This window comes from Panicum hallii, chromosome 2 (genome assembly GCF_002211085.1).
Source record: "Panicum hallii strain FIL2 chromosome 2, PHallii_v3.1, whole genome shotgun sequence".
Taxonomy (NCBI): Eukaryota; Viridiplantae; Streptophyta; class Magnoliopsida; order Poales; family Poaceae; genus Panicum; species Panicum hallii.
In genome coordinates this window covers 24,005,561-24,149,739 of record NC_038043.1, presented here as the reverse complement: position 1 = coordinate 24,149,739, position 144,179 = coordinate 24,005,561, and the positions used below count along the sequence as shown (strand labels likewise).

At 46.0% G+C, this 144,179-nt stretch overlaps 1 protein-coding gene across 1 annotated transcript; it reads right to left on the bottom strand.

The window, feature by feature from the left end:
* Nucleotides 1-58,624: 58,624 nt before the first annotated feature.
* LOC112880926 (acidic repeat-containing protein-like) lies at nucleotides 58,625-116,833 on the bottom strand. The gene is made up of 2 exons (XM_025945653.1): nucleotides 116,773-116,833; nucleotides 58,625-58,950 (listed from the first exon to the last, which is right to left on the bottom strand). Exons 1-2 carry the CDS (start codon nucleotides 116,831-116,833, stop codon nucleotides 58,625-58,627), a joined length of 387 nt encoding a protein of 128 aa, XP_025801438.1.
* Nucleotides 116,834-144,179: the final 27,346 nt, after the last annotated feature.

Below are 144,179 nucleotides of genomic sequence, written 5' to 3'. Positions count from 1 at the left end.
AAATATGAGATGGTTTGGGTGAACAGACTGAGAGTTATGAATTTTTCAGTAGAGAGCAGTGTTCTGTCCACAACGAGTCTATGACCGTTTGAGTTCAAAATCTTTCCGCACTTATTCTATTAAGCCTTGGAAAGCATTGTGGATCACTTAGCTAATGAAAGGTTTGCACATTTCAGATGGTTGGAGTGACGCGTGGTACCCCTAATGGTTTTGGGTCTTCCAGTGGTAGTGAGCAGCCACCACTGCCCAACATGGCTGAAGTAATGGCTGCCCAGACTGTACTGCTCCACTAGCTTGTCCAGGGGCAGCAGGCGTTTCAACAACTCCAGCAGTAGGAGCACCATCAGCGGGGTGGGCACAAGGTCCACCAACCTCAAGTTGCAGGGTATCAGGATTTTTTGGGTACTCAACCACCTCTGTTTAATCGAACGGAGGAACCTCTCGACGTGGACGCTTGGATTCGCACCATTGAATCCAAGTTTTCTCTACTTGTTGTGCCATGTACCGATGAGAACAAGGCCTATTTTGCCATGTAGCAGGTTCGCGGTACGGCCCGTCTTTGGTGGGACAACTACTTTGCTATGCTCCCGACAGATCATATGGTCACTTGGGATGAATTCAAGAATGCTTTCAAAGCCCACCATATTCCAGAAGGGCTTATGGAGAGGAAGCTGAATGAATTTCTAGCTCTTACCCAGGGTACTCGCACCGTACTCTAGTATGCTCAGGCTTTCAACAACTTATATCAGTAGGCAGGTTATTATGCTGACACTGATGTTAAGAAGTGGGACCGTTTCCGCAAAGGCCTCAATACCAAGCTCAAGGACCGCTTGAACCCCATTAAGGTAGATACTTACAATGAGCTGGTTAACTTGGCTATCACTCAAGAGGACAGTATCATGGCCCATCGTGAGGAAAAGAAGAGGAAGGCACCAACTAGACTCTTTAGTGCTCCATCATAGAGGTATCATTTGGTGCAGAATGCTACTCTTACAGCTCCTCAGAAGGCCCCTCAGCAAGGGCGTTGGGTTGTTAGGCCCCCACAGCAACGGGGCATCGCACATCCCCCTGCTCCTCAGCAGACTGGCCCAAGGTCGAATGCTCCACCATGCTTTCGTCCGAGCAATGCCAATCGTTGCTTCAATTGTGGGAGTTCCACTAACTTTGCTTGAGACTGTCCCCCCAGGCCAGGCAGCCAAATCAGAGCTAAGGTTCTAGTAAGAACAATAAGAACAAGGGCAAGAGACAAACTGTTCAAGTTAGGCAGGGAAGAGTCAACTTCACAACTCTTATTGAACTTCCTGAGGATGCACCAGTTATGATGGGTATATTCTCTATCCACAATAAGCCTGCAGTTATATTATTTGATCCTGGTGCATCACATAGCTTCATTAGTGCAAAGTTTGGTGCAAAAATGGGATTTGATTTCAGTCACACAAAAGGGTCATATGTGATATCAACACTGAGTGGTAATATTGCTTCCAATCAAATCATAAGGTGTGTACCGATCAAGTTGGGTAGTAAAACTATCAAAACCACTCTTATCATCTTGGCACTTGAAGGCATGGACATTATTTTGGGGATGAATTGGATGACTCTGCACGAAGTTACACTAGATATTTCTTCATGAGCCATTGAAATAAATTCACCCAGTCATGGAGCCACCACACTTTACTTACCTTTCCAGGAGTGCATAAATTCTTGTGCTTTCACGATGGAAGGAGTCAAACTAGAAGATATCCCAGTGGTATGCGAGTATGTGGATGTTTTTTCGGATGTCTTGCTAGGAATGCCACCGGATAGGGACATAGAGTTTATCATTGAATTGCAACCAGGCACTACACCTATCTCAAAAAGATCCTATAGAATACCACCCAAAGAGTTGGCCGAATTGAAAATACAACCACAATAACTTTTAGATAAAGGTTTCATTCATCCAAGTGCATCATCTTGGGGTTGCCCAGCCCTATTTGTGAAGAAAAAGGATGAGAGCTTGAGGTTGTGCGTGGACTACCGACCTCTCCATGCGATGACAGTCAAAAATAAATATCCACTTCCCCGCATTGATGTTCTCTTTGATCAATTAGCTGGAGCTAGAGTTTTCTCTAAAATCGATCTTCGCTCTGGATATCATCAAATTAAGATTCGTCCAAGTGATATTCCAAAGACCGCCTTCTCCACCCGCTATGGATTATATGAGTATCTAGTTATGTCTTTTGGGCTCACAAATGCTCCTGCCTACTTCATGTATCTCATGAATTCGGTATTCATGCACGAACTTGGACAAGTTCGTTGTGGTCATCATGATGACATCCTTATTTATTCCAAAAATGAGGAGGACCATGCTAAGCACCTGCGCATTGTTCTCCAACATCTTAGAGACCATCAGCTCTATGCTAAGTTTTCCAAGTGTGAATTCTTGCTGGATAGTGTAAGTTCTTGGGCCACACTATTTCCAGTGAAGGCATAGTCATTGATCCTAGAAAAGTACATGAGGTGATGGATTGGAAACCTCCCACCTCAGTTCATCAGATCCACAGTTTTCTTGGTTTAGCCGGCTATTATCGTTGCTTTATTCCGGATTTCCTCAGAATTGCTAAGCCAATGACTGAACTGTTGAAGAAAGGAGTAAAGTTTGTATGTAGTGAGAAATGTGAAAAAGGTTTCCACACTTTGAAGGAACACTTGACTACCGCCCCAGTCTTAGCTCAACCAGATAACACCAAGCGATTCGATGTTTATTGTGACGCATTTGGCACTAGTCTTGGTTGTGTGCTTATGCAAGATAACCAAGTCATTGCCTGTGCTTCACGAGCTCTCCGACCTTATGAATCTATCCTACTCATGATCTCGAGTTAGCGTCTGTCATTCATGCTCTAAAGATATGGAGGCATTATCTTATGGGTACTCACTGCTATATCTACACCGATCACAAAAGTCTTAAGTATATCTTTACCCAAGCCGATCTGAATATGAGACAAAGAAGATGGTTGGAATTAATTAAAAATTATGATCTTGAGGTAAAGATCATAACCTTTACCTAGGCAAGGCTAATGTAGTCGCGGATGCACTTAGTTGCAAGGCTCATTGCAGTTGCCTATTCGCAGAAGCCTATAATGAAACACTATGTTATGAAATGAGGAAACTCAATCTGGAGATGATTCCGCAAGGCACTTTAAATCACATCTCAGTTGAACCGACTCTCCATGATCGAATCATCATGGCCTAATTAAATGATAAGGGAATAAAGATCATCAAGCAAAAGCTCTCCCAAGGGACGGAGAACTATAAATATTTCCGCCAAGACAAGAATGGAGTTTTATGGTTTGAAAGTCATATAGTTGTTCCAAAGAATCATGAACTCCGAAAAGGAATTCTTGACAAGGCATATTTTTCCAAATTCTCTATTCACCCGGGTAGTAGCAAGATGTATCAAGATCTTAGAAAAAACTTTTTTGGACTAGAATGAAAAGGGAAATCGCTAACTATATCTCGGAATGTGACACATGTCAGAGAGTAAAGGCCGGCCACTTGAAAGTAGCCGGTACACTTCAACATCTACCTATACCATCATGGAAATGGGAAGACGTCGGTATGGATTTCATTGTTGGGTTACCAAATACCTCTCAAAAGCATGACTCCATATGGGTTATTGTTGTTAGGCTCACGAAGATGGCACATTTTATTCCGGTACGCACTATCTACACCGCCAAGAAATACGCCGAGATTTATCTCAAACGCATTGTGTGCTTACACGGGGTGCCCAAGATGATTATTTCTGATCAAGGTGCACAATTCATAGCACGCTTTTGGGAACACTTGCAAACTTCTCTTGGTACCAAACTGATTCGAAGCTCAGCTTATCATCCTCAAACCAACGGGCAAAACGAGAGAGTTAACCAAATTCTTGAAGACATGCTTAGAGCTTGTATCATCCATTATAACAAGAACTGGGACAAGTGCTTGCCTTTAGCAGAGTTCTCATGCAACAATATCTATCAAGCAAGTTTGAAAATGGCACCATTTGAGGTCTTATATGGTCGAAGGTGTCGTACTCCTCTAAGTTGGTCTCAAACCGGAGAACGCAAGGTATTTGGACCAAACTTGATAATCGAGATAGAGGAGAAAGTGAGGGTAATACAAGAGAATCTTAGAGCCGCACAGTCTAGACAAAGAGCTATTTTGATAAGAGAACAAAGCCCTTGCAATTTAAAGTTGGTGATCATGTCTACCTTCAGGTTTCACCAACCAAGGGTGTACAAAGATTTGGAGTGAGAGGAAAATTAGCTCCCCGATATATTGGTCCTTATGAAATCACTAAAATCTCTGGACCCATGGCCTATAGAGTGCGACTACCCCCTCAGCTTGCCGCCATCCATGATATCTTCCATGTTTCTCAACTAAAGAAATGTCTTCGAGTCCCCGCCAAAGTTGTTGAACAAAAGGAAATATGGGTAGAGCCGGACCTCTCTTATATTGAATATCCTATCAAAATTCTTCATCAAAAGGAAAGGGTCCCCAAAAGAAAAGTGGTTAAAATGTATAAAATCCAATGGATCCGTCATACCGAAGATGAAGCCACTTGGGAAATTGAAAGTTATCTAAACTAAAATTTCTGAGGTTTTCTAAATTTTCCAAAGGTACACACACCTTTCCGCACTAGGCTTATGTATCCGAATCTTGGGACGATATTCTTTTTAAGGGGGGGAGTCTGTAACACCCTAGGTATTTAAAATCCTAAGCAAGAAAATTTAAATATGGCATCATGCATAATAACCAACAATCATTGAAACAATGCATTTAATTATGTGTGTGTGCATATGCATGTGTATGTATCTGTGTATGTGAGACTTTTTCCTTTTGTGTTTATAATCTTTCATGCTCCAATTTTGATGAAAAATATAGTATAAACACACACTCATATTTTAGTGCCTTACAAGTTTACTTAAACAGCCTTTTGCAAATTCAAATTTTAAACCCATAAAAGACTAGAAATTCAAATTTTAGTTATCTTAAATTTAAAAATAACTTTTAAACCATGGTTCTAATGAACTTTTGCGTGAAATGAAAGTTGTATGTTTTCAAATTCCCTATAACTTTCGTGCTGAAAGTTTTTCGAGGTTCCATTGGAAAATTTAAGAAAGTTTGAATTGAACCCGGCCCTTTCTCTGTTTATCTCTCTTCTCTCTCCCTTCTTCCCCGACTAGAACAAAGGAGCGATGCCACGCGGTCGAGCATCCTTGCTGGCCGTGCCGTGCCAAGCTTCCTCCCCCGACCGGTCACCGATCGGACCTGCTGCTGACAATTTGCCGCGCCCCGTATCCCCTTCTGCCCGCATGAGCGCGCCACGCAGTGCTCGGTTCCTTGCCACCCGTGCCACGACACCCCAGCCTCTGCCGCGGGAGCTGCCCGTGCCGTGCCCAAGCTGCTGCCCATGCCGTGTTCGAGCTGCTGCCTGTGCTGCTCGGCCTCCCCAACCCCTCCCTCCCTTGGCGCCTATAAAAGGTGGCCCGTCTCCTTGGTACCCGCACGCCCGTAGGCCTCATCGTCGCACGCCATTAGCGCCGTTGCTAGGAGCTCACAGCCGGCTCGCTGCTTCGCTCCTCCTCTGCCCAAACCAAGGCTCTGAACGGGTCACCCTCGATCTGTTGGTGCTCACCGACACATCCACACTACCTCTCCCTCGCCGGACGGCCACCGTCGAGCCACCTCCACACTGCCGCCCCACAGCTCCCGTCGCGGCCTCACCGCCGGCTGCCCCCAACCCCAACCAAACCCCTCCCCAGGTAGCCCTCGTCTCCCTGAAGCTTCCTCACCTCCCTGCTCTCGCCGCCAGTGAGCCACTCGCCGGAATCCGGCTGGACAAGCCCTCCCCCGCCATGAACCACAGCCAGGGGTGAGATTGCAACTATTGAACTCTTTCCAGGGGGTTTTCTGCTAAATTCAAGGACCTATCTGCAAGAACTCTAGTTAACTTTTGTTTTCAAAACAACAAACTTGTAAAATGCATTAAAAATTGTAGAAAAATCGGAGAAATGTAAACCAAAATTTTCAGAGTTCCTTGTAACAAGGTCTACAACTTTTGTTAAGGCCCGTGACCAGATTCCAAATAAATCTTGGTCTAGAAAAAATGTTAGTGTTAATAGCTTTTAAGTGTAACTCTTGTTCTAAGCTAGTGCTATATCTGAGTTTTGGGCAGTAGACTAGTGTCTAGATCTTAAACCTTGTGTAAAAGTTTTAAAACCAGAACATATCCCTAGCTATAGTTACTATCTTGTTTCATGCTCTATTTTGCTAGATGTATTTGTTCTATTTTGCTAGATGTATTAGTTCATGATGTTATACCGTAAATTTGAGAATGAAATTGTTGCAGTAGGTTCTTTTTTTCACAAGAACGGTATGGTAAAATTTGCAGGCACATTGCTACTGTCTAGCATGCTCATTTGATTTTTTCCATGTATAAGTACCTTAAATCATAATAAATAGTCCTGTGCCTGGAAAAATATGAAATTTTCATCCAGAGCCTACTTTTGCTAGGATACACATAGTCTACTTCCTCAAAGGTCAACTCTCGTCGTTGGGTATCTGCATAATTTTTCTGCCGCGACTGAGCCACTCTCAAATTCTCATGGACAACCTGTACCTGTCTTTTAGCCTCTTTAATGATCTCAGTCCCGAACAACTGGCTTTCACCTATCTCACTCCAATACAACAGAGTCCTGCACTTTCTGCCATACAATTCCTCGAACGGTGCCATCTTCAAACTGGCCTGATAACTGTTATTATAGGAGAACTCTGCAAATGGTAAACTCGTATCCCAACTGCCTCCATGTTTTAGGGCACAAGCCCTAAGCATATCTTCCAACACTTGGTTGGTCCTTTCCGTCTGTCCATTAGTTTGCGGATGATAAGCGGAGCTGAAGTTCAACTTTGTGTCCATTGACTCATGCAACTTCTGCCAAAACCGAGATGTGAACTGGGTACCTCTGTCTAACACTATCTTCTTAGGTATCCCATGCAAACACACAATCCGAGAGATGTATAACTCTGCTAACCGTGCCCCTGTGTAAGTAGTCTTCACTGGTATAAAGTGAGCCACCTTGGTCAATCGATCCACTACGACCCATATGGAATCATAACCCTCTCGTGTGCGTGGCAACCCCATAATGAAATCCATACCAATTTCTTCCCATTTCCATTCGGGCACCTTCAATGGTTGTAACAACCCGGCTGGTCTCTGATGTTCTGCCTTGACCCTCTGACACACATCACACAGTGCCACATGAGCTGCAACATCACGTTTCATACCGTACCACCAATACCTCTCCCTCAAATCCTGATACATCTTGGTACTACCAGGATGGATAGAATAAGCCGAGTCATGGGCTTCCTGTAAAATTTTCTCCCGAAGGTGATCCACATCGGGCACACATATCCTCTTTCTGAACCATACTGTTCCCTGTTCATCTTTGGTGAAGTCAGGTGCCTTGCCTGCTTCTATCATCTCCCTTATCTCCTGTATCTTAGAATCCTCAAGCTGACCCTTCCTTATCTCTTGTTCGAGGGTCGGCTCTACCTCTAGAGTGATTCCTTCCGTGTGAGCAACGAACCCCAGATTGAGCTGTTCAAACTCTTCGCACAACTTCCAAGGCATCTGGCTAACCATGATCGCATTCACATGACTCTTGCAACTCAAGGCATCAGCAACCACATTTGCTTTCCCTGGTTGATAGTGTATCTCCAGATCATAATCCTTGATGAGCTCTAACCATCTACGCTGTCTCAGGTTGAGATCATTCTGAGTGAAGATATACTTCAGGCTCTTATGTTGGTGTATATCTGACATTTGTGACCTAGCAAATAGTGCCTCCATATCTTCAGGGCATGTATCGCTGCCGCTAACTCCAAGTCATGTGTAGGATAGTTCTGCTCATACTTTCTCAACTGATGGGATGCATATGCAATCACGTGTCCCTCTTGCATCAATACACAGCCAAGACCTTGCTTAGAGCGTCACAATAGATGTCAAAACTCTTATGAATATCGGGCATAGCCAACACGGGTGTGGTTGTAAATCTTTTTCTCAACTCATCAAAACTATTTTGGCATGCCTCTGAACATTCAAACTTCTTATCTTTCTCTAGTAGCGACGTAAGAGGTTTCACTATCTTAGAGAAGCCTTCTATAAATCTCTGATAATATCCCGCGAGTCCTAAGAAACTCTGGATCTCCGACACTGTCGTGGGCGGCTCCCAATTCAGCACATCTCCGACCTTCCCTGGGTCTACTGCAATACCTCATCTAGTGATAACATGACCAAGGAACGAGACCCCCTTCAACCAAAATTCACATTTGCTGAGCTTCGCATACAACTGGTTATTCCTAAGTTTCTGCAAAACAAGTCTCAGATGTCCCTCATGTTCCTCCTCAATCCTGGAATACACCAGAATATCATCGATGAACACCACCATAAACTGGTCAAGATACTCCATGAACACCTTATTCATCAGATACATGAAGTAAGCTGGAGCATTGGTCAACCCAAATGACATGACTGTGTATTCATATAGCCCATATCTGGTGGTGAAAGCTGTCTTGGCAATATCTAAAGGTCATATCCTGGCCTCAAATCAATCTTGGAGAATACCGTGGCTCCCTTCAGCTGATCAAACAAATCTTCTATACGAGGCAATGGATACTTATTCTTGATGATCACCTCATTCAAGGCCCTATAATCAACACACATCCGCTGTGTACCATCTTTCTTCCTCACGAATATCACGGGTGCTTCCCAAGGTGAAGAACTAGGACGAATGAACTGTTTATCTAACAATTCTTTCAACTTTTTCTTAAATTCTTCTAATTCACCAACTGAAATTCTATATGGCCTTTTAGCAATAGGTGCAGTACCAGGTAGAAGATCTATGATGAATTCAATGTCACGTTCAGGGGGCATACCTAGCAAAACATCAGGGAAGACATCTAGGTACTCGCAGACAACTCTGATGTCCTCAATCGAATCTGCCTTCAACTGATTAAATGCACAATCTGCTGCCGACGGAAGTGTTGCAATGAACTCGAACCTTTCACCTTCTGGGCTAGTGAGAAGTACTGATCTTTTGGCACACTGTTATCGCCATATTCTGGACGAGCTAAAAGTGGGCTAGGGAAAAAGATGGGCCTAGGAGAAGGTTATGGCAAGCTTGCAGATCGGATCCCGTACGGGTGTTTGGAGCCAGTAAGGCCGTGTAAAATCAGATTTAGGCAGTTAGGATTCGTCTTGTGTTTGGTTAGGGTTAGTTAAAGAGAACAAGGCTACAGACTATAAATATGTACCACGAATAAACAAGAGAGAGAGAGATCATTCATCAACAACTCACGGCGCATCGCCTCCCCTGTCACAGGGTTTTTCATCAGGTAAGTGCCATGCGGCCCCGATCACGCTCTGCGTGATCAGGGGCGTATTGCCCTTGCTTGTTTGTTTCATATGTTGCTCGTTCTGAAGCCTTGTAGATGGCGAGTAGCATTAGTTATCATAGCGCGCATAGAGTAATGTTATTTTATTTGTATCGTGATCATGCTCTATTCATTATTCTTGCGCGCTCCGCGGTCATTGTGTCTGATCATGGATGCAATGGCCGGGCCTTGCTTTGTTTATATTGATAGATCCGATTTGTTATGGCTAGTTTCTATTTATTAGGGATTTAGTTCAATATGTGCACGATTAGGCCTTGCAAACGAGTTGAATGTTCCGGCAGTATGTTAGTATCGGATCTTAGCCTGAGTAGAGGTTTCCTTAGGAATCGGCTCTTTAGCTGCTTTTAGGATCTCTGTTTAGGTTGTTTATTTCGATGCTTTGCGTATTCGTTAGGCTCAATCACGTGTAGGATGTTCCGATCGTGTAGTGAGGGCTTAGTTATCGTAGATTGGATTAGATTGATATCTAGAGAGCAAGTTTTATCTCATTATTATATACGTACGTTATCTGTCCCGAAGATCCGATCCGGTATTGATGCAATCGGCTCTTTATAGCCGATACCGGGGAGGAGCGATGAGCCGATCACGGCTCGGACTAATCTTTGCAAGTGTCTGTGCTTACAGAAATCTCACGAATCACACCTTCCTGATCGGGTGCAGGATCAGGTGGCACGCCTAGCAACTCCAAGCCAGGGTGCGCGCCAGATCGCTGGGCCGTTGACCGAGGGACCAGGGCCCACCAGCCGTCCCGGAAGCCTCCCGGCTCCTCGTGTTGCCTGTCATTGCTCGCCGGTGGGTTTCGACCGACAACACATTCTGGCACGCCCAGTGGGACCTTCTTCATCGACTTCGTCATCGGCGTTTACATCATCTTCATCGACCTCGTCATCTTCGTCGACTCTGTCAGTAGTGGTCAGCAGGATGTCAAGGGACGATCCGATCACTTACGAGGAACTCTGTGCTGAACATAAGCAGAGGTACGATGAAATCAAGACTCAGTTTGAAGCCGATCTCATCGGCTCTTTCGAAAGGACTCGCAGCCATGGTGTCAGGTGGAAGGGATTTTCACCTGAAGGTGCTCTTGATGGGGTAGACTTATCTATTCCATCTGAAGATCGTACTAGAGCGCTGCGTCAGGAAGTGAATTATGCGGTGGCTCATTCATTGCACCGACATTCGGAAAGTTTGGTTAATGCTTTCGAGCGAGTGGCTCTGCGTGTGGTCCAGGAGATTATGAAGCATCAACATTCCCCAACTGGACCTACCTTGGGGAGCCATAGAGGAGAATTGCCGTTCCAAACCAGACCACCGTTACCTTATACACTTGCAGCTGCAGAATCTCATGGTGCTCCAGCTTACGTGGTTTACAAAGAAGGTGGTGATCCCATGGATCACCAGTTTTTCAGCGAGCCACCCAAGGAGATCCCACATGGTTATGTGTGTGCATACATACCGGACAGCAACAACCCGGTACATTCTGTACAGAAAACAATTGGAGGGGTTTCTGGAGCTGATGCGGACAAACAAACATAGCTAGCAACTTATGCTACCGGGCCGAGCCATGACAGTATGCACTCGGCCCCTGGGTCACAAACAGCGGAGCAAATCAGCACTATCCTAAGGGATCAGTTCGGCATATTACCAAAGAGGAGAGCGATCGGCTATACTAAGCCGTATCCAGGTGATTATGATTTAATCCCATTACCACCCAAGTATCGGCTCCCCGAATTTACCAAATTCAGTGGGGCAGAAGGTTCTAGCTCTATCGAGCATGTGAGCTGATATTTAGCACAGTTGGGTATAATTTCTGTTTCAGATCCATTGCGAGTAAGGTTCTTCTCGCAGTCGCTTACAGGACCGGCCTTTGGATGGTATACGTCATTAGGTCCTGACTCCATCCGTACCTGGAAGCAGCTGGAAGAGCAATTCCATATTCAGTATCATTCAGAGGCTGCGGAAGCAGGAATTGCCGATCTAGCGCAGCTCTGACAGAAGCGTGGAGAGACCGTAGCAGAGTTTATTCGACGCTTCAGAGAAATGAAGAACAGGTGCTATTCAACACGGATCTCAGAAAAAGAAGCTATCGAATTAGCATCAGTAAGATTATTAAAGCCGATCAGAGATCTGGCTTTTCAACTGGAATTCACCTCTTTGGCACATCTGGTCCAGAAACTGTCGACATATGAGCAGCGTCATCCCGAGTTATACCAAGATAAGTTTAAGCGTCAAGTAGCGGTAGCCGACACGGAAGAAGCCGATAACTCGGAAGAGGAACTAGAGGTATCGGTTGCTGAGTGGGCTCGTGGCGCAAATCCTGTGCCTTGTAAATGGCTGAAGCAAACTGGTCCTGCAAAAGGGTTTGACTTTGATGTGAGTAAGGTCGAACAAATTTTCGACTTATTACTGAAAGAAAAGCAGTTGAAGTTTCCAGAGGGACATAAACTTCCCACGGCACAGGAGTTAAAAGGAAGATCGTATTGTAAATGGCATGACTCCTTTACTCACGGCACGAGTGATTGCAAGGAGCTCCGTCGGCAAATCCAATCGGCTATTGAATAGGGCCGATTGATCCTGGGCCAGACCGCCATGAAGATACACACTCAGCCTTTTCCTGGTATAAACATGGTGGAACATCATGACCGGTCTGCAAGGCGACAGTTGGACTTCACGCTCGGCATTAACATGGCAGGGATGGCATCGCGACACCAGGCCAACAATAAAGAGGCTGATCCCAGCAATCAGCCCCAAAAGGAGAAAAAAGAATATGTCACAGAAGAGCGAGTAAGGTATGTAAGGAATCAACGTCCAACTTCTTCTGACCTTCTCAGAAAATATGAGTATCAGTACCAGCAGCGCCTCCGGCGGGAATCTGAAGATGAGGAATATGAGCATCGCACCGGGAAGCGTTTGAGGAAGCATGAAGATACTCATGATCATTGGCATTGCCCATTCTTCAGGTACTGTTGGGATTCCGGTATGAACCGACTGCCTACTGTCAGGGACTGCCCAAAATGTGGATCTATGAAGACAGAGGCAAGGGAATCGGTTTTCGGGCGGTTAGGACCTGCGCCAACTCAGCAAGAGCGGGTTCGATCACCACGAAGGGAAGATGAAGAGGAGGATAGGTCTCATCGCCCACGTTGGTGCCCGGATGGACTAAACCGTTCACAAAAGCGTAGGGTTCAAAGGCTACGGAGTTTGGAGGAAGCTGAGGCCACATACATCGAGATATTGAAGAAAGCGCGACCGGATCTGGCAGAACAAGTTCATTATGAGCAGGAAAAGAAGCCGCGCGCTTCAAGAAAAGAATGGCGGCCCAAGTCAACAAAAGCCGATAAGAAGGTATCGGCTGATACACACATGGTTTTCGTGCTTCCTGCAGAATTCCATGCTCGGACCTATGAAGAGTCATCAGTAGCCCAGCTTGATTTGGGACCACGGCCGGTGATATTCGAGAAGCCGCAAGCCAAGAATTACAAGCACTTAAAGGCATTGTATCTTAAAGGGTATATCAATGGTCAGCCCGTTAATAAAATGCTGGTGGATACGGGAGCGGCAGTCAACATTATGCCATATTCAGTTCTGCGCCGATTGGGGCGATCCACCGGAGACTTGATCAAGACTAATGTCACGTTAAGTGACTTTAACGGGCAGACTTCAGAAGCTCAGGGTGTCCTCAGTGTAGATCTCACCATCGGAAGCAAGACCGTCCCGACTTCATTCTTTGTCGTCAACAGCAAAAGCACCTACAATATCTTACTCGGCAGGGACTGGATTCACACCAACTGTTGTATCCCCTCTACAATGCATCAATGTTTGATCCAGTGGGATGGAGATGAAGTGGAAGTAGTTCAGGCAGACGACTCAATCGAGATTTCGCATGCTGCCATGAGCATCTGGGATGCGGAGGATCAAGAGCCGATTTCAGGGATGAGCTTAGAAGGGTGTGATCGCATCGAGGCTACAAAAAATGGAGTAAGGCTGGTCTTATCCACTGGCCTTACAGAATAGAAAAGTTGCGTGAAGAAAGTCATAATAATGTACCTATTGAGGCCGATTCGCGCAATCGGCCCCAAAAAAATGAATTTTTGGTGACAGGTATTTTACATAGGTGTTATGGGATGGCCAGCGCTGATAGCCGGCCTGATTCTTTTCATAAAAACTTGGAAAGTAATGAAATATGTGGATCGGCCGATACTAACGATCGGCTGGAAATAGTTTTGTTATCTTCTTTTCCTGTCTGCGGCATTGATCTAACGGAGGACGGGAAGTTAGGATACGGTTTCACATCGGCTGATGAACTTGAGGAAATAGATATTGGTCCTGGGGATAAGCCGCGGCCAACGTTCATTAGTAAGAAATTGCATCCGTCTTTGCGAGAGCCGATGATAACTCTATTAAAGGAATATGCCGATTGCTTTGCCTGGGATTATACAAGATGCCTGGGCTCGATAGAAGCATAGTGGAGCATCGGCTCCCTCTCAAAAGTGGATTCCGATCGTTCCAACAGCGGATACGTCAGATGAAAGCCAATGTTTTGGTCGAAGTAAAAAAGGAAATAGAGAAAATGATAGAAGCTGGGTTTATCAGGGCTTGCAGATATGCCAATGGATTTCAAGTGTCGTACTCGTACAAAAGAAAGATGGCCGGTGGCGGGTCTGCGTGGATTTCAGAGATCTTAATAGGGCCACTCCGAAGGATGAATATCCAATGCCTGTTGCAGAAATATTAATCAATGCGGCTGCAGGCCACAAGATTTTGAGTTTCATGGATGGTAATGCTGGGTACAATTAGATTTTCATGGCCCCCGAAGATATACACAAAACGGCATTCAGAGTACCCGGAGCGGTGGGACTGTTCGAGTACGTGGTTATGACCTTCGGATTGAAAAATGCCGGTGCAACATATCAGGTGCCATGAACCACATCTTCCATGACCTAATCAGCAATCTGGTAGAAATCTACATCGATGATGTCGTGGTAAAGTCCGCATCGGTCGAAGGGCACCTGGATGATCTACGGCAAGTCCTGGAACGAACTAGAAAGTTGGGCTCAGGATGAATCCGAAAAAAATGCACCTTTGGTGTAACAGCTGGGAGTTTTTGGGTTTCCTGGTTCATGAAAGAGGGATAGAGATTGGCCTGAAAAGTCAGGAAGCCGTGCGTACTATGGTGCCACCCACTACCAAGAGGGAACTCCAGCAACTTATTGGCAAGATTAACTTCGTTAGGAGGTTTATTTCTAACCTGTCGGGCGGATCGAACCCTTTATGGAATTAGTGAAAATCAAAACCAATGAAGAGTTCCGCTGGGGGGCAGAACAACAACGGGCGTTCGAAGAGATCAAAGAATATTTGTCGAGGCCACCTGTGTTGATGCCGCCACAGCAAGACAGGCCATTTTACATATACCTATCGGTCGGTGATACCTCCATTGCTTCGGTGGTAGTGCAATTATACGATGGCAAGGAGAGGGTGGTGTTTTATCTCAGCAGAAGGATGTTGGACGCCGAAACAAGGTACTCTGACATGGAAAAACTTTGCCTCTATTTATTTTTCACGTGCACCAAGCTTCGCCATATCCTGCTATCGGCTGAGGTAATCATCATCTGTAAATCGGATGTTATAAAGTATATGCTATCGGCTCCTGTGTTGAAAGGCCGATTGGGAAAATGGATGTTTGCGTTATCCGAGTTCGACATCCGATATCAACCCGCGAAGGCAATTAAAGGGCAAGCATTGGCAGATCTCATTGCTGAGAGGGTTAATACCAATATAGCAGCGCTTTTCCGTGCGAGCCTGGGCTATGTACTTCGACGGATCTGTCTGTGGAGATGGATGTGGAATCGGCATCTTGCTGGTATCGCCTCGGGGGGCAACGTACTCTTTCTCGATCGGTTACCCGCTACTTGTACTAATAACCTTGCAGAGTATGAGGCGGTGCGTAAAGGCATGGAATTACTTCTGGAGGCCAGAGCGGAAGCTGTGGAGGTCTTCGGAGACTCAAAATTGGTAATCTCCCAACTCACAGAGGACTACAGGTGCGAAAGTGAGCTATTATTTCCGTTGTGGGTGCAATGCCAGGAACTGATGGCCCAGTTCAGGTATATTAATTTTTATTGGATACCTAGAGCTCGGAATGCAGAGGCCAATGATCTCGCGCAGCTGGCTTCAGGATACAAAGCCGATGGGTCAAGACATCAGGTGTACTTCTTGGACCAGGGAGATTGGAGAGCCGATATCTTCAACTATTTGAAGGATTCGGCTCGGTGGGCACCCAGGAAGATACGATATAAAGCCATGAGGTACGTCCTGATAGGAGATGATATGTTTTACAGGACCTTGGAAGGGTTGTTGCTCAAATGTCTAGGGCCAACCGAGTCCAATCGGCTCCTGCATGAAGTGCACGAAGGAACGTGCGGGACCCATCAGTCAGCTCACAAGATGAAGTGGCTAATCAGGCGGTCAGGATACTACTGGCCCACTATGCTTGAAGATTGTTTTATGTATTATAAAGGATGTCAAGCATGCCAGAGGTTCGGAAAAATCCAGATGATACCAGCGTCTGTAATGAACCCCATTATTAAACCATGGCCGTTCAGAGGCTGGGGCATGGATATGATCGGCAAAATCAATCCTCCGTCTAGCAAGGGTCATCAGTTCATTTTAGCTATTACAGATTATTTCACCAAGTGGGTAGAGGCGATCCCGATGAAATCAGTAGCATCCAAAGATGTGATTCAGTTCGTCAAAGAACATGTCATTCACAGATTTGGGATCCCGCAGACTATAACGACAGATGGTGGCTCGGTTTTTATTTCAGAAGAATTCAAGAAGTTTACCGCCGATATGGGTATCAAGTTGATCAGGTCGTCTCCTTATTACGCCCAGGCGAATGGGCAAGCTGAAGCATCCAATCAGAGCCTTATCAAGTTGATTAAGAGGAAGATCGATGAATACCCCAGACGCTGGCACGAAGTCTTGTCAGAAGCATTATGGGCATACCGTATATCCTGTCATGGGGCGACAAAAACTTCCCCTTATCATTTGGTCTACGGGCAGGAAGCCGTGTTACCATGGGAAGTTACAGCCGGGTCCAGGTGCATAGAATTCCAGAATGACCTATCCGCTGAAGAATATGCTACTCTGATGAGTGATAATGTGGAGGATCTCACGGAACTCAGGCTATGGTCACTAGAGAAGATTAAGGAGAATAAGGCTAAAGTAGCCCGCGCATATAATAAAAAGGTTAAGCCAAAGGAATTTCAAGTAGGAGACTTGGTTTGGGAAGCAGTATTACCGTTGGGAGCCAAAGACGCAGCATATGGCAAGTGGTCCCCAAACTGGCACGGGCCATACAGGGTTGATCAGGTACTACCGGGAACGCATACATGCTTGAAGAATTGGACGGCGTCAAATTTCCAGTAGCAGTCAACGGCCAACACCTTAAGAAATATTTCCCAAGTATGTGGGCTAACGAACAGTGAAGCCGATGGCACCCATCGGGCAAGAAGCCGATGCAACCAGCAAGCTAAGAAGGGGGGCAAAGGCTGAATCAACGACGTTGGCGTTGGCAAGACAGGAAACGGGAAAAGGGCCGATGAGCGTTGATCAGCCCGTACGTTAATAGAAAGGATTAGAACAGCCGATGCGGTGCCATCGACTTTAGAAGTTTTGCTTATGGCAATCAAGCATCACAAATTATGAAACAGCCGATGTGTCACCATCGACTCTAGGTTCACTACATGAAATTACAATAGGTTCACTACATAAAGATACAAAGTTTATCTTAGACAGGACTACCGAAGGAAAGCATCAATAGCAGCAATAGCATTAAGGCGGATACGGTCAACCTCAGCAAGTACCGCTTCATCCTCTTCGTCCGCCCCCGGCACCACTTGTTTGCTCAAGCTGCTCAGCTCGGCCAAGTCCGCCTTCAGCTCGGCAGTCAAAGCTTCTGCCTCCTGCTTGGAACCCGCAATGAGATCCTTCTCCTCCTGGATGCGCCGCTTGGTGGCCCGGACTTTGGCTTCAAGATCTTCCAGTTCTTTCTCCAAGAGGCGAAGCCGATGGGCAGAAGCAGATGTGTCGACCTTTGCGTCGAGTGCGGCCTTCTTCTTGTTGATCGACTGACACATCTCAGCGATGATGGTCCTTAGGAGCGATTGGGAATGCCGAGTCTCGATCCTGCGGCGAGCTTCTGCCACTCTTGCTTGGAAGGAAGAAAGGTACCCGGCTGGCAAGAGCTTGGCCTGGAGGCTCACAGGGAGCTGGGAACTAACCTCGTCAAGGATCCGTTTAACTGCACTGGAATCCTGAATCAGGACGGAGATCGGACCCGATAGAAGATCCTTCACGCGGAGGAGCTGATCGGCAGTACTGGTCGGGCCCGAGGGAGAGTCATCGGCTTCCAATATGGTCGACCCAATCGTGGCAGGATCAAACGCAAGGAGCTCTGAAAGATCCAGGTTCTGGAGGAAAAGAGGGTAAGCAAGGCATCGCGGGAGAAGACCAAAGTAATTACGAAGAAAAAGCCATACCTGTCCTGAAGAGGAAGTAGCGATGGCCAATGAAGGGACGATCGGCTCCTGGGGGTGCATCCTTTCCGAAGGATGAGCGATGGCGGCAGAGGCCGTATGAACCGCACCTCCGGAAGAAGAGACGACAGCCGACGGGGCAACAGTCGGCTCTGCGAGAGTAATAGCCGATGAGATGGCGGTCGGCTCCGCGGGACGTGCCTCTCGTGCAGGAGAATCGGCAGTGGCTGAGGCGGTAGAGGGTTCTTCCAAACAGGGGCCAACAGGGGATGAAGTCACGACCGGCGCCTGCGGGCCTGGCGAAGCAGCTGGGACAACGGCCGATGCGGAAGGATCCTCCAAGATCGTTGCACCAGGATCACGGAGAGTAATCAAGGCCCTGATGGGCGCATCCACGTCCTCTGGCACCTCCGAAGATGAGCCCTTCTGGCATGGGGGCTCCTCCCCGCTGGAGACTTCTACAACGGCAGGCTACGAGAGAAGAGAGCATCATTAAAGGAGACGTGAACAAAAGTCCGATTGTAAAGCGGGAGCAGGGGCCAAACCTGGTTGGTGACTGGAGATGATGGAATAGGGGAAGACGGCGTAGCTTCCTTCCGGACCTTTCTGACAAGAATCTTCCTCGTCTTAGCGCGAGCCCGGGGGGCAACAGCTTCTGAAAGTCGTTTTCGCTTGGGGGTCAACTTAACGGTGCTCGGCTGAATCTGCATCACGCTTTTTGAAGGAGGAGGCGCATTCTTGCCGAAGAGGACCACAGGAGCAACCGCCAGGAAACAGAAGGGCGATCCATCATCGTTCACTGGCTCTGGGCCGTCTTCTTGCTGCAGAAACAAAAAATGGATTCAGGAGGGGTCTAGCAAAAGTTAAAAAAAAGAAACGTCAATCAAAAGGCGGTACCTCTCCAGCGGGAATGTCATACTCAGGATGGATCTGCTGCAGCATCGGGCCCAGAGCTCTTCGGAAAACATGAGTTTTCCACATCGACCACCATCCCTCAAAGTCGACAGCCGAAGAAGTAAAGGAAAGATTGGCAGGAACAGATAAGGGAAGGTCTGTAAACAGGCTGTAGCACCTTTGGGTGGTCAAGGCATCAGGGAGGTCCACCCTGTTCGATGTTAACAAGTGGAGAAGGAAGTGGGGAGGCACCTACGCAAGACCAAATTGCCGAGCCGCTACAACCGGCTGGTAAAACTCATAACCAGGCTTGAGGATACGATTAGAAGTGCTCATGCCAACTAGGAGGAGGCAGGGCCGAACCATAATGGAGTAAAGGTGCCTAGTGTCGGCATCATAGGCAATATCGGCCAAACGGAAGGTAGCCGGGTTCTCGAAGAGTTCAGAATCAGCATAAGGAAGAAAGTTTGGATTGTCAAGGCCTTTATAGAAAACCTTGAACCAACGGGAAGCATCTTGAGAATTCAATTCCCCGTCAGGGAGACTGTACAAGGCCTGCCCGAAACTAGTACACCTAATCTGTCTCCCACTCAGATCAGGGAAGGAGTTGCCGACTAAGGAAGGGAAATCAGGGTCAGAACTTTGGAAATAAAGACGAGCCCACAACTGGATGAACCACCATGGGCCACCAGTTCTGATTTTCTTCTGAGAAAGAAGGCTAGAAGTCATCAGGTGTAGATATCTGTAAAGTTCCTCAAGAAATAGTCTGCCAAGGCCAACAGATTTACCCATGGCCAGCTCATAAGCCAAGGAGAGATAGTTCTTGGTCGGGGCGAGGGAAGGGCCACAGAAGAGGAAATGTTCGAGCCATAGGTTTAGAAAGGCCGTGTGCTCCTTCTCTGATACAGGGCCTTTGCTTTTCTGGTGTTGGCTCAGGTATGTGCTCCAGTTAGTGCATTCAGTTTTGGAAGACAGTTTGTAAGGGACTACAGAGAGGCTGTAAGCGGAAGGGCAGGCTGATGATATGTCTAAGCCGGTGATCATCACAACATCTAGTAATGTTGGTGCTAACGGGCTGTGTCCGAAGAGAAAACAATTCAAGGCGTCAGACCAGAAATAGCCGATGGTCTTCAGAAGGTTCTCATCTTTTTCAAGGGGGGAGAGGGACAGAGACAGAGCATCGGCTATCCCGATGGATTCCCATAAGGGCTGGTAGGCGTTCGCTACTCTGTTATACCAAACTGTCCAGCCTTCAGGGGGATTTGGCAAAGCACAGAGGCTATCCGACTAAGATTCTAGGTCTATATCCTGACTCACAAAGGGGATTCGATTGGCTTCACATGAGATCAGATCTATGGGTTTCTCATAGGAACGAGGCCCGAGGCAAAAAGAATTGGGGGAAGAAGGGTGCGGCAAGAAGATATCGGAAGCCTGGAAAAACCCCAAGAAAAACAAGATTGCCGAGGGAAGAGTTACTTAACCGCGCAGTAAAATTTGCAGATGCCGTGCTAAATTAATGGGGGTCGGAGTTTACCTTCAGACCGAAGACGGCGGCGGCGGTGCGCGAAGACTCCGCCATCGAGAATCCTAAATCGAGACTCTGAAGGGCGGATCTAGGTTTGGCGGCTCAAGATCGGATGTATGTCTCAAGGACTGGGGAGGATCTCGCGGCTAGGGTTTGTGAGCAAAAGGGGATCGGAGTTGATCTGGATTCCAAAATCTTTAGAGATTTGCGTTGGACTGAAAGGCCGGCGGAAGGGTAAAGTAAATAGAAGGGTTGTTTCAGATCCGGATCAGTATATTCTAAGGCCGATGCGTTGCCATCGGCTCTTAAACCGATTATCGTGCATAAGAAGAGTTGCTGATACAAAAGCAGATTCTATTCACAGCGAGGCAGTAAATACAAAAGAGTAGCAAAATACTCCCAAGGGTGGCCTAGTGGGGATACTACGGTCTACCACCAGTATACGCCAAAGGTCTTGCGGCGCTTGGACGGCGGAGCAAGGCTAGTGTCACTGCTACTACTATCGCTGCTGCCGTCGTCGCCGTCTCCGCTACCGTTGGTGAAGCTGTCATCGTCTTCAGCTTCTTCACTGCTGTTGGAAGTGTCGTCCGATGAGCTGCCAAAAAGGAAGGTACCTACCATCGGATCTTCTTCAGAGGAGATGGAATCGGCTCTTTCCTCCGAGGAAGAAAGGTCTTCTCCCCAAGATGCGTCGTCTTCGTCTTCCTCTAGTTCGGCTTCAAGGAAGAGTGTGAGATCCTCGCCATCAGTCAGGGATTCATCATCCTCTGACTGGTAACGGAAGTCCCACTCCTCTGCATCCCAATGCAGGGGGGCATGGACCTCGTAAGCGGCGATTGGATCATATTCCGGGGTTGGCTCTCGAGAGGATTCGGATTCATAAGAAATGGTGGAAGAAGCAGAAGAAGAAGAAGCCATGGTGAAAGAAGAAGAGGAGGAGTGTAATTGGTAATGGCCGTGAGAAGAAGATGACTGGGGAAGTTGCCGTGGGTAAGTTTATAAAGGAAAATCAATGGGAAAGGTGAATCGGCATCGTGACAATTCCCGAGGAGGCTAGTACAGGGTGGTCATATCGGTTGGAAGTCGAAAAGGCATATACGGATCGGAAGCTGAAGGGTCGAGGAGACTTCAAAATAAATGATTTCGGAATTACCATTACCGAAACCAGGGGGCATGTGTTATCACCATATTTTGGACGGGCCAAAAGTGGGCCGAGGAGCAAGGTGGGCCTAGGAGATAGTTACGGTAAGCTTGCGGATCGGATCCTGTACGGGTGTTTGGGGCCAGTAAGGCCGTGTAAACTCAGATTTAGGCAGTTAGGATTCGTGTTGTGTTTGGTTAGGGTTAGTTAAAGAGAACAAGTCTACGGACTATAAATTTGTACCATGAATAAACAAGAAAGAGAGATCATTCATCAACAACTCACGGCGCATCGCCTCCCCTGTCACAGGGTTTTTTTCATCAGGTAAGTGCCATGCGGCCCCGGTCACGCTCTGCGTGACCGGGGGCGTATTGCCCTTGCTTGCTTGTTTCATATGTTGCTCGTTCTGAAGCCTTGTAGATGGCGAGTAGCATTAGTTATCACAGTGCGCATAGAGTAATGTTATTTTATTTGTATCATGATCATGCTCTGTTCATTATTCTTGCGTGCTCCGCGACCATTGTGTCTGATCATGGATGCAATGGCCGGGCCTTGCTTTGTTTATGTTGATAGATCCGATCTGTTATGGCTAGTTTCTATTTATTAGGGATTTAGTTCAATATGTGCACGGTTAGGCTTTGCAAACGGGTTGAAAGTTCCGGCAGTATGTTAGTATTGGATCTTAGCCTGAGTAGAGGTTTCCTTACTAATCGGCTCTTTAGCTGCTTTTAGGATCTCTGTTTAGGTTGTTTATTTCGATGTTTTGCGTATTCGCTAGGCTCAATCACGTGTAGGATGTTCCGATCGTGTAGTGAGGGCTTAGTTATCGTAGATTGGATTATATTGATATCTGTAGAGCAAGTTTTATCTCATTATTATATATGTACGTTATCTGTCCCGAAGATCCGATCCGGTATTGATGCAATCGGCTCTTTATAGCCGATACCGGGGAGGAGCGATGAGCCGATCACGGCTCGGACTAATCTTTGCAAGTGTCTGTGCTTTCAGGAGTCTCACGAATCACACCTTCCTGATCGGGTGCAGGATCAGGTGGCACGCCTAGCAACTCCAAGCCAGGGTGCGCGCCAGATCGCTGGGCCGTTGACCGAGGGACCGGGGCCCACCAGCCATCCCGGAAGCCTCCCGGCTCCTCGTGTTGCCTGTCGTTGCTCGCCGGTGGGTTTCGATCGACAACACTAGGCTATAAATATGTACCCTAGACTACGAATGAACAACAACAAGCATTCACAAACAACTCTTGGCGCATCGCCACCCCTGTTTTAAGGTATCTCTCGGGTAAGTGCCATGCAGCCCCGATCATGCGAAGCATGATCGGGGTAGCATCATTCCTACCTATTTATCTTTGTGTTTCTCGTGCTGAAGCATGGTTGATGGCGAGTAACACTAATTACCTTAGCGCTTATAGCGATGCATCGGCTTTTATATTGTATTCATGCATTGCTTGTTACCTGTAAACGTTTAGCTGTCCTCGTGCCCGATCTCGAGTGTAAGGACAGCACCTTGCTCTGTTTCGATTAGTAGATCCAATCTGTTATGGTTAGTCTTTATTCATTAAAGATTTGGTTTAAGATCTACATGATTAGGCCCTTCAAACGAGTTAAATGATCCGGCAATATGTTTGATGCTTTACATTAATCTAAAGAGGGATTCTTCCGCGAATTGGCTTTCTGTTGGTTTTTAGGCCTCTGTTTAGGTTGCTATTCTATTATGTTTCGTATTTGTTAGGCATAACTATGCATAGGATGTTCCGGTTATGTGGTGAAAGCTTTAACCATTGTAGATTGAATTAGCTTATTGATTACAGAGCAAGTTTATATTAGTATCATATATATGCACTTTGTTTAGATACATAGATCCGATCTAATACTGGGAGACAATCGGATCTTTACAGCCGATATCAGGGATCACCCGATGAGCCGATCACGGCTTGAATTAACATTTAAACGTGTCTGTGCATGCAGGAAACTAACTGAAACCACATCTACACCTTCCTGATCAGGTACAAGGTCAGGTGGCACGCCTAGCAAACCTAGATGCCAGGTCGTGTGCCAGATCCTGGGCTGTTGACCGAGGGACCGGGGCCCACCAGTCCTAGGAGCCTCCTGGCTCCTCGTGTTGCCTGTCATTGCTCGCCGGTGGGTTTCGACCGACAACACATTCTGGCATGCCCGGTGGGACCATCTTCATCGAGTACATCAACTTCCAGCGCTAGGATGTCAAAGGAAAACATAGTCACATGCGAGGAGCTTTCCGCTGAGCACAAGCAGAAGTATGATGAGATCAAGGCTCTCTTTGAAGCCGATCTCATTGGCTCTTTGAGAGGACCCGCCACCACGGCATCAGGTGGAAGGGGTTCTCACCTAAAGGCACTCTTGATGAAGTGGATCTATCTACCTCTTCAGAGGAGCGCACCAGAGCTCTACGCCAGGAGGTGAACTACATGGTAGCCACTCTGAGAGCCTGGTGAACGCTCTTGAATGTGTCGCGCTGCGTGTGATTCAAGAAATCATGAGGAATCAGTACTCTCCATCGGGACCTTCCCTGGGGAGTCACAAAGGAGAATTGCCGTTCCAGGCCAAGCCACCAATGCCCTATACATTCGCGGCTCCAGAATCACAAGGTTCACCGGCATACGTCGTCTACAAGATGGGAGATGATCCTGTGGACCATCAGTTTTTCAGTGAGCCGCCTAAGGAAATTCCATATGGGTACATGTGTGCATATATACCGAACAGCAACAACCCGGTATATTTGGCGCAGCGGGCGGTTGGAGGAATATCTGGAATAGACGCTGATAAGCAAGCGTGGCTAGCTAAATATGCCATTGGGCTGAGTCATGATAGCACGCACTTGGCCCCAGGAGTTCAAATTGTGGACCAGATTAGTACCATCTTGAGGGATCAATTTGGTATTTTACCGAAAAGGCGAGCGATCGGATATACTAATCCGTATCCAAGTGAATATGACTTGATCCCTCTGCCACCCAAGTATCGGCTCCCTGTGTTCACCAAGTTCAGTGGGTCGGAAGGGTCCAGCTCTATTGAGCATGTGAGCCGATACTTGGCACAATTGGGGATGATCTCAGTATCAGACCCTCTGCGAGTAAGGTTCTTTTCACAGTCTCTTACAGGGCCAGCCTTCAGATGGTACACTTCATTGGGTCCTGACTCAATCCGCACATGGAAGCAGCTAGAGGAGCAATTCCACATCCAATACCACTCGGAAGCTACGGAGGCCGGGATTGCCAATCTGGCACAAGTCCGGCAGAAGCAAGGGGAAACTGTGTTAGAGTATATCCAGCGCTTCAGGGAAGTCAAGAATCGATGCTATTCAACCTGAATTTCAGAAAAAGAGGTAGTCGAGCTGGTATCCTTGGGACTAGTGAAGCCGATCAAGGATCTGGTCTTTCAATTGGAGTTCAATTCTTTGGCGCACTTGGTGCAGAATTTGACATCATATGAGCAGCGCCACCCAGAATTGTATCAGGATAGGTTCAAGCGTCAGGTAACATTGATCGACGCAGAAGACGCTAAAGATTCTGGGGATGATCAAGAGGTAGCGGTTGCAGAGTGGACTCGGGGGGCAAATCCCGTGTCTTGTAAGTGGGTGAAGCAGCAAGGACCTGCAAAGGGATTTGACTCCGACGTAAGCAAGGTTGAGCAGATATTTGATCTGTTACTAAAGGAAAAGTAGTTGAAGTTACCGGAAGGCTGTAAGTTTCCTACAGCACAAGAGCTACAAGGGAGGTCATACTGCAAATGGCATCATTCTTTCACCCACAACACCAGCGACTGCAAAGAACTCTGTCGACAGATCCAATCGGCTATTGAGCAGGGCCGATTTATGTTAGGTCAGTATGCCATGAAGGTCGACACTCAGCCTTTCCCAAGCGTGAACATGGTAGAGGGTTGTGCCGATCTGCTCAATGACAATTGGATTTCGCATTTGGCATCAATATGGCGGGGCCTGTGCCACGTCGCTATGCAAGGAAGGAAAAGGCCGATCCCTGCGATCGGCCCCAAAAAGGGGAAAAGGAATACATCACTGAAGAGCAAGTGAAACACGTCAGAAATCAACGGCCGGCTTCCACCCATCTCCTCAAGAAGTATGAATGCCAGTACTAGCAACGTCTCCAGTATGAATCAGAGGATGAAGAATATGAGCACCGTACTGGGAAGAGTCTGAAGAAGCATGAAGATACACGTGACCATTGGCATTGCCCATTCTTCAAGTATTGCTGGGACTCCGGTATGAGCTGATTGCCTTCTGTCAATGATTGCCCGGAGTGCAGACCTTGGAAGCGTGATGCAGAAGGGATCTTGGTGTTTCGGCGCTTGTGACCTGTGCCGCCCCAACATGAGCAAGCTGAGCCACCGTGCAGAAAGGAGGACTTTGAAGAAGAAGAGGACAAATATCACCGGTCGCGCTGGTGCCCTGATGGATTTAATCGTTCCTAGAAGCGCAAGGTGCAGCGGCTGCGCAGTTTGGAGGAAGCCGAGGCCAAATATCTCGAGATGCTAAGAAAGGCGCGTCCAGATCTGGCGGATAAGGTTCACCACACCTAGAAAAGGGAATCGTGCCCTCCTAAGAAAGAGTGGCGTCCTAAGCCAACAAGAGTCGATGCGAAGACATCGACTGACACGCATATGGTGTTTGTACTCCCTGCGAAGTTCTACACCCAAAGCCGTGAAGAGTTACCAGTAGCCCAGCTTGACTTGGGGCCGTGGCCAGTCATATTCGAGATGCCCCAAGGAAAGAATTATAAGCATTTGAAGGCTCTATACCTCAAGGGTTACATCAACGGCCAGCCTGTCGACAAAATGTTGGTCGACACCGGTGCAACGGTCAATATAATGCCATACTAAGTGCTGCGTCGGTTGGGGCATTCTACTGGGAATTTAATCAAAACCAACGTCATGTTGAGCGACTTCAATGGCCAAACATCAGAGGCACAAGGCGTCCTTAATGTGGATCTAACCTTGGGAAGCAAGACTGTCCCCACCTCTTTCTTTGTCATCAACAGCAAGAGTACTTACACCGTCCTACTTGGGAGGGATTGAATTCATGCCAACTGCTGCATTCCTTCCACGAAGCACCAATGTCTAATTCAGTGGGATGGAGATGAAGTAGAGGTGGTTCATGCGGATGATTCGATTGAGATTTCACACATCACTGTGAGCATTTGGGACGCAGAAGATCAAGAGCCAATTTCAGAAATTAGTTTGGAAGGCTGTGATCGTGTGGAAGCTACAAAAAATGGGGCGAGGTTGGTCTTATCCACTGGCCTTATAGAGTAGACGAAACATCAAGGGTGAGCTATTCTGACATACTTGGCAAGGCCGATCCCTGCGATCGGCCCCAAAAAAAATGTAAACTCCTGATGACAAGTGTATTGCATAATAGTGGCAATTACAAGGAGGCCCGCTCTAGCGGCCGGCCATACATCAATTGTAAAGTTTTAAGGATTAATGAAGATTGTAAGGCAATTGATCTTAACGATCAGCCGAAACCCTTTTTATCACATTCTTTGTCCATTTGCAGCGTTGACTCTACAGATGATGGAAAGCTAGGATACAAGTTTACATCAGCTAACGAGCTTGAAGAGCCTGACATTGGTCCTGGGGATAAGCCACGACCAACATTCATCAGCAAAAAGTTGAGCCCGTGTCTACGAGAGCTGATGATAGCTTTGCTGAAGGTGTACGCAGATTATTTCACCTGGGATTACACAGAGATGCCTGGGTTGGACAGGAGCACCATCGAGCATCGGCTCCCTCTCAAGAAGGGATTTCGGCCATTTCAGTAGCGAGCGCGACAAATGAAGGCTGAAGTTCTAGAAGAAGTCAAGAAAGAGGTGGAGAAAATGCTAGAAGCAGGATTCATCAGGCTGTGCAGGTATGTTGAGTGGATTTCAAGTGTTGTACCTGTGCGAAAGAAGGATGGCCGATGGCAAGTTTGCGTCAACTTCAGAAACCTCAATAGAGCTACACCGAAGGACGAATACCCGATGCCTGTCACGGAGACATTGATCAACGCGGCTGCTGGTCACAAGATTTTGAGTTTCATGGACGGCAACACTGGCTATAACCAGATTTTCATGGCTCCGGAGGATATACACAAGACCGCGTTCAGAGTACCCGGGGCAGTAGGATTTTTCGAGTATGTGGTCATGACCTTCGGGTTGAAGAATGCTGGCGCTACGTATCAACGTGCCATGAATTACATCTTTCACAATCTGATCAGCAAGTTGGTGGAGATATACAATGATGATGTCATGGTTAAATCTGCATCAGTTGAGGGACATTTAGGAGACGTACGACAAGTTCTAGAACGAACTAGAAGGTTTGGGCTTAAGATGAATCCGAAGAAGTGCACTTTCAGTGTATCGGCCGGTCAGTTCCTGGGTTTCTTAGTTCATGAAGGAGGAATTGAGATCGGCCTAAAGAGTCACGAAGGTGTAAAAACAATGGTGCCACCTACTACAAAGAAGGAGCTCCAGCAGCTCATTGGCAAGATCAACTTTGTCAGAAGGTTTATTTCCAATCTCTCGGGGCGGATTGAGCCTTTTATGGAGTTGGTGAAGATTAAAGCCACTAACGAGTTTCGCTGGGGGGCAGAGCAACAACGGGCATTTGAAGAGATCAAAGAATATTTTTCAAAACCACCCGTGTTAGTTCCATTCCAGCAGGATAGGCCATTCTACATTTATTTATCAGTAGGCGACACCTCCATCGCTTCGGTGGTGATACAAGTGCATGACGGCAAGGAGAGGGTTGTGTTCTACCTCAGTAGAAGGATGCTAGATGTGGAAGAGGTACCCTGAGATTGAAAAGTTATGCCTTTGTTTGTTCTTTACCCATACAAAGCTTCATCATATCTTGCTATCTGCCAAAACGATTGTCATCTGCAAATCGGATGTTATCAAGCATATGCTATCAGCTCCTGTGTTGAAAGGCCGACTCGGAAAGTGGATGTTTGCACTGTCAGAGTTTGATATCCGGTACCAACCCGTGCAGGTAGTCAAAGGGCAAACACTGGCAGATCTTATTGCAGACAGGATCAATACTGACATAGAAGCACTCTCCGTGCGCGCATGGGCCATGTACTTCGATGGATCGGCTTGTGGGGATGAATGTGGTATAGAGATCCTGCTCATGTCGCCTCAGGGGGCAGCATATTCTTTTTCAATCAGGTTGCCTACCCCTTGCACCAACAATTTAGCATAATATGAAGCGGTACGTAAGGGTATGTAATTGCTTCTTAAGGCCGGAGCGGAAGCAGTAGAAATTTTTGGGGATTCAAAGCTGTTGATTTCTCAGCTTACAAAAGAATACAGGTGCGAGAGTGAGTCACTTTTCCCTTTATGGGAACAATGTTAGGAGCTGATGGCCCAATTTAGGTACATAAATTTCTATTGGATACCTAGTATACAAAATTCAGAGGCCAATGATCTTGCACAGATGGCTTCGGGATACAAGGCTGTGGCAGATGGAGCTGATCTTCAGGTACACCTGCTGGAACAAGGAGACTGGAGAGCCAATATCTTCAATTACTTAAAGGATCCGGCTCGAGGGGCACCTAAGAGGATACGTTACAAGGCCATGAAATACGTGCTGATATGGGATGACATGTTTTACAGGACTTTAGAAGGATTGTTGCTCAAATGCTTAGGGCCGATTGAATCGAATCGGCTCTTACACAAGATCCGTGAAGGCACTTGTGGGACTCACCAATGGCTCATAAGATGAAGTGGCTGATTAGGCGATCGGGGTATTACTAGCCCACCATGCTTGAAGATTGTTTCAAATATTATAAAGGTTGTCAGGCATGTCAGAGGTTTGGGAAGATATAGATGGTACCATCGTCACTAATGAACCCTATCGTCAAACCCTAGCCATTCAGAGGTTCGGGTATGGACATGATCGGAAAAATTAATCCTCCATCTAGCAAAGGCCACCAGTTCATTTTGGCCATCACGGACTATTTTACCAAGTGGGTGGAGGCCATCCCTATGAAGTCAGTGGCATCGAAGGACGTCATCAATTTTGTTAAAGAACATGTCATTCACAGGTTCGGGATTCCTCAGACCATCACAACAGATGGAGGGTCGGTCTTCATATCAGAGGAGTTCAGAAAATTCGCTACTGACATGGGCATCAAGCTGATCAGGTCGTCCCCATACTATGCTCAAGCGAATGGACAAGCTGAGGCATCCAATCAGAGCCTTATCAAGTTGATCAAGAGAAAGATCGATGAGCATCCTAGGCGTTGGCATGAAGTCTTATCAGAGGCATTATGGGCATACCGTGTTTTGTGCCATGGAGTAACAAAAACTTGACCTTATCACCTAGTGTATGGATAGGAGGCTGTATTACCATGGGAGATTACGGCCGGCTCGAGACACGTAGAGTTCCAAAATGTCCTAATAGCTAAAGAATATGTTGCTCTGATGAACGACAACATTGAGGACCTTATAGAGCTCAGACTTTGGTCACTTGAGAAGATCAAAGAAAATAAGGCCAAGGTAGCCCACGCGTACAACAAGAAAGTCAAGCCAAAACAATTCAAAGTCGGAGGTCTGGTTTGGGAAGCGGTGTTACCATTGGGGACTAAGGATGCAGCGTATGGAAAATGGTCTCCAAATTGGCATGGACCATATAGAGTTGACCATGTCCTACCTGGGAATGCATATATGCTTGAGGAGTTAGATGGCGTCAAGTTTCCGGTGGCTGTCAATGGTCAACATCTCAAGAAATACTTCCCAAGTATGTGGGATGATGGGCAATAAAGCCGATGCTACGCATCAGGCTGTGAGCTGATACGTTCAGTTGGCCCGTACAAGTGAAAGCCGATGTTACGCATCGGGCTGCACACAAGAAAAGGGGCCGATATGTTCAGTCGGCCCGTAAGAAAAATATTTTGTACCCAACACACTGAGTTTGTCAAATAGCCAATGTATAACCATCGACTTTAGAAGTGTAATTGGAATACATGCAAGTTCTAGGTGACAACGGGATACATGAGATGAGTACAAAGCGTTCTACTAAAGAAAATCATCAATGGCCACGATAGCTTCAAGACGGACACGATTAGCTTCTGCGATCACTGCCTCATCATCCTTGTCCTCACCTGACACTATCTGCTGACTCAAAACACTCAACTCTGTGAGCTCTATCTTCAGCTGGGTAGTCAGATTCTCTGCTTCTTGTTGGGAGCGGGCTATGAGGTCCTTCTCATCCTGGACGCATTGCTCGGTTGCCCGGACTTTTACCTTAAGGTCTTCCAACTCCCTCTCCAAAGATTGAAGTCTTTGGGAATGTGCAGAAGTGTCAGCTTTAGCATCTAGAGCTGCCTTTTTCTTGTTGAGTCACTACACCACGGTTGGCTTATGGTAACTTGCGATCAGTTGCTAAAAGCGCTTGCAACAACTTGCGATCAGTTGCTATAGGGTTTTAGCAACCGACGCGGTCCGTCGCTGTAAGTGGGGTTGCTAAAGGCTTTAGCAACCGTCCACTTCTTTAGCAACCGACCCTCCATAGCTCTTGTATACCTTTACCAACCGAATGTACAACCCATTTAGCAACCAACAGTAAGTTATGGAGACTGATATAATCTAAATAAGTAATGTTAATTCAGAGCTATTTATGCTGTAAACAAATTACAGTAAACAAGCAGTCACATAGTCATAAGTAAACAGGCAGTCCTTCACATGATGACTGAGTAAACAAGCAAGAAATCATCACAAATGACTTATATCAAGTTAATTGACTTCATTAAGCAGTCCTTCACATGGTCATAAGTTACCATCATCTTTCCAAATGATCCAACTAATGAGGCCTAACTAGCTAGTTTTGTCACAAAAGCAACCACACTTGCAATTAGTTTACAGCATAATGTTTGCATGTTTACAAAATCTGTCACAAAAGACTTCCATGCCATGTACTTGAAACAGTCCTGCACAAGCTTCTGGCACCCAGAATTCTTCAGCCTACACTAACAACAGCTATCCTAAGAACAAACAAAAGTAGTTCCAATAACAAGTAGGTTGCTGGCTGTTGCATATATAGTTCTGTCTCTATCCTAAGAACAAACAAAAGTAGTTCTGTCATGGTAAAACAGCAACTTATGAGAAGGCTTGTGCATTTGTCAACCACAATATATACCTGAACCAGCTGGTGCTTGTTTGTAACCTTCAGCTGTTAACATTAGGAACAATTATTTAATAATGGTCACATATATGAATCAAAACATAAACAAGCTGAAGCATATCTCATTACCTTCTTGTATGGCCATGCAAGCCTTCTCATCCTAGTATCAGCCATAGTTTGCATGTTGCCATATGGACGAGGAAGAACTTCATCTCGCTTGAGCACACAAGTCACAATAACTTCACAATATTGCCTTCCAATTGGCTCACCTCCAACTATTGTGTCCGGTTTAGTGGAAACAATTGTTCCTTTAGCTACGGGCACATTGGCTCTCAACAAGGCATATAATATGACATCTTTTCCAATCTAAACATATGATTAATAACAACTGAATTCAGTGTCTTATAGGATTATGCCCCCTATGGAGTACAGAAATTGTAAAAAAGGATGAGAAACTTACAAGAGCATCATGTGGAGACCGAGGAGCATCTGTCTTTGGTGTTGCTGCCTTTGAACTTTGCAGCTGATCATCGTCATCTCCAGAAGCATAATCTTTGTCATTAGGGTCATCCTCACCATTCCTTGCACTAAAGAACTGTAGTGTACCCTTAATCAGTAAATGTCATAGGAAACAAACCTTTAAAGTTTCCGTAGCCAAACCTTGCTGCCCCATATCTTTGACAATTTCAGCGATGTTCAAATCTGTGAATCTCCTTTTGATCCTCTTAATATTTTCAAGCCTTTCCTGCTCATATTCATTGGATGACCCAGCTTTATTGTTGCCTCTTGCGTTTGGCATTTAGTTTCCTGAAAAAATGACAAACAGATCATATATATGTACTCAAATGACAATACAAACATAAGGATATGCACACATAGGCTTACAAAATGAACCAAGAAGTCAAGGGAAAAAAAGACAAATAACATAACTTACTTTCTAGATTTCTGTCCATGTTTTACTCCACTAACAATTATACCATCTATATCTGTTCTAGCACATGGGACACGTCCAGCAACCACACTTTTAGGCATACTAGGGTTCAAATCAGGGATTGTAATATTAACACCAATATCAGCGTCAAGCAATTCATCCTGTGTATCATCACTTACATACAAATCTTGATGCTTTGGCTGAACTACAGCAACCCAATCAGTATCAACTGGATCGGGAACGTAGAAGACTTGAGATGCCTGTGATGCTAATATGAAAGGCTCATCTGACATCTTATCACCGGTGTTGAACAAGTGCTTGAAGTTAACAGTGGTGATCCCGAACTGATCTGTTTTCACCCATTTGTTGTGTCCTCGGTTATCAACCCAATCACACTTGAAAAGCACAACATTTCCTTTTTGGTAATAGTTCAATTCAATGATTTGTTTTATGATACCGTAATAGATGTGTTTCCCTACTACTTGATTATCATTTCCTCTTTCAAAGTGTGTTGTCTCCGCTATTGTCTTCTGCTAACTGGGTATAATTCTTGACTATTGTCTTCTGCTAACTTACAAATTGAAGCTACATAATCACTAGGTGGCTCAAAAGATTCATCATGCTCCATACACCCTCCATCATCTAAACCACAAGCTAAGTCCCTAATCAACTCATCTATATCAACATCTTCGCTGTGTTGCTCAATAAACTCATCTATATCGTCTTCATTCACAGAAGACGAAGAAACTTCTCCATGTAAGGTCCATGTTTGGTACCCTTTTAGAAAACCATCACATATCACGTGTTCTCGTACTTCACTTGCCTCTCTCCAAAATGAGTTAACACACTTTCGACAAGGGCATAATATCTTGTTCCCTACTGCTGAATTTCTAAACGCAAAAGCTAGAAAACCATTCAACCCTTTTTCATAGGCCTCCGTTTCCCTATATGCAATTCCTATGTTAAAAATAAATATAACTACAGCAGCAAACAATTTCAGTTATTATGAACAAGTTGATCGGTACCTAGCCTCATTAGTGATCCACGATTTATCCATGCACCTTTATGTGAGATACGAAACAACTTTCAAATATGGAATCTAAAAACAGATAACAAGCATCAAAACATAGTTGCATATTTTTGTAATGTACATGCATACGCAAGGTATGAAAAGAACTCAGAGGCACACAGAGAAAATTAATGAATGGGTATGCAAAATTACCCTTTGTGTGAGCTGAGGTTTGATAAGGTTAATGTCAACCGCCTTCCAATGAGAAATGCTTTACTCCAGCTGAAATCGGTACCTGCAAAGACAAGAAGTAGCAGTACCAATCAGTAGCTGCAAGATTTGTACACTGTGTTTACGAAATAATAATTCCCTACTGCGGGACTGATAACAGGGTCTCCGTGCTCAGAGTCCATTTCGGAGACTCTTTACTTTGCTGAGAAATCTCAAGATGAATGGAATAAGATAGTCAAGTCTGATAACAGCAAAGGCTAGAAATCAGATGGATACCTAAGATTCTATATAAGATACCCAACCTAAAACTATCATTAGAACTCCATTAGCCCATTCCTAAGGCAAACAACATATCCTTTATTTATGAAAATCCTTTTGTTAACAAATGATGCATGCACGCACTACTCGCCCTCACAACCAAAACAACTGCCGAATATGTTCGGACTTACATAGTTAGTTTCGGTGGCATAACCATACGGCTCTCACTATATATAACTAGTCGATAAACCCTACGCATCCAAATAGCGTAAACGTAGTTAGTGTACCTGCAGAAGAATACACAGATATATATATATCTCATGAACCTTTCATGGCAGCACGACATGAAAGCGTCCCCAAACATTACTGTTCACTATAGAAACAGCATCTGTACAATTACCGCCGTACAGACAACGTTAGCATACGTTATCGAAACAACGTATTCACGGGGGGTACCGCAAAATGCGGGGGTATGAACAGCGATCGCCATACCCTGCGCCGAACCATATACTCCCAATATAATCAACCTAAGTTGGTATATTGGCAGCATCTCAAGTAGGCCACTGCTTGAGAAACAGCGTTCGGTTCGCATCACCGACGGGAAGGCCAAGCTCCCTCAGTTGGCTGAGGATCCTTACCTTCTTACCTCCGTTCGCAGGTGTCATTAAAAAAAGTAGGGTTGAATTGTACAGGAATTTAAGTTTTGACAGAAAGTAGTGCTGCAAGTTAGATTTATATATATATATACCCTAATTGCCACCTGATATTTTCCCATATAAACCCCTAGGGCTTTACGTTCTAAGCACAACCTTAACGGAACCAACGTACTTTGTAAATTCATTTGTTGGCAACTTTTATCCAGAAACACTTTTTAAGAGCTATTCTAGATGTAAAGATAAACCTGCAGCTCTGATACCAGCTGTGGCAGAACCGCTCGAATTATTCCGGCTCAAGTGCGCTATTGATTGCCGTACAATCACAATCAGACCAACGCACTTCAAACGGAACAATCCTTTGGTCTGTCGGGTCTCCGCCCGATACAACCACGGTTCAGCAGGATCGAAGCAGGTTTACCTCGCACGAAGGCGAGTTCACATCACAGAATAGCTCATCAACTTTTAATTTACAACCATACATACATTATTACAATCCGAGTTCAAAGATAAGTAAATTTATACAAACCATGTTTAACCTGACAAGCGTAACAGCTTGTCTAAGCTCACAGCGGAAGGAAAAAGTTTTACGCGACTACACACGTCGCGAAGGCGAACACCAAGCTTAGCCCAGGGCCTGGTGTCACTCCGGAGGGTCAGTGCCGGCCGGGGACGGGTCCCACTCCACGGACCAGCCAAAAGGAACGGACGTTGGCCACACAAGGTTGTCCGTGGGATTCTCGTAGGTTATACCTGAAAACAGATATTGGCAAGGCTGAGTATTCTAATACTCAGCAAGACTTACCCGGGGCTGGGTATACTTAGCCCATAACTAGACTCATGAAGGCATTGTAAAGGCTCTGGGTTTATTTTCAGCTGAAAAGTAACAAAGAGTATGTACTACTTTCAAGTTTTAGCTTTCATCTTCTAGTTGAGTAATTATTCTAGATTAGCACCTACACTAAGCAAGCAAGGTAGTGATTATCATTCATCAAGATTATCCATCATTAGTTCCACTTCTTACTCAATGTGGCAGAAGGATTAAGCAGTCTCAATCCTCGTGAGAGGCGGACGATTCGAATCGAATTTAACCTTGCAAGGTAAACCTAACACACACGCTTGGAATACCAACAGGGCATTCTGAAGCAACCGTTTGCCTTTCATTCCGGGTCGTGGATCAGGTCCACCACAAGCGACTGCAGGACCGTACGCACACCCAATGTGTACAGGACATACGTCTGTAGCGCGACTACAAAACCCGTATTCCTGTCTGCCTTGCAGAACGTACTCCCGCACGTCGGTGCATGTACACATAATATAAAATCGAGTGGTGGGAGGTATGTCCACTTGCCGGGCCGATTGGTTACTAGGCTTACCGCTTACCATATTTCGCGGCGTGTGGCTAGTACTTTCAAAAACTTAGCCACCACTACCACACATTTCGACCTTAAAGCTTTTATCAAAACAGACAGGGTAAACTTCCAGGTCATGATACAGCACATGACCCTGTCCGTCATCCTTATAGTGGTTGCAGAAATGTAAACATGCAACTCCTATATCGCGCGAGTGACAGGAAATCACCCGACTTCTACCGGTCCTATTAGCGAAGCATCTAACCGATAAGGACTCGGGAGCATTACATTGGATTCCTAGGATTCATGCATCTAGGGTTTCACCTCAATTCTTAGACTTAATGCAAGATATAATATAGATAGACATAGATTGCAGTGTAAATAAAATAATGGGATATGTCCGGGGCTTGCCTTCTGGAGTGGGGGTGAGGGCAGGAGTGTCAGAGGTTTCCGAACTCGGGTTCGGAGCTTCAGTTAGTCCCTCGACGACTTGCGTTGGATCTTCTGGAAAGCCTTGGTCTTGTCCTAAGACCAGTTCGTAGTCCCCGTCGTCGAGTGTCGTTGATTCAATATGAGATGCAATAAATTAAATAAGGTGAAATTTAATTTTAAAATTTCACATTTCAAATATTGTAACTCATCTAAATAACACACAAACATGCATAAAATAAAAGGTTTTAGATTTAAAACACTATTTATAAAGATATGGTAGAGTTTATTGTAATAAGAACTAAAACATTTAAATTAAATTTGAAATGAACCAAAATTTGAATTCAAAACTTTTAAATAAAAGATTATAGAAATTTGATTCTATATTAAACATTATAAAATATTATATTAGTGAATGATAAAAGATTCCAATTAGAGAAGGCTATACATTAGGTTTATTTTAAATTTGAAAGTTCAAATAAAAGAAGTTAAATTTAAAACAAGTTTAAGTTTGCAACTTTGTACAAGATTATCTAGAGCTCATAGAACATTTATACCAAACTTCATAAACAACCAAGCATGAAATGACAAGGTTAAGTGTATATTACCCTTAATCTTAGATTTAAAATACTGGTAGAAATATTTTGTTTCAAACTAAACTCTATTAACAAAAGTCATAGAGTTTGAAATCTAGTTTCTAACAAAACTAGTTTTGCCATTTTTGGATTTTTCTATAAATTACTACGAATTTTGCAAAGCAGAAAACACATACACATGAAATAACAGATGCATCAAAGGGGGGGGGTCTCGGTAAAATTGCATCGGGGCCCTCAGACCAAACTTCCTATTTGCAAAAGGGTCCCTGCCGAGCCCCGACGCCGGCCGGCCTCTCGGCTCCGACGTGTTCTCGCCGACGGCGAGGTCGCCGGCGGGGAAGAACTGCCTAGGCACGGTCTACAGAGCCCAAGGAAGAGATTAGGAGGGGCGGTGCTCAACGGGTAGCCACGGGACACGGTCGACGACGGTGAGGCGCGGCGGCCGTGGCGGCGCAACACCGTTCCCGGCGAAAGGCCGGCGAACACGAGGGCATAGCGCGCGCATGAGCATCACTGAGATGTGGGGAGATGATTCCCATACATGGATTGGACGGAGGAGTGGCGAGGCGGGCTGTCGACGGTGAAGCCGAGCTCGGCGGCGCCAATGGAAGGGCGGCTCGGGATGGAGCAAATCCGGCGAGGGGAAGGGTCGGGGCTGGTCTGGATCACGATGTGGGGCAAGGGGAGGAGGTGGGGAAGCTCTGGGTCAGCGGGATTTGGGTGGGGTGAAGCGATTGCGGTGTACGCCGGTGAGGAGTGCGGGCGGCTCCGGTGACGCAGGGAAGAAGAAAGGGAAGAAACAGCCGAGGGCAGGGGTTTGGCAAGTGAAAAAGCGAGGGAAACAAGGTGGCTTGGAGTTGCTGGTGCCACGGAGCAGAAGAGAGGGAGGGATAAGGCATGCCCACAGGGGTATTGCGGCGGCGGCAGAAACTCCGGCGTGCGGTGCTGGCAGCCGGTGGAAGACGTGGCGCTCGGGTGGGACGCCAGCAGCAGAGGGCTAGAGCGGTGGGAGGATGGGGAAGCAACGCGTGGCAAAGGGGGGGCACAGGAGATGACCGGCGGTGGCCAGGAACGACGCATTACACCGGCGGCAGGGAGAACCAGAGGGCAGAGCAGAGAGCAGAGGCGCCAGGAGGAAGAAAGGGGGAGGAATGAAGCTGAGGACTGATTTGCAATTTCAGAGAAAAGCAGGGACCTCACTGAAAAGGACTTGCAACTTTTAAACCAGTGCTCAAATGAAGATGGTCCAAAAAGCAAAAGTTCATGGTTTTTCAAACTCTACAACTTCTCTTTAAGGTTTATCTGCATTTGAGCAATAGTTTTGGAGATATTATAAACCTTGTAATAATTTCACATTTCATGTAAATCCTATGGATAAAAATACTTTTACATGTATACCCAGGGGTAATTTCACATATTTTGCAAAGTTAACCACAGTTCTCCCTTTTTGCAAAATAACCCTCATGCATTTAAACTTTTTCCCGCTATCTCCACCCATTTTACATAAAAGGACCTCTAGTAAAAATTAATTACACAAACATCACTTTTTTTTTCATAACATTGCATACATAAAACACACATTGCCATACTTTGGACATAAAAACATACCAAAACTCTAAGGTGTGACCAAGCTAATTACCTGAGTGTCACAGCCTTCCCCCCTAAAAAGAATCTCGTCCCGAGATTCCGAAGCAGGATGGAATAGAAAGATCAAGCTCGGAAATTGGTTCGGAAGAAATCAGGAAAGTTATGCTGGAGATAAGATTCAGTTTCCCATGTTGCTTCTTCTTCCGTGTGATGGTTCCATTGAATCTTATACATTCTGGTGGTTTCTCTTCTAGTGCTTCTCTCTTTAGTGTCTAGGATTCTGATTGGATACTCTGCGTAGGTCAGATCTGGTTCGATTTTGATAGTTTGGGAATCGATGATTTTGGTGGGGATCTTAACACTTTCTGAGTTGGGATATATGAAAGATGTTATGGATGGCCGCTAATTGAGGAGGAAGTTGGAGACGGTAAGCTACAGGTCCACAGATTTCAAGGATTTCAAAGGGTCCAATGTATCGAGGAGCAAGTTTCCCTTTTACACCGAATCTTTGAACACCTCGGGTGGGAGATACTCGAAGATATACGAAGTCTCCGACTTGAAATTGTAATGGTCTTCTTCGTATATCAGCGTAGCTTTTCTGTCGAGATTGGGCGGCCTTTAGATTGTTCTGGATAAGCCTGACCTTATCTTCAGCTTCCATAACTAGATCGGGTCCAAAATTTTTACGCTCGCCGGTTTGTGACCAATTCAAAGGAGTTCGACATCGGCGACCATATAAAGCTTCAAATGGGGCCATTTTAATACTTGTCTGATAGCTGTTATTGTAAGAGAATTCTGCTAGTGACAAGTATTTATCCCAGTTTTTGTCAAATTGGAGTACACAAGCTCGGAGCATATCTTCCAGAATCTGGTTTATTCGCTCAGTTTGCCCATCTGTCTGAGGATGATAGGCAGAGCTTCGAATTAACTTAGTTCCAAGAGCATCATGAAGTTGCTCCCAGAACCTAGCAACAAATTGTGCTCCACGATCAGAAATGATCGTTTTAGGTACTCCATGAAGTCGAATAATTTGATCCAGATAAATCTCGGCACACCTTTTGGCATTATATGTGGTATGCACGGGAAGAAAATGTGCAGTCTTGGTTAATCGATCAACGATTACCCAAATAGAGTCATGCCTCCGAGAAGTGTTGGGCAAGCCAATAATAAAGTCCATACTGATATCCTCCCACTTCCATGAAGGAATGGTTAGGGGTTGAAGGATACCAGCAGTCTTCAAATGACTGGCTTTGACTCTTTGGCAGATATCACATTCCGACACATATTTGGCAATTTCTCGCCTCATACGAGTCCACCAAAAGTTCTGTTTCAGATCCTGATACATCTTCGTATTGCCGGGATGTATAGAGAATTTGGACAAGTGGGCCTCGTCCATTATTTGCCTGCGGAGCTTATGGTCCTTGGGTACAACAATACGTTCGTTGAACCATAACACTCCTTTAGAATCAACTCGGAAGCATTTATACTTCCCTTCTCCTTGCATTAACTTCTGTTTAATGATTCTGACCCCTTTATTACGCTGTTGCGCTAGAACAATGCTAGCTTTAAGTGTGGCTTCAACCGAAAGGTGGTTTAAGTGACCTTGGGAAATGATCTCTAGGTTGATCTTACTCATTTCCCAACAGAGAGTCTCGTTGAATGCTTCAATGGATAGGCAAGAACAATGTGCTTTGCAACTAAGGGCATCTGCAACGACATTGGCCTTGCCTGGATGATAATGGACCTCCAAATCATAATATTTGATAAGTTCTAGCCAGCGTCTTTGCCTCATATTCAGATCTGCCTGGGTAAAGATATACTTGAGGCTTTTATGATCAGTATAAATATGACATTTCGTACCCATCAGATGATGTCTCCAGATCTTTAGGGCATGAATAACAGCTGCAAGTTCAAGATCATGAGTGGGGTAGTTCTGTTCATGAACCCTAAGTGCTCGTGATGCATATGCAATTACTCGGTTGTCTTGCATAAGTACACAACCAAGTCCAGTTCCTGATGCATCACAGTAGATGTCAAAAGGTTTTGTAACATCTGGTTGAGCTAAGACTGGAGCAGTCGTAAGATGATTTCTGAGAATATGAAATGCATCTTCGCATTTTTGATCCCAGGAAAATTTTACACCTTTCTTTAGTAGTTCGGTCATAGGTTTGGCTATTCTGGAAAAGTCAGGAATAAAACGGCGATAATAGCCAGCTAGACCGAGAAAACTACGAATTTGATGGACGGAGGTCGGGGGTTTCCAATCCATCACTTCTTGTACTTTACTGGGATCGACGGATATTCCATCACCAGAAATGGTATGGCCCAGAAATTTGACTGTATCTAACCAAAATTCACATTTAGAGAATTTGGCATACAGGTGGTGGTCTCTTAATCGCTGAAGGATGACATGGAGATGCTTAGCATGATCTTCTGGAGTTTTAGAATAGATCAAGATGTCATCAATGAAGACCACGACAAACTTGTCGAGCTCTTGCATGAAGACGGAATTCATGAGGTACATGAAATAGGCTGGGGCATTAGTGAGACCAAACGACATGACAAGATACTCGTATAGACCATATCGAGTGGAGAAGGCTGTTTTTGGAATATCACTGGGCCGAATCTTAATTTGGTGGTAGCCGGAACGAAGATCTATTTTTGAAAACACCTTGGCTCCGGCTAACTGATCAAAGAGGATATCAATGCGGGGTAGAGGATACTTATTTTTAATGGTCACCGCATTGAGAGGACGGTAATCGACACACAGCCTTAAGCTATTGTCTTTCTTTTTCACAAATAGGGCTGGACAACCCCATGGTGATGCACTTGGACGAATAAAGCCTTTGTCTAAGAGATCTTGGAGTTGGGTTTTTAACTCGGCTAACTCATTAGGAGGCATTCGGTAAGGTCTCTTAGAGATAGGGGCTGTACCAGGTTGGAGTTCTATGATGAACTCGATATCCCTATCTGGGGGCATTCCAGGTAAGTCATCTGGAAAAACATCTGGATATTCACAAACGACTGGAATATCCTCAAGTTTGACCTTAGATGCAGCATAAGTGCAAGAGTTAAAGGATTTTGGTTGTGGAAGATAGAGAATGGTAGGTTCATTCTCCGGTGAACCTATTTCCACAGTGCGAGAAGTGATATCTAAAGACACATGGTGCTGCGCCATCCAGTTCATTCCTAAAAGGACATCCATTCCCTTTAGGTCTAACAGAAGTAAATCTGCTTTTATCACCTGACTACCCAATAGAAGTGGTACTTTCATACAGATTTGATTTGATAGGGTTTTCCCACCAGGAGTGATTATCTTATAATCTTCTTTAGTAGGGTAAATATCCAATCCTACTTTACTTCCACATTCTTTACTGATAAAACTATGGGCAGCACCGGAATCAAAAAGAACAATAAAGGGATGATGGTTAATAGAAAATGTACCCGTCATTATCGGTGCCCCTTCAGGGAGTTCGGAGAGTGTGGTAAGGTTCACCCTCCCTTGACGGACCTGCACCACTTGCTTCTTACCCTTGCCCTTGTAGTTTGGATTAGATGTTTGCCCTTGGAAAGATTTCCTAGGTTGAGGGCAATCCTTGATGAAGTGGGACGGGCTTCCGCAATTGAAACAACGATGATTGTTGTTTCCTGGAGTTGTTGGCGGAAAGCTCGGCCGCAGACCTTGCCGTGGTGGTTGTTGATTTTGCGGCAGCGGTGGTCGGTTGAATTGAGCCTGTTGGGGAGGTCGAGCTACCCATCTGCCAGGTAAATTGCCTCAAGGCGGAGCTCGAGGGGCGTTGCTCGGAACCAATCGATACCGTGGCGGCTGTGAAATTGCTGGCCCTGTGGGTGCTTTCCGTTTCTTTTCCGCTCTGTGGGCGGCAATGCAATCCTCTTGAGTAATGGCCATGTTGACCAACTCATTAAAATTGTCGGCCTTCACTAAATTCAGCCATTCTTTAAGCTTGGTGTTGAGGCCACGACGAAAGCGATCACATTTGCGGGCATCCGTGTCCGCATGTGATCCCGCATACTGGCACAAGTGATTGAAAACCTGTGCATACTGTGTGACAGTACGGGTACCCTGGGTCAAGCTCAAAAATTCATTGAGCTTTCGCTCAATGAGTCCCGCTGGTATATGATGTGCTCGGAATGCAGTCCGAAACTCATCCCAAGTGATGACGTGATCGGCGGGTTGCATAGCATGAAACTGATCCCACCAAAGACGGGCAGCGCTTCGAAGTTGCTGGGCTGCAAAGAGCACCTTGTTCTCATCTGAACATGGAGCTGGTAATAAGGCGAACTTGGACTCGATAGTTCGTAACCAAGCATCTGCATCCAAAGGCTCATCGGCCTTATGGAATAAAGGAGGTTGGGTGCTGAGAAAATCCTGGTAACTGGCCGACAGGGGTTCACCCCGGCCTCGGGGTTGCTGCTGGAAGTGGCCCATTTGAGCTTGTATGAGTTGATTAAGAAGCTCAGTCTGTCGGGCCATAACCTCGGCCAAGTTCGGAGGTGGCGGTGGTAGTTGCTGAGAACTACCAGGCTGACCTGCCCGGAATCCTTCCGGGGTTCCACGAGTAGCTCCAACCATCTGAAATGAAGGAGATACCCATTATCAATAACTTCCCTATTCCAAATTTCAGATGATATACAATTTCCAAACAGGAATGCAATTCTTATGCTCCATTCAACCCACTCATTCGGATGCAAGAAGATAAAGGAAGATAACAGACACAAGATTTGGGTTACTACATAAGCACTGGTGATCCTTATGTCTTACATTAGTACCCCTAGACTACTACAAGCCATCACTTAATTACATATGCCACATATACAACAAGTGACTCCAGACCTAGGCAAACTACACACTACCTATTTTACACTTTTACTATACTAAGTACAACTGGACTGGCACCCTCTCAACTTAAAAGTCTTCTAAGTTACCTACTGATGACTGGCTACCAGAAGAGAAATGATGGGGACTGATAACAGGGTCTCCGTGCTCAGAGTCCATTTCGGAGACTCTTTACTTTGCTGAGAAATCTCAAGATGAATGGAATAAGATAGTCAAGTCTGATAACAGCAAAGGCTAGAAATCAGATGGATACCTAAGATTCTATATAAGATACCCAACCTAAAACTATCATTAGAACTCCATTAGCCCATTCCTAAGGCAAACAACATATCCTTTATTTATGAAAATCCTTTTGTTAACAAATGATGCATGCACGCACTACTCGCCCTCACAACCAAAACAACTGCCGAATATGTTCGGACTTACGTAGTTAGTTTCGGTGGCATAACCATACGGCTCTCACTATATATAACTAGTCGATAAACCCTACGCATCCAAATAGCGTAAACGTAGTTAGTGTACCTGCAGAAGAATACACATATATATATCTCATGAACCTTTCATGGCAGCACGACATGAAAGCGTCCCCAAACATTACTGTTCACTATAGAAACAGCATCTGTACAATTACCGCCGTACAGACAACGTTAGCATACGTTATCGAAACAACGTATTCACGGGGGGTACCGCAAAATGCGGGGGTATGAACAGCGATCGCCATACCCTGCGCCGAACCATATACTCCCAATATAATCAACCTAAGTTGGTATATTGGCAGCATCTCAAGTAGGCCACTGCTTGAGAAACAGCATTCGGTTCGCATCACCGACGGGAAGGCCAAGCTCCCTCAGTTGGCTGAGGATCCTTACCTTCTTACCTCCGTTCGCAGGTGTCATTACAAAAAGTAGGGTTGAATTGTACAGGAATTTAAGTTTTGACAGAAACTAGTGCTGCAAGTTAGATTTATATATATATACCCTAATTGCCACCTGATATTTTCCCATATAAACCCCTAGGGCTTTACGTTCTAAGCACAACCTTAACGGATCCAACGTACTTTGTAAATTCATTTGTTGGCAACTTTTATCCAGAAACACTTTTTAAGAGCTATTCTAGATGTAAAGATAAACCTACAGCTCTGATACCAGCTGTGGCAGAACCGCTCGAATTATTCCGGCTCAAGTGCGCTATTGATTGCCGTACAATCACAATGAGACCAACGCACTTCAAACGGAACAATCCTTTGGTCTGTCGGGTCTCCGCCCGATACAACCACGGTTCAGCAGGATCGAAGCAGGTTTACCTCGCACGAAGGCGAGTTCACATCACAGAATAGCTCATCAACTTTTAATTTACAACCATACATACATTATTACAATCCGAGTTCAAAGATAAGTAAATTTATACAAACCATGTTTAACCTGACAAGCGTAACAGCTTGTCTAAGCTCACAGCGGAAGGAAAAAGTTTTACGCGACTACACACGTCGCGAAGGCGAACACCAAGCTTAGCCCAGGGCCTGGTGTCACTCCGGAGGGTCAGTGCCGGCCGGGGACGGGTCCCACTCCACGGACCAGCCAAAAGGAACGGACGTTGGCCACACAAGGTTGTCCGTGGGATTCTCGTAGGTTATACCTGAAAACAGATATTGGCAAGGCTGAGTATTCTAATACTCAGCAAGACTTACCCGGGGCTGGGTATACTTAGCCCATAACTAGACTCATGAAGGCATTGTAAAGGCTCTGGGTTTATTTTCAGCTGAAAAGTAACAAAGAGTATGTACTACTTTCAAGTTTTAGCTTTCATCTTCTAGTTGAGTAATTATTCTAGATTAGCACCTACACTAAGCAAGCAAGGTAGTGATTATCATTCATCAAGATTATCCATCATTAGTTCCACTTCTTACTCAATGTGGCAGAAGGATTAAGCAGTCTCAATCCTCGTGAGAGGCGGACGATTCGAATCGATAGACATAGATTGCAGTGTAAATAAAATAATGGGATATGTCCGGGGCTTGCCTTCTGGAGTGGGGGTGAGGGCAGGAGTGTCAGAGGTTTCCGAACTCGGGTTCGGAGCTTCAGTTAGTCCCTCGACGACTTGCGTTGGATCTTCTGGAAAGCCTTGGTCTTGTCCTAAGACCAGTTCGTAGTCCCCGTCATCGAGTGTCGTTGATTCTATATGAGATGCAATAAATTAAATAAGGTGAAATTTAATTTTAAAATTTCACATTTCAAATATTGTAACTCATCTAAATAACACACAAACATGCATAAAATAAAAGGTTTTAGATTTAAAACACTATTTATAAAGATATGGTAGAGTTTATTGTAATAAGAACTAAAACATTTAAATTAAATTTGAAATGAACCAAAATTTGAATTCAAAACTTTTAAATAAAAGATTATAGAAATTTGATTCTATATTAAACATTATAAAATATTATATTAGTGAATGATAAAAGATTCCAATTAGAGAAGGCTATACATTAGGTTTATTTTAAATTTGAAAGTTCAAATAAAAGAAGTTAAATTTAAAACAAGTTTAAGTTTGCAACTTTGTACAAGATTATCTAGAGCTCATAGAACATTTATACCAAACTTCATAAACAACCAAGCATGAAATGACAAGGTTAAGTGTATATTACCCCTTAATCTTAGATTTAAAATACCGGTAGAAATATTTTGTTTCAAACTAAACTCTATTAACAAAAGTCATAGAGTTTGAAATCTAGTTTCTAACAAAACTAGTTTTGCCATTTTTGGATTTTTCTATAAATTACTACGAATTTTGCAAAGCAGAAAACACATACACATGAAATAACAGATGCATCAAAGGGGGGGGGGCTCGGTAAAATTGCATCGGGGCCCTCAGACCAAACTTCCTATTTGCAAAAGGGTCCCTGCCGAGCCCCGACGCCGGCCGGCCTCTCGGCTCCGACGTGTTCTCGCCGACGGCGAGGTCGCCGGCGAGGTCGCCGGCGGGGAAGAACTGCCTAGGCACCGTCTACAGAGCCCAAGGAAGAGATTAGGAGGGGCGGTGCTCAACGGGTAGGCACGGGACACGGTCGACGACGGTGAGGCGCGGCGGCCGTGGCGGCGCAACACCGTTCCCGGCGAAAGGCCGGCGAACACGAGGGCATAGCGCGCGCATGAGCATCACTGAGATGTGGGGAGACGATTCCCATACATGGATTGGACGGAGGAGTGGCGAGGCGGGCTGTCGACGGTGAAGCCGAGCTCGGCGGCGCCAATGGAAGGGCGGCTCGGGATGGAGCAAATCCGGCGAGGGGAAGGGCCGGGGCTGGTCTGGATCACGATGTGGGGCAAGGGGAGGAGGTGGGGAAGCTCTGGGTCAGCGGGATTTGGGTGGGGTGAAGCGATTGCGGTGTACGCCGGTGAGGAGTGCGGGCGGCTCCGGTGACGCAGGGAAGAAGAAAGGGAAGAAACAGCCGAGGGCAGGGGTTTGGCAAGTGAAAAAGCGAGGGAAACAAGGTGGCTTGGAGTTGCTGGTGCCACGGAGCAGAAGAGAGGGAGGGATAAGGCATGCCCACAGGGGTATTGCGGCGGCGGCAGAAACTCCGGCGTGCGGTGCTGGCAGCCGGTGGAAGACGTGGCGCTCGGGTGGGACGCCAGCAGCAGAGGGCTAGAGCGGTGGGAGGATGGGGAAGCAACGCGTGGCAAAGGGGGGGCACAGGAGATGACCGGCGGTGGCCAGGAACGACGCATTACACCGGCGGCAGGGAGAACCAGAGGGCAGAGCAGAGAGCAGAGGCGCCAGGAGGAAGAAAGGGGGAGGAATGAAGCTGAGGACTGATTTGCAATTTCAGAGAAAAGCAGGGACCTCACTGAAAAGGACTTGCAACTTTTAAACCAGTGCTCAAATGAAGATGGTCCAAAAAGCAAAAGTTCATGGTTTTTCAAACTCTACAACTTCTCTTTAAGGTTTATCTGCATTTGAGCAATAGTTTTGGAGATATTATAAACCTTGTAATAATTTCACATTTCATGTAAATCCTATGGATAAAAATACTTTTACATGTATACCCAGGGGTAATTTCACATATTTTGCAAAGTTAACCACAGTTCTCCCTTTTTGCAAAATAACCCTCATGCATTTAAACTTTTTCCCGCTATCTCCACCCATTTTACATAAAAGGACCTCTAGTAAAAATTAATTACACAAACATCACTTTTTTTTTCATAACATTGCATACATAAAACACACATTGCCATACTTTGGACATAAAAACATACCAAAACTCTAAGGTGTGACCAAGCTAATTACCTGAGTGTCACAGCCTTCCCCCCTAAAAAGAATCTCGTCCCGAGATTCCGAAGCAGGATGGAATAGAAAGATCAAGCTCGGAAATTGGTTCGGAAGAAATCAGGAAAGTTATGCTGGAGATAAGATTCAGTTTCCCATGTTGCTTCTTCTTCCGTGTGATGGTTCCATTGAATCTTATACATTCTGGTGGTTTCTCTTCTAGTGCTTCTCTCTTTAGTGTCTAGGATTCTGATTGGATACTCTGCGTAGGTCAGATCTGGTTCGATTTCGATAGTTTGGGAATCGATGATTTTGGTGGGGATCTTAACACTTTCTGAGTTGGGATATATGAAAGATGTTATGGATGGCCGCTAATTGAGGAGGAAGTTGGAGACGGTAAGCTACAGGTCCACAGATTTCAAGGATTTCAAAGGGTCCAATGTATCGAGGAGCAAGTTTCCCTTTTACACCGAATCTTTGAACACCTCGGGTGGGAGATACTCGAAGATATACGAAGTCTCCGACTTGAAATTGTAATGGTCTTCTTCGTATATCAGCGTAGCTTTTCTGTCGAGATTGGGCGGCCTTTAGATTGTTCTGGATAAGCCTGACCTTATCTTCAGCTTCCATAACTAGATCGGGTCCAAAATTTTTACGCTCGCCGGTTTGTGACCAATTCAAAGGAGTTCGACATCGGCGACCATATAAAGCTTCAAATGGGGCCATTTTAATACTTGTCTGATAGCTGTTATTGTAAGAGAATTCTGCTAGTGACAAGTATTTATCCCAGTTTTTGTCAAATTGGAGTACACAAGCTCGGAGCATATCTTCCAGAATCTGGTTTATTCGCTCAGTTTGCCCATCTGTCTGAGGATGATAGGCAGAGCTTCGAATTAACTTAGTTCCAAGAGCATCATGAAGTTGCTCCCAGAACCTAGCAACAAATTGTGCTCCACGATCAGAAATGATCGTTTTAGGTACTCCATGAAGTCGAATAATTTGATCCAGATAAATCTCGGCACACCTTTTGGCATTATATGTGGTATGCACGGGAAGAAAATGTGCAGTCTTGGTTAATCGATCAACGATTACCCAAATAGAGTCATGCCTCCGAGAAGTGTTGGGCAAGCCAATAATAAAGTCCATACTGATATCCTCCCACTTCCATGAAGGAATGGTTAGGGGTTGAAGGATACCAGCAGTCTTCAAATGACTGGCTTTGACTCTTTGGCAGATATCACATTCCGACACATATTTGGCAATTTCTCGCCTCATACGAGTCCACCAAAAGTTCTGTTTCAGATCCTGATACATCTTCGTATTGCCGGGATGTATAGAGAATTTGGACAAGTGGGCCTCGTCCATTATTTGCCTGCGGAGCTTATGGTCCTTGGGTACAACAATACATTCGTTGAACCATAACACTCCTTTAGAATCAACTCGGAAGCATTTATACTTCCCTTCTCCTTGCATTAACTTCTGTTTAATGATTCTGACCCCTTTATTACGCTGTTGCGCTAGAACAATGCTAGCTTTAAGTGTGGCTTCAACCGAAAGGTGGTTTAAGTGACCTTGGGAAATGATCTCTAGGTTGATCTTACTCATTTCCCAACAGAGAGTCTCGTTGAATGCTTCAATGGATAGGCAAGAACAATGTGCTTTGCAACTAAGGGCATCTGCAACGACATTGGCCTTGCCTGGATGATAATGGACCTCCAAATCATAATATTTGATAAGTTCTAGCCAGCGTCTTTGCCTCATATTCAGATCTGCCTGGGTAAAGATATACTTGAGGCTTTTATGATCAGTATAAATATGACATTTCGTACCCATCAGATGATGTCTCCAGATCTTTAGGGCATGAATAACAGCTGCAAGTTCAAGATCATGAGTGGGGTAGTTCTGTTCATGAACCCTAAGTGCTCGTGATGCATATGCAATTACTCGGTTGTCTTGCATAAGTACACAACCAAGTCCAGTTCCTGATGCATCACAGTAGATGTCAAAAGGTTTTGTAACATCTGGTTGAGCTAAGACTGGAGCAGTCGTAAGATGATTTCTGAGAATATGAAATGCATCTTCGCATTTTTGATCCCAGGAAAATTTTACACCTTTCTTTAGTAGTTCGGTCATAGGTTTGGCTATTCTGGAAAAGTCAGGAATAAAACGGCGATAATAGCCAGCTAGACCGAGAAAACTACGAATTTGATGGACGGAGGTCGGGGGTTTCCAATCCATCACTTCTTGTACTTTACTGGGATCGACGGATATTCCATCACCAGAAATGGTATGGCCCAGAAATTTGACTGTATCTAACCAAAATTCACATTTAGAGAATTTGGCATACAGGTGGTGGTCTCTTAATCACTGAAGGATGACATGGAGATGCTTAGCATGATCTTCTGGAGTTTTAGAATAGATCAAGATGTCATCAATGAAGACCACGACAAACTTGTCGAGCTCTTGCATGAAGACGGAATTCATGAGGTACATGAAATAGGCTGGGGCATTAGTGAGACCAAACGACATGACAAGATACTCGTATAGACCATATCGAGTGGAGAAGGCTGTTTTTGGAATATCACTGGGCCGAATCTTAATTTGGTGGTAGCCGGAACGAAGATCTATTTTTGAAAACACCTTGGCTCCGGCTAACTGATCAAAGAGGATATCAATGCGGGGTAGAGGATACTTATTTTTAATGGTCACCGCATTGAGAGGACGGTAATCGACACACAGCCTTAAGCTATTGTCTTTCTTTTTCACAAATAGGGCTGGACAACCCCATGGTGATGCACTTGGACGAATAAAGCCTTTGTCTAAGAGATCTTGGAGTTGGGTTTTTAACTCGGCTAACTCATTAGGAGGCATTCGGTAAGGTCTCTTAGAGATAGGGGCTGTACCAGGTTGGAGTTCTATGATGAACTCGATATCCCTGTCTGGGGGCATTCCAGGTAAGTCATCTGGAAAAACATCTGGATATTCACAAACGACTGGAATATCCTCAAGTTTGACCTTAGATGCAGCATAAGTGCAAGAGTTAAAGGATTTTGGTTGTGGAAGATAGAGAATGGTAGGTTCATTCTCCGGTGAACCTATTTCCACAGTGCGAGAAGTGATATCTAAAGACACATGGTGCTGCGCCATCCAGTTCATTCCTAAAAGGACATCCATTCCCTTTAGGTCTAACAGAAGTAAATCTGCTTTTATCACCTGACTACCCAATAGAAGTGGTACTTTCATACAGATTTGATTTGATAGGGTTTTCCCACCAGGAGTGATTATCTTATAATCTTCTTTAGTAGGGTAAATATCCAATCCTACTTTACTTCCACATTCTTTACTGATAAAACTATGGGCAGCACCGGAATCAAAAAGAACAATAACGGGATGATGGTTAATAGAAAATGTACCCGTCATTATCGGTGCCCCTTCAGGGAGTTCGGAGAGTGTGGTAAGGTTCACCCTCCCTTGACGGACCTGCACCACTTGCTTCTTACCCTTGCCCTTGTAGTTTGGATTAGATGTTTGCCCTTGGAAAGATTTCCTAGGTTGAGGGCAATCCTTGATGAAGTGGGACGGGCTTCCGCAATTGAAACAACGATGATTGTTGTTTCCTGGAGTTGTTGGCGGAAAGCTCGGCCGCAGACCTTGCCGTGGTGGTTGTTGATTTTGCGGCATCGGTGGTCGGTTGAATTGAGCCTGTTGGGGAGGTCGAGCTACCCATCTGCCAGGTAAATTGCCTCGAGGCGGAGCTCGAGGGGCGTTGCTCGGAACCAATCGATACCGTGGCGGCTGTGAAATTGCTGGCCCTGTGGGTGCTTTCCGTTTCTTTTCCGCTCTGTGGGCGGCAATGCAATCCTCTTGAGTAATGGCCATGTTGACCAACTCATTAAAATTGTCGGCCTTCACTAAATTCAGCCATTCTTTAAGCTTGGTGTTGAGGCCACGACGATAGCGATCACATTTGCGGGCATCCGTGTCCGCATGTGATCCCGCATACTGGCACAAGTGATTGAAAACCTGTGCATACTGTGTGACAGTACGGGTACCCTGGGTCAAGCTCAAAAATTCATTGAGCTTTCGCTCAATGAGTCCCGCTGGTATATGATGTGCTCGGAATGCAGTCCGAAACTCATCCCAAGTGATGACGTGATCGGCGGGTTGCATAGCATGAAACTGATCCCACCAAAGACGGGCAGCGCTTCGAAGTTGCTAGGCTGCAAAGAGCACCTTGTTCTCATCTGAACATGGAGCTGGTAATAAGGCGAACTTGGACTCGATAGTTCGTAACCAAGCATCTGCATCCAAAGGCTCATCGGCCTTATGGAATAAAGGAGGTTGGGTGCTGAGAAAATCCTGGTAACTGGCCGACAGGGGTTCACCCCGGCCTCGGGGTTGCTGCTGGAAGTGGCCCATTTGAGCTTGTATGAGTTGATTAAGAAGCTCAGTCTGTCGGGCCATAACCTCGGCCAAGTTCGGAGGTGGCGGTGGTGGTTGCTGAGAACTACCAGGCTGACCTGCCCGGAATCCTTCCGGGGTTCCACGAGTAGCTCCAACCATCTGAAATGAAGGAGATACCCATTATCAATAACTTCCCTATTCCAAATTTCAGATGATATACAATTTCCAAACAGGAATGCAATTCTTATGCTCCATTCAACCCACTCATTCCGATGCAAGAAGATAAAGGAAGATAACAGACACAAGATTTGGGTTACTACATAAGCACTGGTGATCCTTATGTCTTACATTAGTACCCCTGGACTACTACAAGCCATCACTTAATTACATATGCCACATATACAACAAGTGACTCCAGACCTAGGCAAACTACACACTACCTATTTTACACTTTTACTATACTAAGTACAACTGGACTGGCACCCTCTCAACTTAAAAGTCTTCTAAGTTACCTACTGATGACTGGCTACCAGAAGAGAAATGATGGGGACTGATAACAGGGTCTCCGTGCTCAGAGTCCATTTCGGAGACTCTTTACTTTGCTGAGAAATCTCAAGATGAATGGAATAAGATAGTCAAGTCTGATAACAGCAAAGGCTAGAAATCAGATGGATACCTAAGATTCTATATAAGATACCCAACCTAAAACTATCATTAGAACTCCATTAGCCCATTCCTAAGGCAAACAACATATCCTTTATTTATGAAAATCCTTTTGTTAACAAATGATGCATGCACGCACTACTCGCCCTCACAACCAAAACAACTGCCGAATATGTTCGGACTTACGTAGTTAGTTTCGGTGGCATAACCATACGGCTCTCACTATATATAACTAGTCGATAAACCCTACGCATCCAAATAGCGTAAACGTAGTTAGTGTACCTGCAGAAGAATACACACATATATATATATCTCATGAACCTTTCATGGCAGCACGACATGAAAGCGTCCCCAAACATTACTGTTCACTATAGAAACAGCATCTGTACAATTACCGCCGTACAGACAACGTTAGCATACGTTATCGAAACAACGTATTCACGGGGGGTACCGCAAAATGCGGGGGTATGAACAGCGATCGCCATACCCTGCGCCGAACCATATACTCCCAATATAATCAACCTAAGTTGGTATATTGGCAGCATCTCAAGTAGGCCACTGCTTGAGAAACAGCGTTCGGTTCGCATCACCGACGGGAAGGCCAAGCTCCCTCAGTTGGCTGAGGATCCTTACCTTCTTACCTCCGTTCGCAGGTGTCATTACAAAAAGTAGGGTTGAATTGTACAGGAATTTAAGTTTTGACAGAAAGTAGTGCTGCAAGTCAGATTTATATATATATATACCCTAATTGCCACCTGATATTTTCCCATATAAACCCCTAGGGCTTTACGTTCTAAGCACAACCTTAACGGATCCAACGTACTTTGTAAATTCATTTGTTGGCAACTTTTATCCAGAAACACTTTTTAAGAGCTATTCTAGATGTAAAGATAAACCTACAGCTCTGATACCAGCTCTGGCAGAACCGCTCGAATTATTCCGGCTCAAGTGCGCTATTGATTGCCGTACAATCGCAATTAGACCAACGCACTTCAAACGGAACAATCCTTTGGTCTGTCGGGTCTCCGCCCGATACAACCACGGTTCAGCAGGATCGAAGCAGGTTTACCTCGCACGAAGGTGAGTTCACATCACAGAATAGCTCATCAACTTTTAATTTACAACCATACATACATTATTACAATCCGAGTTCAAAGATAAGTAAATTTATACAAACCATGTTTAACCTGACAAGCGTAACAGCTTGTCTAAGCTCACAGCGGAAGGAAAAAGTTTTACGCGACTACACACGTCGCGAAGGCGAACACCAAGCTTAGCCCAGGGCCTGGTGTCACTCCGGAGGGTCAGTGCCGGCCGGGGACGGGTCCCACTCCACGGACCAGCCAAAAGGAACGGACGTTGGCCACACAAGGTTGTCCGTGGGATTCTCGTAGGTTATACCTGAAAACAGATATTGGCAAGGCTGAGTATTCTAATACTCAGCAAGACTTACCCGGGGCTGGGTATACTTAGCCCATAACTAGACTCATGAAGGCATTGTAAAGGCTCTGGGTTTATTTTCAGCTGAAAAGTAACAAAGAGTATGTACTACTTTCAAGTTTTAGCTTTCATCTTCTAGTTGAGTAATTATTCTAGATTAGCATCTACACTAAGCAAGCAAGGTAGTGATTATCATTCATCAAGATTATCCATCATTAGTTCCACTTCTTACTCAATGTGGCAGAAGGATTAAGCAGTCTCAATCCTCGTGAGAGGCGGACGATTCGAATCGAATTTAACCTTGCAAGGTAAACCTAACACACACGCTTGGAATACCAACAGGGCATTCTGAAGCAACCGTTTGCCTTTCATTCCGGGTCGTGGATCAGGTCCACCACAAGCGACTGCAGGACCGTACGCACACCCAATGTGTACAGGACATACGTCTGTAGCGCGACTACAAAACCCGTATTCCTGTCTGCCTTGCAGAACGTACTCCCGCACGTCGGTGCGTGTACACATAATATAAAATCGAGTGGTGGGAGGTATGTCCACTTGCCGGGCCGATTGGTTACTAGGCTTACCGCTTACCATATTTCGCGGCGTGTGGCTAGTACTTTCAAAACCTTAGCCACCACTACCACACATTTCGACCTTAAAGCTTTTATCAAAACAGACAGGGTAAACTTCCAGGTCATGATACAGCACATGACCCTGTCCGTCATCCTTATAGTGGTTGCAGAAATGTAAACATGCAACTCCTATATCGCGCGAGTGACAGGAAATCACCCGACTTCTACCGGTCCTATTAGCGAAGCATCTAACCGATAAGGACTCGGGAGCATTACATTGGATTCCTAGGATTCATGCATCTAGGGTTTCACCTCAATTCTTAGACTTAATGCAAGATATAATATAGATAGACATAGATTGCAGTGTAAATAAAATAATGGGATATGTCCGGGGCTTGCCTTCTGGAGTGGGGGTGAGGGCAGGAGTGTCAGAGGTTTCCGAACTCGGGTTCGGAGCTTCAGTTAGTCCCTCGACGACTTGCGTTGGATCTTATGGAAAGCCTTGGTCTTGTCCTAAGACCAGTTCGTAGTCCCCGTCGTCGAGTGTCGTTGATTCTATATGAGATGCAATAAATTAAATAAGGTGAAATTTAATTTTAAAATTTCACATTTCAAATATTGTAACTCATCTAAATAACACACAAACATGCATAAAATAAAAGGTTTTAGATTTAAAACACTATTTATAAAGATATGGTAGAGTTTATTGTAATAAGAACTAAAACATTTAAATTAAATTTGAAATGAACCAAAATTTGAATTCAAAACTTTTAAATAAAAGATTATAGAAATTTGATTCTATATTAAACATTATAAAATATTATATTAGTGAATGATAAAAGATTCCAATTAGAGAAGGCTATACATTAGGTTTATTTTAAATTTGAAAGTTCAAATAAAAGAAGTTAAATTTAAAACAAGTTTAAGTTTGCAACTTTGTACAAGATTATCTAGAGCTCATAGAACATTTATACCAAACTTCATAAACAACCAAGCATGAAATGACAAGGTTAAGTGTATATTACCCCTTAATCTTAGATTTAAAATACTGGTAGAAATATTTTGTTTCAAACTAAACTCTATTAACAAAAGTCATAGAGTTTGAAATCTAGTTTCTAACAAAACTAGTTTTGCCATTTTTGGATTTTTCTATAAATTACTACGAATTTTGCAAAGCAGAAAACACATACACATGAAATAACAGATGCATCAAAGGGGGGGGTCTCGGTAAAATTGCATCGGGGCCCTCAGACCAAACTTCCTATTTGCAAAAGGGTCCCTGCCGAGCCCCGACGCCGGCCGGCCTCTCGGCTCCGACGTGTTCTCGCCGACGGCGAGGTCGCCGGCGGGGAAGAACTGCCTAGGCACGGTCTACAGAGCCCAAGGAAGAGATTAGGAGGGGCGGTGCTCAACGGGTAGCCACGGGACACGGTCGACGACGGTGAGGCGCGGCGGCCGTGGCGGCGCAACACCGTTCCCGGCGAAAGGCCGGCGAACACGAGGGCATAGCGCGCGCATGAGCATCACTGAGATGTGGGGAGATGATTCCCATACATGGATTGGACGGAGGAGTGGCGAGGCGGGCTGTCGACGGTGAAGCCGAGCTCGGCGGCGCCAATGGAAGGGCGGCTCGGGATGGAGCAAATCCGGCGAGGGGAAGGGTCGGGGCTGGTCTGGATCACGATGTGGGGCAAGGGGAGGAGGTGGGGAAGCTCTGGGTCAGCGGGATTTGGGTGGGGTGAAGCGATTGCGGTGTACGCCGGTGAGGAGTGCGGGCGGCTCCGGTGACGCAGGGAAGAAGAAAGGGAAGAAACAGCCGAGGGCAGGGGTTTGGCAAGTGAAAAAGCGAGGGAAACAAGGTGGCTTGGAGTTGCTGGTGCCACGGAGCAGAAGAGAGGGAGGGATAAGGCATGCCCACAGGGGTATTGCGGCGGCGGCAGAAACTCCGGCGTGCGGTGCTGGCAGCCGGTGGAAGACGTGGCGCTCGGGTGGGACGCCAGCAGCAGAGGGCTAGAGCGGTGGGAGGATGGGGAAGCAACGCGTGGCAAAGGGGGGGCACAGGAGATGACCGGCGGTGGCCAGGAACGACGCATTACACCGGCGGCAGGGAGAACCAGAGGGCAGAGCAGAGAGCAGAGGCGCCAGGAGGAAGAAAGGGGGAGGAATGAAGCTGAGGACTGATTTGCAATTTCAGAGAAAAGCAGGGACCTCACTGAAAAGGACTTGCAACTTTTAAACCAGTGCTCAAATGAAGATGGTCCAAAAAGCAAAAGTGCATGGTTTTTCAAACTCTACAACTTCTCTTTAAGGTTCATCTGCATTTGAGCAATAGTTTTGGAGATATTATAAACCTTGTAATAATTTCACATTTCATGTAAATCCTATGGATAAAAATACTTTTACATGTATACCCAGGGGTAATTTCACATATTTTGCAAAGTTAACCACAGTTCTCCCTTTTTGCAAAATAACCCTCATGCATTTAAACTTTTTCCCGCTATCTCCACCCATTTTACATAAAAGGACCTCTAGTAAAAATTAATTACACAAACATCACTTTTTTTTTCATAACATTGCATACATAAAACACACATTGCCATACTTTGGACATAAAAACATACCAAAACTCTAAGGTGTGACCAAGCTAATTACCTGAGTGTCACAGGCGGCTGCGGGCGCGCGGGCGGCGGCGGGCCCGCAGGGGGTGCGGGCGGCGGCGGGCGTGCGGACGCCGGCCGGCGGCGGGGGCGCAGCTGTGCAGGCAGGAGCGTGAGGCACTTAGGGTTGGGTAGGGGTTGGGGGGCAGCCGTTTGTTGGGCCACTTGTTCGATTTGGGCTGCAAATTCAACTAAAATTTACGCGCGTAGTTTGGGCGCGCGGGAGTCTGCCCGCCTAAACCTTTAGCTACCGACTGTCGGTCTCGATATAACATATTTACCAACCGATCGTCTGTTGATATAATCGTACAGTTTTAGCAACTGATCGACTATTACTAAAACGGCTTTTAGCTACCAACTTTCCATCCTAACCTTTTAACAACCAACAGCTAGTAGTTAGTATCAGTTGCTAAATGTCATCCGTGGTATAGTGAGTAGTCGGCACCTCTCGGCAATATCGGCTTTTAAGGGGGCTTGTGAGCGACGGGCTTCAATCCTTTGCCGAGCCTTTTCTACCTTCACCCGAAAGAAGGGAAGATGTCCGGTTGGCTAGAGTTTGAGTTGAAGGATTTCTAGGAGTTGGGGCTTGATCTCCTCAAGAATTTGCCTCACTTCGTCGGAATCTTGGACCAAAGTATCAATTGGAGCTGAGAGCAGGTCCTTTATGCGGAGAAGTTGGCTAGCGACACCAGTCGGCTATGGTTGATGATTATCTACTTCAAGTATGGTCAAGCCAACGGATGCAGGGTCAAACAAGAGCAGCTCATAGATGTTCAAGCCCTGAAAGAAGGTAGAAAACAAGTACGGTACTAGGAAAGGACCGATGCGTTGCCATCGGCTCCCGGTAAATCGGCTTCTCGATAGTTGTTGACTAAAATGAAAGATTTCATTCATAGGGAAAACCATGAAAAAAGGGGAGCCGATTGCTCCTAAAGCCGATCTATCGGCTAAGTACATGGCAGTTAATACCAATCCTACGATCTACCACCAGTAGGTGCCTAAGACCTTGCGGCGCTTGATCAGAGGGGCTGCACCAATGTCGCTATCATCATCACTGCTGTCGTTGTCACTGCTCCCATCATCTCCGCCACCGTCATCGTTGTAGCCGCTGCTGCCTTCGATCTCTTCATCATCATCATCTTCGTCGTCCTCCGATGACCCACCATGCAGGAAGCCTCCTACTGCCGAGTCTTCCTCGGTCGATGCGTCATTGACTTCTTTCTCTGAGGTGGAGAAGTCCCCTTCCCAGGACACATCGTCGTTGCCATCTTCATCTTCCAGTTTCCCGTTGAAGAGGAACCGGACGTCTTCACCATTGGTCAGGGATTCATCATCCTCTGACCAAGCCTGGAAATCCCACTCCTCTGCATCCCAGTGCAGAGGAGCGAAGGCCTCATAGGTTGTTGTGGGGTCGAACTCCAGGGTCATCTCTCGAGTTGTCTCGGATTCTATGGAGATGATGGAGGAAGTAGAGAATGAGGAAGCCATTGTAGGAGAAAGAGGGGCATACTGGTGCAGTTGCTATCGGCTCGAGGAAGAATATGAATGAACAGGTTGCCAGGTCGAGTTTATAAAGGTAGGAATGGGATACGGATCGGCACCGTAATGATTTCCAAGAAGTTAGATGCAGAGTAGTCACATCCCGTGGAAGTGGAAGTGGCACACGTGTACGGATTTTGGAGGTCGAAGAGGCGAGGCGATGGAAAAGAAAAAAATGGTTTCAGAATTATTATTGCCGAAACCAGGGTGGCATGTGTTATCGCCATAGTTTGGCTGGGCCAGAAGGTGGGCCATGAGCAAGAATGGGCTCAAAGGATAATTGTAATTGTGGCAGAACCGCCTGAATTATTCCGGCTCAAGTGTGCTAGTCATCGCTATACAGCCGATACTAACTCAATGCACTTCAAATGGAACAACCTATTGGTCTGTCGGGTCTCCGCCCGATGCAACCACGGTTCAACAGGATTGAAGCAGGTTTGCCTCGCATGAAGGCGAGTTTATAGTTGCACACTACTCATCCACTTTTAAACCACAGGATATTAAACATTATTACAAAATGTTCAAACTTAAGGTAATCTTATACAAACATTGTTAAAACGACTGCCAGCCGGGGATGGATCCCTCTCCACGGACCAGCCAAACGGAACAAAAGTTGGCCATGCGGAACTATCCGTGGGGTTCTCAAAGGTCATACCTGAAAAATTCACTAGCAAGACTGAGTATACTAATACTCAGCAAGGCTTACCCATTTCATGGTATACTTAGCGACGTAACTAGACTCATGAAGGCTTGAAATGGTTCTTGGTTTGATTTCAGCTGAAAAGCAACAAAGAGTATGATCTACTTTCATGTTTTAGCTTCCAGATTTTAGTCTCATTAAGCATTCTAGGTAAGCACCTATTCTAGACCAACAAGGTAGAGATTAACATCCATCCAGATTATTCCATAATGGTTACTGTTCTTACTCTATGTGGCAGAAGGAATAAGCAGTCTCAATCTCCGCGAGAAACGGATGATTCAGAATTGAATTTCCAGACCTTGTAAGGGTAAACCTAACTCACACGCCCGGAACATCCAAAGATCATTCCAAGGCAACCTTTTGCTTTTCATTCCGACTCATGGAACAGGGCCACCACAAGCGACTGTAAGACCGTACGCACACCAATTGTGCAGGACAAACGTCTGTAGCGCGACTACATGACCGTACTCCTGTCCGCTGCGCTGAACGTACTCCCGCACGTCGGTGCGTGAGAAAAACTAAGTTACGAGTGGTGGGAGGTATGTCCACTCCTTGGGCCGATTGGTTACTAGGCTTAACGCTTTACCATATTACGCGGCTTGTGGCTAGTACTCTCAAATCAACACAGACGAGGTAACCTTCTGAGTCATGATACTACACATGACCCCGTCCATCATCCTTATAGTGATTGCAGAATAGTAAACATTCAACTGCTATATTGCGCGAGTGATAGGAAATCACCTGACTGCTGCCGGTCCTATTAGCAGAGCATCTATTCAATAAGGACTCAGGCACAATACATAGGTTCCTAGTATCAATGCATCTAGGGGTCCATTTCAATTCCTAGACTTAATGCAAGATATAATATATAAGCATAATATTGTAGTAAATTGAAATACTAGGTTATGCACCGGGGCTTGCCTTCTTGAGCGGGGCTAGGGTTAGTGGTGTCAGAGACTTCCGAACTTTGGTTCGGAGCTTCAGTTAAAGTCTCGACGATATTTACCGGGTCTTCAGAAAACCCTTGATCTTGTTCCAGGACTAGCTTGTAATCTCCGTCGTCGAGTGTCGTTGACTCTACATGATATGCAATGATTTAAGTGAGATGGTTCTTGAGTTAAGGATTTTACTTCACGACAAAGTTGCAATCCAACAAATTAACAAACATAAACTCATGAAACAAGGGGGTTGGATCCAATTCTACTATTTGTGTCCTAATTTGATTGTCATATTAATTGAATTACTTTGAAGTAATTTGACTAGTTCGATTTTTATTTTGAAAACCATAAAGGTTCTGACCCTGCATTTTTATGGGTAAGCTTATTTTTTTATTAAGTAAGCTCACTGTAAAATTTTCATAAATTTTTGAAAACAGAAACTACAAATTTGAATTTTAATTCAAACTTCAAGTTTAAAATTCAAACCTTAAGCAAATAGAGCTTTAAATTCTTGAAAATGTAATTTTGAACTAATTATCAATAGATTAATTTATGGTAAAAAGATCTAAGCAGGAAAGTCTTAGGAACATGCTTAAATAAATTTTAAACCATTTCAAACTTGATTTGCATAAATTTAAAAGAACTAAAACTACAGAGCAGTATTGAGCATGAAATTTTTACGCAAGCTTAGTCATGACCTAAACAGGCTACACACCAAGAAACACAAGAAAATAAGCTTGTATGCAAAAGTTGTAGAATTAGACTTCTAGATCCCAACAAAACTGGTTTGGCAATTTTTGGATTTTTCTACACATTCTTATGGATTTTACAAGTTGACAGCTTTGCAAACAAGAATTGAAAGAGGATTTTACAGAGAGGCCCTCGGGTTTAAGCATAAGGGCCCCTAAAACAGAAATCTAAATTGTAAATGGGTCCCTGCCAGCCCACGACGGCGGCCGGCGGGTCTGACCGGCGTGTTCTCGCCGGCGGCGAGGTCTTTGGTGGGGAGGAACAGGTCCCACACCGCCTACAGGACATGCTGTTCCCGATGGTGGGTGATGTGCACCAGGAAAAGCGGTGGAGCATGGCCGGCGGCGAGCAGTGGCGGTGGCCGTGGCGGCGTGCTCATGTTCCCGGCGAGGGGCCGGTGAACGTGGATGGACGGGGCGCGCATGAGCACCGTGGAGGTGTGGGGGTGCGATTGCGGTACCTAATTTGGTCGGAGGTGGGGCGGAAGGGGGTCGTCGACGGTGAGGCGGCTCGGGTTCCTACGGCGGCGGAGGCGGCACGGCTTCCTTCGATTCCGGCCAAGGAGAAGAGCAGGTTTGGCTAGTGTGGTTCGAGGGGCAAGTAGGGGCAGTGAGGGGGCCTTGGCATGCTGGAATTGAGATGGGCAGGACGGGACGGTGAGAATTTTTCCGGCGGATGGCTCGGCGGCTCGGCTTGACGCTCGTGGAGAAGAAGAGAGGGAAGGGAAGCGAGAGAGGCTTCGGTCGGGCTTTATAGGGAGGCGCAGTGCGGTAGAGAGGGAGGGAGAAGTGCACAGCCGGCCACAGACCAACGACACCGGTCGGGCTTCGATGATGATAAGCGGCGGCGGAGAGCGGCTCGGGCAGATGGCAGGGTAGCGTGGCAAGGCGGGAAGAGGCCAGCACAGTTCGGGGAAGCGGCGGCGCGGACACTGGGGCGGCACGTGGCATGGTTTAGAGCGGCGCAGGGCGGCCGGTGCTCGGCACATGGCCGGCGAAGCAGCGGCGGGGCGTCGGGCAGAGAGAAATCAGAACAGAGCAGAGCAGAGGGGCTGGAGGTAGACAAAAGGACTGACTCGAAATTTTCAAAAAATACAGGGACTCCATTGTAAAGTCTAGCTAACTTTCAAACCATAGCTCAAATGAAAATGTGCCCAAAAGCAAAAGTGTAGAGTTTAACAAGATCTACAACTTTGCTTTAAGGCCTAGTTGCAAAAGAGCAAAGGATTTGAAACTAACATAAAACTTGGCAAAGCTTTAAACTTTAAGTAAATCCCCTTTAAATTTCTGCACCACACTTGCATCCTATGTGTAGTTTCACCTCCATTTGGGTTTAACAGTGAGTTCTTGACTTTTTACACAACAACCTGCATATATTTTGATTTCACCTCCCATTCTCACCCATTTTACACTAAAGGAATTATTTTTTCAGAATTACTTAAATATCCTTTTTCCTTTTGTATTCAAATTTGAACACACATATACAGAACCAAGTATGCACACTTTATACTAGAATCTAGTGTGTTTTTACCCTAATTACCTGAATGTCACAGCCTTCCCCCCTAAAAAGAACCTCGTCCCGAGATTCCGGAACTGGATGGAATTAGACGATTAGATTTAGGAATTGGCTTGAAGGAAATTTGGGAAATTTCATCGAAGATAGGATTCTGTTTCCCAAGTCGCTTCTTCTTCAGTGTGATGGTCGCATTGAATTTTGAACATCTTGATGGTTTCTCTTCTAGTACTTCTTTCGTTGGTGTCTAGTACTCGAATCGGATGTTCGACAAAAGTTAGATCAAACTCGATTTTGATGGCTTGGGAATCGATGATCTCAGTAGGAACTTTGACACACTTCCTAAGTTGAGATACATGGAAGATGTCATCGATGGCCGCTAACTGAGGAGGAAGTTGAAGACGGTAAGCTACGAGTCCACAGATTTTGAGGATTTCAAAGGGTCCGATGTATCGAGGAGCAAGTTTTCCTTTTACGCCGAACTGTTGGATACCTCGAGTTGGAGATACTCGAAGATGTACGAAGTCTCCGACTTGAAACTGTAATGGTCTTCTTTGTATATCCGCGTAGCTTTTCTGTCGAGATTGGGCTGCCTTTAGATTATTTTGAATAGTGTTCACCTGTTCTTCGGCTTCAGTGACAAGGTCCAGTCCAAAGATCTTACGCTCGCTGGTTTGTGACCAACTCAAAGGAGTTCGGCATCGGCGACCGTACAATGCTTCGAACGGGGCCATCTTGAGACTTGTTTGATAGCTGTTGTTGTAAGAAAATTCTGCCAATGACAAGCATTTATCCCAATTCTTGTCATACTGAAGTACACAGGCTCTAAGCATATCTTCCAGAATCTGATTTACTCTTTCAGTTTGTTCGTCTGTCTGAGGGTGATATGCGGAGCTTCGGATTAACTTAGTTCCAAGAGCATATTGAAGTTGCTCCCAGAACCGAGCAATGAATTGTGCTCCATGATTAGAAATGATCGTCTTGGGCACTCCATGAAGATGAACAATTTGATCCAGATAGATCTCGGCATACTTTTTGGCATTATATGTAGTATGAACGGGAAGAAAATGGGCAGTTTTGGTTAATCGAGCAACGATTACCCAAATAGAGTCATGTCTTTGGGAGGCGTTGGGTAAGCCAACAATAAAGTCCATACTGATATCCTCCCACTTCCAAGAGAGAATGGGTAAAGGTTGAAGAATACCAGCAGTTTTGAGATGACTGGCTTTAACTCTTTGACAGATGTCACACTCCGAGACATACTTTGCAATTTCTCGCTTCATACGAGTCCACCAAAAGTTCTGTTTCAAATCCTGGTACATCTTTGTACTGCTAGGGTGCATAGAGAATTTGTACAGATGAGCCTCGTCCAATATCTGCTTATGAAGTTTATGGTCCTTGGGTACAACGATACGCTCGTTAAACCATAGAATCCCTTCGGAATCTACTCGAAAGCATTTGTACTTTCCTTCTTCTTGGGCCAACTTCTACTTAATGATTATGACCCCTTTATTACGCTGTTGTGTGCCAGAACAATGTTATCACAAAGTGTAGCTTCAATTGAGAGATGATTCAGGCTGCCTTGAGGAATGATCTCAAGATTGAGCTTTCTCATCTCCCAACAAAGTGTCTCATTGGCAGCCTCTACTGATAAGCAAGAGCAATGTGCCGTGCGACTAAGTGCATCCGCAACAATGTTGGCTTTGCCTGGATGATAGTGTACTTCCAGATCATAGTCTTTGATAAGCTCTAGCCAGCGTCTTTGCCTCATATTTAGGTCTGCTTGCGTGAAAATGTACTTGAGGCTCTTATGGTCAGTATAGATATGGCACTTTGTACCCATCAGATGATGTCTCCAGATTTTAAGTGCATGGATAACAGCTGCGAGTTCAAGATCATGAGTAGGATAGTTCTGTTCATGAGTCTTGAGCGCTCGCGATGCATAAGCAATCACTCGGTTGTCTTGCATAAGCACAAAACCAAGTCCGATTCCGGAAGCATCACAATAGATGTCAAAAGGTTTTGAAACATCTGGTTGAGCTAGAACTGGGGCAGTAGTGAGATGTGCTTTGAGGGTATGGAATGCATCTTCGCATTTTAGATCCCAGGAGAATTTAACTCCCTTCTTTAATCATTCAGTCATAGGCTTGGCTATTTTTGAGAAGTTAGGAATGAAACGATGATAAGAGCCAGCTAGACCAAGAAAACTACGGATCTAATGGACTGATGTTGGAGGTTTCCAATCCATCACTTCTTGTACTTTACTGGGATCAACAGATATACCATCACTGGAGATGGTATGTCCCAGAAATTTCACGGTATCCAGCCAAAACTCACATTTAGAGAATTTGGCGTACAAGTGGTGGTCTCTCAATTTTTGAAGAACAACATGGAGATGTTTCGCATGATCTTCCGAATTCATGGAGTAGATCAGAATGTCATCAATGAAGACCACAACAAATGTGTCAAGTTCTTGCATGAAGACAGAGTTCATGAGATACATGAAATATGCTGGGGCATTGGTAAGACCAAATGACATAACCAGATATTCGTAGAGTCCATATCTGGTGGAAAAGGCTGTTTTTGGAATGTCACTTGACCTGATCTTGATTTGATGATAGCCGGAGCGAAGATCAATCTTAGAGAATACCTTGGCTTCGGCTAACTGATCGAACAGAATGTCAATGCGGGGCAGAGGATACTTGTTTTTGATGGTTACTGCATTGAGAGGACGATAATCTACACATAGCCTTAAGCTATTGTCTTTCTTCTTCACGAATAGGGCTGGACAACCCCATGGTGAAGTACTTGGACGAATGTAACCCTTATCATGGAGGTCCTGGAGTTGGATTTTTAACTCGGCCAGTTCATTGGGTGGCATACGATAGGGCCTCTTAGATATGGGGGCTGTGCCGGGTTGGAGTTCTATGATAAATTTAATATCCTGGTCTGGGGGCATTCCAGGCAAATCATTTGGAAAGACGTCTGCATATTCGCAGACAATAGGGATGTCCTTTAACTTGATCCCTTCTACAGCATAGGCATAAGGATTATTGCATTCCCGTTGTGGAAGATAGAGAATGGTAGCTTCATGATCAGGTGAATCTATCTCCACAGTTCGGGAAAAGATATCTAATGATACTCGGTGCCTAGTCATCCAATCCATGCCTAGGAGGACATCCATTCCCTCTAGGTCCAATAACAGTTAATCTGTTTTGATCAAATTACTACCCAGTTGAATTGGTACCTTCCTATAGATTTGATTTGAGGAAATTTTACCACCAGGAGTTGCTATCATATAGGCTTCACTAGTAGGATAAAGATTCAAGCCTATTTTTGTTCCACATTTTGAACTGATAAAACTATGTGTGGCATCAGAATCAAAAAGTATAATCACGGGTTGATGGTTGATAGAGAAAGTACTCGTCATTATTGGCGCACCCTTGGGGAGTTCGGAGAGAGTGGTGAAGTTCACCCTTCCCTAGCGGACTTGTACCATCTGCTTCTTGCCCTTGACCTTGTTGTTCAGGTTGGATGTCTGCCCTTGGAATGATCTTCGGGGTTGGGGGCAATCCTTAATGAAATGGGACGGGCTGCCACAGTTGAAACAAGGATAGTTATTGTTTCCTTGGTTGGACGGTGGAAAGCTCGGCCGCAGGCCTTGCTGCTGTTGCTGCTGGGGTTGTGGTGTTGGTGGTCAATTGAATCGAGCTTGCTGGGGTGGCCTAGCTACCCATCTGCCTGGCAGATTGTTTCGGGGCGGTGCTCGGGTAGCAGTGTTCTGGACCAACCGATACCTTGGCGGTTGCGCCGTTGAGGGTCCAGTGGGTGTCTTCCATTTCTTTTCTGCCCGGTGGGCTGAGATGCAATCCTCTTGGGTGATTGCCATATTGACCAACTCATTGAAAGTGTCGGCTTTTACCAGATTTAGTCATTCCTTAAGCTTGGTATTCAGGCCTCGACGAAAACGATCACGTTTGCGGGCATCAGTGTCCGCATGATAACCCGCATACTGGCACAAGTGGTTGAAGACTTGTGCATATTGCATGACCGTGCGGGTTCCCTAAGTCAGATTTAGAAATTCATTGAGCTTTTGCTCAATGAGTCCCTCGAGGATGTGGTGCACTCTGAAAGCGGTTCGGAATTCATCCCACGTGACAACATGACCAGCCGGCTGCATGGCATGGTAATGGTCCCACCATATGCGGGCAGTGCCGCGAAGTTGTTGGGCTGCGAAGAGTGCCTTATTCTCATCTGAACATGGGGCAGACAACAATGCGAACTTAGACTCGATGGTGCGGAGCCATGCGTCGGCATCGAGGGGCTCGTCTGCTTTATGGAACAGTGGGGGCTGGGTGCTGAGAAAGTCTTGATAATTAGCCGATGGGTGTTCATCACGACCTCGGAACTGGTGATGGTATTGGCCCATCTGAGCCTGCACTAGTTGGTTGAGGAGTTCTGTCTATTGGGCCATAACCTCTGCTAGATTCGGCGGGGCTGGTGGCGGTTGCTGGGAACCGCTAGCTTGGTCTGGCCAAAAACCTTCCGAGGTTCCATGAGTAGCTCCAACCATCTGAAACAAAGGAGATATCCATTAACAACCATATTCTTACTCCTATTTTCAGATGATATACTGCTAGCAGATATGTAGTTCACATGTTCCATTCAACCAACTCATTTCAGATGCAAAGATATTGAACAAGATGGCAGAACTCGAGGATTAGATTACAACGCAGATACTGGTTGTTCTTAACATCGTACATCAGGGTGGTTCGACTGCCATGGGTTAAGCTATATGTACACATGCCACATATACTACAACAAGTGGCGCTAGGTCTAGGTAGGCTACTCACTACCTATGTCACAGCATTCTACACTAAGTACATCTAAAAGATCGACAATTTTAGGTGAACTAAAAATCGTCGAGATCGCCTACGGAGGACTGACTACCGGAAGAGGAGTGATTTGGCTGAGGATTGGGTTCTAGGTTTCCATGCTCAGAGTCGAGATCAGAAACTCCCTCGATTTCCTCCGGATCTTCTTCTCCACCTTCAGGTACTACAGGCACAGCAGGAGGTACTAGCTGCTGCTGAAGTTCGTCGATGTGAGCATGGGCGTCATCGACCTCAAGGATAAGGTCGTGGATTTGCTCTTGGAGGAACTCAATGATCGTGTTGCGTTGAGTGATTATTGCATCACTCTCATTGATCTGATCCTCCCAGTGAAGAATGGTCTCATCCCGTGCTGCGATAACTTCCTCCTTCTCGGTAACCAAGGCTTGAAGCTCCACTATCTGAGCGACCTGTCGATCAGCATTGCGACAATGACCTTGAGCTAAGCCAATCAACTGACCCAACCTGCTGGATATTCATGAATCTGATGGTACCAAGGAGCGTTTCTTCGACTGAATCTCCCAGCATATGACCATAATGAACTATCCTGAAATTCCACTCAGGATCACTGGAATCTATTGCAGGGAATAAACCAATGGGATACCCTGCAACTTCCATGGGATGCTGGTCATAGAAGATGTGGATGGCCTCCAGAGCTGCAGTCTTGATGGTGTCGACGAGACGATAACCAACCACATCGACCTCGATGGGCTGCCACTGAGAAAGGAAAGGGTGCTGAGGAATAGTCATCTGAACTCTACACCGGGGAACACCTTCCTCTCTATACTCCACTCCATCGTACTGGGGAGGTTCCGTGTAGAAGAATAAACTAAGGGATTCCCATAAAAGACGGGGAAAACCCTCCTAGTGCAAGGCATTGGTATGGAGATGCCCTGCATGATCCCAGAAGATGTGTGAAGGAGCCGCCATCTGAAACAAGAATTCAGATGGTGAGATTTATTTACTATGCTGAGAACTCACAAGGTAAATGGAACAAGACAATCGATTTTGGTAACAGCAAAGGCTGGAAATCGGATACATGTTTAAGATACTCAACTAAGGCTACCACAAGATTTCTATTGAAACCACACTAAGGATAGACAAAACCTTACCTGTCCTTAAAAGAACAACACATTCAAGCATTCATTTTTTCTATTAATGGATTATGCATGCATGTACTATTCAACCTTACAACCAAAACAACTGCCGAATATCTTCGGACTTACGGGGTTAATTTCGGTGGCATGACACATACGTCTCTCACTAATATCTAGTCAATAAGTCCTATCCATCTTAACCTCTTAATCGTGGTTAGTGTACCTGCAGAAAACCATATTCACAATATATGAACCTTTCATGGCAGCATGACATGAAAGCATCCCCAAACAGTACTGTTCACTATAGAAACAACATCTGTACAATTACAGCCGTATAGACAACGTTAGCATACATCATCAAAACAACGTATTTACGGGGGTACCGCGAAATGCGGGGGTATGAACAGCGATCGCCACACCCTGTGCCGAACCATATACTCCCAATATACTCAACCTAAGTTGATATATTGGCAGCATCTCAAGTAGGCCACTGCTTGAGAAATAGCGTTCGGTTCGCATCACCGACGGGAAGGCCAAGCTCCCTCAGTTGGCTGAGGATCCTTACCTCCTTACCTTACCATCGAAGGTGTCGTTACAGAATATAAAGTTGGGTTATGCATAAATTTAAGTGTTGACCCAAAGTAGTGCTGCAAGTTAGAGTGACAATACACATATATATTCTAATAGCCACCTGATTACTCCCATATAAACCCCTAGGGCTTTGCATTCTATGCACCAACCTTAACGAATCCAACGTACTTCGTAAATTTATTTGTTAAGCAAGTTTTTATCCTAAAAATATTTTTAAGAGCTGCTGCAGTTATAAGAGTAAACCTACAGCTCTGATACCAGCTGTGGCAGAACCGTCTGAATTATTCCAGCTCAAGTGCGCTAGTCATCGCTATACAGCCGATACTAACTCAATGCACTTCAAACGGAACAACCCATTGGTCTGTCGGGTCTCCGCCCGATGCAACCACGGTTCAGCAGGATCGAAGCAGGTTTACCTCGCACGAAGGCGAGTTTACGGTTGCACACAACTCATCAACTTTTAAACCATAGGATATTAAACATTATTACAAAACGTTCAAACTTAAGGTAATCTTATACAAATATTGTTAAAATGACAAGCTAAACAGCTTGTCCAGGTTCACAACGGAAGAAAATTTAATGCGCGACTCCACTCGTCGCGGAGGTTGACACCACACTCAGCCCGAAGCATGGCGTCATTCAGGAGGGTCACTGCTAGCCGGGGACGGATCCCACGCCACGGACCAGCCAAACGGAACAGAAGTTGGCCATGCGGAACTATCCGTGGGGTTCTCAAAGGTCATACCTGAAAAATTCACTAGCAAGACTGAGTATACTAATACTCAGCAAGGCTTACCCGTTTCATGGTATACTTAGCCATGTAACTAGACTCATGAAGGCTTGAAATGGTTCTTGGTTTGATTTCAGCTGAAAAGCAACAAAGAGTATGATCTACTTTCACGTTTTAGCTTCCAGATTTTAGTCTCATTAAGCATTCTAGGTAAGCACCTATTCTAGACCAACAAGGTAGAGATTAACATCCATCCAGATTATTCCATAATGGTTACTGTTCTTACTCTACGTGGCAGAAGGAATAAGCAGTCTCAATCTCTGCGAGAAACGGACGATTCTGAATCGAATTTCCAGACCTTGCAAGGGTAAACCTAACTCACACACCCGGAACATCCAAAGATCATTCCAAAGCAACTGTTTGCCTTTCATTCCGACTCGTGGAACAGGGCCACCACAAGCGACTGTAGGACCGTATGCACACCAATTGTGCAGGACATACGTCTGTAGCGTGACTACATGACCGTACTCCTGTCCGCTGCGCGGAAAATACTCCCGCACGTCGGTGCGTGAGAAAAACTAAATTACGAGTGGTGGGAGGTATGTCCACTCCTCGGGCCGATTGGTTACTAGGCTTAACGCTTTCCCATATTTCGCGGCTTGTGGCTAGTACTCTCAAACGTTTAGCCACCACTACCACACACTGCGACCTTATCAACTTTTATCAACACAGACGGGGTAACCTTCCGAGTCATGATACTACACATGACCCCGTCCATCATCCTTATAGTGATTGCAGAATAGTAAACATTCAACTGCTATATTGCGCGAGTGATAGGAAATCACCTGACTGCTGCCGGTCCTATTAGCAGAGCATCTATTCGATAAGGACTCAGGCACAATACATAGGTTCCTAGTATCAATGCATCTAGGGTTCCATTTCAATTCCTAGACTTAATGCAAGATATAATATATAAGCATAAAATTGTAGTAAATTGAAATACTAGGTTATGCACCGGGGCTTGCCTTCTTGAGCGGGGCTAGGGTCAGTGGTGTCAGAGACTTCCGAACTTTGGTTTGGAGCTTCAGTTAAAGTCTCGACGACATTTACCGGGTCTTCAGAAAACCCTTGATCTTGTTCCAAGACTAGCTTGTAATCTCCGTCGTCGAGTGTCGTGGACTCTACATGATATGCAATGATTTAAGTGAGATGGTTCTTGAGTTAAGGATTTTACTTCACGATAAAGTTGCAATCCAACAAATTAACAAACATAAACTCATGAAACAAGGGGGTTGGATCCAATTCTACTATTTGTGTCCTAATTTGATTGTCATATTAATTGAATTACTTTGAAGTAATTTGACTAGTTCGATTTTTATTTTGAAAACCATAAAGGTTCTGACCTTGCATTTTTATGGGTAAGCTTATTTTTTTATTAAGTAAGCTCACTGTAAAATTTTCATAAATTTTTGAAAACAGAAACTACAAATTTGAATTTTAATTCAAACTTCAAGTTTAAAATTCAAACCTTAAGCAAATAGAGCTTTAAATTCTTGAAAATGTAATTTTGAACTAATTATCAATAGATTAATTTATGGTAAAAAGATCTAAGCAGGAAAGTCTTAGGAACATGCTTAAATAAATTTTAAACCATTTCAAACTTGATTTGCATAAATTTAAAAGAACTTAAACTACAGAGCAGTACTGAGCATGAAATTTTTACGCAAGCTTAGTCATGACCTAAACAGGCTACACACCAAGAAACACAAGAAAATAAGCTTGTATGCAAAAGTTGTAGAATTAGACTTCTAGATCCCAACAAAACTAGTTTGGCAATATTTGGATTTTTCTACACATTCTTATGGATTTTACAAGTTGATAGCTTTGCAAACAAGAATTGAAAGAGGAGTTTACAGAGAGGCCCTCGGGTTTAAGCATAAGGGCCCCTAAAACAGAAATCTAAATTGTAAATGGGTCCCTGCCAGCCTACGACGGCGGCCGGCGGGTCTGACCGGCGTGTTCTCGCCGGCGGCGAGGTGTTTGGTGGGGAGGAACAGGTCCCACACCGCCTACAGGACATGCTGTTCCCGATGGTGGGTGATGTGCACCAGGAAAAGCGGTGGAGCATGGCCAGCGGCGAGCAGTGGCAGTGGCCGTGGCGGCGTGCTCATGTTCCCGGCGAGGGGCCGGTGAACATGGATGGACGGGGCACGCATGAGCACCGTGGAGGTGTGGGGGTGCGATTGCGGTACCTAATTTGGCCGGAGGTGGGGCGGAAGGGGGTCGTCGACGGTGAGGCGGCTCGGGTTCCTCCGGCGGCGGAGGCGGCACGGCTTCCTTCGATTCCGGCCAAGGAGTAGAGCAGGTTTGGCTAGTGTGGTTCGAGGGGCAAGTAGGGGCAGTGAGGAGGCCTTGGCGTGCTGGAATTGAGATGGGCAGGACGGGACGGTGACAATTTTTCCAGCGGATGGCTCAGCGGCTCGGCTTGACGCTCGTGGAGAAGAAGAGAGGGAAGGGAAGCGAGAGAGGCTTCGGTCGGGCTTTATAGGGAGGCGCAGTGCGGTAGAGAGGTAGGGAGAAGTGCACAGCCGGCCACAGACCAACGACACCGGTCGGGCTTCGATGATGATAAGCGGCGGCGAAGAGCGGCTCGGGCAGATGGCAGGGTAGCGTGGCAAGGCGGGAAGAGGCCAGCACAGTTCGGGGAAGCGGCGGCGCGGACACTGGGGCGGCACGTGGCATGGTTTAGAGCGGCGCAGGGCGGCCGGTGCTCGGCACATGGCCGGCGAAGCAGCGGCGGGGCGTCGGGCAGAGAGAAATCAGAACAGAGCAGAGCAGAGGGGCTGGAGGTAGACAAAAGGACTGACTCGAAATTTTCAAAAAATACAGGGACTCCACTGTAAAGTCTAGCTAACTTTCAAACCATAGCTCAAATGAAAATTTTCCCAAAAGCAAAAGTGTAGAGTTTAACAAGATCTACAACTTTGCTTTAAGGCCCAGTTGCAAAAGAGCAAAGGATTTGAAACTAACATAAAACTTGGCAAAGCTTTAAACTTTAAGTAAATCCCCTTTAAATTTCTGCACCACACTTGCATCCTATGTGTAGTTTCACCTCCATTTGGGTTTAACAGTGAGTTCTTGACTTTTTACACAACAACCTGCATATATTTTGATTTCACCTCCCATTCTCACCCATTTTACACTAAAGGAATTATTTTTTCAGAATTACTTAAATATCCTTTTTTCTTTTGTATTCAAATTTGAACACACATATACAGAACCAAGTATGCACACTTTATACTAGAATCTAGTGTGTTTTTACCCTAATTACCTGAATGTTACAGTAATGGGCTTGTGAATCGGCTCCTGCGCAGGCGGTTTAAGGCCAGATAGTTAGGATTTGTGTGGTAGTCGATCAAGATTGGTTAGGAGAGGCAAGCCTCCAGACTATAAATATATACCCTAAACTACGAATAAACAACAACAAGCATTCACAAACAACTCTCGGTGCATCGCCACCCCTGTTTTAGGGTTTCTTTCGGGTAAGTGCCATGCAGCCCAGATCATGCGAAGCATGATCGGGGCAGCATCATTCGTACCTATTTATCTTTGTGTTTCTCATGCTGAAGCATTGTTGATGGCGAGTAACACTAATTACCTTAGCGCTTACAGGGATGCATCGGCTTTTATATTGTATTCATGCATTGCTTGTTACCTGTAAATGTTTAGCTATCCTCGTTCCCGATCTCGGGTGTAAGGATACCACCTTGCTGTGTTTCGATTAGTAGATCCAATCTGTTATGGTTAGTCTTTATTCATTAAAGATTTGGTTTAAGATCTACATGATTAGACCCTTCAAACGAGTTAAATGATCCAGCAATACGTTTGATGCTTTACATTAATCTAAAGAGGGATTGTTCCGGGAATCGGCTTTCTGTTGGTTTTTAGGCCTCTGTTTAGGTTGCTATTCTGTTATCTTTCGTATTTGTTAGGCTTAACTACGGGTAGGATGTTCCGGTTATATGGTGAATGCTTTAACCGTTGTATATTGAATTAGCTTATTGATTACAGAGCAAGTTTATACAAATATATGCACTTTCTTTAGATATACAGATCCGATCTGATACTTGGAGACAATCGGCTCTTTACAGCTGATACCAGGGATCACCTGATGAGCTGATCACGGCTCGGATTAACGTTTAAACATGTCTGTGCATGCAGGAAATTAACTAAAACCACATCTACACCTTCCTGTTCAGGTACAAGGTCAGGTGGCACGCCTAGCAAACCCAGACATCAGGTCATGTGCCAAATCCTAGGCCGTTGACCAAGGGACCGGGGCCCACCAGCAGTCCCGGGAGCCTCTCAGCTCCTCATGTTGCCTGTCGCTGCTCGCCGGTGGGTTTCGACCGACAACAATGGGTTCTAAGATGATAATGTCGACGGTCCCATGGATGGTGATAGTAGTGGCGATGAACTTGACGATGGTGATTTTCTCAGCCAGTTGTTGTGCCACACCAAAGCGGAGGTATTGGTTGCTAGGCTAGGGGGTTATCAAACTTCGAGATGGTGAGAAAATCAGCAGAGGAAAACATATATGAGCGATCAAAGGGATGCCCAAAACACTGGACCGTGCTTTGTTTCATACTTGAGCTCTTGACTCTGAAGGCTAAGCATGGTTGGTCCGATGGTAGTTTCAATGATCTACTGCGTATCTTGGCTTGGTTGCTTCCAAAGCCAAATAAAGTGCTAGCCAACACATACAGAGCAAAGAAGCTTGCGAGCCCGTTCACGATGGGTGTGGAATGAATTCATGCATGTCCAAATCATTGTATTTTATATTGTGGGGATACTTTCAAAGACTTGAAGAAATGCCATGTATGTTCTGCAAGTCGGTACAAAAATAAGGCTGGTTACTGTGGTGATGACAATCATGGTCCAACCGATGTGAATAAAAGGAACAGGGTGAAGAATAGTGTTGCCTTTGTTGAGCCAGATGATGCTACTTTAGGCATTCCTGAGAAGCAGAGCAGAATTCCCGCCATGGTTATGTGGTACCTCCCAGTTTCCGATTGCCTGAGGTGTTTCTTCTCAAACCCAAAGGATGCTGAACTGATATGATGGTGGGATTCAGATAAGCTTAAGAAGGGTGACGGAAAGCTCCGACATCCAACTGATGCTCGGAAGTGGAAGGAATTCGATGAGAAGTACTATCTGGAATTTTTGAATGACCCATGAAATGTTCGGTTCGCGTTGAGTACGGATGGAATGAATCTGTTTGGTGAAAGAAGTAGCACCCACAGCACATGGCCAGTGATACTGACTATGTACATCCTGCCTACATGGTTGTGCCACGAGAGTAAGTATCTTTTGCTATCCGTCCTTATACAGGGCCCCAAGCATCCTGGCATCAATATAGATGTTTTTCTTGAGCCTTTGATGCAAGAGATGGAAACTTTATGGAAGCAGGGTACCAATATCTTTGATGGTTGTGCACAGCAGCCCTTTAATCTTAGAGCCATTATATTCGTCATCATCCATGATTACCAGGCATTGTTTGTCCTATCAGGACAGATCAAAAGGTAGGACAGGATGCACGGTGTGCGTTGATGGCACCATATCATCTTTCCTTGAAGGTTCTCGAAAGGTAGTTTACCTTGGGTACAGACACTTCTTGGTGGAAGGACATAGGTACCAAAGTAAGAAGTTCTATAATCTTTTTGATGGTAGGCCTGAATTACATTCTGCTCCAGTATAACAAGACGGGTACTATGTTTTCAATATGGTTCGGACCATCCAGGTCATTTATGGGAAGAAAAAGGAATATGGGAAGAAGAGAAAGAGAGATAAGGCACCCATCAATGGCGTACCATTCAAGAAGCAGTCCATCTTCTACAATTACTTGCCGTATTAGGCGGATCTTGAGGTCCGCCATGCAATCGATGGTATGCACCTTGAAGTCGTGTTAGGACTTAATAGCCATGAAGATAAGACAAGATCTTCACCCTGCGGATAAAGGGAATGGCCAATATGAACTTCCCCTAGCTAGCTACAACTTGACACGTGATGAGAAGAAGGCAATGTGTGAGAGCTTAAGAGGGATCAGAGTCCTGAGTCGTTTCACATCCAACATAAGGAAACTAGTCTTGATGAAAGATCTGACACTATGCGGCTATAACTGTCATGATTCTCATGTGTTGCTGATGGTGTTCCTCCCGATTGCAATCAGAGCGATCAAGCCAGTATATGTAAAGATGGTAATCACTCGGTTGTGTTACTTCTTCAATAGGATTTCACAAAAGGTGATCGACGAAGATGAGTCCAGGATCTCCAAGAATTCATTGGGGAGACTATGGAGCCGCTCGAGATGTGCTTCCCTCCGGGGTTTTTTGATATAATCAAACACCTAATGATTCACATGGTCGATCAGATACGGGCACTTGGTCCACTTCACCTACACGAAAATGTGGACATATGAGCGTTTTATGTCCATCCTCAATATGTACTGAATCATGCTCATCCTGAGGGGTCCATGATAGAGGGATACAGTACTAAGGAAGTCATCGAGTCTTGCCTAGGTTACCTAAAGGATAACATGTCCCTTGGTTTGCCTATTCCATGATTTTTGGCAAGGTTGGAAGGTGTGGGCACAGTTGGGAGGAAAATCTTCATCGAGAAAGATTTCAAAGGTGTGCAACAAGCCCATCATAGCAACTTGCAGCACCTCATGTTAATGACTCCTTTAGTCAATGAACACTTGAGCATGATTCGTGCAGAAAGTAATGGCCGCTCAGATGATTGGATCATGAGAGAGCACAAACGTCAGCTGACTACATGGTTGAAGGACCTGGATCTACCACATGGGGAGACCATGGAAGAGAAAATGATCAAAAGACTGGCAGCTGGTCCATCTAGCCAGGTCACTGAAGCGTCCCCTCATCCGAGGAGACTTAAATGTGATATACAAATCAGTCCCAGGAGGCTGATACACATTTATTACATCAGATGGTACATTACCGTACAAACCTCCGAGGAGGCGGGCACTCGATACAGACGATAACTAGTAATAAAATAGCTATGGTAATACACCAAAGCGTGACCCACGCGGGATCCAACTCGGGCTCAGAGTAACACGCTAGCAGAAGCATCTTGCGGAGGGCCAACACCACAGGCAGAGTTGGGCGCGGACACAACCCTTATTCGTCGTTTCCGATCACGTAGTCCGGGTCTTCCTCTGAGAAAACCACATATATATATAGGGTGAGTACAAAGGTACTCAACAAGTCCAACCACACCCGCGGAGGGGGTGATAACAGAGATCATGCAGGTTATATCAAGGGTGGGGTTAGGGTTTATTTGCGATAAAGCAAGATTTTACACATGCAAGGGTTTATTTAACAAAAGCACTTTCTCAAAACATTTTTATAGTAATCGGACCTTAAGTAGTGTTGATCCTGCACGAAGGATCCAAGTTTTAGTGTCATCGGACTCGGCGTCCACAGTAGCTTACTGCATAACTGCCGAGTACTTTCAAAACAACCTATGCCACAAAACCAATCATCCCGAAACATCTATTGAAGTGACCATGCCGTAACGCGCCCAATACCGTGGACACGGCTATTCGAATAGATTTTTACCCTCTGCAGAGGTTGTACACTTTACCCACAAGTAGGGTACCGCGCTACGAACACCTTAATGTCGCGGCGGATCCTAACAAAGCCATTACCCACCTTAGCTGAATCTAACTAGCCAACACGGAAGCTACCATGGGGTTAATGACCTATCAACAAGGTCGTAACCGGGACATAACTCACACAGATCATATTCCTTTTCCATGGCCTCCCGTTGCTCACCCGCTCTCCTTTCGGCTAGTAGAACAACTAGTGGGGTTTATGCTAAGCCGTTGCCCAAACAACGGTCGAGTGGTTGTACGATAAATGGGTTAGGCAAGATGACACCTCAGTTTATCCTTATATTGACCAGACGGACATCTCCCGACCATGCTCAACCACAAAGGTACAAGCACACTAGTGGCATTTCACACAGAAAACGCCGTCCATCTCGCCAGATTAAGCCTTCCCTGTATTTTCTCAAAACCCTATTTTATCTTTTTAAAACCCTTATACCCTTATTTTTGGTAAAGCGCTTGTGGTCATGGTTTAAAATATAATCAAGGGAATGACAGGTAATAAGCATCTCTAGTGGTAGGTAACGCCTAGCGAAGCAAATCCTAGGTTATCAAAGAGTGGTCATATTAATCAAGGGGTGGCTATCCAACCATGTCTTGCAACAAAACGATGCATTTTATAAAACAGGCTAATAGGTTGTATTTATAAAACTGGGATAAATATGCATCAAAGGATGGGATTGGACTTGCCATTCACAAAGCCTTCCGGGAAGTCCTGATCGAGGTACTGTCCTTCAGGTTCTGGCTCACGGCACTGGTTCTCGGACTCTTGCTCGCAGTACTGCTCATCGACGGGTTCTCCCTCAGTCACCTCGTGATCTACGGCGCACACAAACAACATTCAATAAAGAAAAGAGGTAAAGGTTTTATCTACAAGCCCGAATCGGAGATAACTTAAGAAACAATGGTAGAAAGAATATTTTCGGGGGATTTCTTGATGGCACGGCCGCCGTTATGATAGAAATGGCGTGGTAAAGTTTCGAGGCAAACGGAAGATTTTTGGCGCATGAAATGATAGGCCGAACGGGGTTTTAGGGAAGGGATAAGGGTCTAAGGACCTATTTGTAATTACTGTTGGGAGGGGGAGGGCTTGATTGGAATTTCCGGGAATACCTAGGGTACTCTAAAAAGGGCCAGGGACTTATCCGTAATTATTTTGTGTAGTGGAGGGGTTCATTTCCTAAATAGAATGAGCAGGGGGGTTTTATTTGTAAAGAGGGGTAAAAGGGGGTGGGCTCTTAAGGGAATAGGCAAAAGGGGCAGGGGGCTCAGGGCAAATGTGCCCTTCTTCCTCCTCCCGTCACCAGAAACAGGGGAGGGGATGGGGGCCGGCGGCGCCACCAATCCCGGCGGCCCTGGGGCACGGCGGCGGCCGGGGCAGGGGCAAAACGGAGAGGGAAGTGAGGGGGTTCTATTCCTCTACTCACCACGGGCCGGGGTGGCGCGAGGCGGCCTGCCCACGGAGGCCAGGGGCGGCGGGCGGAGGGCTGGGCGGCGGCGGCAGTGCAGGGCCGGGGAGGGGGCTAGGGCTGCGGGGGAGGGTTGTGGCGGTGGCTGGGCACGGCGGGGTGTATTTATAGGCCGGCGAGGGGGGGGGGGAGAAGAGGATGGCGCGGTGGAGGCCGGTGAGCTCGGGGCCGGCCAGTAATGGCGGTGGGGGCGGCGGTGGCGCTCGGTCGCCGCTGTGCAGGGGTGGGCGGTGGCGTGTAGCGGGGAGGGGCGACCTGGGGGCGCACGGCGCAAGGAGGAGGCGGCCCGTGGCGAGGCGACGCGCGGCGGCCGGCACTGCTCGGCGCCGTGGCAGGCAGGGGCAGCGCGAGCGCCAAGACGGCACGGCGTGCGCAGAGGAGGGGTCGGGTTAGGCCGTTCCTGTGGCGTCGTCAATGGAGAGAGAGGGGTGGCCGGGCGCTCGGCGTCGAGCTCTGCTCGGCGTCGGGCTGTGCGTGCAGGGGAGCAGGAAGCAGAAACAGAGAAAGGAGAAAGGAGAAAGGAAGGGAAAAGGGAAAGGGGAAAAGAAAAGGAGGGGGGGAAACGTCGGCGGATTTTGCGGCGGCGGTCGCGAGCGTGAGGTCGAGCACGCGGGGGGGGGGGGGGAATGCGTCGGCGGGATTCGCGGTGACGGTCGCGGGTGCGGGGTTGAGCACGCGGCACGTCGCGGGGGTCGGGGAAAAGAAAAAGGATGGCGGTCAAGTTCGGGTGTCAGGCGGCGAAAGGTCGAGAGATGTGTCGGGCGATTAGGGGTTCGGACGGTAAGGGTTTAGGATCGATCCGAGCTTGTCGAGAGAATATTTTCTAGCGAGCGACTTGTGCTGTAATTTAGATAAGGTAAAAACGCGGGCGTTACAAACCTACCCCACTTAAAATGAATCTCGTCCTCGAGATTCGGCTGGTTCCTAAATAGATGGGGAAACTCTTTCTTAAGGGCATCTTCGCGTTCCCATGTGGCTTCTTCTACTCCATGTCTGCTCCACTGAACTCTGCAAATCCGTATTTCGGAGTTTCTTGTTCTCTTTATGACCGTGTCCAAAATCTTGATAGGCACCTCCTGGTACTGAAGATCTGTTTGTAAAACTATCTCTTCTTCCGGCACCCGTTCCCTCTCGGGCACCCTCAGGCATCTTCTCAGTTGGGATACATGGAATACTGGGTGTATGTCAGACATCCCTTCCGGTAGTTCTAGACGGTATGCTACAGCTCCAATTCTCTTCAGTATTTGGTACGGTCCAATGTATCGAGGGGCTAGTTTCCCCTGTACTTGAAATCTCCGAGTCCCTCGAATAGGTGAAACCTTGAGATAGACGAAGTCTCCTGGATTGAAGCTTACTTCTCGTCTCTTCTTGTCTGAGTAACTCTTCTGTCGGGATTGGGCAGCCTTCAGTTTCTCTCTAATTTCGGCCACTCTTTCTTCCGCTTCTTTTATGAGTGCGGGTCCAACTAGGGCACGCTCTCCAACTTCTGACCACATCAGGGGGGTCCTGCACTTTCTCCCATAGAGAGCTTCAAATGGTGACATGCCCAAGCTTGCTTGATAACCATTGTTGTACGAAAACTCAGCGTACGGTAAACTTTGTTCCCAATCCTTGCCATAAGTAAGGACACATGCTCTCAGCATATCCTCCATAATCTGGTTCACCCTTTCTGTTTGACCGTCGGTCTGCGGGTGATAAGCTGAACTGAAGTCCAACTTGGTGCCCATGGCCTTATGCAAACTTTTCCAAAACCTAGAGGTGAATTGGGTTCCTCTATCCGAAACGATTCTGCTAGGCACGCCATGCAGCTTTACTATGTTGTCCACATAGAGTCGGGCTAGCCTCTCACCACCATAATTGGTCCGTACAGGTAGGAAGTGAGCGACTTTTGTGAGTCGGTCCACTATTACCCATATGGAGTCATGTCCTTTCTGCATCTTGGGTAAACCCACTACAAAATCCATTCCTATCTCATCCCATTTCCAAACCGGGATGGGTAGGGGTTGTAGCAATCCTGCTGGCTTCTGATGTTCAGCCTTGATCCTTTGACAAGTGTCACAATGGGCGACGAATCTTGCAATGTCCGCCTTCATTCCATTCCACCAATACTTTTGTCTTATATCCACATACATCTTGGTGGATCCTGGGTGGATGGAATATGCCGAGTTGTGGGCCTCATCCAAAATAGTCTATCGGAACTCTCCTTCCTTAGGCACGCAAATTCTATCCTTGTACCATAAGGTTCCTTTGTCGTCCACTCTGAAATCCGGTGCCTTGTTTTCCCCCGTATGCATGCAGATTCTCATCAAGTCCTTATCTGAGCTTTGGGCCTTTCTGATCTGGTCCTCCAAAGTAGGTTGAACACTCAACTTGTGACTGGAGCCTTGGGGAACGATGTGCACATTTAATTGTGCCATCTCTTCTTGAAGGTGGGCATTCTTAGGTCCATAAGATTTTCGGCTTAGGGCATCCGCTACCACGTTTGCTTTGCCAGGATGGTAATGAATTACCACATTATAATCTTTAACTAGTTCTAACCACCTTCTTTGCCTTAAGTTCAATTCTGGCTGGGTGAAGATGTATTTCAAGCTCTTATGGTCCGTGTAGATCTCACACCTATTCCCAATCAGATAGTGCCTCCAAATCTTGAGGGCATGTACTACGGCTGCCAATTCTAAGTCATGGGTCGGGTAATTCTGCTCATGTGGCTTGAGTTGTCGGGAGGCATATGCCACTACTTTCCCTCCTTGCATAAGGACACACCCTAATCCTTGACGGGATGCATCACAATAGACGACAAAGTCCCGTTGGATGTCCGGTAAGGTTAGTACCGGGGCGGTTGTCAGTCTTCTCTTTAACTCTTGGAAGCTTCTCTCACATGACTCGGTCCAGGTGAACTTTTTCTCTTTCTTGAGTAGCTCTGTCATGGGTCGGGCTATCTTGGAGAATCCTTCAATAAATCTCCGGTAATATCCCGCTAAACCGAGAAAGCTTCTAATTTCACCAACATTGGTTGGCTGCTGCCAATTGGAGACCGCTTCGACTTTCTCGGGATCCACTGCTACTCCTTCTGCGGTCAAGATATGACCGAGAAATGCTACTTTCTCAAGCCAAAATTCACACTTGCTGAACTTGGCATAGAGCTTGTGCGCTCTCAACCTTTCTAGAACCACTCGTAGGTGCTGCTCATGTTCGTCGACACTCTTGGAGTAAATAAGTATGTCGTCAATGAAAACTACGACAAACTTATCTAACTCTTCCATAAACACCTTATTCATGAGGTTCATGAAGTAAGCGGGTGCATTGGTGAGCCCAAAGGACATCACGGTAAACTCATATTGCCCATAGCGGGTGACGAAGGCCGTCTTTAGAATATCACTTTCCTTAATCTTGAGCTGGTGATATCCCGACCTTAGGTCTATCTTGGAGAAATACTTGGCTCCCTTCAACTGATCAAAGAGGTCATCAATTCTGGGAAGGGGGTATTTGTTCTTGATGGTGACATCATTTAGTGCGCGGTAATCTACGCACATCCTCATGCTTCCGTCCTTCTTCTTGACAAACAAGACCGGGGCTCCCCATGGGGATGAGCTTGGTCTAATAAAACCACTTTGTTGTAACTCTTCCAGTTGTCTCTTTAGTTCTGCCAATTCTGAAGCTGCCATCCTATAGGGCCTCTTAGCTATAGGAGAGGTTCCAGGGACAAGGTCAATGACAAATTCTATATCCCTATCTGGCGGCATCCCCAGAAGTTCTTCTGGAAAAACATCTAAGTATTCTTTTACTACTGGAACTTCTTCCAAAAGTTTAGCTTCCATGCTAAAAACCATTGGGTCTGGTCCACTTCCCCGAGTGTGGCAGGTTACTTGTACTCCTTCTGGGTTGGTTAGGTGTACCACCTTGTCAGCACAGCTTATAAGGCCATTGTGCAGGCTTAACCAATCCATTCCAAGGATCACATCTATGCCTTTAGACTTAAGTACTACTAGGTCTGCTAGGAACTCTACCCCACTTAAGATGATCCTTACCCTAGAACAACCCAGCCGGCACTTAATGTCACCTCCGGGCGTTCGGGTTAATAGGGGTGTCTTAAGTAGCACTGTAGGTATATTGTGTTTTTCCACAAAACTTGAGGATACGAATGAGTGTGATGCTCTGGAATCAAACAATATTGTTGCCAAAACTGAGCTGACTAGGAACTCACCGAGCACTACGCCCTGAGCGTCCTGAGCCTCCTGGGTGTTGATGTGGTTGATGCGGGCTCGTCCGAAGGACTGCTGGGGCGGTCCCATCTGCTGGTTGTTGTTGCCGGTATTGTTATTGCGGATGGGTACACGATTGGCTCCTGATAAGGCTGGCCTTGGTCCATTCACTGAGTTGGAGAGGGCTGGTGCCGCCGGCTTGTTATTGGCATATGGGCAATTGGCAATGAAGTGTCCTATCTCACGGCAGTTGTAGCATGCTCGGGGATTGCTGCTGGCAGTAACTTGGCTTGTATTACTCTGTGGGACCTTCATGGTGCTCTGACTCTTGAACTGTCTTTGCTGGGTGTTGGGGGCTTGAGAGCCAGTGGCTTGTGGCTGGGTCCTATACTGCATAGGGGCTTGGGACTTGGTCACTGGAGGGCCAAAGTGCCTTGGTTTCTGGAAACGGTCCTGCTGACGAGCTTTGGCTTCTAGGAACTTACGCTTATTGTCTCTCTTTTCCTCTGCCATGGCTCTTTCAGTGATGATAGCCATATTCATCAGTGTGTTGAAGTCTGGGTAGATGCATGGGGAAAGCAGCTTCTTAAGTTTGGTATTTAAACCCTTTCTGAACATATCCTGCTTCTTTTCATCCTTGTCTACTTCCTCCGGTGCATAGCGGGCTAGTTCTATGAACTGGTATGTGTACTCTTCAACCGACTTGTTGCCTTGCTGCAGCTCACGGAACTCATCTGCCTTGCGCTTCATGGTGGCTGCTGGGATGTGATAGCGACGGAATTCATCCACAAACTCGTTCCAAGTAATAGTGGAGGCATCCTGCGCAGCTGCACAGTAGTTTTCCCACCAAGCTAAAGCAGTTCCAGTGAGCTGGTGAGCAGCTAAACGGACCTTGTCACGGTCTCCATGCTCAAATGGTTCGAGTTTCCTCTTGATAATGCGCAGCCAGTCGTCTGCGTCCAAGGGGTTGTAGGAGCCTGCAAAGGTGGGTGGCTTGGTCCTCAGAAAGGCTGTCAGTTTGTCATTTGCATTCTGCTCACGGGGTCTTGGGTTGGTGACAACATTGGTCAAAGCTTCCAGCAAGAGGTTCTGGTTGTTCAATACTTGCACCAGGTCAATGGCCGGTGGGGGTGGGGCATGTCGTGCTCCTACTTGGCTTTCTCCTCCCTGCTGGCTCACTTCCTGATCCTCCTGATCTTCCTGATCGGGGGCTTGTCCTTGCATCCCCTGTTGTCTCTCCGTACTTGGGGTGGCATGTGCCCGTCTTTGGAAGGCCCTGTTGTTACGCCTAGGGGCCGTCTGCGGATTGGGTAAAACCCTTATGAGACTTAGATTTAAGAGATATTTTATTTTCGAAAAGGCAGACTCTATCTACTGCCGGCAATCGCATAGACTAACAAGCATTAAGTGCAAATAGTTTTATTTATTATGCTGGGGTACAACACTTGAGGAAAGCATGGCTACACACTATATGGTCGGGTACAAAGGTCATGCAGGTGGGTGGGCACAAATCTGGGCTCGGGGCCGAGACGGTTTTATCCCGGGGCACATCTAGGGCACATTACTCACGGGGCGAGTCGTCTTCCGGGGCAGAGTGAACTTCCAGTGGGATGAGTAGCTCTTCCTCGTCGTCTTCGAGGATCCTATTTTCCTGGGGCCGCTCGACGGCTCCTCCTCCTGTGGCTGCAGCTGTCCCTTCGGTACCTTCGGGTGGAGCTTGCGGGGTCCTAAAAAGTCCTCCCCATCCTGTGATGGGTGTTCCGATTAGGATTTGGGTTTCCCCGATTGCCGGGACGGGTGTTCCGCCGTTGGTCCACTCTTGCATGCGTCGATCCTGGATCTGCCTGAGACTTTCCTGAGCGACGGCTTCGCTACTTATAGCAGCCGCGGTCCTTGCTTCGGCTTGAGCCACCCGGATTTGGTGCATCCTTACTGCAAGCTCAGCTTGCTCAGCCCGGTGGGTTTGCTCCCTTAAGATTTGGGCTTGCTCGTCAAAGAGCTTGTCCAGGGAGACGAGGTATGCGACCACATGGTATAAAAGGTCTTCATGTTGGCGGCGCCGTTCCAAGTTCCTCATGCGGGCCTGCCAGACTTGCGTCCTGATGACCGGAGGAAAAAGCCTCATTGGTGTGGGAATGAGGTGCTCTTCGAAGATCCGGCACAGGTATCGGAGAGCTTTTCTGATGGCCAAGGGATAGGCATCCTGATGTTGAAACCCCGTGGCAGTCACTCGCCATGGTTCGATGTCGGGGTGGCACGTGCTTCTGGCGATGGAGAGAACCACCCTACAGCGACGAGTACCGAGGTGTTCGTATTCCCTGCTGTAGTACCTTGGGCGCTCGGTAATACCGAGGCGCTCCAGGGAGTTGATTAAAAGGCGGGGAAAACCAGGTTCCTCTTGGCAAACGCCCTGGGTCCACCCATTCTCAGCCATCTGAAAACAAGGACAGGATAAACAATCTGGCATAGGTGCAAAGGGAGTAGATAACATTTATTATTACAACAGGGGTGGTACAGTTTTCATGGGTACGTGGTCATTAGGGTAAGGTTCTAGTTCGGAATGCTAATCCTATCATGGAGACTCTTCCTTGATCCTGATAGGGCGCTTCTTTATTGGGAGACTTTGATCCATCTCTTCGGTTTGTGTGCCTTTATCCCAGTGGGTTTCCATGGGTTCTTCTTCTTCTTCTTCCTCTATCCATCCGCCTATTCCATTGCGGTTCTCGTATTCTTGCATCTGGGCTTGGAGGGCGGCTAAGGAATATTCGGCGCTGGCGGCCCTTGTCCGTTGTTCCTCCAGCTCCTGGGTTAGCTTTTCAATCCCATGGATTAGCTTCCTCAGTTGTGCCGCCTGTTCGCGGTAGAGTGCATCCAAGCCGGTAAGGTAGATGGATAGGTGGGACACTGTATCCTCTAGGTCTTCTTCTTCTCGTCCAAGTCCCCTTAGCCGGGCAATCCAAGTGCGTCCCCTTTTCTCAGTGGGTGGGAAAAATCCCATAGGGGTCCGCTGAAGGTGGTGCCTGTAAAGTACACGCAGCCGTCGCAGGGCTTTACGGGCGGCCTTTCGGTAGGTGTCGGAGAAGCGGAAACCAATGGTGGAGATGAACCAAGGGTCCACATCAGGGTAGCGGGTGCTCTTCTCCACAAAAACCATTATGTCACACCGAAGGGTGCCCCTGGAGATGTATTCACGATAGGCATACTCTGGTGGTTCCATAACCCCAACGCGTTCCAGGCTGAGCAATAATAATTTAGGAAGGCCAGGTTCTGCGTGGCAGATTCCGTTGACCCATCCATTGTCAGCCATCTGGAACAGGGCAAAAACCAGTGGTGAGTGTTTGTGCAGGAAATATCTAAATCAAAACAAGTCCTATGGTTTAAAAAGGGGTTTCGCTCCTAGGGTCACGTCCTACGGCCAACCTACGGCTCTGATACCACCTGAAGCGTCCCCTCATCCGAGGAGACTTAAATGTGATATACAAATCAGTCCTAGGAGGCTGATACACATTTATTACATCAGATGGTACATTACCGTACAAACCTCCGAGGAGGCGGGCACTCGATACAGACGATAACTAGTAATAAAATAGCTATGGTAATACACCAAAGCGTGACCCACGCGGGATCCAACTCGGGCTCAGAGTAACACGCTAGCAGAAGCATCTTGCGGAGGGCCAACACCACAGGCAGAGTTGGGCGCGGACACAACCCTTATTCGTCATTTCCGATCACGTAGTCCGGGTCTTCCTCTGAGAAAACCACATATATATATATAGGGTGAGTACAAAGGTACTCAACAAGTCCAACCACACCCGCGGAGGGGGTGATAACAGAGATCATGCAGGTTATATCAAGGGTGGGGTTAGGGTTTATTTGCGATAAAGCAAGATTTTACACATGCAAGGGTTTATTTAACAAAAGCACTTTCTCAAAACATTTTTATAGTAATCGGACCTTAAGTAGTGTTGATCCTGCACGAAGGATCCAAGTTTTAGTGTCATCGGACTCGGCGTCCACAGTAGCTTACTGCATAACTGTGTGTGGGAGTGGATAATTTTGAAATATAGGAAGGGCTGTTTTGCAAATGATGCTTTTACTTTTAAACCATTGTAAAGAGTGAAAACAAATCAGGGAGTTGTTTGAAATGTAAAATTTAAATAGGTTTTAAAAGAAATTTGACTAGTTGTATGGTTTTCAAAATAACTTGGAAACCTCAACTCTTCTGAAGGTGAACCCTAAAGCAAAAGTGTAGAACTTTTTATTCTCTACACTTTTGGTTTTTGGAGCATTTTCATTTGAGCTCTAGTTTAAAAGTTACTCAAGCTTTACAGTGAGCCCCCTAAAATTTTGAACAATTGCAACCGGGTCCTCGTCGTCCACCTCCAGCTGCTCTGCTCTGCTCTGCCCGAGAGCTACTGCCGCCGCCGCTTAACTCCGGCGAGCTGCCCGGCCGCCACCTGCCCCCGCGCCGCTTGCCAGTGCCACCTCCACCTCTAGCGCACCTGTCCCGCCGCTTGCCAGGCCTTGGTGGCCGTTTTCCCGAGCCGCCACACCATCCCCGAACGCTCCACGGCCGCCACGACATCGCCAGCGTCCAGCTCCTCCTTGCTGTGCCTAGTGCTTCTCCAAGTATATTAAGCCCTTCAGTACCGCGTGAGCCACCCCTTTTGCCTTCTCCCCGAGCTCAAATCACCCCCGGTCGTCTTCTTCCTCGCGCCACCGCCGTTGTTTCTCCGCCGCCGTTCGGCCTCGCCGTCGGCAGCCTCCTCCAGAGCCCCCACCCAGGATCCAGACCTCCACCAGCACCACCTCACCCTCCTGAAGCTCACAGCACCGGCCTTTTTCCAATTCCTCCACCGGAACGTCCTGTCCACGTGCACGCCGTCGTTTCTCCGCTGCCACAGCTCAGCTTCGTCGTCGTTCTGCTTCTCCAGTGCTTCCCCACCCCGGTCAAGTACACGATCGGCACCACATCATCCTCACGAAGCTCTCCAGGCACTTCTCGACTACTTTCCGGCCCTCCGGCCACCGGAACACCGCCACCGAGCTTCCAAGCTCCGCCGCCGCCTCTGTCACTGCCGTTCCGCCGCTACAGCCCCTCCCCCGCCCAACTCCGGTCACCCACGTGACCGCCGTAAGCCCCTGAGCAATTCCCCTGCTTTTTCCCTCACCGCCGGCGAGCTATCTTGCCGGAATTGCTCGCCGTCGATCTGTCCCCGAGAAGAAAGCCGGCCAGGGACCGGATTGCTCTGTTTTAAAAACTTCCAGGGGTCTGTTTGCAAAGAATCAGTAACCTTTTCCATTTCTTTTTCAGCCAGCTTTGAAAATTCATATGAAATGGTAGAAAAATCCAAAAATGGTAAAACCAGTTTTGTTGTGTTCATAAAAATGAGCTCTACAACTTTTGTTACTAAGGTGTAGTTTGAAATCAACTAGTTTTGAGGTTATTTAAATGTTTTCAAAAAGGGATCTTTTGTGTATAACTTGTGTGATTTAAGTTTATTTCCTGCAACTCTTGGTTACTAGTTAGTTCAAGCAGTGTTTAATTTTGTGTGAATTATCCAAGACCAGTACAATTTTGTAAATTGAATAATTTTTAAAATTTGTCAAAATGAGTTCAAACAATTAAGATTTAAGTATAATTACTACTAAATGTGTTTGAACCTATGATTAGGAATAATTTGCTTTAGTTTTGTGATATTAGTTGTTTGATGATTTTGTCATTTTATTGTTGATGCTGAGTGTGTATTGATCTGTTAAATTACAACTTTATCGTGAAGGAAAGACTTAACATGTTTGTTACTAAAAATCAATCCTTGCATATCATGTAGACTCATCGACGCTTGAAGACGGAGACTACGAGTTGATCTTGGAACCCGAACCCGGGCTATCTGAAGACTCCGTCCAAGTTACTGAAGAAGTGACTGAAGCCCCGAACCGACGTTCGAAAGTTTTTAACTCGCCTGACCCTAACTTCACTTCCGAAGGCAAGCCCCGGTGCACATCCCAATATTTCAAGTTATTACAAATTCATTAATATATTATATATTTTGCATTACGTCTAGGAGTTGAGATGAAACCCTAGTTGCATGATATCTTAGGAAACCAATGGATTGTACCGAGTCCTTATCGCTTAGGTGCTCTGCTAAATAGGACCGGTAAAAGTCGAGTGATTTCCTGTCACTCGCGCGATATAGGAGTTGCTTGTTTACAATTCTGCAACCACTATAAGGATGACGGACAGGGTCATGTGTTGTATCATGACCTGGAAGTTTACCCTGTCTGTTTTGATAAAAGCTTTAAGGTCGAAATGTGTGGTAGTGGTGGCTAAGCGTTTGAAAGTACTAGCCACATGCCGTGAAATATGGTAAGCGGTAAGCCTAGTAACTGATCGGCCCGGCAAGTGGACATACCTCCCACCACTCGTATTTTGGTTTTTCTTGTTACTCGATTCGACGTGTGGGAATGCGTGTTGCAAGGGCAACCAGGAGTACGGGTTTGTAGTCGCGCTACAGCCGTATGTCCTGCACAAATTGGGTGTGCGTATGGTCCTGCAGTCGCTTGTGGTGGCCCTGATCCACGACCCGGAATGAAAGGCAAACGGTTGCTTCGGAATCATCGTTGGATGTTCCAAGCGTGTGTGTTAGGTTTACCTTGCAAGGTTGAAATTCGGTCCGGATCGTCCGCCTCTCACGAGAATTGAGATTGCTTATCCCTTTTACCACATAGAGTAAAAAATATAATTGATGATGGAGGAATCTTGATGATTGATAATCTCTATCTTGCTTGTTTAGTATAGGTGCTTACCTAGAATGGTTAATCAAACTAGAATCGAAAAGCTAAAACTTGAAATAGATTATACTCTCTGTTGCTTTTCAGCTGAAAATAAACCCAGAACCTTACCATACCTTCATGAGTCTAGTTACGGGCTAAAGTATACCCAAACCCGGGTAAGTCTTGCTGAGTATCATTATACTCAGCCTTGCTAGAACTGCTTTCAGGTATGCCGGTTGAGAACCAGGCTGATAGTGCGTCCTGCCCCTTTGCTGTTCCACCTGGTTGGTCCGTGGAATGGGATCCGTCCCCGGCCAGCATTGACCCCTCGGAGTGACACCATCGACTGGGCTACGCATGGTGCTGCTGATGGCGACTTTGTTAGTCGCGTTATCTTTTCGCTATGACTTTGGTCAATGGGTGTTTACCCGTTGCTTTTAATAACCCGTTGTTTATTTTGCCCCAGTCAGGGCTGGAGAAAACTGGTTTGTAATAATACTACTTAATATGTGATAAAGGCTTGCGCTGTTATGTACCTGGAGTTCATCTTGTATGAGTATAACCTACTCCGATCCTGTGTAACCGTGGTTGTATCGGGCGGTGACCCGACAGACCCATGGGTTGTTCCGTTTGAAGTGCATTTGAGATCATCTTGTCTTTGTAAATGATGATTAATGCACTTGAACCGGAATAATTTAGACGGTTCTGCCACAATCTCCAAAGATGAGATCGCGGCCAACGCCGGTGACGAGAACGACGTCGATCGTGAGGCGCGGAGGGCCAGGAATAGGGCCCGCGCAATCCGGCGGAGGAGGGCTAACGAGCGAAGGCGGTATATGTGACACTCAGGTAAATAGCATGGTCACACCCTAGAGTTTTAGTGTGTTGTCATGTGTAAAATGTGGTAGAGGTGTGTTTAAAATGTGCAATGCTAAGGAAAAGTGTTTAATTATATAATTATATTTTAACTAGAGGTCCTTTTGTGCTAAATGGGTAAAAATGGAGGGAAAAATTCAAAAGCATGAGGGTTGTTTTGCAAAAGATGGAAACTTGCGTTTAAATCGCAAATATATGTAAAACTACCCTTGGATATACGTGTAGTGTAGTTTTATTTATAGGATTTACATAAAGTTTGAAAATATTACTAAGTTTTATATTAACTTCAAAACTGTTGCTCTTCTGCAGATGAACCTTAAAGTAAAGTTGTAGAGCTTGAAAAACTATGCACTTTTTCTTTTGGGACCATCTCCATTTGAGCACCTGTTTAAAAGTTATAGATGCTTTACAGAGGAGTCCCTGTGTTTCTATGAATTTGCGTTTCAGTCCTCTTCTTTTACCTCCCTCTCTCCCTCCCCTGCTTCTCCTCTGCTGCACGCCGCCACCTGCGCCCGGCCCTGAGCGCCGCCCTGCTGCTCTGCGCCCCTCTGCGCCCCGCTCCACGCGTCGTGCTGCCCTTTCCTCCACCGCCCTAGTTTCCCCTGCTGGCTCCTCGCCCGAGTGCCACGCTGCTTGCGGCACTGCCAGCGCCGCCCGCCAGCACCTCTGCCCGACCGCCGCAATCTTCTGGTCGCCACCCCATAGCAGCTCAAAGCCGAGGCACTGCTTGCTCTTGCCTTCCTCCTCTTTTCCATTTGCCTATAAAACGCTGCATCGGGTCCTGCTCGTGCCCCCCCAATACCGCCGCCTCTCCATTGCGCCGACGAGCTCCTGTCCGCCACGGGATTCCCTCCTCAGCCCTCTCCCTCCACAAATTGGTAGCACACTCACCTCCCGCGGCCCCCACCGTACCTCCCCAGCTCGGCCCCTCCTTCCCCCGGACACCGGAGCGCCGCCGCCGCAGCTCACCCCCGACCACCGTCTCTGGCTCACGTCGACAGCTCCCCTCCGGCCACCTCAAGCTCGCCCAAGACCACCAGAAAGTAGCCTGAGCTTCCCTCGTGCTCTCCCTTTCCTTGCCCCTCACCGCCGGTGAAGCCCATAGCCGGATTTTAGTCGGAGCTGTGCTCCTTCCCAACGGCCGGCCATGGCTGGATCCAATTGCTTGGATCAGTTTAGTCTTAGGGGGTTTTCTGTAAAAGCTAAGGACTGGTTTATAGAAAGAGTGTTTGTTATTTCATGTGCGTGTGTTTTCTGTCTTGCAAAAATCGTAGAAAACCACAGAAAAATCCAAAAATTGTAAAATTAGTTTTGTTAGAAAGTAGATTTCAAACCCTACAACTTTTGTTTATGCAATTTGACATGAAACCAGATACTTTTGTACCTAGTTTAGACTTAAAATTAAAGGGTATATAGTATATAGCTTCTACATTTTAACTTTACTTCTCATGATTTTTAGCATGAAAATTCTATAAGCTAGGTATAACCTTGTGTTAAAATTTCAAACCTAGCTTTGTTTTGTAACTTAACTTCTTTTGAATTTAGGCAATTCAAATCTGAAAAGTTTTAAAGTTAGCTAAGCATGTTCTTTAAACCTAATTAGTTAAGATCTTTGTATCATCCTCTAATGTGTTGATGACTAGTTGAATTTAAACTTGGAATTCAAATTCAAATTCAAATGTTTTAGTCTCTATTTACAATAAATTCAATAGTGTGACCGTAATCTAACTATAAATGATGAATCAAGACTCAACCCCCCTTGCCTCATGGGTTCGTGAATGTCAATTTATGGATTGCAATTTTATCATGAAATAAAAATCGTTACTTAAGCACCATTTTAAATAAACTATTGCATATCATGTAGAATCAACGACACTCGACGACGGAGACTACGAGTTGGTTGTAGAACCAGAACAAGGATTTTCCGAAGACCCCGCGAACGTTGCCAAGGAACTAACTGAAGCCCCGAACCAAGGTTCGAAAGTCTCTGATACTTCTGTCCCCAACCCCACTCAAGAAGGCAAGCCCCGGACATATCCCACTACTTTATTTACACTGCAATCTATGTCTATTTATCTATACTTATGCATTAAGTCTAGGAGTTGTAATGAAACCCTAGATGCATAAATACTAGGAATCCAATGTAATGCTCCTAAGTCCTTATCGGATAGATGCTCCGCTAATAAGGCCGGTAGAAGTCGGATGATTTCCTGTCACTCGCGCGAAATAGGAGTTGCATGTTTACTATTCTGCAACCACTATAAGGATGACGGACAGGGTCATGTGCTGTGTCATTGCCTGGAAATTTACCCTATCTGTTTCGTTAAAAGTTGATAAGGTCGATATGTGTGGTAGTGGTGGCTAAGCGTTTGAACAGTACTAACCACATGCCGCGAAATATGGTAAAGCGGTAAGCCTAGTAACCAATCGGCCCGGCAAGTGGACATACCTCCCACCACTCGATCTTTATTTTATGTTCACACGCACCGATGTGTGGGAGTACGTTCTGCATGGCAGACAGGAATATGGATTTTGTAGTCGCGCTACAAACGTATGTCCTGTACACATTGGGTGTGTGTACGGTCCTGCAGTCGCTTGTGGTGGCCTGTCCACGACCCGGAATGAGAGGCAAACGGTTGCTTCGGAACGATCTTTGGATGTTCCAAGCATGTGTGTTAGGTTTACCTTGCAAGGTTGAATTCGATTCAGAATCGTCCGCTTCTCACGAAGATTGAGACTGCTTATCCCTTTTACCACATAGATTAAGAAGTGTAACTATTGATGGAATAATCCGGATGAATGATAATCTCTACCTTGCTTGCTTAGTGTAGGTGCTAATCTAGAATGAAAACCAACTAGAAGCTGGAAGCTAAAACTTGAAAATAGTTCATACTCTTTGTTGCTTTTCAGCTGAAAATGAACCCAGAGCCTTTACAATGCCATCATTTGTCTAGTTACGGGTTAAAGTATACCCAACCCCGGGTAAGCCTTGCTAAGTATTAGAATACTCAGTCTTGCTAGTACCATTTGCAGGTATAACCTTCGAGAGCCCCACGGACAACCCTACATGGACAACTTCTGTTCCTTTTGGCTGGTCCGTGGAATGGGATCCGTCCCCGGCTGGCAGTGACCCGCCTGAGTGACACCAGGCCTTGGGCTGAGCATGGTGTCAACCTTTGCGGCGAGAGTAGTCGCACGTTTGTTTTCCTTCCACTGTAAACATGGCCAAGCCGTCTAGCTTGTCAGTTTAAACATCGTTTGTATAAATTTTATTTGCAGTTGAGCAAGGCTTGTAATAACGTTTACTTTTCTGTAAATTAAAAGTAATGAGTTGTACTGTGGTTGTATACTCGCCTTCGTGCGAAGTAAACCTACATCGATCCTGTTGAACCGTGGTTGTATCGGGCGGAGACCCGACAGACCAATGGGTTACACCGTTTGAAGTACGTTGGAGCCCTTGAGAGAGGACTTGCGTATTTGAGCTGGTGTAATTCAGGCGGTTCTGCCACAGCTGGTATCAGAGCTGTAGGTTTACCACTACAATTACAACAACTCTTAAAAAGGGTTTTCAGAATAAAATTTGGCCAACAAATGAATTTACAAACATGCGTTGGATTCTTTAAGGCTGTGCTTAGTTCGTAAAGCCCTAGGGATGTATATGGGAAATATCAGGTGGCAATTAGAGTATATATATAATATTCTGACTTGCAGCACTACTTTCTGTCAAAACTTAAATTCCTGCACAATCCAACCTTACTTCCTGTAACGACACCTACGATCGTGAGGTAAGAAGGTAAGGATCCTCAGCCAACTGAGGGAGCTTGGCCTTCCTGTCGGTGATGCGAACCGAACGCTGAATCTCAAGCAGTGGCCTACTTGAGATGCTGCCAATATATCAACTTAGGTTGAATATATTGGGAGTAGATGGTTCGGCGCAGGGTATGGCGATCGCTGTTCATACCCCCGCATTTTGCGGTACCCCCGTGAATACGTTATTTCAATGACGTATGTTAACGTTGTCTGTACGGCGGTAATTGTACAAATGCTGTTTCTATAGCGAACAGTACTGTTTGGGGACGCTTTCATGTCGTGCTGCCATGAAAGGTTCATGATATATATATGTGTTTTTCTGCAGGTACGCTAACCATGATTACTAGGTTAAGACGGATAGGATGTATCGACTAGTTATTCGGGAGTGCCGTATGTGTTATGCCTCCAAAACTAACTACGTAAGTCCGAAACTATTCGGCAGTTGTTTTGGTTGTGAGGACAAATAGTACGTGCATGCATTATAAAATAAATAAATGCAAAGTATGCTTCTGTTAAGGAGGAATAATGTGTTGTTCGTCTTTAGAACGGGTTGATAGGATTTTCATAATTGTCCTAAGTATCTTAGGTATCCATCTGATTTCCATCCTTTACTGTTATCAGACTTGACCATCTTATTTCATTTATCTGGTGATTTCTCGGCTAGGTAAAAAGTCTCACCATTTGCATTCTTGTTGCAGATGGATGCCCCTCTTAACATCTTTTGGGATCCGGCGGGGCATCTCCATACAGATGCCTTGCATTGGGAAGGTTTTCCTCGCTTACTTTGGGAATCCTTAAGGACATTTGATTATACGGAACCTCCACAGTATGATGCGGTTGAATATCTAGAGGAAGGTGTTCACCGAGCCCGAGTCCGAATGGTTATCCCTCAACATCCTTTCCGCTCCCAGTGGCAGCCCATTGAAGTTATTGTGATGGGCTATCGTATAGTGGACACTATTGAAGGAGCCGCACTAGAGGCTATTTATCTTTTCTGCAGTCAACATCCTAAGAGAAGTGGCTGGACAGCCGATCGGTTTATTCTCTAACACAGATCCCAAAGAGTCAGAATGGAATCTCAGGGTAATGCCTGAAAGTCACAGACTAGAAGGTCCAACAGAAGAAGCACTTCAGGGCATGATGCGGTTTGTGAATGTGCAGTATCACTACCAAATGTTACTGCGTCGCTTAATGGGACAGTTGGTTCATGCCACGCGAAGTCATTTTAGGGAGGCTGACAGACTCATCACCCAAGTTGACCAACTTCAAGCTTTGGCAATAGAGAAAGATGGGATCATTGTTGCCCGGAACGAGACCATTCAGCACCGGGAAGACCAGATCAATGAAGGTGATGCGATAATTACCCAACGCAACACGATCATTGAATTTCTTCAAGAACAGATCCAAGATCTTATCCTCGAAGTTGATGATGCCAATGCGCACATAAATGAACTTCAACAGCAGCCTGCACCTCCTGTAGTACCAGCACCCGCAGAAGAAGAAGAGGAAGATCCGGAAGAAATCGAAGGAGTCTCCGAAATTGACTTTGAGCACGGAGACCCTGTTATCAGTCCCCATCATTCTTCTTCTGGTAGCCAGTCATCAGTGGGTAACTTAGATGACTTTTAGGTTGGGTGGATGACAGTCTAGTTGTACTTAGTGTAGTAAAGTGTAAAATAGGTAGTGTGTAGTTTGCTTAGATCTGGGGCCACTTGTTGTATATGTGGCATGTGTAGTTGAGTGGTGGCTTGTAGTAGTCCAAGGGTGCTAATGTAAGACATAAGGATCACCAGTGTTTATGTAGTAATCCAAATCCTGTGTTTTATTATCTTCCTTTATCTTCTTGTATCTGAATGAGTGGATTGAATGGAGCATATGAATCGCATTTCTGTTTGGTAATTGTATATCATCTGAAATTTGGAGTAAGGATGTAATTGATAATGGATATCTCCTTCATTTCAGATGGTTGGAGCTACTCACAGAACCCCGGAAGGATTCCGGACAGATCAGGCCAGTGGTTCTCAGCAACCACCACCCCCACCTCCAAATCTGGCCGAAGTCATGGCCCGACAAACAGAACTCCTTAACCAGATTGTGCAAGCTCAAATGGGCCATTTCCGTCAGCAATCCCGAGGCCGAGATGAACCTCTATCGGCCAGTTATCAAGATTTTCTTAGTACTCAACCTCCATTGTTTCACAAGGCGGATGAACCCCTCGACGCCAATGCCTGGCTCCGCACCATCGAGTCCAAGTTCGCTTTATTGCCAGCTCCATGTTCGGATGAGAACAAGACGCTCTTTGCAGCCCAGCAGCTCCGTGGTACAGCTCGTTTATGGTGGGATCATTTTTATGCCATGCAGCCTGCAGATCATGTCATCACCTGGGATGAGTTCCGGACTGCGTTTCGGGCGCACCACATCCCTGAAGGAATTATTGAGCGAAAGCTCAATGAATTTCTGAATCTAACTCAAGGAACCCGCACCGTGATGCAATATGCACAAGTTTTCAACCACTTGTGCCAATATGCAGGGTATCATGCGGACAGTGATGCCCGCAAAAGGGATCGTTTTCGTCGAGGCCTGAATACCAAACTAAAAGAACGGCTGAATTTAGTAAAAGCCGATAGTTTCAATGAGCTGGTCAACATGGCCATTACCCAGGAGGACTGCATCTCAGCCCACAGGGCGGAAAAGAAAAGAAAGACCCCAACAGGGCCTGCAACTTCGCAACCCTCAAGGTATCGGTTGGTCCCAAGCACTGCTCCTCGAGCCCCGCCTCGAAATAATGTGCCTGGAAGATGGGTAGCTAGACCACCCCAACAGGCACGATTTAACCGACCACCGACGCCTCAACCTCAGCAGCAGCAACAGCAAGGCCCGCGGCCAAGCTTTCCACCAGCCAATCAAGGAAACAGCAACTATCGCTATTTCAATTGTGGAAGCCCGTCCCACTTCATCAAGGATTGCCCTCAACCTAGGAAATCTTTCCAAGGGCAAACATCTAATCCAACCAACAAGGGCAAGGGCAAGAGACAGGTGCTCCAGGTCCGCCAAGGAAGGGTGAACCTCACCACACTCTCCGAACTCCCTAAAGGGGCACCGATAATGACGGGTACATTTTCTATCAACCATCATCCCGTTATTGTTCTTTTCGATACTGGTGCCACCCATAGTTTTATTAGTATGGCTTGTGGGACTAAATGGGTTTGGATATCTATTATATAAATGAAGCCTATAGAATTGTAACTCCTGGTGGTAAGATTTTGTCCAATCAAATTTGTAGAATGGTACCAATTCAGCTGGGTAGTTATTTAATCAAAACAGATCTGCTAGTATTAGACCTAAAGGGAATGGATGTCCTTTTAGGTATGAACTGGATGACCCAGCATCGTGTGTCCTTAGATATCCCTTCTCGAATTGTGGGAATAGATTCACCTGAGTATGAGTCAACCATTCTCTATCTCCCACAACAGCAACACTTTAACCCTTGTACTTACGCTACCACTGGGGTTAAGTTAAAAGATATCCCTATCGTCTGTGAGTATCCCGATGTCATTCCAGACGATTTGCCAGGAACGCCTCCAGATAGAGATATCGAGTTTATCATAGAACTCCAACCTGGTACAGCCCCTATTTCTAAAAAATCTTATCGTATGCCTCCTAATGAGTTGGCTGAATTGAAAATCCAACTCCAAGACCTCCTAGACAAAGGTTTCATTCGTCCAAGTGCGTCACCATGGGGTTGTCCATCTTTATTTGTGAAAAAGAAAGATAATAGCTTGAGGCTATGTGTGGACTACCGTCCTCTCAATGTGGTAACTATCAAAAAATAAGTATCCCCTACCCCGCATTGATATTCTCTTCGATCAGTTAGCCGGAGCCAATGTATTTTCTAAAATAGATCTTCGTTCCGGCTATCATCAAATTAAGATTCGGCCCAGCGATATTCCCAAAACAGCTTTCTCCACCAGATATGGTCTATATGAGTATCTGGTTATGTCGTTTGGTCTCACCAATGCTCCAGCATATTTCATGTACCTTATGAACTCTGTCTTCATGCGAGAACTCGACAAATTTGTCGTAGTTTTTATTGATGACATCTTGATCTACTCTAAAAACTCAGAAGATCATGCTAAACATCTTCATGTCATTCTTCAGCAGTTAAGAGACCATCGCCTGTATGCCAAATTCTCCAAGTGCGAGTTTTGGTTAGATACAGTAAAATTTTTGGGCCATACCATTTCCGGTGATGGAATATCCGTTGATCCCGGTAAGGTACAAGAAGTGATGGATTGGCAACCTCCAACGTCAGTCCATCAGATTCGTAGTTTTCTCGGTCTAGCTGGCTATTATCATCACTTCATTCCTGACTTTTCCAGAATAGCCAAACCTATGACCGAGCTACTAAAGAAAGGTGTCAAATTCTCTTGGGATCAGAAATGTGAAACTGCCTTTCACACTCTTAAAAATCGTCTTACGACTGCTCCAGTCCTAGCTCAACCAGATGTATCAAAACCTTTTGACATCTACTGTGATGCATCGGGAACTGGACTTGGTTGTGTGCTTATGCAAGACAACCGAGTAATTGCATATGCATCACGAGCACTTAGGGTTCATGAACAGAATTATCCTACCCATGATCTTGAACTTGCAGCTGTTATTCATGCCCTAAAGATCTGGAGACACCATCTGATGGGTACGAAGTGTCATATTTACACTGACCATAAAAGCCTCAAGTATATCTTTATCCAAGCAGATCTGAATATGAGGCAAAGGCGCTGGCTAGAACTTATCAAAGATTATGACTTGGAAGTGCATTATCATCCAGGCAAGGCCAATGTCGTTGCGGATGCCCTTAGTCGCAAAGCGCATTGTTCTTGCCTATCTGTTGAGGCGTTCAACGAGACTCTCTGTTGGGAAATAAGAAAGCTCAACCTAGAGATCATTTCCCAAGGTGACTTAAACCATCTTTCGGTTGAAGCCACACTTAGAGATAGTATTGTTCTAGCGCAACAGCGTAATAAAGGGGTCAGAATCATTAAACAGAAGATAACGCAAGGAGAAGGGAAGTATAAATGCTTCCGAGTAGATCCTAAAGGAGTTTAATGGTTCAACAAACGTATTGTTGTACCCAAGGACTATAGGCTCCGTAAGCAAATAATGGACGAGGCCCACCTGTCCAAATTCTCTATGCATCCTGGCAGTACGAAGATGTATCAGGATCTGAAACAGAACTTTTGGTGGACTCGTATGAGATGAGAGATTGCCAAGTATGTGTCGGAATGTGATATATGCCAAAGAATCAAAGCCAATCATCTGAAGACTGCTGGTATCCTTCAACCTCTACCCATTCCCTCGTGGAAGTGTGAGGATATCAGTATGGATTTTATTGTTGGCCTGCCCAACACTTCTCTGAGGCATGATTCTATTTGGGTAATCGTTGATCGATTAACCAAGACTGCACATTTCCTTCCCGTGCATACTACGTATATTGCCAAAAAGTATGCCGAGATCTATTTAGATCAAATTGTTCGTCTTCATGGAGTACCTAAAATGATCATTTCTGATCGTGGAGCACAATTCATTGCTCGGTTCTGGGAACAACTTCATGAGGCTCTTGGAACTAAATTAATTCGAAGCTCCGCCTATCATCCTCAGACAGATGGGCAAACTGAGCGGGCAAACCAGATTCTAGAAGATATGCTTAGAGCTTGTGTACTTCAGTTTGACAAAAACTGGGATAAATACTTGTCACTGGCAGAATTCTCTTACAATAACAGCTATCAGACAAGTATTAAAATGGCCCCGTTCGAAGCACTATACGGTCATCGATGCTGAACTCCTTTGAGTTGGTCACAAACCGGCGAGCGTAAAGTCTTTGGACCTGACCTAGTTATGGAAGCAGAGGATAAGGTACGGATTATCCAAAACAATCTAAAGGCCGCCCAATCTCGACAGAAAAGCTACGCTGATATACGAAGAAGACCATTACAGTTTCAAATCGGAGACTTCGTATATCTTCGAGTATCTCCTACCCGAGGTGTTCAAAGATTCGGTGTAAAAGGGAAACTTGCTCCTCGATACATCGGACCCTTTGAAATCCTTGAAATCTGTGGACCCGTAGCTTACCGTCTCCAACTTCCTCCTCAACTAGCGGCCATTCATAACATCTTCCATGTATCCCAACTCAGGAAGTGTGTTAAGATCCCTACCAAAATCATCGATTCCCAAGATATCGAAATCGAACCAGATCTGACCTATACAGAGCATCCAATCAAAATATTAGACAGTAAAGAGAGAAGCACCAGAAGAGAAACCATCAGAATGTACAAGATCCAGTGGAACCATCATACGGAAGAAGAAGCAACATGGGAAACCGAATCTTATCTTCAGCATAACTTTCCCAACTTATTCCAAGTCAACCTCCGAACTTGATCATTCCATTCCATCCTGTTCCGGAATCTCGGGATGAGATTCTTTTTAGGGGGGAAGGCTGTGACACTCAGGTAAATAGCATGGTCACACCCTAGAGTTTTAGTGTGTTGTCATGTGTAAAATGTGGTAGAGGTGTGTTTAAAATGTGCAATGCTAGGGAAAAGTGTTTAATTATATAATTATATTTTAACTAGAGGTCCTTTTGTGCTAAATGGGTAAAAATGGAGGGAAAAATTCAAAAGCATGAGGGTTGTTTTGCAAAAGATGGAAACTTGCGTTTAAATCGCAAATATATGTAAAACTACCCTTGGATATACGTGTAGTGTAGTTTTATTTATAGGATTTACATAAAGTTTGAAAATATTACTAAGTTTTATATTAACTTCAAAACTGTTGCTCTTCTGCAGATGAACCTTAAAGTAAAGTTGTAGAGCTTGAAAAACTATGCACTTTTTCTTTTGGGACCATCTCCATTTGAGCACCTGTTTAAAAGTTATAGATGCTTTACAGTGGAGTCCCTGTGTTTCTCTGAATTTGCGTTTCAATCCTCTTCTTCTACCTCCTTCTCTCCCTCCCCTGCTTCTCCTCTGCTGCACGCCGCCGCCTGCGCCCGGCCCTGAGCGCCGCCCTGCTGCTCTGCGCCCCTCTGCGCCCCGCTCCACGCGTCGTGCTGCCCTTTCCTCCACCGCCCTAGTTTCCCCTGCTGGCTCCTCGCCCGAGTGCCACGCTGCTTGCGGCACTGCCAGCGCCGCCTGCCAGCACCTCTGCCCGACCGCCGCAATCTTCTGGTCGCCACCCCGTAGCGGCTCAAAGCCGAGGCACTGCTTGCTCTTGCCTTCCTCCTCTTTTCCATTTGCCTATAAAACGCTGCATCGGGTCCTGCTCGTGCCCCCCCAATACCGCCGCCTCTCCATTGCGCCAACGAGCTCCTGTCCGCCACGGGATTCCCTCCTCAGCCCTCTCCCTCCCCAAATTGGCAGCACACTCACCTCCCGCGGCCCCCACCGTACCTCCCCAGCTCGGCCCCTCCTTCCCTCGGACGCCGGAGCGCCGCCGCCGCAGCTCACCCCCGACCACTGTCTCTGGCTCACGTCGACAGCTCCCCTCCGGCCACCTCAAGCTCGCCCAAGACCACCAGAAAGTAGCCTAAGCTTCCCTCATGCTCTCCCTTCCCTTGCCCCTCACCGCCGGTGAACCCCATAGCCGGATTTTAGTCGGAGCTGTGCTCCTTCCCCATGGCCGGCCATGGCTGGATCCAATTGCTTGGATCAGTTTAGTCTTAGGGGGGTTTCTGTAAAAGCTAAGGACTGGTTTATAGAAAGAGTGTTTGTTATTTCATGTGCGTGTGTTTTCTGTCTTGCAAAAATCGTAGAAAACCACAGAAAAATCCAAAAATTGTAAAATTAGTTTTGTTAGAAAGTAGATTTCAAACCCTACAACTTTTGTTTATGCAATTTGACATGAAACCAGATACTTTTGTACCTAGTTTAGACTTAAAATTAAAGGGTATATAGTATATAGCTTCTACATTTTAACTTTACTTCTCATGATTTTTAGCATGAAAATTCTATAAGCTAGGTATAACCTTGTGTTAAAATTTCAAACCTAGCTTTGTTTTGTAACTTAACTTCTTTTGAATTTAGGCAATTCAAATCTGAAAAGTTTTAAAATTAGCTAAGCATGTTCTTTAAACCTAATTAGTTAAGATTTTTGTATCATCCTCTAATGTGTTGATGACTAGTGTGTAATTAAATTTCCAAAACTTTATAATCCTATTTATTTAAAGTTGAATTTAAACTTGGAATTCAAATTCAAATTCAAATGTTTTAGTCTCTATTTACAATAAATTCAATAGTGTGACCATAATCTAACTATAAATGATGAATCAAGACTCAACCCCCCTTGCCTCATGGGTTCGTGAATGTCAATTTATGTATTGCAATTTTATCATGAAATAAAAATCGTTACTTAAGCACCATTTTAAATAAACTATTGCATATCATGTAGAATCAACGACACTCGACGACGGAGACTACGAGTTGGTCGTAGAACCAGAACAAGGATTTTCCGAAGACCCCGCGAACGTCGCCAAGGAACTAACTGAAGCCCCGAACCAAGGTTCGGAAGTCTCTGATACTTCTGTCCCCAATCCCACTCAAGAAGGCAAGCTCCGGACATATCCCACTACTTTATTTACACTGCAATCTATGTCTATTTATCTATACTTATGCATTAAGTCTAGGAGTTGTAATGAAACCCTAGATGCATAAATACTAGGAATCCAATGTAATGCTCCTGAGTCCTTATCGGATAGATGCTCCGCTAATAAGGCCGGTAGAAGTCGGGTGATTTCCTGTCACTCGCGCGAAATAGGAGTTGCATGTTTACTATTCTGCAACCACTATAAGGATGACGGACAGGGTCATGTGCTGTGTCATGGCCTGGAAATTTACCCTGTCTGTTTCGTTAAAAGTTGATAAGGTCGATATGTGTGGTAGTGGTGGCTAAGCGTTTGAACAGTACTAACCACATGCCGCGAAATATGGTAAAGCGGTAAGCCTAGTAACCAATCGGCCCAGCAAGTGGACATACCTCCCACCACTCGATCTTTATTTTATGTTCACATGCACCGACGTGTGGGAGTACGTTCTGCATGGCAGACAGGAATACGGATTTTGTAGTCGCGCTACAGACATTATACACATTGGGTGTGCGTACGGTCCTGCAGTCGCTTGTGGTGGCCTGTCCACGACCCGGAATGAGAGGCAAACGGTTTTTTCGGAACGATCTTTGGATGTTCCAAGCGTGTGTGTTAGGTTTACCTTGCAAGGTTGAATTCGATTCAGAATCGTCCGCTTCTCACAAAGATTGAGACTGCTTATCCCTTTTACCACATAGAGTAAGAAGTGTAACTATTGATGGAATAATCCGGATGAATGATAATCTCTACCTTGCTTGCTTAGTGTAGGTGCTAATCTAGAATGAAAACCAACTAGAAGCTGGAAGCTAAAACTTGAAAATAGTACATACTCTTTGTTGCTTTTCAGCTGAAAATGAACCCAGAGCCTTTACAATGCCATCATTTGTCTAGTTACGGGTTAAAGTATACCCAACCCCGGGTAAGTCTTGCTGAGTATTAGAATACTCAGTCTTGCTAGTACCATTTGCAGGTATAACCTTCGAGAGCCCCACGGACAACCCTACATGGCCAACTTCTGTTCCTTTTGGCTGGTCCGCGGAATGGGATCCGTCCCCGACTGGCAGTGACCCTCCTGAGTGACACCAGGCCTTAGGCTGAGCATGGTGTCAACCTTTGCGGCGAGAGTAGTCGCACGTTTGTTTTCCTTCCGCTGTAAACATGGACAAGCCGTCTAGCTTGTCAGTTTAAACATCGTTTGTATAAATTTTATTTGCAGTTGAGCAAGGCTTGTAATAACGTTTACTTTTCTGTAAATTAAAAGTAAAGAGTTGTACTGTGGTTGTATACTCGCCTTCGTGCGAAGTAAACCTGCATCGATCCTGTTGAACCGTGGTTGTTGTGACAGTTCGTGTACTTGTAATGCTAGGCAAATATTTTGTTAGTGTGAAATATGTGTTTGTTAGTATAAAGCTCATGTGTGTTTATGTGAAGCTTTTGAAAATTTAAAGTGCAAGTAAAAAGGGTATTTTTGTAATTACAGAAAAATCTAGGGTTTTTTTTGTAAAATGTATTTGGATTAAGGTAATTTTGAAATAAGTAAAGGGTGGTTTTGCAAATATGTTTTTCTTACCTTATGTTTTGTAAAAATATATATATTTACTCAAAAGTTGCATTGGAAATGCGTGTGTTGAAATATGTAAAAATTTTGGGTAAAGTGGTAAAAATAAGGGTATTTATGTGATTTTATAAAAGTACAAGTCCTTTTATGCAAATGTTTGATTTACAAAAGTAACTTTCAAAATTTACTCAGGACTAAAGTGTAAAAGTGCAAGTCATCATGACATGTCTATCCAACCATTATGACGAGTCTATCCCGTCATTATGACGTGTCATAAATGCTTGCATTTAAGTCCTGAAATTTTATGAATTACATTTCTAGGACAAAAGCAATTCAAATCCGACTTTTGTACAAAGATTCATGTGTAAAGATATAAATTTTGAGTTTTGAACTTAAGCCCTAAAGCAATGTTGTAGAGTTTGAAAAACTCTCCAACTTTTATTTTGGGCATTTCTTCATTTGGGCTTTGGATTGATGGGAAATTTTGTTTTACAAACAGGTCCTGCTGTTGGGCGAGGCGTCAAGGGTTCAGGACGCCGTCGGGCGGATGTTGCAACGGCGTGCAGGGAGAACACGCGCGGTGCGGGAGGAGCTGCAGTGCGACGGTTGTGGGCGAATTCGCACGGGAACAACAGGGCCGTATATGGAGGACGTCGGAAGCCGTTGAGGAGAAGACAACGAAAGGCACGGCCCTGATGTGGACAGACCTCGGTCTTTGTGGAAGCGGAAGAACAGTTATGGTACGGCGAGCCGGAGGAAAGGTAGCGAAGCGAAGACAAAGGTCCGAACGGATTTGGACTAGCACGTCCGCGGATGCGAGCGAGAGTGTTCTACCGGTGGCCGACTCGGCTCGTTTCTGCAGGCGCGTGCGTATGCAAAGCAACGGACCACGCGCAAACCAGTCGGAGGCCGATGGTGTGGAAGCCGAACGGGAGCGGCAGCCTTGCGAAAGGTTGTGCAAGTATGCCGGCAGTACACGCACCGGAGCAGTCTGGTCAAGGAGGATTTCTTCTTGTGCGAGCAGAGATGTTCGGTCGGCCAGGCTTTGGCATCGCATGTGCATGGGAGAAGAGGAAGTTCAACCCGTGAGCAGGAAAACCCTAGGGTTCACGGAGAAATCGGTATAGCGAACCCATTCGGCTCCATCATCTTGTCCCATGATCCACGACATCCAGCAACTTCTACTCTTCGTCACCAACGAGCTCTTCTCCTCACTAATCTTGTTCGCCACGGGAATTCACTTTCCGTCTGTTCCTCTCCATAACCAAGGTTTGCCCTGATTCACCAAATCTTCTTAATGCCGGCGATTCCTTTTCCGGGATATCGCCGTTAACTTCCTGTTATCTGTTTTCCCCAACCAGGGACTTAATTGCTTTGGTTTAGAAAGTTCTAGGGTGTTCTCTGTAAATTTTCCAGAACTTTCTTTATGTCAAACCAATGAACTTCTACATTTCATAGATTTTCGTAGGAAGTTCATAAAAAGGTCAAATCAGTTTTGTCTGAAATCCTAAGTCAAACCCTACAAGTTTTATGTTGTAATCTTGAGTGAAAGTCTTTGATTTGTGGTCTAGGTTAACTATTAGGGAATGAATGTTTTATTGTGCTTTATATTGTATGGTCGTGTTGTAACTGAAAAGTAAGTCATAGAATATATGTCTTAAATAGAGAGGTGTGATATCTAGTTAATCCTATCACCCTGGTGCTCATATCCTTGCCGTCAAGACGTTATCCTTGTCTTGATTGCCGTTTCCGTAAAATTCTCTTCGTATAAAGATCTTTGTTAATTCATGTGCATCTGTTGCTTAGCTTATACATCTTTGCAGCTGCATTTCAACATCAGCTTTTGGTTCAGCCGCTAAGCATCCGTTTCCTTAAGTCTATGATGTTCCTGTGTAACAGCTGTCAGTCGATACTTCTACCATCGGCTGATTAGCTGATATAATTGTTACCTTTCTAGTATCAGCTACTGCCGATACAGTTCTTTCGTTCTGTCCTACATCGACTACACATAAGTCGATATATCGGAGATGCACACACGATCTTAGAGTTCTTCCTATCGACCGACCCAAGCCGATTTTAGTTGCTCTCCATATCAGTTATGGCCGATCAATCCTTAGTTTTCTCATCCTTATCCACATACTTCTATCAGTCGATTTATCGACTGAAAGATCGGCTATCTATATATCTATCGGTCATATACCCTTAACCACATTTCAATCGGCTGTACGTCACCCAATTTTTGTGCTGACGTAATCGAGCCGATGCAACTACACTTAGTTACCTAGAATAACACTTAAGCACATCTCAGTTAAGACAACTGCTTTAGGAATCATCCTTCTACCAAAATAATCGATGCTTTCATCGATCATCTAGGAACCTGGTGCACCTTTCCATCGGCTAAACCTCTGTTATTTCCAATCGGCTATGTTGTAATCTTCAATGAGAAGCCGATTCTAGTTAGTTGTTCCCCTAAAGCTCTATCTAGGTTTAGTTCAGATCTTTTTGGTTGTTATGTGAATAGTATGTTATATGAGTGCTGGATTGCAACTTTGCTGTGAAATAAAATAGTTTTGTGTGCACGCTTGAATGTAATGTTGCATTACATGTAGATACGACTACTTCGGCAACGGTACCTGCGAGATCTCCCTGGAGTCTACGGAGGATGTTCCTGAAGACCAAATGAACGTCACCAAGAGATCAACTGAAGCCCCGAACCAAAGTTCGGAAGATGTTGACTTACTGACTTCAGACCCACCAGTAAAGGCAAGCCCCGGACATAACCCACTATTTTAATTACACTGCACTTTATATCTATTTACGTATTCTATGCATTAAGTTCTTAGGAATTGCTTGAAACTCTAGTTGCATTCTCCTAGGAACCAATGTGATGGATACTAGCACTTGAGTCCGACTAGCTGCTATGCTAATAGGGCCGGTAGAAGTCGGGTGATTTCCTGTCACTCGCGCGATATAGGAGTTGTAATGCTTACATTCCTGTTATCACTATAAGGATGCCGGACAGGAGTTTTGTAAGGTATCATGGTTGAGGTGATACCCCGTCTGTGTTGTTGAATTTGATAAGGTCGCAGTGTGTGGTGATCGGGGTTAAGCATTTGAAAGTACTAACCACATGCCGCGAAATATGGTAAGCGGTAAGCCTAGTAGCCAATCGACCCGAGGAGTGGACATACCTCCCACCACTCGTCTTGCTTCTTCTGGTTACTTATGTTCGACGTGTGGGAATACGTGTTGCAAGGGCAACCGGGAGTACGGGTTTTGTAGTCGCGCTACAGACGTACGTCCTGCACTTTGGAAGTGCGTATGGTCCTGCAGTCGCTTGTGGTGGACCTGTCCACGAGTCGGAATGAAAGGTAAACGGTTGCTTCAGAACGACCCTGTGGTGTTCCAAGCGTGCGAGTTAGGTTTACCTTGCAAGGTTAAATTCGATTCAGAATCGTCCGCTTCTCACGATGTTTGAGACTGCTTGATCCCTTTGTCACATTGAGTAACAAGAGCAATTATATGATTATCGAAGATGATGTTTGACTAAAGATTTTACCATGCTTGCATAGCTATAGGTCCTCATCTAGATTGAATAATCACATAGAACTTGAAAGCTAAAAGTTGAAAATAAGGATCTACTCTTAGTTGCTTTTCAGCTGAAACTAAACCCCGAACTATTATAAGCCTTCATAAGTCTAGTTATGGGCTAAAGTATACCTAATCCTGGGTAAGCCTTGCTGAGTATTAGTATACTCAGCCTTGCTAGTTTTATGTTTTTCAGGTAAAGCCCTTGAAGACCCTACTCTTTCCCTGTCATGGCCCTATGCTCTTCCAGAAGATTGGTCCATGGAATGGGATCCATCCTCGGCCAACACTGGTGATATCGAGTGATGTCGTGCCCGGGCTTAGCATGACATCTGTCTTGACGACGTGTTGTAATCGTCGTGTATGTTTTCCGCTGCTAAAAACCATAGCTTTAACGGTTTGTAATCTTTTCTCTAGATTTGAAACTTCATACTTCATTTGGAAAATCTTGGAATATAATTCCTTGTGATGTAAAAATGTGATGGTGATTGTATCTCTGGACTCACCTTCATGTGAGGTAACCTTATTGATCCTGTGTTCGGTGGTTTATCGGGACGTTACCCGATAGGCCAAGGGATTATACCGTTTCAAGCACGTTGGAGCCCTCGGAAATGGACTCGCGTACTTGAGCCGGTATAATTCTGGTTGGTTCTGCCACAGTTGTATCGGGCGGAGACCTGACAGACCAATGGGTTACACCGTTTGAAGTACGTTGGAGCCCTTGAGAGAGGACTTGCGTATTTGAGCCGGTGTAATTCAGGCAGTTCTGCCACAATCTATGCATCGCGAGCTCGACCCTGAGTTTGCCGCTGTAAGCGAGCGGGGTTTCAGGACTCCGGTGGCCAACATCGCCAGGGTAACGGCCATCCTCAAGCGCAGCCATGATCCGGAGGTGCGTCAGGCGCTCCTTTATGCACAGAGGGTTTGGATCCAGCTGGATCAGCACAACCCGGCGTCCACCATCAGGGAGGAGCGCGTGGGTGAGAGCCGGAGCCAGGCTCACAGCCGAACGGCTGGCGGCCGTCCTCGACACCCGCTCAGTAACGACAACGCTCGCGGGAGCCAGGCCCCTGGCGGGAGGCGGCAGCCACCGCAAGGGGGTCAACCGCGACTGGCCAATCATCGATTTCCTCCAGAGGACTTGCAGCAGCACATCAATGAAGGTCGCGACGCGCGGACCGTGATCTCCTCCAGGCGCAAGGTCCGCGAAGAAGTCGAAACTGAAGGTACTGACTGTAGCGACCGGTTCCCTACTTTTTCTGCTCGTTTCAGCAGGTACAAGTATCCAGAGGGCTTCAAACCGATTGGCATTACCAAGTACGATGGCAAGCAAGCCCCTCAGCAGTGGCTCCGTTGCTACTCACAGCCATTGAGGTCGCAGGGGGTTCGAACATTACCAAAGTTGTTTATTTTCCGATGGCTTTGGACCCTGTGCCGCTCACATGGCTGGAAAGCCTCGACAGCAACTCCATCGACTCCTGAGAATGCCTCAAGAAAGTCTTCATCGACAACTTCCAGGGAGCGATTGCTCGTGCAGGTACTCATCACGATCTTGCTCAATGTAAGCAGGAACGTAATGAGCTTCTGCGGTCCTACACACGTCGTTTCTTCGACGTTCGCGCTACCATCGCCAACATCTCGGAGGATGACATCATCGATTGTTTCTACAACGGCATCACCGACCCGGGCATATACAGGGATTTCGGGCGGAATAGGCCGAAGACTGTTGCGGGCCTTCGTGATATGATGCACGATTGGTCCGAGCAGGAGGAGAAGATGCGGGAGCGGTTTCCGCGGCGTCAAGACAGCAATCTGCGGTGCCCAAACGACAACCACAACGACAAAGGCCAGCGGGACTTTTCGGGTCCACCCCGGAAATGAAAGCCAGCTGATGTCGACGACACAGGAGGAGTTTGAGAAGCTCCTGCAGAAGAAGTGCCCATGGCATCCGGGCACCAGCCACGCCGCCATCGACTGCTATCACCTTTGGAGGACGTTCAGCAACTCCGGTGGCGGAAAGAAGAACAAGAAGCCTGCTGACAAAGAACCCGAGGATGATGACCAAGAGGATCACGGGCGCAACCCGAAGTTTCAAGACGCTTCAAAGGTTGTCAACGTCATCTTCGGGGGAGACGAGGATTTTGGTTCCAGGCGGGATCAGAAGTTGCTTCTCCGGGAGATTTTGTCCATCGAGCCGGTGGTACCACGACCACTCCGTTGGTCGGAGGTCCCCATCTCGTTCTCCCGTGACGACCAGTGGACGAGCTTTTCAGAGCCCGGTAGGTTCCCCTTGGTCCTGGATCCTGTGGTGGCGGAGGTCAAGCTCACCAAGGTCCTCATCAATGGCGGGAGTGGGCTCAATCTCATCTTCGTCAGCACTTTGAAGAAAATGGGCCTGGATTTCAAGGACATGCTGGTTCCCAGCAAGTCTCCCTTTTACGGCATCATCCCAGGTAACACGGCACATCCGCTGGGTACGGTGGTCCTCCCAAGTCACCTTCGGCACGCGGGAGAACTATCGTACTGAGTTCATCAAATTCGAAGTAGCTAACTTCGAATCTTCTTATCATGCCATATTGGGTCGTCCGGCACTTGCCAAGTTCATGGTAGTGCCGCATTACGTCTATCTGCTTCTTAAGATGCCAGGACTCAGTGGAGTACTCACCCTCCGTGGCGACTTGAAGAAATCCTACAACTGCAATCAGGAGGTGATCCAATACGCTTCGACTACTCGTGTGCCAGATGCTTCGGGAGAAGTACTCGCGGCCGCGCAGCAGCTCTCCCAGTCTGGGCTGGAGATTCCTTCCAAGAAGGCTAGCAAGTCGAGCATCCAGTCGACTGATGATGTGGCCCTCAAGACGATCCAGCTTCAGGAGGGAGATTCATCTAAGACCGCTGTCATCGGTGCGGGCTTAGGTGACAAATAGGAACTCGCGCTCGTCAGCTTCCTTTGGGCTAACCGAGACATATTCGCATGGAAACCAGCGGATATGCCAGTGGTGCCCAGGGAGTTGATCGAGCATGCTTTGAATGTACACCCGAAGGCTACGCCCAAAAAGCAACGCCTGCGAAGGTTTGCCCACGACAAACGTGAGGCTATTAAACGGGAGATCGCTAAACTTCTTGCGGCTGGATTCATTAAAGAAGTAATCCATCCAGAGTGGGTAGCAAATCCCGTTCTTGTAAAGAAAAAGAACAATGAATGGAGAATGTGTGTCGACTACACTGATCTCAACAAGCACTGCCCAAAAGACCATTTTGGGCTGCCGCGCATTGACCAAGTTGTCGATTCGACGGCTGGTTGTGTCCTTCTTTATTTTATTGATTTTTACTCAGGATATAATCAGATCGCGCTCAAGGAGGAGGACCAAATTAAGACTGTTTTCATCACCCCGTACGGGACTTACGCCTACAAAACAATGTCCTTCGGGTTGAAGAACGCAGGAGCAACCTATCAGCGTGCGATCCAGATGTGTTTCGCGGATCAGCTGCACCGGAATGTTGAAGCTTATGTGGATGACGTCGTCATCAAGACTAGGACGTCCAGCGACTTAATTGCGCATTTGGAGGAAACATTTAGCAGCCTGCGCAAATTTCGGTGGAAACTCAATCCCACCAAGTGCGTCTTCGGAGTACCTTTAGGGAAATTGCTCGGGTTCATCGTCAGCAACCAAGGCATTGAAGCCAACCCTGTAAAGATCACGACAATCTCTGATATGGAGGCTCCGGCCACAATCAAGGATGTGCAGAAGTTAACAGGTTGTATGGCGGCCCTGAACAGGTTGATCTCCTGAAATGCCAAGATAAGTTCCAATGGACAGAGGAGGCTGAGCGGGCCTTGCAGGATCTGAAACATCATCTTCAGTCACCTCCGATCCTTAAAGCACCGTTGCCAGGGGACGATCTACTACTTTACATCGCGGCAACAACTCATGTTGTCAGCAGTGCTATTGTAGTCGAGCGAGGCGAGGAAGGCCATGCGTTTAGAGTGCGAAGGCCTGTCTACTTGTCAGCGAAGTCCTCTCTGAATCCAAGATATGGTATCCAGCTGTTCAAAAACTTTTATACGCAATCTTAATCACATCAAGAAAGCTACGCCATTACTTCAACGAGTACAAGATTACTGTATCATGGATTTCCCGTTGGGGGATATTCTTCATAATCAAGATGCCACGGGGCGCATATCCAAGTGGGCCGTGGAACTGGAGGCTTTGTCAATCGACTTCAAGCCACGCACGGCAATCAAGTCACAGGCTCTAGTCGACTTCATGGCTGAATGGAGGGAGAACGAAGTCCCAACGACAGTGGACAAGCCAGAGCACTGGACCATGTATTTTGATGGGTCCCTCAAGCTCGACGGCGGTGGCGCCGGTGTTCTGCTTATTTCTTCACGAGGTGAGCAATTGAAATATGTCCTTCAGATCCTGTGGGCGGTATCCAACAATGAAGTCGAGTATGAAGCCTTGCTTCACGGCCTTCGTTTGGTGATATCACTAGGGATCAAGCGACTACTTGTATATGGCGATTCTCTTCTTATTGTTCAGCAGGTCAACAAGGAATGGGACTGCAACAAGGAGATGATGGACGCTTATGTACAGGAAGTGGCGCAAGCTGGAAAGCAATTTCTCCGGCTTGGAGGTTCATCACGTATTTCGGGAGCACAACGTTGGCGCGGATATCCTATCCAAACTGGGGTCCACGCGTGCTCAGGTTCCATCGGGAGTCTTTGTCCAGGAGCTCAAGCAGCCATCCATCAAGTCTTCTCCGCAGGTAACCATTGACGCGGGTCCCCAACAACCCGATCGAGAGGTTATGGTGTTGGGGGAGGACTGGCGAGAGGCTTTTATCGACTTCATTCGAGATCAGCGGCTACCAGCAGGGATCGATGCCAAGAGCGTGGAGGCGGCACGCGTCTTGCGAAGAAGCAAGGGCTTCGTCCTGGTCGACGGCAAGCTCTATCGGCGTGGCGCTCGGTCAGGAGTTCTCATGAAGTGCGTCACAAAGGAAGACGGTTACAACATACTGCGGGAGATCCACGAGGGCGTCTGCGGAAACCATGCGGCTTCAAGAACGCTGGTGGGGAAAGCATATAGGACCGGTTTCTGGTGGCCCACTGCAGTGACCGACGTGGAAGATCTCGTGCGCAGGTGCCAAAATTGTCAATTCTTCGGCAAACAGACTCATGTTCCAGCTCATAGCCTCATCACTATACCGCCATCTTGGCCCTTTGCTTGTTGGAGTCTCGACATGATCGGGCCCTTCACGATGGCGCCAGGCGGTTTTACCCATGTTCTGGTGGCTATCGACAAGTTTACTAAGTGGATCGAGTACAAGCCGATAGCCAAGCTCACGCCAGATCGGGTCGTCAACTTCATCTCAGATATTTTGCATCGTTTCGGCTTCCCCAACACCATCATCACAGACTTAGGATCAAACTTCACAGCAAACCAGTTCTGGGAGTTCTGCGAGAATGCTTGCATCGAAGTTAAATACGTCTCAGTTGCACACCCAAGGGCCAATGGACAAGTCGAAAGGGCGAATGGCTTGATCATTGACGGCCTCAAGAAGAGACTTTATGATGAAAACAGCAAGAAGGGAGGCAAATGGGTGCATGAGCTGCCACACGTCGTCTGGGGGCTTCGGACTCAGCTGTCCAAAGCCACAGGTCAAACACACTTCTTCCTTGTATATGGATCTGAAGCTATTCTACCAGCCGATATCATGTGGAAGTCTCCAAGGGTCGAAATGTACAATGAAGGCGAGGCGGATGAGGTACGGCAGTTAGAGCTCAATTCTGTGGAAGAAGCTCGTTGCACCGCTCTTGTTCAGTCAGCTCGGTACCTGCAGGGGATCCGGCGATATCATGATCGCAACATCAGGGAGCGGTCATTCAATGTTGGCGAATTGGTCTTGCGTCGTATTCAGGATGAATCTGGCCTACACAAGCTCAACTCAAGGTGGGAGGGCCCGTTCATCGTCAAGCAGGTTACAAGGCCAGGGTCTTATCGACTACAATATCCTGAGGGTCAGGATGTCCCGAACTCCTGGAATGTTCAGAACCTGCGCAAGTTCTACCCTGAAGTCGAGGCCCGGTGATCGCTGAATCCCCGGGGCTCAGAAGATCTCTTTTCCCCGAATCAATTTGGAGGCTATGAGCCACATGACTCGGTTTGTATATTCCTTCTTACTTGCACGACGGCCATGGTCACGTGCAAACACATATATATAAATCGACATCTCGTCGAGAATGATGCGGGGGCTACGGCCATGATCATCTCCTTATGACTTTAGTTCATGACGAAGCCACCGGCTCCGTCCAACTCCTCTACATATCGAGTCCCGCTGCGACCATGGATGGTTGCACGCGACAGTAGTTGCATTATTTCCAACATAGTCGATCCGTTCGACTGGCTTACACCCAGTACATTAGAAAGGGCTCGCATAAAGAGCGTGCATCGACTACAACCTGAGTGGCTGCACTCAGAACAGTCTTGTTTCTGCCAAAAGAACGGCAAACCCGCGGCAACACCCGCACCTGCTCCTCGCAAGCTCGATCCGTCCGTCCGGGTCCTACCTAGCTTATGGAGCACGCTCACAGCATGAGCGACTTTTGGCTACGCTCAGAGTCGCCGCACTCGGGGTAGTCTTGTTTTTCTGCCCTGCGCACGGCAATCCCGCGATGATGCTCGCATTCTTTCCTAACAAGCTTAGACCCGCTCGATCGAGTTATGGCTAATCTGTTAGATGAGTATTAGCTACCCTTCGGGTCGTTGCACCCAGGGAAGCTCAGCCTGATTTCTTTGATGAATAAGGAGGATTACAGACAAATGGGACCCTCAGCCTGATTCTCCGATTCAACCTAAGGCTCGGGGGCTACTCCATATGGAGTGCGATTTTTAAATCGCACACCATAACAAAAATTCGGGGCATGAGCACCTCATAGCTTTGATGCAGCCAAGCAAGTACTCGAAGAAGGACTTCAGGATGAAGCTTCAGAAGAAGTCGAAGATTCCTTCGAAAGTACTCGATAAGCCTGCAGTACTCAGCTACGAAGAGCTCGGGGGCTTGTCAGATCCGGGGCCACGGGACTGGGTACATAACGTAGTTTGAAGAGGTTTAAGAGATTAAGTCCGTCTTATCTCTTATTCATCTTGTTTATCTCTTATTTATTCCGTTTAAATAAGAGATAAGGCTAACCGATACAGGGGGAATCTACTCGAGATATGTTCTGGTACGGTTCCTTAGCTGGTGTTGTTTAGTATCTTTGTAACCCTGGCCTCTCGGATATATAAGGGAGGACAGGGACCCCTCTCAAAACAGACGATCATTAGGTCATTCTACACCAAAGGCAATACAAACCACCTTACAGGACGTAGGGTGTTACGCATCTTGCGGCCCGAACCTGTCTAAGTTCTGTGTTCCTTGTACCTTCGAGCTCCTGATCTCGGCGTCTCCTCACCCAAAACTTACCACCTTGTGTATATCCCTCGGTGGGCAACCGGTTAAACACCGACAGCTTCCCCTCCCTCCAATTTGCTCTTTCTTGCACTCTCATTTCACCTCGAGCTTCTGAACACCGTCGCCGCTCGAGTTCTTCTCCAGCAACCTCCCTGTCCACCGTGGGCAGACCACCACAGCCCCTCCCGATGCACGATAACCCCTCCCATAGCTTCACCTCAACCCTGTGAAGCTCATCGCCCTTCACTCGACTACTTTTGAGCTCCAGTTTGGCCTTCCCAACGCTCGCCGGTGTTCTTCTCCTTCCCCGTCATCATGGTCACCGTCGGTCACCTCCTTCCTGTAGCTGTTAGCCTCAATTGAATGCAGCAGTGCATCACCCATGGCTCACCGCTGCTCGTGCGCAGGACCTTCACCGATGTTGATCACCGGAGCATTGCCGTCGCCGTCGACCTCTCCGCCTCCACCTCGGTCTGCCATGGGAATCTACCTTCCCGATTGCCCCAATCCTCGCCAAGGTGCTTAATCGAACCGTCTTACTTCCCTCAAGCTTTTTCCCAACCTCTGGACCACCGCTGGTGAAACCCCTCGCCGGAACACCGCCGCCGTAGTCGAGCTCCATTGCCGCCGCCTTGGGTCACCGCCGTTCCACCCCCTCCGGTCGACCCCGACCATCACATCACCCCCAGCGAGGACCGCCCTAGTCCCCAAATCCTCCCTAGTGGGTCCCCCCTCGCCGCCGGAATTTGACCGGCGAGTCTCGGCTCTCTTCCCCAATGAGCCAGGGACTTGATTGCATTGATTTAAATCTTCCCGAGGGCCTGGCTGCAAGATTTCAATCCCTCCCTTCAATTCAAATTCAGTGATCTTTAGAAATTTGTAAGAATTTGTAGAAAATTCAAAAAATGTCAAACTAGTTTTGTTTGAATCCTTGAAATAAACTCTACAACTTTTGTGTTATAACCTTGAGCTGATTAAGTGAATATTTTGAATGAGAATAAATCTCGGAAATGGATATGTTAATTAGATCTCTTGATCCATAGCTATGCTGTTGATGAAATTTGAAACATAGGGTGTGTATCTCATGTATAGCTTCATGTAAAATTTGTAGGCTCATAACTGTTTCCTAGCTATGATGTTTAAGTATCTTTATTTTATATTGACGAAAGCTTTAGGATTTATTCCTGAGTGAATCTGTTAGTGGTTATAGCTGAAAATTTTACTCTAATCTCCTTGCAGCATGTGTAATCCATAATAAATTTTGAACATTAGTAGCATAGAGTAGCTTAAGTTATGAATTTAGGCTTAGATTCAAAGACAATTCATGAATAATAGTTCTGGTTTATGAAAATTTATGAAATTAAATTAGAATTTTACTATTGAGTAGTTTAATATGTTCACAAAATTTCAGCACAAGATCTTGTGTAGAGCTTCTGTTATAAATAGATCTTAATATCACAATGCTGTTTTTGTTTATTTTATAGCATAACTGCTATAAGTATAAAAATCTTCATAAAATCACAGTAGCTTAGATACAGGTCAACTTGTCCCTAATAAAAATGTTAACTTCATTGCTGCATTAGTTTGATCTGTAAAAATAATTCATTTTTTATGTATACAACATTTGTTATGAGTTATCTACTAAATAAAATATTCTGAAAATTTAGGGATAATATTATTTCAATTATTTCTATTCATGATAATTTTTATAGCATTAGTCATCACTTCTAACTTAGGGTTTTATTATTTGACCAAGAATTTAAATAATAACCCTTTGTCTTAATAAAACCATTAGTCTAATTGATAAAGTAAACTAATAATGTTTTAGGGAATTGGTTAGATAAGTTAGGATCTTTGCTAATGCTACTTAATGTAATTAGCTTAATTTTTTAGAGTAACTCCACATGTCGTTTAATGAAGTTAGGTAATGTAAGTTAATACTCGATAAATGACTGCCCATAGAAAAGGTTAATTAACTTATTGGATTGCAACTTGATCGTGAAATGAAATGGAAACGTATGCATTCCCTTAACTGTAATATTTGCATATCATATAGATTCAACAAATCTCGCTGACGAAGACTACCAGCTGATCCCGGATCCAGAAGGGGATATTTCTGAAGACCCCGGGAACGCTATCGGAGATTTAACTGAAGCCCCGAACCCCAGTTTGGAAACTTTTAGTGTTGACATCTCTGACCCCAACCCCACCAGCGAAGGCAAGCCCCGGACATAAACCGCTATTTTTACTACACTGCAATTTTATATATTCATGTATATCTACTTGTGCATTTAAGTTTCCAGGAATTGTATTGAAACATTAGTTGTATAATCCTAGGAACCTATGTATTGAATAATAGAATCTGAGTTCGACTAGCTGCTAAGCTAATAGGACCGGTAGAAGTCGAGTGATTTCCGGCCACTCGCGAGCTTTATAGGAGTTGCAATATTTACATTCCTGCAACCACTACAAGGATGACGGACGGGGTTGTGATTATGATTCATGACTTTGGCAGAAACCCCGTCCGTGTTAATGAAAATTTGATAAGGTTGCAATGTGTGGTAGCGGTGGTTAAGCGTTTGAAAGTACTAGCCACATGCCGTGAAATATGGTAAGCGGTAAGCCTAGTAACCAATCGGCCCGAGGAGTGGACATACCCCCCACCACTCGTAATTTGGTTTTTCGCACACGCACCAACGTGCGGGAGTACGTTCCGCACAGCGGACAGGAGTACGGTCATGTAGTCGCGCTACAGACGTACGTCCTGCACATTGGATGTGCGTATGGTCCTACAGTCGCTTGTGGTGGCACTGATCCACGAGTCAGAATGAAAGCCAAACGGTTGCTTCGGAACGATCATTATATGTTCCAAGCGTGTGAGTTAGGTTTACCCTTGCAAGGTTTTGAAACTCGATTTAGAATCGTCTGTTTCTCGTGGAGATTAAGACTGCTTGATCCCTTTGCCACATAGAGTAATAAGAGCAACCTGATGATGATCAAAGATGATGTTTGCTTAAAAAAGTTCTACCATGTTTGAGTAGCTATAGTTTCTTACTTAGAATGGATAACCAACTAGAACTTGAAAGCTAAAAGTTGAAATTAAGGATCTACTCTTTGTTGCTTTTCAGCTGAAATTATACCCAGAACCATTACAGGCCTTCATAGTCTAGCTACTGTGGCAGAACCGCCTGAATTATTCCAGCTCAAGCGCGCTAGTCATCGCTATACAGGCGATCATAACTCAACGCACTTCAAACGGAACAACCCATTGGTCTGTCGGGTCATCGCCCGATACAACCACGGTTCAACAGGATTGAAGCAGGTTTACCTCGCACGAAGGCGAGTTTACAATCACGCAACAGCTCACCAACTTTTAGTCCACAGAATAAGTAAACATTATTACAAACTGTTTCAAAAGTAAGTAAACTTATACATACATTGTTTAAAACAACAAGCCAAATAGTTTGTCCAGAGTCATAGCGGAAGAGAGAAAGTTATTAACATCGTGACTACACACGTCGCGAAAGTTGACACCATGCTTCGCCCCAAACATGGTGTCATTCCGGAGGGTCATTGCTAGCCGGGGACGGATCCCACTCCACGGACCAGCCACATGGAATAGAGAAGGGCCAGGCTGGACTATCTGTTTGGTTTTCAGTGGCCATACGTGAAAGATAGACTAGCAAGACTGAGTATACTAATACTCAGCAAGACTTACCCGAGATTGGGTATACTTAGCCCATAACAAGACCATGTAGGATTGAGAGGCTCTAGTTTTCTTTTTGCTGAAAAGCAACAAAGAGTACGATCTAATTTTCATATTTTAGCTTTCTGATTCTAATTTCATTAACCAATCTAGGTAAGCACCTATACTAGATAAACAAGGTAGAGCTTAGCATCCATCAAGATTATCTTAACAATAGTTATTGTTCTTACTCTATGTGGTAGAAAGAGCAAGCAGTCTCAACTTCCGTGAGAAACGGACAATTCTAAATTGAATTTCAAACCTTGCAAGGGTAGACCTAACTCACACATTCAGAAACTTAACTTTCCGAACAACTGTTTCCATCATATTCCGGGTTATGGATCAGGGCCACCACAAGCGAATGTAGGACCGTATGCACATCCAATGTGCAGGATGTACGTCTGTAGCGCGACTACATGATCGTACTCCTGTCTGCTACGCAGAACATACTCCTATACGTCGGTGCGTGTGTATAACAAAAACTAATCAATCGAGTGGTGGAGACATGTCCATTTGCCGGGCCAATCCGGTACTAGTCTTACCGCGTACCATATTTACGGCATTTGGCTAGTACTTTCAAACGCTTGACCACAGCTACCACACACTGCGACCTTATCAACTTTTATCAACACAGACGGGGTAACCTTTCGAGTCATGATACCGCACATGACCCCGTCCATCATCCTTACAGTGATTGCAGAATAGTAAACATTTAACTCCTATATCGCGCGAGTGACAGGAAATCACTCGACTTCTGCCGGTCCTATTAGCAGAGCATCTATGCGATAAGGACTCAGGCACAATACAAAGGTTCCTAGAATTCATGCATCTAGGGTTCCATGTCAACTCCTAGACTTAATGCATAATATAGATATATATAACTTTATAAGTGCAATAATTTGAAATATTGGGTTATGCACCGGGGCTTGCCTTCTTGAGCGGGGCTAGAGTCAGTGGTGTCAAAGACTTCCGAACTTTGGTTTGGGGCTTCAGTTATATCCTCAGAGACGTTCGCAAGATCTTCAGAAAATCCTGGCTCGGGCTCTGGGACTAGCTCGTAGTCTCCGTCGTCGAGTGTCGTTGACTCTACATGATATGCAATGGTTTGAATTAGATGGTTCTTGAGTTATGAATTTTATTTCATGATAAAGTTGCAATCCAACCAATTGATAAACACCATTTCATAAAACAAGAAAGTTGAAATCAAACCTACTTTTTGTATTTTATTCCAATTACCCTAATTAGTTGAATTATTTGAATTAAGTTAACAAGTTTAATTTTTATTTTGAAATCCACAAAGGCTATGGCCTTGAATTTTTTTGGGTAAGCTCACTTCTAGTGGATGAGCTTACTATGAATTGTTCATAATTTTCGAAAAACAGAAACTAAAGTATTTGAATTAAGTTCAAATTTCAAGTTTAAATCTAAACCTTAGGCAAATCAGTGCTATAAATCTTGAAAATTTGACTATGAACTACTCAACTATAGAACATCATATGGTAAAAAGATCTAAGCATGAAAACCTTAGTAGCATGCTTGAATAAATTTAAACTATTTCAAGCTTGATTTACATAAGTTTAATTTATCTCAAACTAGAGTTCGGTACTGTACTTGTGAAAGCATCTAGGCCCCTAATTTGAGTTTTGGTAATTAATGACAACGGCTTGTGGATTAACAATTTCTTTTGAGATAATGAGTATAGGTTGATCCACGGATGAATGAGAGTTAATAGTGAACGTGTGGATTTTTGGAGACGATGATCAAAGCTTGGGCTCAAGGCAAAGGTATAAAATAGGGTCTTTTGAATTTTACCTGTCACAAGGCGTTTAGTGGATGAAAAATGACCGGATTTGTTGGATAGATAGCCGTACTATCAAGAGGGGTCATGTACTCGTGCTTGACGGGTCTTTAGTGCCATTTTGCTCAAAATGTCTAGGTGCATGCATGAGGGCTAACAACGCTTTGTCGGGTTTTGAAAAAGAACAAGTTAGAGAGCTGACTGCTCAAGTGCGGACGGTCCGCAACATGCGGACGGACGGTCCGCTACCGTTACAGAAGGTCTGGTGGAATTCACATGTGACTGGCGGACGGTCCAGCCCACTTGGGCGGACGGTCCGCCTCTCTAACTTTTCTTGTTCCAGAAAGGGTGTTCTCTTGACAGGCTTGTGTTCTGCTCTGCGGACGGTCCGCCGCTGTGGCGCGGACAGTTTGCAGGCCTTTCGATAATTTGATCCAGAAACATTGCTGTCTCTGCTTGTTTTTTCTAGGATGAACTACGGACGGTCCGCTCTTTGGGGTGGACGGTCCGCTGGCTAATTTCAGGGTTGTTCCAGAGACTGTTTCGTCTCTGGAGTTGTGGAACTCTTAACTACGCACGGTCCGCCGATTATGCGCAGACTGTCCGCCAGGGCTGTAACGGCTAGTTCTGACACGCATTTAATGCACTCTGTCTCTTTGGCTTATAACGGCGGACGGTCCGGTTTTTGAAATCGGACGGTCCGCGATCTCGCAGAAAAGAGTGTAACGGCTAGTTTTTGATGGGATGTCTATATATACCCAATGCCCGGCCATTGGGTCACTCTCTTGGCCATTTGGACTGCATTCTTTATACTATAGAGCTAAGACATCCCTCTCTCTCACACATTTGCTAAGGATTTGCATTTTTGAGAGTGAGAGTGCTTCCTAGTGCATTGCATCAAGAGTTTGAGCTTTGTGGCACTAGGGAATCTTCAAGCAAGGGTCATTGGCTTGTTACTCTTGGGAGTTGCCACTCCCTAGACGGCTTGGAGAAGGTGATTTCGTGTGCTTCTTGAAGGAGATTGTTGAGAAGCCCCTATTTCAGTTGTGAGAGGTTTTGTGCTCACCTTACCGGAGTGGTGAAGAGCAACTCTAGTGGAATCGAGGTGTGGAGTGGTTCCTTGGTTCAAGCCGGCTCAAGATCAAGAGGTTCTTGATAGAGGAGCGGTTGATTCTTGGAATCCACCTCAACGTGGATTAGGGGTGACCCGCAAGTCATCGACACCACGGGACAAATTTGTGTGTCAAGCTTGGTTATCTCTCTTGCTCACTTTAATTGTTATTTTATTTTGAGCAATTTACTCTACTAGAGCTTGAATTGTATCTTGTCACCCTAGGTTGCATACCTTTCTAGAGATAGTAGTAGCTTGACATAGGGCTTTCTTTTGTTACTAATTAAATTTCTCTAGTGTTGTTGATTTTAGTTTTAAACCGCCTATTCACCCCCCCTCTAGTCGGTGTTCTTGATCCTACAAGTGGTACCAGAGCTAAGTACTCCATTAATTGCGGATTTAACCATCTTGGAGTAGAACAATGACTAGTGATAATGGAATTCATGTTGGGAAGCCACCGTTCTTTGATGGGAACAATTATGATTATTGGAAGACTAGGATGTCGGCTCATATCAAAGCCATAAGTAGAAAGCTATGGAGAGTAGTAAATGATGGATATGTCATTTTGGACTCAAAGAATTTGACACCCCTAGAAGAGGAAAATGAGATACTAAATGATCAAGGGGTCAATGTGCTCTTTAGTGCCCTTGGTGTGACTGAATTTAATAGAGTCAAGAGTCTCACAAATACACATGACATATGGGAAAAGCTCATGGAAATTCATGAGGGCACATCAAGTGTGAAGAAGGCCAAGTTATATTTGCTTAAGGGCAATTTTAGTGAATTTACCATGAAGAAGGATGAGAGTATAGCCGAGATGTTCAACCGGCTAAATGACATTGTGAATGACCTCAAGGGACTTGGATTTGAGGTACCGGATGCGGATTTTAACCACAAGTTTCTTAGATATCTTCCGGAAAGATATGACACAATTGTGACCTTGCTTGTAAGGTCAAATGTGAAGACCGCGACTCCCACAGAAATATTGGGAGAAGTTCTCACCCATGACATGTTCAAGAAATCTCAAGATGAAGCTCATGGGGGAGAAATTGATATGAAAAAGAAAAGTGTGGCATTCAAAGCTCAAGATAGCAAAAAGGAAGAGGAAAGTGGGTGCCAAGAAGAAGAATCGGATAAAGAGATGGCTCTCTTTGTCAAGAGATTCAATAGAATGATGAACAAGAAGAACTTTGGCAAGAAAGGTCAATCATCAAGAAAAAATCCTTTTGTGGACAAGACTTGCTTCCAATGTGGTGAAATGGGTCATATTAGTGTCAATTGTCCAAACAAGAAGGATGACAAGAACAAGAAGGACAAGAAAAATGATGAAAAGAAGAAGAAGTTCATCAAGAAGAAGAAGAATGGTCAAGCTTATTTTGTTGAATGGGATTCCGATGCAAGCTCCGATGATGATGATGACAAGCCATCCAAGGGAGTTGCCAGGATCGCCATCAAGGAGGCTCCATCACTCTTCTCCACACCACATTGTCTTATGGCAAAGGGTGGTGCAAAGGTACAACAAGATGATGAACTTGATGAACTTTCATATGATGATCTTGTTGAAATGCTCATTGATGCTGATGAATTCATGACTAAAGAAAAGGTCAAGTTAAAGGACTTGAAGTTGAAGTTTTCTTCTCTTCAAGATTCCTATGAGGAGCTAAAGACTTCTCATGAGAATCTCAAAGAAACTCATGAGAAGCTTGAGGAAGCTCACAATACCTTACTTAATCATGAAAGAAAAGCAACATTGAGCGTTGGTGTTAGTTGTGATTTAATTGATGATAAACCTTGTGACTCTAGCTCTACTAGTTCTTTTTGCACCACAATTGACAACTCATCTTGCAATGAATCTCTTATTATGGAAAATGATTTGTTAAAGAAAGAAATTACTTGCTTGACTAATGATTTGAGAAAGTGCTATGATTGTAGAGCCATGTTTAATCATTGTTGGGCAAGCCAAAAATTCACCTTGAACAAGTAAGGGCTTGGATACATTCCTAAGAAAGGGAAGAGGCTTTTGTGCAAACCAAAACTAATTTTGTGAAGAGTAGTGGTAAGTCATATTGTGAAAAATGCAAGAAGGTTGGTCATATTGAGAAGAATTGCACCAACATGAAAGTCATATCCTTTGATTCAAGTTACATTCTTATGAGAAATTCAAATGGCAATGTTAGTGCAAAATTTGTTAGAATACCTATAGATGGTGCTAAAAAGAATGCCATTTGGGTGCCAAAAGTCTTGGTCGCTAACGTTCAAAGATCCAAGAAAGTTTGGGTACCTAAAAGAGTTATCTCTTCGTTGTAGATGAACTACAAGTCCGGAGGAAGACATTGGGTGCTTGATAGTGGATGCACTCAACACATGACCGGAGATCCAATGATGTTTTCCTCTCTAGATGAGAATGTGGATGGCTATAGTGATATCATCTTTGGTGACAATAGCCGAGGCAAAGTTAAAGGAGTTGGTATAATTTCAATCTCAAGTGATCATTCTCTTTCAAAAGTATTGTTGGTTGATTCTCTCAAGTTTAATCTCTTAGCGGTCACTCAACTTTGTGATTTTGGATATAAGTGTAGTTTCACTAAAGATGATGTTCTAGTGACTAGCTTGGATGGAAAAAATCACATCTTTACGGGATTTAGATATGAGGATGTATATCTTGTGGATTTTGCTACTAAAGAGGCAAACTTGTCTACATGTTTGTTCACTCAATCATCTTTGGGTTGGTTATGGTATAGAAGACTTGGTCATGTTGGCATGAAACAACTCAACCATCTCATAAAGCATGATTTAGTAGTTGGCTTGAAGAATGTGAAGTTTGAGAAAGATAAGTTATGTAGTGCATGTCAAGCCGGAAAGCAAGTTGCAAATGCTCATCCCACTAAGAGTGTCATGTCAACCGAGAGACCATTGGAATTATTGCATATTGATTTATTTGGTCCTACAACATATAGAAGTATTGGTGGAAATTGCTATTGTCTTGTGGTAGTGGATGATTACTCAAGGTATACTTGGGTTTTCTTTCTTCATGACAAAGCCGATACTTATGACATATTCAAGAAATTCTTGACAGAGGCCGAAAATAAATTTGAACTCAAGGTGAAGAAAGTGAGGAGTGACAACGGAAGTGAATTTAAAAACACAAGAGTTGAAGAATGGTGTGATGAGAAAGGAATCAAGTATGAATTTTCAACCAAGTACACTCCGTAACAAAATGGTCTTGTTGAGCGGAAAAATAGAACCTTGATTGATATGGCAAGATCAATGGTCTCCGAGTACAACGTTTCCGATAGCTTTTGGGCCGAAGCAATCAACACGGCTTGCCATGCGTCTAATAGATTGTATTGCCATAGATTTCATAACAAGACCCCATATGAGTTGCTCATTGGAAGGAAACCAAATATATCATATTTTAGAGTGTTTGGCTGCAAATGCTATATTCTCAAGAAGGGAACTCGGTTATCAAAGTTTCAAAGCAAATGTGATGAGGGTTTTCTTCTCGGGTATTCATCTTGTAGCAAGGCTTATTGGGTCTACAACAAAACACATGGCATTGTTGAAGAAGCATATGATGTTGAATTTGATGAAACAAATGGGTCTCATAATGAACAAGAAAATCTTGATGATGTGAGAAGTGATGGTTTAAGAAATGCAATGAAAAATATGTCAATTGGTGATGTTAGACCAAGAGAAGAAGATGAAGGTGATGATGGTCATTCTATCTCTATTAGAGTTAATCCTTCAACTTCTATCTCAAATGATCAAGCACAACAAATTATACAAGATTCTAGTAATGATGATTCTCAAGTACAAGATCGAGTTGGTTCATCAAGTGCACCTTCTCCATCAACTCAAGAACCCATTGTTCCTCAAAGAACTCATCATATTCTTGCAAAGGATCACCCCGAGGATCAAATTATAGGTGATATTAGTAAGGGTGTCCAAACTCGATCTCGCATTGGTTCATTTTGTGAACATTATTCCTTTGTATCTTTTCTTGAACCTAACCGTGTAGATGATGCATTGAGAGATCCGGATTGGGTGAATGCTATGCATGAAGAATTAAATAATTTCACCCGGAATCAAGTTTGGGATCTAGTTGAGAGGCCTAGAAATTATAATGTCATTGGCACTAAATGGGTTTTTAGAAACAAGCAAAATTAAGATGGATTGGTTGTGAGAAACAAGGCAAGATTGGTGGCTCAAGGCTTCACTCGAGTCGAAGGTTTGGATTTCGGTGAAACTTTTGCCCCCGTTGCTAGACTAGAAGCTATTAGAATCTTATTAGCTTATGCGTGCTCTCACAACATAAAACTTTTTCAAATGGATGTGAAAAGTGCTTTCTTGAATGGCAAGATTAGTGAACTTGTTTTTGTTGAGCAACCTCCCGGTTTTGAAGATCCCAAGAAGCCAAATCATGTATACAAGCTCTCTAAAGCTCTTTATGGTTTGAAGCAAGCTCCACGAGCTTGGTATGAAAGATTGAGGGACTTTCTTATTTCCAAGGGATTCAAAATTGGTAAGGTGGACACTACCTTGTTCACTAAAACAATTGGTAAGGATTTGTTTTTTTGTCAAATTTATGTTGATGATATTATCTTTGGTTCAACTAACCCAAGTTTTTGTGAGGAATTTGGTGAAATGATGTCTAGAGAATTTGAGATGTCCATGATCGGTGAATTGAGTTTCTTTCTTGGACTTCAAATCAAGCAACTCAAGGAAGGCACCTTTGTGTGTCAATCAAAATATGTGAAGGATATCTTGAAGAAATTTGGTATGGAAGATGCAAAATCAATCAAGACTCCTATGGCCACCAATGGGCATCTCAACCTAGATGAGGGAGGTAACCCGGTTGATCAAAAGCTTTACCGTTCTATGATTGGTAGTTTGCTTTATTTGACCGCATCTAGGCCCGATATCATGTTTAGTGTTTGCATGTGTGCACGATTTCAAGCCGCACCTAGAGAATGTCACTTGACCGCCGTGAAAAGGATTTTGAGATATTTGAAATATACTCCTAATATTGGTTTATGGTATCCCAAGGGTGCTCATTTTGATTTGGTTGGATTCTCGGATTCGGATTATGCGGGGTGCAAGGTTGATAGGAAGAGCACTTCCGGTGGTTGTCAATTTCTTGGTAGGTCTCTTGTTTCTTGGTCTTCAAAGAAACAAAATTCCGTGGCTCTTTCAATTGCCGAAGCGGAATATATTTCGGCCGGAAGTTGTTGTGCACAATTGTTATGGATGAAGCAAACTCTTCTTGACTATGGTGTGAAATTTGATGAAATTCTCTTGTTGTGTGATAATGAAAGTGCCGTGAAGATTGCTACTAATCCGGTTCAACATTCAAGAACCAAGCATATTGATATCCGCCATCATTTTCTTAGAAATCATGTGAACAAGGGTGATATCAAGATTGATGGTATTGGCATGGATGATCAATTAGCCGATATATTTACTAAGCCCTTGGATGAATCTCGGTTTTGCAAGTTGAGAAATGAGTTAAACATCATGGACTTCTCAAATGTGGCTTGAAAACTAGCACATGTGACATATGGTTCTTCCATGTTTTCTTTGTTTCATTTTTTTCTGAATTTTTGAGGGATTTTTGAGCCGTTTATGAGTTTTCATGATTTCACTCGATTTATTTTTGAATTCTTGTTATAACTTGCTCATATGAGATTTTGGATGGTTTTCATGCAAGATTTGAGATTTTTAGATTTTTGTATGAGCAATGATCCCATATTGAAGTTGGAATTGTGAAAGTTGGCAAAATTCTGAACAGAATGAAAGTTGGAACAGCGGACGGTCCGCGGGTAAGAGGCGGACGGTCCGCCTATCATGAGGATTGTTCACCAGAGGCACTGCAGAGTTATTTTGGGCCGCAGAATTGCGAAGCGGACGGTCCGCGGGTAAGAGGCGGACGGTCCGCTGCTCATAAGGTTTGATCACCAGAGGCTCTACAGAATTGATCTCAGCAGTGAAATTACAAAGCGGACGGTCCGCCGGGATGTCGCGGACAGTCCGCCACTGGACAGATAGGATGGGGCCAGCCTAACTTGGCTTATATTTGGATGTCACTTTCTCTCCTCCCACCAAACCGAGCACTTCTCTCCAAAAGCACCCTCTCTTTCTCTCTCAAGCACGTGGGGAAGACTTCAAGGTCAAGGCTTTTTGGCGTGATTTGCGGACAGTCCGAGCACATCCCCGGACTCTTATCAAGATTCTTCATCATGTCCTCTCGGTATTTCGATGAATCCCTAACTCTTGTTCTTGGATTTCTTCATTGGAAAGAGTTAGGGTTAGTTGCTCCGATCTACTTTTGGGCCATGGATTCTTGTAAATACTTGGGGCATCTTGTTCCTAGTGATGAGGAGATGGTGTAGTTAAAATTTGGTTGGTGGATTAGAATCAAAACTCAAATTGTGGATGGATCAAATTTTGGGGCGACTGTTGTGTTCCTGCGCTGAACAGATGAGTCACGGACGGTCCACGTTCAGTTGGCGGACGGTCCGCGTTCAGTGGGCGGACGGTCTGCAAGTGTCAAGATTTTTTCAGCAAGATTCTGAATTGACTTATATGATTATGGATTGGTTCTCTTACTTTTGTAATTATTCTATGGTCAATTCTTGATCTCAGGCCACCCCGGAAAATTCTCAAAGCATTCACATCTAAAATCAAAAAAGCTGGGACATCAAAGAGGCAAAGAGACGGTGATAATTCTGATGACTCCGACTATGATCCTAATCCTAGTGAGATGGCTGCAGCATCCTCAGTGGGTGGTGTTGGTGATGAATCTTCAGAGGAAGAATTTGAGGAGTTTGAAGATGATGTCACTGTTCTGATGGGGCTAGATCTTCCTAGCCGACAGTGGACTGCTGAGAGCTATGCCAATGCTAGAGCAGTGAATCAGTTCGACATGCCTTGTGACACCAACATCCTCTTCTTCAAAACTAAGGTACAACAAGATGCTTACTTTGGTCATCTAGTTAAGAAGACTGTGTTCAAACATCAGACCATTGACCTAGGCTATATGAGATCACATCAAGTCATGTCTGATCTGGTGGATAGATTTGAGAAAATGGGGTTAGCAAATTTTCTGCAACATAGATGTGATTGGAATAAAACAGTCATACGTCAGTTCTATGCTACCTTAGAGATTGATATGGTAAAGGCAACATTTAAGTGGTCAACTGGGAAGAGAACCTATTTTGCTACATTTGCTCAGTTTGCTGCAGCTAACCAGTTGGACTATGATTTCATCACTAGTGAGCAAAGCATGAATGTTGTCCTAGAAAATCCTTTAGATGAGAATGACTACCCCATGTACTATGAGCCTGCACATCTTGGTATTGCCAGAAGCTTTGGGGGAACTCAGGGCCTGAGGCATCATCCTGCAGTGATCAATAAAATTGCAAGAGTCACATTCATGCCTAAGAGTGGAAACAAGGACAAAGTTAGAGGGCTCTATTGGAATGTGATTTCTCATATCATGAATGGGAATAGAATTGTTGTCATTGCTCTCATTATGGATCAGCTTGCAGATTTAAGGCTTAATATGGAGATGAACTTATACTTTGCTCCATACATCATGTCCATCATCAAGGCAAAGACATCTTTTAGAGGCATTTGTGAGTGCAAGCACACTCCCTTTAGGCCATTCAAGAATGACCATGCTTTTCTTATGAGGCCGTTGACTCCTTTCCCTAGAGATGCTGAAGCACAGGGGCATGATGGTGCTGACGATAGTGATGATGATGCTCACATAGGAGCAGCTGCAGCTCAGCATGCCATGCCACCACCACACCCTCCAATACAGCAGCAGTGGGCTCCTCCAGCTGGCTACTTTGATCCTTACTTTGCATCCATGCAGGAGAGTCTATCCTCTCAGATTGCCGGGTTGACTAGTCAGATGCAGAGTCAGATGGACCTTAACTTCCAGAACATGCAGCAGCAGATGTTCCAGCCCAAGATGGCTCAGATGCAGGGGGTTCAGGAGAGTTTACACTCCGATATTGCAGCTCTTGACTCCCGCTTTGAGGATTTGTCTTCTTCTGAGCAGTTTGAGCAGCTCGAGCATAGGGAGCAGCATCTAGAGCAGCGCTTTGATACCTTCAGCACAGCCTTCACTAGGTTTTCTGACCACTTCTACTCAGTGTTCCCAGCTCCAGTGCCGCCTCCAGAGTTCTACCCGCACCAGCCGTTCTACCCGCCACCCCCTCCTCCACCGCCAATGGATTGATCTTTCTGGCAATTGATGCCAAAGGGGGAGAAGGAGCTTTGGAGTGCTTTGTTATAGGGGGAGCTCATGGATTTCTCATGGAACTCATTCGCTTTCGGCTTCCACTTGCCACTCATATTTTATTTGTGTTGAACTCTATTGCATGGACTTATGCTTTATATCTTGCGTGGATTTGGTTTGTAGTATGTGATGAACTATGTTGATTTGTGCTACTCCTATTTACTTATGTTCATCTTGCGGTTGTGAGGCTATGCTAATGTAACACCCTAAGGTAATTTTTCTTAATTTTAATAAATTTATGTTGGGCTTAAATAAATTTTCCTGCATTTTTCTTAATTTACCTCGCATCTAAAGTAATTTTATAACGCAAGTAAATAAAATTTATTATAGGTTTAAATCGTTTGTGCATACATGCTGCTGCATTATTTCATTTGTGTTGAGTGTATAGGTTTGAATTCAAATTTTGTTTGAATTCAATTAGATTTGTTTGATTTTAGTGGGAGTTTAGAAAAGGAAAAGAAGGAAGTAGGCAGCCCAACCCAGCAGCCTTGGCCAGCCCAGCCTCTCTTCCCCTCCTCTCTCCCGCATGGGCCATCCGAGGCCCAGCTCCTCCGATCTCTCTTCCTCCCCCGCGTGGGCTGCACGCCGGCCCATTCCCTTGCCCCAGCCCGAGCGCGCCGCGCCCCCCTCTTCTCTCTCTCTGCCAGGCCGGCCCCGCGCGTCAGCGCCTTCTTCTCCCCCTCCTTCTTCTTCCGTGTGCGCAACGGCCCCCACGAGATCGCCGGTGACCCTCTCTCCCCGGGCCCGCGCGCCAGTGTGGCTCCGCCGCCCTACAAGTAGCGGCCCCACGCCCCTCGGAACCCTAACCCTAACTCCTGCGTCGCCCGAGGATCTCCAGCGCCGCCGCCCCTTCTCCTCTGCCGCGCAGACTCCCTCGGCCTCACCGTCGCGCCGCCACTCCGCCGTGCCACAGACCTCAATAGGCCCCGCATCCGCTCCGCCGCCTCGCCTGGAAGCTTTCCAAGTCCAGTAATCGTGCCCCGAGCCTCTGCATCACCGGGATTCCGCGAAGAGACCGCCGCCGGTGAGCCGCTCCGCCCCTACAATTCTTCGTCGCCGGCGACCCCTGAACCTCCCTAACCCCTCTGGCACCTTCACAGGACCTCCACGCAACGGTCCCCGGTGACCAGTACCCCGGAGAACCTCGGCAACACCTCTCCCCGCGGGAGCCCGAGCCCTTCCGCCGCCGGTCGTCGTCGTCGTCCTTCCTCCGTCGTATTCCCGGCCTCCACAGCCCCTCGGTGAGCTTCACTCCCTCTCCCTGGACCTCTTGTGCCGGTTGCCGCAGCTCTTAGCCACCCGTAGCGCCCGGAACCCGCGCGCCGTCGTTACGCCGGCGAACCGAGCCGCCAGTCACCGCGGGCCGTCCTCTCCGGCCGATGCCGCCCCTTCCTGAGCCCACCAGTGGATTACTCGTCCCGCACTCGTGCTCTACGACCAAACCGCGGGCCAAAAGACCCATTGTCGTGCCCAGACCCCGGCTCCGGCGAGACCCCAGGCCGCGCCACCGTGGCAGCTGCCGCCGGCGTCACCACACCGCCGCCCGGACCCCCTTCTTTTCTCCTGAGCCGTTCGATGCAGATCCGGTGGCACAAATCCGTCCCGCGCGCGAGTCAAAGGAACCGCGTACCGGTCAGCGCTGGTAGTTTTGCTAAAGAGTCCCTGCGTTTTCCTGGAATTGACCCGCAGTCCTAGTTAGTTGAGAAATAATTCCAGAATGACCCAGAATCTTGCCCGGACCCCCCTGAGCTTCCTGGATTTTGAACCCGCAGTCCATATCTTGGGTTTTCTCGTGCTAGCCCCTGAGTCTAGGGTTTATTTACGTTTAAGTCCTCGGTTTTTTGTGCAGAACCCCCCCTGGAAGTTAGGTTTTCCTTACAAATAGGTCCCTGGGTCATGTCTTGAGCGTAGTTTTCGCGTTTTAGCTCCGTTTTAGGTGTTCTTTATATCCACGCGATCGTTGTAACGTGTAGAATAGTTTTAGGCCAGTTTTATGTGCTATTCCATTGTATTGGTGTACTGTTTCTTATATTTTGCTATTGTTTGCATGTGTGTGCATGTGGGGCCCATGTATTGCTGTTATGATTGTGAATAGACGTCGAGCCACCGGAGCAGTACCAGGAGCAGCCATCTTCCGAGCAGTTCGAGCAGCAGCTGGGAGAGTACGAGGAAGGCAAGTATAACATGAACCTCCTATCACTTTTAAATACAATTTCATACTGCGTGTTAATACTGTATACCTATAAGGATTTCCTAGCCACCTTTATATCTTTACATATATCCTTTGGGTTGCATTTTGGTTAGTTGTGCTAGGTTGCTGCGCTATAACAAATCTTGGTCCTTTTTAATTAATTTGATTAATGGTCTTATGCAACTTAATTTTGGAGCCGGCCCTCTGTGCTGTGTGCTTGAGTGGTTTGTGCGTCCTTAAAAGATGTTTTTGTTAGAAACATGGTTTAGGGGGCCAGCACGGTGCTTAGTGCTTGGTTGGCCACTCTCCCTAAGGACCGGTTCATAGAGCGACAACCTGGGACAACCGCGCAACCACAAGACTGGAATGGGACGGTCTTGACTTACTAATTAGGTCGTGTTGGTTCGGGAGTAACTTACCTGCGTGGGCAAGAGGGGTGGTAAGCTTCAATGGTCCCTGCTCCTCCGGCTTGGTCTGTGCTGTGTGTCTTGTACCCCCGGAGGTGGGCCCCATCGTTGCTGATCCAGAATCCTTAGCGGTTATACCTTACCAACGTGATCCTTTGTAACGGTCTCGTAGTGTGCTTGCTAGCCATCTCACCTAAGGAAGTGTGATGAACAACTAGCGTAGCTCACGACTTGTGGGTAAAGTTGTGCAACCTCTCGAGAGTGTAAAACTGATATATCAGCTGTGCTCACAGTCATGAGCGGCCCAGATCCTCCTTTTGATTAGTGGGGTTATCAACCTTTGACTAGGGAGATTCCCCGGGTGGTTGTGGTTTGGATGGTTCTCAGTAGTTCTTAATTAATATTGATTAAATCTTATGCAATTTGGGTTATGGTAATTCATCCACTTGTAGTAACTAGCTTTAATAAAATTTGCCAAGACTAAAAGCTAATGCAGTTGAGTCAGCCAGCCTAGAGCCTCATAGTTTGTGTTATACTTGTTGAGTACTAGTTTGTACTCACACTTGCCTCTCTACTCTTCTGTTCTATTGGATATCTTCAACTGCTGCTCAGTGCCCGGCAACGTGGAGGACTACGTCAGCGGCTTCGACGACTTCTAGGCGTTTGTCTCCCAGTCGACGTCCCTGTGGCGCCCAGCTCTTCATGTATTCATTTTACGCTTCCGCATTCCTTGAACTGATTCTTGATTCAGTTGTAATAAAGATATTCATTTTATAATTTATACGCTTTTATTCATGACATGTGTTGTGATATCTTGATAATCTGTTGTATATATGCGTGACTTGATCCTGGCGCATATATGATTGCTCGATTTATGTTCTTATAAATCGGGTGTGACAGATTGGTATCAGAGCCGTGTTGACTGTAGGACGAAGCCTAGGTAGAATTGGTCGAGTTTAGGACTTCTTTCCTCTTGCTTTGCCCCCGCAAATCCTCAACCGTCATGTTCCTGCTTCTATTCCTTGAGTTTTAAGCCTTAGATTTGCTATCTCTCCTGTCTTTTCTGAGAAATAGCTTGAACTTTCCGTAGACGTTGGCCTGAGTCGCCTAATCCTGTAATTTATAAGTTTAGGTTGTCACGATAAAAAAAAATACGCTAGAACGAGTGTGTTGGTCGAGTAATGTGGAAAACTCGACTGAGTTGTGAATATTGAATGTTTGTTATTGTGCAAATGTTTGATTTGGATTTTTGGTTGATTGCATAGGCTAGTAGTTAAATTGTTCATGCAAATCGACCTAACCCAACCTGAACTAAGTAATAAAAATTGAGTTAGAACGTGGGGGGGTAAAACCTATATTTCCTTTCTTTTTCTGAAGTTTCATTTCCGCAGCCGCACGATATCTTATTCTCATAAAATTTTGTCTGTTGCAATCAGATGGTGAACACCAGGCGCACCGGTTCCGGTTCTGACCAGCAGGAGCAGAACAACCAGGGTACTGGTCAGCCGCTGCCGATGCCGCCACCACTGACCCCGGAGCAGTTCTTCCAGCTCCAGATGCAGATGATGGCTACCCTGAACAACACCGTTCAGGCTCTGCAGCAGATCCATGCTCAGCCACCGCCTCCACCGCCGCCTCAGCCCCGTGACAGGCGTGCGGATTTCCTGAGAGGTCATCCTCCGACCTTCTCTCACGCCACGGACCCACTCCAGGCGGACGACTGGCTTCGCTCGGTGGAGCGCCAGTTGGTTGTTGTGCACTGCGACGACCGGGAGCGAGTCCTTTACGCAGCAGGGCAGCTGCGAGGCTTCGCTCTTGACTGGTGGGAGTCCTACCCAGCTCGGGATCGTGATGCTCTCACGTGGGACCAGTTCCGTGAGCGTTTCAGGAACTATCACATTCCTGAGGGCATTATGAAGATGAAGCAGAAGGAGTTTCGTGCCCTTAAGCAGGTAAAACTAAAGGGAATTCTCTACAATTTCTTTTGAGCTTGATCTATCCTTGATCTCTTCCGTAAACCTAACATCTTGAACGATTTCTATCCTTGTTATCTGTGTTCGTTATTTCAAGGATCTATGACGGTGATGGAGTACCGTGACCGTTTCCTCTAGCTTGCCCGCTATGCCCCTGTTGACGTCGCTCGTGATAGCGATAAGCAGGAGTACATCAAGGAGGGACTGGATGATCACATCCAGTATGCGCTGCTGAACCACCGCTTCGACAACTTCAACCAGCTGGTTGACGCGGCCCTCAACACCGAGCGCAAGCGCCGGGAGATTGAGGATAAGAAGAGGAAGATGGCTCCATCCTCTTCGGACAGCAACACTCGTCCCCGCTATCAGCATCCACCACAGCAGCAGCAGAGGCCGCCCCAGCAGTACCAGCAGCGGCAGCAGTTTCCGCCTCGTCCTCAGCAGCAGCAGCAGGCGGGACCGAGTCAGAGGCTTCCGGCGCCTCCGGCTCCACCAGCTCAGAGGCAGGGAGCGCCCACTCCTCCTCTTGGGTAGCAGGCCGCTGCATTTCCGCGAGTGTGCTTCCACTGCGGCGAGCCGGGGCACTACGCCAATGTCTGTCCTCGGAAGGCGCAGGCAGGACAGCAAGGGCGTGCAGCTCAGCCCAAGGCCCCAGCTCAGGGCAGGGTGAACCACGTGACGGCCGAGTCAGCGGCCGAGGCTCCTAACATGGTGATTGGTACGTTCATGGTCAACACCCATCCTGCTACAGTGCTTTTTGATACTGGTGCTACACATTCTTTCATCACCCAGTCTTTTGTTGAGCATCATGGTATTCCTACTAGCACATTAAAGAGGTGCATGTTAGTATCTTCACCGGGAGGACAGTTGAGGTCTCAGGTCTTCTGTCCCAGAGTCAGTGTGGCTATAAGGGGGGTGGATTTCAGTGCGAATCTGATGGTGCTAGACACCAAGGGCATTGATGTGATCCTCAGAATGGAGACTCTTGCCAAGTGGGGAGTCCGGATAGATTGTGCTCAGAGGACTGTTCTTCTGTCAGCACCGGATGGTCAGGAGGTTACTGTTGGAGCTACAGAGCCTTCTGGATTTCTTCATCAGATGGAGGCTCGACCCACGGATGGTATTCGCGTGGTGTCTGAATTCCCGGATGTCTTTCCGGATGATTTGCCAGGTATGCTGCCTGATCGCGACATTGAGTTTTCTATTGATCTCTTGCCTGGCACAGCTCCTATTGCTAAGAGGCCCTATCGTATGGCTCCTGTCGAGCATGAGGAGGTTAAGAAGACTGTCGATGAGTTGCTAGCTAAGGGTTATATCCGTCGTAGTTTCTCTCCTTGGGCTTTTCCTGTTTTGCTCGTAGAGAAAAAAGATGGAGCGAAGAGAATGTGCGTCGATTATCGGGATCTGAATGCAGTCACCATCAAGAACAAGCATCCATTGCCTCGTATTGAGGATCTTTTTGATCAGCTTCAGGGTGCTTGTGTATTCTCGAAGATTGATCTGCGTTCGGGTTATCATCAGCTGAAGATTCGTCCTGAGGATATTCCGAAGACGGCATTCACCTGCAAGTATGGGTTATACGAGTATACGGTCATGTCCTTTGGCTTGACCAATGCTCCGGCTTTCTTCATGCATCTGATGAACAAGGTTTTCATGGATTATCTAGACACCTTTGTGGTGATATTCATTGATGATATCCTGATATATTCCAAGTCAGAAGCAGAGCATGACAAACATCTGAGGCTTGTGTTGCAAAGGCTCAGAGAGCACAAGCTGTATGCCAAGCTCAGCAAGTGCGAGTTCTGGATTGACGAGGTTCCATTCCTCGGTCATGTTATCTCCAAGGGAGGTATTGCTGTGGACCCCAGAAAGGTGAAGGATGTGCTTGACTGGGTTGTACCGCAGACAGTGAAGGAAGTCCGCTCTTTCTTGGGCTTAGCAGGTTATTATCGGAGGTTCATTGAGAATTTCTCCAAGATTGCGAAGCCTTTGACTTCCTTACTGGAGAAGGACGTGGGTTTCTCTTGGACTGATGAGCGTCAGAAGGCATTCGAGGAGCTGAAGAAGAGGTTGACTACGGCGCCAGTCCTTACTCTGCCAGACCAGAGCAAGAGGTTCACAGTGTATTGTGATGCTTCGAGGGATGGTCTTGGCTGCGTTCTGATGCAGGAAGGCAGAGTGATAGCTTATGCTTCGCGACAGTTGCGCCGGCACGAGCTGAACTATCCCACTCATGATCTGGAGTTAGCCGCAGTTGTGCATGCTCTGAAGATATGGAGGCATTACTTGTTTGGGCAGAGGTGTGATATTTACACCGATCACAAGAGCCTCAAGTACATTTTCACTCAGAGCGAGCTGAATATGCGGCAGAGAAGATGGCTAGAATTGGTCAAGGATTATGACTTGGAGATTCACTATCATCCGGGCAAGGCCAATGTTGTAGCAGATGCTCTGAGCAGGAAGAGCTATGTTAACATGACCGTGGCTTTTCAGATGCCTCAGGAGTTATGCGAGGAGTTTGAGCAGTTGAGTCTGGGTTTCTTGCATCACACCTCGGGTACGTCATTCGAGGTAGAACCCACTCTAGAGGCAGAGATCAGGCAGCATCAGAAGGAAGATCAGAAGCTGCAGGAGATTCATGAATTGCTTAAGATGGGTAAAGCTCCTCATTTCAGAGAGGATGATCAGGGTACCTTGTGGTACAAGGGTCGGATATGTGTGCCGGATGTTGCGGATCTTAGGAAGCTGATCTTGAGTGAGGCTCATGATACGGCATATTCCATTCATCCAGGCAGCACGAAGATGTATTATGATCTCAAGGAACGATTCTGGTGGTATGGAATGAAGCGTTCCGTTGCGGAGTACGTGGCTATCTGTGACACCTGTCAGCGTGTCAAGGCCGAGCATCAGAGGCCAGCAGGGTTATTGCAGCCGTTGAAGATTCCAGAGTGGAAATGGGAGGAAATCACTATGGACTTCATTGTTGGCTTGCCTCGTACTCAGAAAGGGTACAATTCCATATGGGTAGTAGTAGACCGGTTGACGAAGGTTGCTCACTTCATTCCGGTGTACACTACTTACTCCGGTGCTAGACTCGCAGAGTTGTACATCTCGAGGATTGTCTGTCTGCATGGTGTTCCAAAGAAGATTATATCTGATCGAGGATCTCAGTTCACTTCGCGGTTTTGGGAGCAGTTGCATGATTCGTTGGATACGAAGCTGCGCTTCAGTACTGCTTATCATCCTCAGACAGATGGGCAAACAGAGAGAACCAACCAAGTGTTGGAGGATATGCTTCGAGTCTGTGCTATTCAGTATGGTACCAGCTGGGATAAATGCCTACCGTATGCAGAGTTTTCGTATAACAACAGCTATCAGGCCAGTCTGAAGAAATCTCCTTTCGAGGCCCTATATGGTCGGAAGTGCAGGACTCCGCTGTATTGGGATCAGATTGGTGAGAGGCAGGTGTTTGGTCCGGATATTGTTGAGGAGGCCGAACAGCTGGTACAGCAGGTGCGAGAGAATCTGAGGGTCGCTCAGACTCGTCAGAAGAGCTATGCGGATGTGCGTCGTCGAAATTTGACCTTTGCAGTGGGTGACCATGTATACCTGAAGGTCTCACCGATGAGAGGAATCCGCAGGTTTAATGTAAGAGGGAAGCTAGCCCCTCGATATATTGGTCCGTTCAAGGTGTTGGAACGGAAAGGTGAGGTGGCATATCGTTTGGAGTTGCCTCTCAATCTCTCAGGAGTGCACGATGTGTTCCACGTGTCTCAGCTGAAGAAGTGCTTGAGGGTGCCAGAAGAGCAAGCACCGATAGAAGGGTTAGATGTGCAGGAGGATCTGACCTACATCGAGCATCCGGTGAAGATTTTGGAGACATCCGAGAGAGTTACCAGAAACAAGAAGATCAAGATGTGCCGGGTTCAGTGGAGTCATCACACGGAAGACGAGGCTACTTGGGAGCGAGAAGATGAGCTAAGGAATACGTATCCCGATCTCTTTGCTAGCTAGCCTATCCGAATCTCGGGACGAGATTCCTGTAAGGGGGTAGGTTTGTAACACCCTAAGGTAATTTTTCTTAATTTTAATAAATTTATGTTGGGCTTAAATAAATTTTCCTGCATTTTTCTTAATTTACCTCGCATCTAAAGTAATTTTATAATGCAAGTAAATAAAATTTATTATAGGTTTAAATCGTTTGTGCATACATGCTGCTGCATTATTTCATTTGTGTTGAGTGTATAGGTTTGAATTCAAATTTTGTTTGAATTCAACTAGATTTGTTTGATTTTAGTGGGAGTTTAGAAAAGGAAAAGAAGGAAGTAGGCAGCCCAACCCAGCAGCCTTGGCCAGCCCAGCCTCTCTTCCCCTCCTCTCTCCCGCCTGGGCCATCCGAGGCCGAGCTCCTCCGATCTCTCTTCCTCCCCCGCGTGGGCTGCACGCCGGCCCATTCCCTTGCCCCAGCCCGAGCGCGCCGCGCCCCCCTCTTCTCTATCTCTGCCAGGCCGGCCCCGCGCGTCAGCGCCTTCTTCTCCCCCTCCTTCTTCTTCCCTATGCGCAACGGCCCCCGCGAGATCGCCGGCGACCCTCTCTCCCCGGGCCCGCGCGCCAGTGTGGCTCCGCCGCCCTACAAGTAGCGGCCCCACGCCCCTCGGAACCCTAACCCTAACTCCTGCGTCGCCCGAGGATCTCCAGCGCCGCCGCCCCTTCTCCTCCGCCGCGCAGACTCCCTCGGCCTCACCGTCGCGCCGCCACTCCGCCGTGCCACAGACCTCAATAGGCCCCGCATCCGCTCCGCCGCCTCGCCTGGAAGCTTTCCAAGTCCAGTAATCGTGCCCCGAGCCTCTACATCACCGGGATTCCGCAAAGAGACCGCCGTCGGTGAGCCGCTCCGCCCCTGCAATTCTTCGTCGCCGGCGACCCCTGAACCTCCCTAACCCCTCTGGCACCTTCACAGGACCTCCACGCAACGATCCCCGGTGACCAGTACCCCGGAGAACCTCGGCAACACCTCTCCCCGCGGGAGCCCGAGCCCTTCCGCCGCCGGTCGTCGTCGTCGTCCTTCCTCCGTCGTATTCCCGGCCTCCACAGCCCCTTGGTGAGCTTCACTCCCTCTCCCTGGACCTCTTGCACCGGTTGCCGTAGCTCTTAGCCACCCGTAGCGCCCGGAACCCGCGCGCCGTCGTTACGCCGGCGAACCGAGCCGCCAGTCACCGCGGGCCGTCCTCTCCGGCCGATGCCGCCCCTTCCTGAGCCCACCAGTGGATTACTCGTCCCGCGCTCGTGCTCTACGACCAAACCGCGGGCCAAAAGACCCATTGTCGTGCCCAGACCCCTGCTCCGGCGAGACCCCGGGCCGCGCCGCCGCGGCAGCTGCCGCCGGCGTCACCACACCGCCGCCCGGACCCCCTTCTTTTCTCCTGAGCCGTTCGATGCAGATCCGGTGGCACAAATCCGTCCCGCGCGCGAGTCAAAGGAACCGCGTACCGGTCAGCGCTGGTAGTTTTACTAAAGAGTCCCTGCGTTTTCCTGGAATTGACCCGCAGTCCTAGTTAGTTGAGAAATAATTCCAGAATGACCCAGAATCTTGCCCGGACCCCCCTGAGCTTCCTGGATTTTGAACCCGCAGTCCATATCTTGGGTTTTCTCGTGCTAGCCCCTGAGTCTAAGGTTTATTTACGTTTAAGTCCTCGGTTTTTTGTGCAGAACCCCCCCTGGAAGTTAGGTTTTCCTTACAAATAGGTCCCTGGGTCATGTCTTGAGCGTAGTTTTCGCGTTTTAGCTCCGTTTTAGGTGTTCTTTATATCCACGCGATCGTTGTAATGCGTAGAATAGTTTTAAGCCAGTTTTATGTGCTATTCCATTGTATTGGTGTACTGTTTCTTATATTTTGCTATTGTTTGCATGTGTGTGCATGTGGGGCCCATGTATTGCTGTTACGATTGTGAATAGACGTCGAGCCACCGGAGCAGTACCAGGAGCAGTCATCTTCCGAGCAGTTCGAGCAGCAGCCGGGAGAGTACGAGGAAGGCAAGTATAACATGAACCTCCTATCACTTTTAAATACAATTTCATACTGCGTGTTAATACTGTATACCTATAAGGATTTCCTAGCCACCTTTATATCTTTACATATATCCTTTGGGTTGCATTTTGGTTAGTTGTGCTAGGTTGCTGCGCTATAACAAATCTTGGTCCTTTTTAATTAATTTGATTAATGGTCTTATGCAACTTAATTCTGGAGCCGGCCCTCTGTGCTGTGTGCTTGAGTGGTTTGTGCGTCCTTAAAAGATGTTTTTGTTAGAAACATGGTTTAGGGGGCCAGCACGGTGCTTAGTGCTTGGTTGGCCACTCTCCCTAAGGACCGGTTCATAGAGCGACAACCTGGGACAACCGCGCAACCACAAGACTGGAATGGGACGGTCTTGACTTACTAATTAGGTCGTGTTGGTTCGGGAGTAACTTACCTGCGTGGGCAAGAGGGGTGGTAAGCTTCAATGGTCCCTGCTCCTCCGGCTTGGTCTGTGCTATGTGTCTTGTACCCCCGGAGGTGGGCCCCATCGTTGCTGATCCAGAATCCTTAGCGGTTATACCTTACCAACGTGATCCTTTGTAACGGTCTCGTAGTGTGCTTGCTAGCCATCTCACCTAAGGAAGTGTGATGAACAACTAGCGTATCTCACGACTTGTGGGTAAAGTTGTGCAACCTCTCGAGAGTGTAAAACTGATATATCAGCTGTGCTCACAGTCATGAGCGGCCCAGATCCTCCTTTTGATTAGTGGGGTTATCAACCTTTGACTAGGGAGATTCCCCGGGTGGTTGTGGTTTGGATGGTTCTCAGTAGTTCTTAATTAATATTGATTAAATCTTATGCAATTTGGGTTATGGTAATTCATCCACTTGTAGTAACTAGCTTTAATAAAATTTGCCAAGACTAAAAGCTAATGCAGTTGAGTCAGCCAGCCTAGAGCCTCATAGTTTGTGTTATACTTGTTGAGTACTAGTTTGTACTCACACTTGCCTCTCTACTCTTCTGTTCTATTGGATATCTTCAACTGCTGCTCAGTGCCCGGCAACGTGGAGGACTACGTCAGCGGCTTCGACGACTTCTAGGCGTTTGTCTCCCAGTCGACGTCCCTGTGGCGCCCAGCTCTTCATGTATTCATTTTACGCTTCCGCATTTCTTGAACTGATTCTTGATTCAGTTGTAATAAAGATATTCATTTTATAATTTATACGCTTTTATTCGTGACATGTGTTGTGATATCTTGATAATGTGTTGTATATATGCGTGACTTGATCCTGGCGCATATATGATTGCTCGATTTATGTTCTTATAAATCAGGTGTGACAGCTAATCAAGCTAAAATTCATATCATATATATCTTGTATCTCGTATGCCTCGATTTCCACTTGTAGGGGAAACTCCGTCAAAACGTTCATATATATATATGTGTGCTCTTGGTATTCATTCAAATCTATATGCACATACCAAGGGGGAGTTCTCTCTACTCATCGAACTTGGTGAATTTATTCATACAATATTCTGAAATTTTCAAGAAAAATGAGTAAGTTCTTCCAAAGTTAAATTCCAAGTCCACCTTATGCCTAGTGTATAAAGTCGACTTGAACACTTTTATCACTCCAAAACTTAGTGTTGTCATCAATTACCAAAAAGGGGGAGATTGAAAGCATCTAGGCCCCTAATTCGAGTTTTGGTAATTAATGACAACGGCTTGTGGATTAACAATTTCTTTTGAGATAATGAGTATAGGTTGATCCACGGATGAATGAGAGTTAATAGTGAACGTGTGGATTTTTGGAGACGATGATCAAAGCTTGGGCTCAAGGCAAAGGTATAAAATAGGGTCTTTTGAATTTTACCGGTCACAAGGCGTTTAGTGGATGAAAAGTGACCGGATTTGTTGGATAGATAGCCGTACTATCAAGAGGGGTCATGTACTCGTGCTTGACGGGTCTTTAGTGCCATTTTGCTCAAAATGTCTAGGTGCATGCATGAGGGCTAACAACGCTTTATCGGGTTTTGAAAAAGAACAAGTTAGAGAGCTGACCGCTCAAGCGCGGACGGTCCGCTCCATGCGGGCGGACGGTCCGCTACCGTTACAGAAGGTTTGGTGGAATTCACATGTGACTGGCGGACGGTCCGGCCCACTTGGGCGGACGGTCCGCCTCTCT

Bases quoted from the DNA above. Each gene is read 5' to 3' on its own strand.
- LOC112880926 (XM_025945653.1), bottom strand. From the start codon at position 116,833: ATGGGTGATGCACTGCTGCATTCAATTGAGGCTAACAGCTACAGGAAG. The intron at 58,951-116,772 runs GTGACCATGATG...CCAATGGTGAAG, and splicing joins CAGGAAGGAGGTGACCGACG to ACGTCCGGTTCCTCTTCAAC.